Source organism: Phaethon aethereus (assembly GCF_964289735.1).
Source record: "Phaethon aethereus genome assembly, chromosome: 7".
Lineage (NCBI taxonomy): Eukaryota > Metazoa > Chordata > Aves > Phaethontiformes > Phaethontidae > Phaethon > Phaethon aethereus.
The window spans coordinates 22,886,631-23,030,809 of NC_138583.1; the positions used below are offsets into that span (position 1 = coordinate 22,886,631).

At 41.3% G+C, this 144,179-nt stretch overlaps 1 protein-coding gene across 1 annotated transcript; it reads left to right on the forward strand.

Annotated features, from left to right (window-relative positions):
* The first annotated feature begins 51,607 nt into the window (after positions 1 to 51,607).
* On the forward strand, positions 51,608 to 106,412 carry HECTD2 (HECT domain E3 ubiquitin protein ligase 2). The gene is made up of 21 exons (XM_082002222.1): positions 51,608 to 52,483; positions 57,663 to 57,792; positions 63,956 to 64,094; positions 66,591 to 66,693; positions 67,598 to 67,687; positions 68,292 to 68,356; positions 69,431 to 69,476; positions 70,580 to 70,689; positions 72,043 to 72,191; positions 81,104 to 81,227; positions 83,524 to 83,620; positions 84,514 to 84,621; positions 86,452 to 86,584; positions 90,308 to 90,396; positions 91,473 to 91,631; positions 92,083 to 92,157; positions 93,159 to 93,246; positions 93,505 to 93,611; positions 95,570 to 95,685; positions 103,179 to 103,322; positions 105,713 to 106,412. Exons 1-21 carry the CDS (start codon positions 52,262 to 52,264, stop codon positions 105,831 to 105,833), a joined length of 2,415 nt encoding a protein of 804 aa, XP_081858348.1. The 5' UTR covers positions 51,608 to 52,261; the 3' UTR covers positions 105,834 to 106,412.
* Positions 106,413 to 144,179: the final 37,767 nt, after the last annotated feature.

Sequence of the window (144,179 nt, forward strand, 5' to 3'; positions counted from 1 at the left end):
ACATATTGTGCAGATGCCGATGAACCTGGGAAAGTAAAGCGTTTAGGAAGCTGCTGCTCATTTCTGCAGGCATAGCGTGCTGACTAGTATAGGCACTGGTTTGCCCACACTGTAGATGGGAAGGGGTGCACTTGCTGGCTGCAGGAAGCGGTCATCTTTTTGCCCGTTCGGTCTATGATGTGCTACTTGACAGAAACAAGAAGATATTCCATGTAGGGAGGGCTCTTCTCTGCAGAGTCTCTAGAGAAAAATAGCTTCTTTGTGTATATAGAAGTCCTTCTCATGGAGCAGCTTGGAAGAGCAGAGCATGTGTTCTAATTGCAAATCATTCTTCTCTTTAGTATATACAGTTGTTTTGTACAGTAGAAATAGGATATTATTTGTAAATATTTACATACACATACAAATGACACCTTAAAGTTTTTATATATTTCATGTGTTTTTATAACAGAATTTTCACTGTAGATTCACTTGAGATAAAATGCCTGTTACAGTTTATCACAAAAGTAGTACTCTTAAGCATAATTTCTGCTTGATTCAGGGGACAAATTTTTTCTCAACAGTTGCGCTTGCTTGTATTGCCAAATTTGAACAGACCTGTTTTTAAAACAGAAGAACGCATTCTTTTTAATCCTTTTTAATCCTTTTTCAGTTATCAGTTTGCACCAACCTAACAGGGCCCCTGAAATTGGACTACTTTGTATTTCCTTCTGAGTGACAACTAACAGAAGATTTGACTGTTTAATGACTTTCTGTATTCACAATTCAGAGAACCATTAATTTCTCTTGACCAGAACTGGACGTTGGTTTAATTCATGGTATTTTCTTGATGCAACTTAAAGTTAGATTGCAGAAGGCACATCTTCATTTTAAGCATGGAAAATACTGACAGATATGATTTTAATGTTCCCAGCTGAGAATCATGGCATTAAATGCATATGATCTAGCCACCTACACATTATGCGTTTCTGATTTGATGGCATGGTGCCTGAGTGCTGTTATACTTTAATGGTTTTTGTAGCAGTGAAGTACCAGTGAAATACATATCTTATCTGGGCAGCTTGTGTAACTCAGGCATTGCCTTTTTTACAGGAAATTTCTCTTCCGTATAGTATGTATGTGCCATGTGTCTACAGATATGCATATTTAAATCATTTGTGCCAATTAAGACTATCTGAACAGCATAGGAACATGAGAATGCGCGTACAGATTCCTGTGTGCCAAAGATGAGGTAAAGTGAAATGACTACCTAAGCATTCCGTTCAGGCTGCACCATATGCCATCCTAGAGCAGATTACTGTATACAGTCACACTTGTGAGCATTTCCATGGCAAAATGTCACCACTGCATGTTTGTAAAGACTAGGAATATAAAATAAGTGTTGCTGCCACTGTGTTTCTATGGCTTTCCCATATTGGCAGTGCCTGGCTGCAGAGGACTAAGACCTAAAAAATTCTGCACTACTGCCTAACCTTGCTGTCTCTTATTTAGCACATTTGGTGCTTTCCCCACCCCTCCCAAAAGTGAAAAACTGGTTTGTGCTTTTTAACTCTGGAGTAACTCATTAATGAAAGTCATAAGCAATTTTTTGTGGAACATAGCTGTATGCTGCATTTGTCTAGTAACAAACTGCAAGCTAGATTTTACAAGCGAGATCCTATAATATCTCAAACAATTTGGAATTAGATGATTAATCAAGAAATTTATCTTCCATCATGCATTGTTACACTGCTCGTAGCTAAGGGCCTAGTCCTATAAACATATATTTATTTGGATGAAATACCAAATAATATTACTACAATAATCTAAGTGACTCATCACTATAGTAGGTACTGTTCATATGAAAGCTTCTAGGATTTGGGTCCTAGGAGTATGCAGTGCTATAAGTGTATTGTGCATACTCAGCTAGTTTGCAGTTATGTAAAAAAAAATTTCTAAAAAGTATTATTTTTACTTTACTGAAAATGTTATATAAAGCAAAGTGCCTGATTATTAATACAGAATACCTTTTAAGCCCATTATTTGCATTTGTCAGGGTACTATTTGCTTCTGTATTTTATCTATGGTCTTAATATTTTCAGCAAGAATATTTCATAAACGTGCTATATTTAAAAGCTTTCTTTCATGGGAAAAAGCAGAAAAAGAAATGTGTTCTGTTAGATAACTTAAAATTGAAAAAACCTATCTCAGTAGAAACTATATGAAAAGAATTACTTTTGTATTGGAATTATTTCATTTTCTGCATGAGGAACCCTTGAATTCTGGATCTTGGTCTTTTTTCTCCTTAGGCTCCAACAATTTGACTTGACTTTTCTCTTCTGCAGTTATTGAAAACAGTTCCAGTATATCTGTAGGAGAAAAGAGGTTGATCACATTCCCTTTAGATATAAGCTAGGCTCTTGTTCTCCGCTGCAGACAAAGTGATGGTCGAGTTCCATCTCGTCTCCCCCATGTATAATTGTTAGACATGACTTTGTGAGAGAAGTAAACAATTTTTCCTTCTCTGATGTTTTCTAAAATAACAAAGTAGGCCGGGGTTTAGACCTTTAATTGAACCAATCACTGAGTTATATTATGTGGGTTTTTTTACATTTTCATGTCACTGAAGACACCAGGAGGCATTCACTCCCCAGAAAAAAATATTCTTGGGAGGACTTGCAACAAAAGGAATAGCATCCAGCTCGGCCAGGTACTAATTCTGGTAGGAATACTAGAGAACAGATAGTTGTTCAAGTCTCAAAATAAACAGATTGAGCCCTGTTTATATAGGGGCTACATGAAATACTGGTCAATTACATGGACTGATCAAACTCATTTTTATCCTGGAAAAGACCAAAGGCAGTTAAGACTTATATGCCTATCCATAGCAAATATATAAACACAGAACTGCATAAATCAAGAGCTTGGTCCAGTTTCTTCACTTAACCTAGACAGCTTGAAGGCATGTTCGATTCATCGAAAATGCATTTAACTTGCAGGATATTGCCCTCTCATTTTAATTCATGCTATGTTATTTTATTGATTATGTCACTTAAAATATCTATTCAAGCACCCTCTGTCCTGTACTTAATTCTGGGTTCTTACACAACCTTTGCCCATTCCCATACCCCGCCCCATTTCATGCCCAACAAGTAGAAACATTGAGGAGTTACAAAGGAGAAATTGCACGGGAGGAATCAGGTCATAGGTTTGGTTTGCCAGGCAGCTGTCATGGATTTCAGCAAAGTTTTTGCAGTTCTGCATTTTGAATCCTTCATAGCCAGTTTGAACAAGGCAATGCTTCCACAAGGTGTTCAGCTCAAGATACTTGTTTGAGGAAGGATTGCAGTCTGATCCAAGACACAAGGGGATTGATTCACCCTAAAGGAAATGTGAAAAGCTTCCAACTGCCCATTTACCACTAGTTTTATTGCGTATGGGTAGTCTGGCCTTCAGATCTCAGCTGAAACATCTTTCTGTCGGAATGTCCTCCAGAAGATAATCTTATAATGGTAATATATTTTTCTTCATAAGCAGATCTACCAGTTTAATTTTGTTTTTAAACTACTGTCTACACTGTCTGTAGATCAGATTAAAGCATCAGATTCCAGAATAGTAAATTGATTAATTAATTTCTGACAGATTCTTTCATCCAAGGTATGTGCCATAAATCTTCTGAATTCAGGTAGCATGCTACTACAGTTGAGTAAGGATGTTGTTTCATTCTCTATTTAGCAATTTAGATCTGTGGCAGCGAAACAGATGCCTGGAAATGTCACGGCTACCTTTTGTACTTGTAGAAAGAGACACAGTCCTGTAGGCTCAGGATGGAGATGATGTTCTGGAATGAAAGATGTCTACAAGTGGAAGTTTTTGTAATTACATTCATTTTAACCAAAGAGAGGCATTAGTTTGACTTTGCATGTTTATCTGAACCATTAGGCGTACTTTTCTTTGCAGTAACTTTTATGTGTATTTTTAGCAAATGCTTCTAACAAGGTTAATAATGTGACAGTTGACAGGATGAGGTGAACAGAAGTAGTTACTGTGCATTTTCCTTTTTCTTCATGGTAGTGAGTGGAAAGCAAACTTGAGAGTAGGTTGCTATTAAATATACGAAATTGCTGCAACAGTAACACATTTGTGCTGCTAGTTAACATAGAGGTTTGTATTACGAATGAAGTTGTAATAAAGGTGTTTATTATCAAAGTGCGAGGCACATTTTACGACAGTATTCTGCTCCTAAAATTGTGGTTTGTATTATATTGAGCATAGTTGACATTGTTGCTGTTGTCTTATGAATTTTGTTGCGATAAAATGAAACACGCTCCCATTTTACTGAAAAATATCGCATACAGATTGATTTAAAATTACTCTTTGTTGTCAGATATTTAGTTTGTTCACAAAAAAAAGTTTTGTTTTGGTTTGGTTTTTTTAAATAAACTATTTTTATGGATAATCTCATTGCCTAATAGTTTTAAGGGACCTGTTTAATACCAAAGGTACAGCCACTCAGAAACTGGCTTGGAATAAGGCATTGACACTTTTCTGGAGTGCAGTGGTCAAGAGTTACACCTGGAATCAGTCAGGCAGAACTTAACTGGCAGTAGCTGTCTCTGTCAGCAAGCTAAAGGGTTAGGCACACCTAGCAGTTTCCAAAACAAAATAGAAAAGGAAAAAAAAAAAACACCAACAGGAGTAGCATGAAGGTTGAGTTAACAGACCTAGAGTAGCTCTTTGAGTCATAGCTCACGTTCACCAAGAAAAGCACAAAGGCTTGCATTACTGATGGGTCTGCTATACCTGGCCTGTGGACTAATAAACAGCTTCAGCGCGCTGTCAATCCTGTAAACCTTCCAGAGCACAAAACGGGCACCAAGCTACTTTTGGGTTTTCTAGTCATAGTTCAGTGGTATTTTGGAGGGTGGAAAGGACAGACTTGGAGGATAATGAGACGTTAGGTGTGTTTTACAGATTTTTATAGATATTTTTTTAGCAAATGGCATTGCTGTCTTTGACACGAGACCATTGATTAGGAAGAAGTTGGTTATTTTACTTGTGCAGTATAAAATAGAAAGAATAAAGAAATCCAAATATCTTGATTTCCTTTTCCGGGATAGTGATTAACTAAACTAAACTGGAAAGTAATAGGACAATTTAATTATTTAGCTGGCTGAAATATTTCATTCTAAAAACTGACTGATTGTATTTTTTTTCTCAACTACAAGCTTCTTGGAATAAACGTGAAGCAATGCATCCTTTTTTTTTTCCCTTATTGCAGATTTAACTATTGAAAGGAAAATATTTTACGTTTTTTAAAATTAATGCAAAGCCTGAATTGTTGGATGTTCCAGGCTACTGAATGATGATACAGAGTTACTCTCAATGGATATTTTTTGGGATGGGGGCCTAAGTGTCCTTATATAAGCTGTGATCCAAGTTATGATAAGAAAGGAGCCTATGGTGAGCAGTAATAATGTTCTAATGCTTCCTTGCATTTGATCAGTAGTTACCAGTTTTTAATATAACAGCCCTCACAGTACTTAGGAGCTCATAGAACATATTGTGATGTTATGTTGCTAATTTGTTTTAAAATATAAAATGTTTTAAGCTTTTTGTCAAAAGTGATAACATCATATTACAAATAAACCTTTTTGTGGTTGTAAAATTTAGCTTATAAATCATTCAAATTGAAGTGAAAAAAAACACAGGTCATTGTTAATGACAGTCTATCCTACTATTAAGAATATATGTATTTTTGTAAAGGAAAAGCACTTGTAGATATTTAATCAGTCCAATATCTATCTATGTTAATGTTTTGAAAAAAAAGAAAACAAAATGCTGCTTAGAGAATCACTTACGTATTTTTATTTTTCGTGCTCAAATGCATTTTCTGTTGATTTATGGAATGTTTATTCTGTGTGAAGCTGTATAGTTAGTACAGCTGGGCTAAATGCATTTCTTACCTTAATCAATTGTATCTGACTACGATAATATATTTTCTGCCTGATCAGAAAGCTAACTGCAAAACATAGACTGGTGGTGCTGTTTTTCATCTTTGATATTAGCTTCATCCTGCCTTTTAACATTTCTACTCCATAATAATTTTGAAAAATACTAAAAGGTTTTTTGTGATGTTTGTGTTTTAATAGAAGTTTTAGGGTATATTTGGTTATTAGGTTGCATCTGATTATAAATGTTTTTATAAAATGGTGACAGAATTTTGTGCACACTATTTTAAAAAAACAGTTCCCTGGATGAAAAGTTACGCCACATTAGTCAAGTTTAATACTTACTTTCCTCCAGAGGAGACTACTGCTGGGTATATGCATGGAACATGATTGCATCACTAAAGTTCCTGAGCATTTGTACAAATAGTATTTTTTTAAAGTCAGAATAACTAATTTCTTGTGATATTTTGTGGCTATTTGAAACCTCACTCTTAACTGTATTTGGATTCAACATAGCGGATTAACGCAGTTTCAGGAAAGAAACCAAACAGTAAAACGAAGAATTCTGTGAAAGTACAGGAGAGAGTGGTGACCTCATTTGTTTGTAGTTATTAGTGTACAATCCAAAATCTGTTTACTTATTTCAGTGGAATTCTACAGGGTTATTTTGAGTGGGCCTGATGCTGAGTTACGCTCTTCAGCTTGACTTCAGTGGAGCTACTTTCTTTAATTATCCCTGAAGCTACAACTTGAAATGACTCCGAGTTCCCACTTCCTCACTGAATTGCCTTTCATGGGTAACTAATATTGTTTAAATTTAATCTTACTGTATTAACCTTCTCATAAGTAAATCTAAGTTTTGCAACATTGAGTTTGTACACTAGCACTAGAATTCAGTGTTATAAACTCAGCTGAGTAAATACTTGCAAAATTGTCAAATTGGGGGAGAATTTCACTCACTATGATGTCTGTAACGGCGCTGTTGTTACTCGCATGCTGCACAAAGATCTGTGAGTGGTCAGGTTTTGATGAGTTTTATTATTTGAATTTTGTCCTTTGTTTTCATTTTTGTTAAGAGCTAATTTCTGTATGAATTCATGGGGGGGTTAACATTCAGGGTCCACAAAGTAGCATTGTAAAAACTTCAATCCATTTGACCTACGAGTGCAATACCAGTATTGCAGTCCCGCATCTTTTAAAGAACCAAATACGTTGTGTTTTGAAGTATTTCAAAAAGCAGTGTAAATTTCACCCGGTTCTACCAAAGGAGTGGGTTTTTTTAATCTGTGCTAAAATCCTTAAGAAGCTGAGTGTGGCTCTGGAAAAAATGAGACACCTCTGAGTTAGCACTAGTGAGAAATTTTACAATTCGGTAAGGGAAGTGCTGGTACGAGGGGGCTTGTGGCAAAACCCCATGGTCCTGCCTCTTGGTGTAGAGCGAAGCGTGCCTGTTCGAAGCTGCATCTACGTTTGCAAGCAAGATTTATTTTAGAACAACAGCTCGTGCACGCCCTGTAAATGGGCCTTTTGGAATCTTGTGTCTAAATATATTTGACATGTAATGCTATTTCTAATTATGTAACTACCTGTATGGCTCGGTACCAGTGGTGTTAAATTAAATGCTTCATGCTAATGTCAAGAATGTTCACAGCACCTTTATAACAGCTGATAACAAATGACAATTTGGTCTGACCCCTATGCTGCAAGATGCCTCTAGCCCAGTTGGATTAATTTTATGAAAAATCTAGATGAGCAAGAAGTATAACTAATCTGCTTACTAGCACTGAATTGCTCCTTTCTCAAAGCAATAAATATATTCATGTTGTAACATCTGTTGTGCAGCCTACAATACGAGTTGTTTTGTTGCATTGTTTCTATATAATTTATTTTGTGCAATAAAAAATCTCTGGTTTTATCTGACTTCTCTCTAGTTTGTAATAATATTTGAATTAAAGCATTTTCTAGTTTTATATCATAATCATGCAAGCATCCTATCAACTCACAGAAATGCAGAGTAGAAAATGGAATGCAGTAATATTTTGCCTTATAGAAAAATCAGAAGGTACTTACATGGCCTAATTTTATTCTTGTTGATGTCATACAGAGCGTTACCATTAATTTTCATGGCTGCAAAGCCTGCCTAACATGAAAGTTCACTGGATTTGGCACCCCATTTGTAAAACATAACCAGGTGGCTTACACAGTGTGACTGTGTGTTTGAGGCTTTTTTTAAAAAGTACGTTTTGGTGCTTAACAATCCCATAGAGCTTCTGCCACAACCTTTTTAAACCTAATTTCACTGCTTTTTATCACGTTGCATTTATTTTTTCTTTTTTGTTCTCTCCCTTTTGGATGTTTTTCTGAGTTAATGTGGTTTCAGTAGTATTTATTGTTCTGTGCACTTACCTTCTGATTACTCTTTTATTATGTTGTTGGGGTTTTGTAACTAAGGTAGTGTAAAATAAATGTGCATGCAGATTGGAAGCTAGAGGGTGTCCTTATAAATGGGCCCTTGGTGTGAACTAACAGTCTTCATACTATATACTGAGTTATTGCAAAGGAAGACAGTGGAGGGAGAGGTGTTATTCAGGAAAACTCATGCCTTTTATCTGAGATGCTGCTGCGAAACCTGCAGTACCACCGCGTGAGGTCTGAGAAGTAGTTCAGATCAGGAAATGGTAGAAAGGGTTGCTGCTCAAACTAAAATGACCTGAGACAAGTAGCATTTTGCGTCCTCTTGTAAAAATCTAGATGTTAGCAGAAGAAGGTAACGATTGCTGGTGAACACAAGGTGTGGAGGTATATAGGGTATAGTGCAATATGTACATATGATTAAGTGAAATACGTTTTCCCTGGTACTTGTTAGTAACGTTGCAGTTTGCTGATAGACAGGCGCAGAGCAGCCTCGTGGCTTGCTTTGAACCTTTTTCCTGTTCAGCATTTGACCTCCAGATTTGTCAAAGGTCGCAGACTAATACTTGACCTTCTTATAAAAGTGTTCTTGAGACTTGGGGTCACTCAGTGGAAAAAACCAAAAAACACTTTCCATAATGCTTCTACATCATGCTGCTACATTCTTCATGAAACAGAAATTGAATCGTGTTTAAGTGCAAAATTCTGCTCCTAAGTAGGGAGCAGTGTTTTCTCAAGCAGGATTTCCATTTAAAATGTTGGTGATTAAATTATTTTAAAGAATTGCTTTGTTTCAGGTAGCTAAAAAGAGAATCATTGTGGGGGAAAAAACATGCATGACTAGTAACAAATGCCTGATCAGTCATAAACCCGGATTATGTTTTATTGAAGGAGGAGGTAGGTGGTATACAAACAGCTATTTACATCAGGGGCACAGCATATGAATTTCCGTGTTAGAACTGTGATTCAAATTGCTTTCTACCCTGATTACTTTTTTTCTCTTTTATTCTAGAGGAGAATATGCTATGCAACATCATTATAGGCAAGAGTAATGTTTTTCAAAAGAAAAGTGATTTAGTAATCTAGTTTTCATTAAAGAAACAGAAATTTGCTGGCAGTATGTAATATGAGCACCTCGTCCCGGTGGCAGACTTCCAACATCTTCATTTGGAAAGAAGACTGCTGCATTCATAATTCATAAAAGCATTGGCATCTATCCCACTAAACTAACACAGGAAGAGAAAACATTCTTATATTCAAAAACACTCTGTCCATCTTTTCGAAACTATTTATGGGTTAAGCTGTGTCCTTTCCTGCAGTACAGAAATAACTGCAGTAAGTGCATTTATAGATATGAAAAATAATTACAATAATGAACCTATTCTTAAGAAAAGCTGTACTTAATACCAGTTTTGGAGACACTCTAAATTCCTTAGATTTAATGTCATCCTTTGGTGATTGAAGATGCACAACATGTGTGTCAGTGCCCCTGCAGACTTCCAGTCCTGCTGCCAGCAGCCTCTACGGATTCTAATGTCCTAGTACATCTGTGGAACTGGCAGAGCTTGTTACTAGCCGGTATTCTTCCTTTAATTTTTCTCTCCATGTCTTTCTCAGTGGTATGATTTTGTCTTGACTATGTTCTAAAAGGTGTTTTTTTCCCATGCTCCTCCCTATAAACTACTGAAAGTGATGCAGAGAGTAAAGAGCCTACTTGGTATGCTCGTCCTGTCCTTATGCTGCACCGAACATCAAGATTTCTGAAGATCTAAAAAGTGGGCTCAGGAAGGTCGCTGCTGCTCCTGTGCTTTGCTAGTTCGTGATACTGAATTTGTAAACCACTTTATAACTCATTAAGAACTCCCAGCAGAAAAATGGCTTTGAACAGCAGATCTAATGGCCTCTTCTGAGACAGATAATGCATGACTCATGTTAAGATATAAATTATTTACTTGTGATATAAGGGGCTACTTGCCTAATTCCACAGGACTTACAAAATTCAACACAGTAACTTGAATCTGGTTCATGTGAACAATTTGACTGTTACCAGCCTTGATGTAAAAGAATTTTATCATTGCAAAAAAGGGTACTTGTTCTAGTGTCCAGCTGAAAGTAATGAATTTCCTACTATTTATTGTAAAACCTACTATATAGCATCGTATATAGACTATGTCTTAGGTTTTATCCTGCATTATGTTAAATAGGTCCATAGATTTTCTATGGAACGGCATCCAGAATTGGCTATCTGGATGGCATCGATTATCTAAGTTCTGGGTTGTATTTGAATCCATTAAAAAGGAAAGGGAAAGGGAATCAAACAGCATCCCGAATAGCACCTGTGTTTTTAGACATTATTTCTTCATCTCCCGTATTGATTGCATTATCAGCAGTTTCACAGATTTCTTCTAGACCCTTTCTCTTTCTGCAAATGTTCAGCTCAGATTGTTCTTCGCTCATAATGAAAATCCCTGGAACAAGGCGGGGGGTGCGGGAAAAGCATGGATCTGTGCTGGTAAATAGCTCTGTAACTTGCAGCAGTCAACTTACCCCCTCTTTTCTCATTCTGCTGATTGCCAGAATCTTTCTTCTTAGAGTGAAAAGGTACGTCCAGAGTACCTTATAAATAAATGGAAGAACATTGCTAATGTGCTTGAGGTAAACAATATGTAACTTGTTTTTCAATTTTTGAGTAATTGCTATTTTGAGGAGCTCTCTGGCTAATACTTTGAGAGGATGAATGTGCATGTTCAGAGCATTACCCGTATAATCTGACTTTTTTTTTATATTCACAGGCATATAAAATAAAAAATGTTTGGTCATTGTGACAGGCTAGTGGAAATTTGTGTTAATACAAGAATAAATAAATAAATAAATAAATAATGCTATAGCATATTTAGAGAAATTATACTATAAAGAATAAAATCTGCACTGTTCTTGTTTGCTACCAAGGCTGCTATAATCTAATTTTGTATACTTGCTATGAAAACCACAAGGAGTTATGTTGCAGCATGATAACCCCATGAAACCAAAGATGTGGTATGTAGATCATAGAATCATAAAATTATAGAATCTTTGGGTTGGAATTATTTAAATTTTTTTTTTTAAATATTTAATTTATTAAAATTACAGAGTCTTTGGGGTTTAATATCATTCATCATCTTAACTGCTGACAAGCCGTGCCTCAGGTTAAAATAGGTGACCAGCGGGTATGACTATGTTTCTTAAATGTCCTCACATTTTACTACTAGGAAGCTTAGACTTAGTTCCAGCTACTGTTGGCATTGAGTTACTAAAGAATTTGACCTTGAAAAAGGTAGAAGGGCATCCTAGAGCCTTACCATTGAATTGCAGACAGAAAAAAAGATGTCCTAGCTACAGCAGAAGATAGGAGGCTGCTTGGTGTGGCCATCAACCTGAGACTGAGGCTGTGGATTCAAAGGTTTCTTGTTGCTAAATACTTTGGGAGCATAGGGAGGTCTTGGGAAAGGAAAGCCACCTGTTATGAAGCAGCTGCATGGTCTGGTCTGCTTTTATTTGCCCACAAGCAACCAGTGATAATAAGAATATTTATTTGGGAGTGGGAGCGGTGGACAATAATGTAGTAAGGAGTGCACAGTTGTGAATATAAATAAAATATTTCTGTGAGAAAGTAAGCGCTAGATAGTGCTTCATACTATTAATAGCCTCTAAGGAAAGATACCATGTCCCAAGAGCAAAAGCATAGTGGGTTGTAGCCAGCTGCTAAGAGAACTTATCTAAACGTAGTCCACACAGAGGCTGATTATTGTTTCCATTTACTCTGCGAGTCAAATGTGTTTTCCACTTCAGTACAGGATCTATTATACACATCTCTCAAAGCCTACAGGTACAAGCACCTTTAATGCAGCAGACCACAAGGCACATAGACGTTTCTAATTTGAGGACCTGAAGCTGAACTGAATCTGTATCTCTTCATGCATCAGTAATATTTAGAGAAGGAGGAGAAATCCAGCTTTGGAGAGTGATGATCCATGAAGGTTGCATTAAGAATGCTCAAAGTGTCATAGATCCCTTCCAAGCAGCACTTTAGACGCTCCAGTTGTGCTTCTACAGAATTTACGAAGAGAGGTGGCAGGAAGGTTTTCCCCCACTTCCATGAATATGTGAGCAAGCCAGCAATGCCCGGATGCTGAAGTGATTCTGAGTAAGAATGGGGAGCAGCAGCACAGCACGCAGCTGATTGCTAACAGCAGAGCAATGTGGATGTATGCAAAGGTCCAGGTTCCAGAGCGGGACACAGAGAAAATAGGGGCATCCGTCCCAAAGAATGGGAGGAAAAGCTCCTCTGTGGCTCTCCAGAACCAGATGGATCAAGGCTTGTTTAGCGTTCGTCCACACCCAATGCTTTTGTCAAGGGTGGAATGCATTTGGAGAGTTTGTGCTTTGCATTCAAAGAAAAATTACTTTTTGACAATTTCCCAAAAGGCCCAGGCATTTTTTTTTTTTCTAAATTTAATGGTAAAACCCAATACTAGAAGGCCAGAAAGCAAAGCTACTCCCTTAGTGCTGAGACCTTCAGTGGCATGGGGAGACTGCAAATGTGACAGCAGCAAAGGAAGAGGGTTCTGTGATTGGAAAATGTCTTATGAAATAGAAAAAAGATTTAAAAATAGGAAAGAAGATTTAAAAAATAACTCACTGGATTTTACATCAAAGTAGAAGCCAAGGAAAGCAGAATTAAAAGAAGAAAAAAGAGCTGGTTTTATAGATGGTCTCTGTGTTCATTAATATCTGGCCTTTTTCCTGTACAAAGACAATACTGGAGCCCTAAGCTGTTAGCATAGAATTTACTGCTGTTAATGATCACTGCAGAGCAGCCGTTCAGATGTGTCCAAGTCAGGATTTTGAACTGTAAATAATACCTTTACAGTGGTTAGGCAAAAACTGAGCTTAAATGCAGGAGACAGCTGCTGTAGATCAGCTGTGATAGCTGGGGAGGAGGTGTAGAGAGTGACCTCAAGGTTTGGAAACTCCATCTGTGTGCAGTCCGTCATCAGTCCTGACCTTTAGGAGCTTGGTGTTAGTTAGATGGACTCCATACCCAGGCAGGATGAGACATCAAACACCACTTTGCAGCTCTAGCTCTCTTATGTGGTAAAGATTTCTAAAAACATCCTTAATCTCCAGGATCTATTATTTTCAACAGGTGATGCAGCTGGAGCTGGACTCTTCTCATAGCTTTTACGCTACGTAGTTGTGTAGAAAAACTAAAGTACATTGATCTGACACCCTGCTGCCCTGCAATAAGCAGAACAAAGAGAGCACAGCAGTTACTGATATTCGGGAGCTGTTGGTAGGCATGTGCTGGACCTCCGTCTTTTAAGCTCATGAAATATGACACGTCACAGGTATTTGTTTAAACTGCAGAAGGATTTTGCTCACCGTCTTTTGTTACCAATTCAGTTCAAGCAGCCAACGGGCTTGGGAAGCCGTGAGCTTTTGCCATTTATTTCACTAGCAACTGCAACTATCCTGTTTGCTCTCCGCGCCAGAAGACCCATCTGAGATGCCAGCTGCGTTGTGTTACCAGTTTCCATCCTTTCAGGTTGGATCTGTCAAATCAGGTCCTGACTTATCAGATCTTGTGGAAGATTTTCCTCTGTTTGTCGTTAAAATATCTTTGTCCTTTTAATAGCAACAGCTCTGCTTGAAGTTACAGTGGTTAACTTCTTTGCAAGCAGCTCTCCTGGTGCTGGTTGTGCCGGCAGGATGGAAGTTGCGGCTAAACCAGCAGTCACAGGTACGTGCGGGTGCTAAGGTCTGAAAGCAAAGCTGTCTTAGCCCTCAACCGCTCCTTCCCTGTTAGCACACCCCCAAAGCATGGGGCATCCTCCCCAGGTAGCTCCCGCTCTGGAAAATTCCCGTCCCACCCGTGTGAAGTGGCACAAACCCGCAGGGGTTCCCGGGGCGGCTGCAGCATCCCCACCCGGCCCCTGCCCTGCGGCACAGGGGCGAGCCCGTCGATTTGCCTCCCTCTGCCTTTCAGCCCAGAAGACTCCCGGGAGAGAAACCCCTGGGAGAAGGGCTAATTCCATCTCTGAAATGGCAGCACCTGTAATCCGCAGTGCCTAGGGCAGCGAGACCCCGACGCCGCAGGCAGGAGTTATTTTAGGCGTGTGAAGACGTCTATTCTACAAGTGCCCTGCGTAGCCACACTCAGTTAGGAATGCATTATTTTCTTTTTACCCTGGTAAATAGATAGCAGGTAGGTAGATCAGTTTCTCCTTTCGTTCTTTCCCGCTGTCATTGTCCAGTGATTTTCCCCTTGGTTTTAGCTTCGTATCATCGGTTTACAATTAATGGTCCCAGTTCCTTCACACCTCTCTTACATTATGCTCTACATCCTGCAAGGATGGATGCTCTACATTGGTATTGCATTTCTGAGTAATTTCGTGATGTTTGTTTGCCCCAAGAAATCCCCTTCTCCATAACCGAGTGCTTTTTCTTCTTTTTCCCCGCCCCCGTGCCTCCTGCCTCTGTGGAGACTTGCTTCAGTTGTTAACAATCTTTTGAGATATTATGCCTGAGAACAACTGTAATTTTTCTGGGTTTTTTTCTTAAACATTAAATTCAAACCTTCATTTTTCTGTCTTCTTCCAAACTTTATCTAAGGCCAGCTAATGCACTCACTAAACCCTGCTTAAAGGTACCAGTGCCCCTTCTACCCAAGTGTGCCTACCCAAGAAATTCAAACTGAGGCCAACTTCTGTGCTGCCTTTGCCAACATGTTAGGGTCAGGGATGTTGCATGTGGCAAGAATTTGGACAAGGTAAGACCCTTCTGGATGAGAACCTAATTCTAAGCTTTCTCAGTTTAAGTCTGGACTTGCTCCATGAACACCATGGTCACATAAAGCAGATTAGATTAGATCCCAAGATCCCTTTTTTAGTATATGCGATATTGAACCTCGTTTTTCTTACCGCAAACAAAAGAGGTGTAAAAAGGGTGTTGTTGTCTATTTTCCTCCTGTGGTTAATGCTTTTGTGCATCGTTTGCCACAGGTCGCAGGTCTGCAAAAACAGACTTTACTCAAGAAGTTTTGAGGGTGTCCCCAGTGGCATCCATACGTAAGCTGACGTAACGCAGCCGCAGGATTTCCTCGGGATCTCCAGGTAGGTTTTTGCTCCCTTTCCAGCGTGGACCTCCTCCTGGGATGAAACAAGGCAGCGAGACCAGTTCCTCTGTCCCACTGGGCCAGTTTCAGAACTGCGGTAACTTGTGCTGTGCCCAGGGGACACCGAGGTAGGGTTAATGCCACCTTCGGATTTGTTCCAACCTGAAAACAGTATTTATAGTAGAAGTGGGTTGGCTGTAAATATAGTAAGAATGGACCAGAGCTCACCACGGCTGTTTATTAATCTTTCAGTCAGCTAATTAAAGCAGCAGAACATGGTCTTGCTCTCTGCACTGCTTCCTAGTATAGATAAAGTATTAATTTCAGCCGTAGCTGCAGGAGGACCTTGGCAAGAGATGCTTGGAGCTGAGTACGTTTCCGGCTTTGTTTTAGTCTGTTTCTGAACATCTGCTGGGGTGGGTGGCTGCTTCAGGGGGGAGTGAAAATTAACTTTATTGATTGAGTAATTTCCTTTATGAAGGATCTGAAGGGGATGGCTGCCTGCAGAAATAATATTTGTTAAATGGCCACGTTTGGAAAATGAGTCAGTGAGAAAATAGCATGCAAATCCCCCAGCTTATCTCCAGCAGGGGAAGAACGGAGACGTGCTAAGAAAGGGGGAGAGATGCTGACTTGGAGACGCCAAGTTAAATGACCTTAACAGGAATTTTGTTTAATTTTGCCCTGAAAAATCGACGAGGAAAATGTTGGAACTGGCCATTTCAAATGCTAAAACTTTTTCCTAATGCAAAAATCTGCACTGAAATAATTGTCCATCTGCAAAATATTTTTAAGTTCACAAGTGTCCACTTATGCTGGATATGTTAAGATTTTGCAGCTCTATTCCTTACCTGCCTTCACCTACTTTTTCTAGAGAAAAGACCTAATGGAGAACACGGCTATGTGTTTAAGGTGTAAATAGCAAAAGAAAAGGAAGAGAAACCGCTTTGTGTTCTATGAACTACATCGGCATAATACACAAGGCTGGCGAGGCCCCAGAAAATTAGAATAAAATGTCTCTCAGACAAACCCTTGGGTTCCAGGCAGCCGGGCAGCAGCCCTTCTAATTAGCTACAGTTTCCACCTCTTCAGCAGCTTTGTCACCGCTGATCTTTCTGGTTTACTGTGAGTCTTTGTAGAGGACATTTTCCATGGTCTTTTGTTCCGGCAGCTGGTTCTCTAAACCCAGGAGCAGCCTGAAACCGGTTCCACCTTCTACCAGTTTGTGGGTGTCACAGGCCTCATCTTCTGCTGACACAGCTTTGTGTGGACGTGGGCTTGGAGCGACTGCTGGGGAAGGGGCAACGCTGCTGTTGAGAAACCCCGGGAGAGTGGCAGGGGAGGGGAGACCGGCAGCAATCTGATCAGGAATGCAAAGTTACGTCTTTGCTTTTGTCCTTAGCCTTGGGACTGGGCTGGGAAGCGGTAGATGAAACAGTAAATATCCCATTTCATATTAATCTTCTAAAAGTCATGCATTAAGCGGGGAGGCTGCCTGTGGAAGAGAATAGCTCTGCACTGATGCCACAGAAAGGTGCCCTGCCAGAGCTAAACCCAAAACGGCTCCGCGCCAGGGAGGGCCTTGCCCCAAGGCGCCGTGGGGTGGAGCAGCCACCCTGGGCGCGCTGTGGGGACCCCGAGCTCGGGACTGCCCCAGCGGGGAGCCCCGGGGCTGCGCTAACAGCCGGGAAGGGCCTTGGGCTGGAAGGTATGAAAGGTTTACAACAGGGTTACTCGTTCGCGCTGCAAATCCCTCCCCACCCTACTGTGCGGTATGGCCGTCTCTAACGTCAGTAACACTCTTTTGAAAAAAATATGTGGCAAGCGAAGCAAGCCCCCCATGTACCTGGGGCTTTGCAGCGCAAATACGCAGCACCGGGAGGGACGAGGTGATGCCCCGGTGCCAGCACGTGCCTGCCTCTCCTCTCGTGGTAGGGACTTCTTTGCCTCACGTCCGTGCGCCTCTCCATGAAACTGTTGTGCGATCGGGAGACAGTGGAACACAGTCACAGAATCACAGAATCTTTAAGGTTGGAAAAGACCTTTACGATCATCAAGTCCAACCATCAACCCAACGCCACCATGCCCACTAAACCATGTCCTGAAGTGCCACGTTCACACCTTTTTTTGAACACCTCTGGTGATGGTGACTCCACCACCGCCCTGGGCAGCCTGTTCCAATGTTTAACCACTCTCTCAGTAAAGAATTTTTTCTTTAGAAAAAAGAAAAAAAAGGAAGAAGTCTAAACCTCCCCTGGCGCAAGTTGAGGCCATTTCCTCTCGTCCTATCACTAGTTACTTGGGAGAAGAGACCAACACCCACCTCACCACAACCCCCTTTCAGGCAGTTGTAGAGAGCGATAAGGTCTCTCCTCAGCCTCCTCTTCTCCAGACTGAACCACCCCAGTTCCCTCAGCCGCTCCTCGTAAGACTTTGTCACTTTGCAAACTGGCAAAAAGTTCTCCTCCAGTATCAGGACATTTGGTGCAGGAATACAGTCTTTTACAAATACTTTGATTCATCATCATCTGATACCAACATTACTTTCGTTCCCCACCGATGCCAGAAAAAAATGCATACTGCATTAAAGCGAATGAAAAACTCCTGAGCCTCATCTGTGACAAGGAGTGTTTTCCAGCCCACCTGAAAACTCTTATCTCTGGAGTGGTTCTGCTGCATAGTTTTTCAGAGATATAAGTTCCAAAGGTTATTACAGGGAACCGGTTGATCAGAGCAGTATTGAAATATAGTCCTGCAAATACAACCAGCCAAGGGAGGACTGCAGGGTGAGACGCGTGCCCAAACCAAGCCCCAACACAGCAAACTATAAGGGGACGTGTGCGGGATGGCCATCGTCAGGGGATGGGCTTGTCACTAAGACAAAATATTTTAAAAATATGACTCCCCGCATGTCAGAGGGCACTAGCTCTGGCCAGCAAGGGATTTGGCAACTTTTTAAAAGATGTTCTGTCTAAGAATAATATTTAAACCCTCTATCTATGGGAAGGCTTGTGTTCTGGCCCTGGACTGCAGAGTGTTGTTATCCTCGTTGTGTTTGCTTTAATCAAGGTGGATGTATCACCCTCATGCCCCAGTGGAATATGAATTAGGTTATTTCCTTCTAGCTGAAGCTTTCCCTATGTCTTGATTGGATGTATTCTAGTTTGCCTTGTGAGTTTGAGGGAGGTGCTGTGCAGAAAATCCTGCCCAGTCCTGGTCGTGCAGGAGATCTAACAAGCAGGCAGCTGAGGTTGGTCCATCAGCTCCCTGATCTACCCCAGAGCCCCCATTTCAGTACCCATTGGCTTGCAGAAGAGAAAATGGTTAAGCATTGCATAAAAAGTTTGCACAGTACTTGCAGATGAGTGAAGATCTGCACTACTGCATGTCACATAACACAATTATTTAAATGGCCAGCATGTTTAGAAATTCCTAAAGTCTTGCACTGACTTTCTTCTGCAGGCAGCATATTCAGAATTCTAAGTAGGTGTTGCCAGTGCCCTTTTTATTCTAGCCCCGTTAGCCTTGAGCTGCACCCTTTCTGTTAGACGCCAGCTATATATTAGTTAGCTCCTGCACTGGGGATGTCTTAGGGAAGTCAGACAAGTATCAGTTCTGATCTCTGTTCCAAAATGGCAAACATTAAATCTGCTTTGGCATTGGATTTCATGTAGAGGATCGAGTCAGTTACACCTGTGCGAAGAACAACATTAAACAGCGCTGGACTCTCTGCATTTCCTGTAGTAGATTTACTCCAGCTTTGTATGGACTTCAACAGGGGCACAAATGACTCTTGTTGAGTTGACCACAACTGGTTCCACAGGAAAGAATCATAGGAGTAAAATCCCACCTTCTAAAAAAACTCTTTAACGTCTTTCATCCTGCACTCGGGTATATTAGGGTTTACTTCCAGTAGGAAGACCAGCAATATTTTTATTTGGTTTTAAACAAGTGTAATTATTGACAAATAGATTAATTCAGTAGTGAGCCATTAAAATGGGGGGCTGAGGAGGGGGCTGAGCATATGACAGAGGAGAACAGAGCTAAGGGGGGTGGGTTGGTTTGTCCTGGAGCAGGAAGACTTGGGAGGATCAAACTGCCACCTTCTGCCACCAAAAAAGATGTTAGAGAGTTAAAAGAGGTAATTTCAGTAATCTGCAACTTCGCTAAATACTAAAATGCTTTGCAGGCAGAGGAACAGGGGCTGCCACTGAGGCTACACAGTACTGAGAATTTGCATATGCCTGCGTACTGGTAGTACCTGTTCGCTGCTGGAAGAAAACCAGCTTAAGCAATGTTCATCACATATTCACTTCTCAGACAATATCTGGGGTTTTCAGCGTTCTTGTGATTTCTGAACACGTATTGTGTCCTTAGAGTTGCTGTCCTGACAGTGGGTGGGATAAAGTAAAAAGCTTCAAGTCAGAAGCCTGGGTTTCATGGGAGTTGTAAATGTCTCCACGAATTTCAGTGGATCTTTAAGCAAGCAAAATGAGAGACTACTCCAATGCCTCTGTGTAAGCAATTTCAGCATTTATGACTCAGACTATGAAACATGCAACGCTGAATTATTCACTCTGGGCCAAGAAGAAAAATAAGGCAGTGAATCTTCTACTGTGAAGTATTATTACAGGACAGCAGTGGTATGTTGAACTTCTAAAGATCCTGTTAGTGTAAATTAACTGAAAAGTAGCAAAGCATAACAGGCTTGGCTTTTGGACATACACAATTTAATTTCATAGATTTTTTTTTTTTTTGATTGCACTTTCCTCAAAGCACAGGAAAAGCTGAAGTGAAAATACATATATTTGTGTATTGCATCAACGTGTTAGCTGTTATTTCAGTTGCTCTTCGTCTTTTGCACACATGACAGTAGGGCTTACAGGACTGGAAGGGTCACAGCCTCTCCAGCCCCCAGGCCCTTGCTATGGATGCCCGAAGTGGTCATCATTTGACACCTTCACAGTAGCCTATGAAACTCAGCACGTGGTCTAAGCCCAGCTTGTGAATCTCTGTTGGCATTTTTTCAGGAAGATCATGCCCTGAGACAACCTTTTTGCAGTTTGACTAGCTCTAGGAAACACAGACCCAATACTAACGTTGCTTGAAAAGAAGTTACAGGGGAAAAGCACTTTTCAGCCAAAAAAGTAACTAAATTGGGTATAAGACCACTTCACCTGAACTGTAAGGTCAGTGTAGTGCTTGTACATATTGGCTCAATCTGGAAAGCGTCATTTTTTACCAGTTTTTAGACAAAATCACCGATTTTTTTCCTAACATTTAGATTAGCAGCCAGAAAGCCTGAGGAAAGGGTCATGCAAAGTCTATATGCTCAGCAAGAAGTTGCCTGAATAACTACCTGAGTGAAATGTCCTACTGTGGGCTTCAAGCTTCAGGAAGAAGCCTTCCTGCAGGAGCCTGGCCCTGGATGTGCCTTGGGGAAGGTTCCAAGGTCCATTCCTTCAAGAGCTAGGGCATGGCTTGCTGGGGGTGCCGGATGTGCGCCCGTCCCACAGCTACGGGTGGTTACAGCAGGGGTTTTACATTCTGTTCCCTTCTCAGCCTGAGAGAAGTCAAATCCACGCGTCCTGTTTTCAAGGCAACTGCTTATGCTGGAAGAGCACCCTTCCCCTCTCCTTTTGAATGCGTACCACCAAACCAAATTTAATTAAAAGGAGAGAAAGCGTGAATACAAAGAAACAAACAAAACAAAGCTGGAGGGCTGCAGGTTAATGCTTAAGGCACTCATGAGGAAGACGGGTGCTGTGAGCTGTGCATCCTGTCCCCAAGATGAGTTGTGTTTGGCACTTGAACATTAAAATATGCAAGTATTTCTGGCAGCAGAGAGAGTAACCAGGACCTCCTGCTTGCACTAGAGTGCCCTGAGCATGCTGAGTGCTCCTCTGAACAGTGTCACGGCTTCAGCTGGTGGGATGGGGAGCCCACCTCACGGAGGATGAAGCTCTCAGGTAGCGACAAAGACATCCTGCTCAGAATCACAGCTTTCTTGCCCACAGGCAGAGGCAGCTAAGTATCACACTGATAATGAATTAAGAGGACCCCACCTCATCCTCTGTTCTACAAGAAGACAGGAGCCGCTGTGGTATCTGTCTGCACTTCTGAGACTTGGAAACCAGCACCATGACTGAACGATTCCTGCCGCCTGGCTGGATGCAGAGCGGGTTGAAGCAGAGCTGAATGCTCAGCTCCTCTGCTCTGTCTGAGCTGAGACAGTGCTGCATGTACAAAGTGTCGCAGCTCGGGGCACCTGGGCATTGCGAAGTGGAAAAAGCAGGTACCTGTCAAATGGAGTTTTCTCCAGTGCTAGGAGACAACCAAGCAAAGAGAGTCGGGGATTAGGTGCTTGAGTCCTGCATAAGTCCTTTCTGATGTTGCCTTGTATCCTTTGTTCTCTTTTTTTTTTTTTTCTTTCTCTCCTAGGTCTGTTGGTCTGAATTCCCTCATTGCACGGACGCCATCAGGTCTCTGGAACGATGAGCATTCCAAGGGGTTAGGCATTATTGGTGCAAGTAAGCGTCAGAAATGCCTTCCCGTACAAAGGAAAAGCCAGTTTTAAACTTGCTTCAAATTTTTCCATTAATCTAAAGGTTGGCTCTTCAAGCAGCTTCTGGCAACAGTGCTGTTCATTTTAGTGCTTAGTGATACTAGGTGCTTTTGAGGATGCGGAAGTTTGGCAGCAATGACTTTGTAGTCCGGACATGCTCAGCCGGGACACGTTACTGGAAGAGGGGTGAGCACCGGCGCGCTCCTGCCGCATGGGCAGGCGTTCCCCGCCACCGAGCTCCGCCGTCTGCTCCGCTGGAGCCAGCGGCAGGAGGCTGAACTGAAAGTTAGGATTGGCAAGGAAAGACCGAGGTGTAACAACGAGAATCTCAACATTCTAATCACAACTATGATTATAATTAGAGATAGAGCAAAGAGAAAAAACGTGAGCATACCTGAGGGACCTATATACCCAACTGCTCCTGGATTGCTATCTGACAAGTTAATTAACCACAACCATGTTGAAATACATACTCATGAATGATTGCTTGGGACTGGACTCTGCATCCTCTCATCATAGTGACATGGAGAGAGCAGATAGAAACTCAAGGGAGTAAAGAAAGCGGTGAAATGAGAGAACTATTTCTCAACTAGAATGAGGGTGTTCAATCCAGTAAACCCTGTGTTACAACTAATGTTAAAGATGAGTGAACTCCTTCCCAACCACAGTCTGGACTTGGAGCGTGCTTAGAGAACTCAAGCAACACAGAGGAAGAGGAAAGTCTTCCTCTATAGCCAGCCCACTTCAAAATTTTTTAAAAAAAAAAAAAAAAGACCTTTCCTGGTTTTAAGGAGGTTTCTTTTCTTGTACTTCGGTTTTCTAGTATCTTCCATTTTCTGTTGCCCAAGAGTGGGCACTTCCGAGTCACCAGGCTTTCTGTGGCTGACAGAACAAGAGCGTAAGCAGTGGAATGATGATGGAGCATTTCTTCAGGCTGAGCAGAATGAGGCTCTGAATTTGGCTTACTAAATGAATAGCTTGCTCAGCTCTAGGTGCTCGGGTACATAGCACTGAGTATCTACACTTAGATATGTCACTGTTGTTTGGCGTCTGCTGACAGATTCTGGTACAGAGAAATGAAATCCTTTATCCAAAGGAGAAAAGTGCAGAGGTGGCCATAAATGACTATTTCTGTCTTGTATGAAATGCTGATGTGTCAGCACTTGTTATTGTCTTGTCTGCTTGGGACAGAGAGGTGAAATAATGAACTACTATTTTTTTTTTGACCTGTAGAAGGTGTTCGTCATGTGTTTTGTGGAACATTTCAGATGAGTTACTATACTGACTACACCTACAAGGACTTGGCAGGGCGCCTTGACAGTGCTTCAGTGGCACTCTGCCACACCAGTGGCCTACGCTTGCTCGCCTTTCGGTCTTTGCCGAGTACCACAATCCCTCTCTTGCTCTAGGAGACATGCACTGTTCCAAGATCTAGAAGTTCAAATAACTGGGTCTGTCCATCTACTCAAAGCGGAAATTTGAACTGGAAACCGTCATTCATGCAGGGAAGTTGCCCCCTGTTGAAACCATATGACTAGCAACTTGAAACTACTGAAGAATTACAAGTGAAATAGGAGGCCTTGTAAGTGAATTGTAGATCCCCAGTCAGACCCAGCTTCTCTCCTGTCGCAGGTAGGTTTGATTTGCGTGGTTTGTTGGTAGGGAAAAGGCACATCTTTAGGAGATGGCAAGTCAAAGAGATCCATCATAGCTTTCCTTGGCTCTGTGTACATACATTCATTAGAAGGGTTTTTAAAAGTACCTTTCAAAATTTCAACTTTTTTTTCTGTTTTTTTAGCTCTAGAGCTGTATTTATGCTCCGTCTGTTGCACGTCTTGTGTACCTTGCGTTTTTGCAGAAGTTTGCTGTTAAAGGAGCTGCTTAAAGTAACTGGCAGGTTTGTGGTGGCGGTTCCTTTCTGCGTGTGAATGTCGGGGCTACCTTCATTTCCTGAATAACTGATGAGCAAATGAGAGCATCTCCTCTGAACTGAAAATTAATCGTAGCCAAACTTTAGGGAGTCCCCAACGATGATGAACAAAAACAAACCACCTCATAAAAATTTGAGTTGAATAAGCTCATGCTTTCTTCTGCTCAGAGATAAACCTCTCTGCTTAAATCAAGATCTTTTCAATCTATTCACCCGAGAGCACCACAGCACGTTCTCCTACCCTCACCACAATTCCTTGTTCTCTTTCAAGCCACTAATACCCCGTTCCAGGAAGAAATCTGGAAGGAGGGCTTGGAGAGGGATTAGGAGGCCAGTAGAGCCATACTTGATCATTGCAGGCACGAGGGAAAGGTCACCGCTTCCTTTTCCTTAGCTCCCTTACGAAAGTACTGAATGTCACCGTGTTTTGGATAGGTGTTTATAATTATTGAGAGAAAACAGTAAGATGCAGTAGATGTACCTGAGTGTTCATTTTCATTTTAATATATTGGGTATTTCTGACTGTATGAGAAAAGCCCACACTGTCAATAGACCAAAATTAAGTTTTGGAGCAAAAGCCACATCTTGCAGTCCTTAATCAAGCAAATCTCCTAATAATTCAGATGGAAAACTTGCTGCAGGAAGGATCATTTTTTTGGCAGCAAAATGTAAGAGCTACATCAAAACATGAATAATTTTGACATGATTTACTTACTTTCTTCTTTGTAAATGACTTTCTTCTTATTTGTGTTTTTAACAAGAAATCTCCTCCTTCCTGCACAGCCGCAGAGCCTGCTTTAAAACCCAAAAATTGTTATTGGCCTGTTTTCAGCTGCTTCTCTTGACGTCAGTAGGGAGGTCTGGCTCTCCCTGAAACGCATTAAAGTAGTGGATATGGATGTGACAAATACATCAAGAAATAAAGAGATTTCTTCAAAATAAGGGAGCAGCAGCTCCTACCTCAGCAGACACCCTGCCACCTCCACTCAGCAATAGGCAGAAGCATGGCTCTTTGGACAGGCGCCCTTCTTCTGAGCCGTTGTCTTCTGTTCCAAAGCACATCTATTATTACTAAAGGATTCAGTCATATCAAGTTAAATCTAAACAAAGGAAGGTCTTGACAAGTCAAACTAAGAAAAAATATCATATTGTCAAAAATAAGTCGAATATTTGCTATGATTTTATATTGCCTGTGCAGAAAAAAACGCTTACTATTCAGTCACGGTGACTGGGTTTTTTTTTTTCACTGCACTTTCATATTGAAGGCGGTGCAGAGGGTAACCCAGGACATCAGTAAGTGGCTTTTCTTGTAACATGAGATTTTCACGCAGCACGCATACGAGCAAAGCATCTGTGTGCCACTCGGCATGAACAACCCTGCAAAGACCATCATACTTCGTTATTGATGGAAAGACGATACGGCTCCTCAGCCGCACAGAAGCAGCTCTCCCGATGGTTTGCATTAGTTCATATAGAAGGCATCCAGACTATGTCGCTAGCAGACAGCTCTGCCTTATTAGGATGAGGCCGTTTTCTTCTCAGAGTCTGCGCTTTCCCGGGTGGCTCAGGAGGCTGATGAATGGGTAGATACGGATCTGACTCTCGCTTTTCTCGTGCCAAGTTGATTACACTGTTTCGACACAGACTAGAGCCTCTTTCCTTAAGCTATATGTTGGCATTTCTTTGAGTCTAAATATGTAACTTGCCATCTTTGGGAAGGCATAGATTGTGTTCATTGCCATCTGTGGGGGAAAGCTATATTCTTCACATATTTAGGTCCACACAAAATCCTAAAGATGTGTGTGTGTGCAGGAGGGAGAATTTCTACATGAACCTCTTCCCTCCTCGATCTGCCAACAGTGGATTTTTCATGTGGGAACTTCCTGAGGGGCTGCTGTAATATTATTAAGCAATTATTATTAAGACTACTTGGACCAGTCAGCTCTGGGGCTTGAATGATGCTGTGAAGTAAACACGGATATAAAACACTGGCACTGGAATGTTGGCATTAGGCACATTGTCTGGTTTTTTGCACCAACGAATTCTATACTTAAAAAAGAAGTATATGGTGCGTTATGCAAGTGCAGGCATTGGCCTCCGCTTGCGGACGCCGGAGCTACATTTGACACGCGTATCTGCAGGGCAGCCGGACGCTCGCACTCTTCTGCAGGTCTGTGGAGCAGAAACCTCACCCGAGTGCAAGCGCTGGAGTCGGGGCAGCTCAGCCCAGAGCCAGATGATCAGTTACCGGGAACTGGCAAAATAGCATTGTTGAACTTTACTCTGACTGCCACCATTTGATGTAGTCTGGCCCCAAATGTTCAGGCAAGAAGGTATCCTGATGTTTGCCTCCAGCTTCAAATACGCAGTTTTGCTGAAGCTGACAAATTACTTTCGTTTGCTCCCTGGTCTAATTTTGCAAACAAAGCAAGACTTTCTGAATACTTGGAAAAGAGCTGGCAATATTGTTCCAGAATAGACTTAACCCAGTAAACTTCTGCTTTTAGAAAAAGAAGTCAGACATGAGGCCACATGACTACTTCGAACATTTTCTGAAGCCAGGTTTGTCAGCAACGGCTCATTCCAGCAGTGTCAGCTGTCACAGCACCACCTTAGGAGTGGCTCTGGGGTCAGCGGTGAGGGGGGCAAGATTTGGGGTCCCACTGCATTGAGTCCCACTCATTTTGTATAAATCACAAAATAACAGTCAATCACAAATTGCTGACAGCTTCCCCAAGTGGTTTGGAAATTCTTTGTGTTGTCTAAATTGCTGTTAGAGCCATAACTAAAAAAATAGAATAAAAAAAGAAAACTTCTCTCGCTTCATCTCCAAGTGAGAGGTCCCAGTAAGCGCTCTGGGGAAACCCATCATTGATAGAGCATTTCATTTCTTTTTCTGCAATAAACTTAATTCCAGAAGGATGATATTCCTCTTCTAGACTCTCAGTCCAATAGGAGATTCATTTCTCCTAAGGATTTATATCAGTTCTCTCATCTAGATTTTTCCCTTACTTTATGGCTTTTGTTTCTCTAAGTTCCCCAGGGACATCCTGCAATGCTTCCTGCTCCGGGCTCACCAAAGCCAAAGAGCGCTGCAGTTACACCCATAACTTCCTTAGACAGATTCCTGAGAGGATGCATAATCTCCCTTTTTTTTTTTTTTTTGGCTTGCTGTAACATGTTTAAGTTTTATAGGCGTTAGACCTTTTAACACTTTCTAAATTTACGCCACCAAAGGAATGAGCAGTATAGAAGAGCCTTAAATGCATCTATTATGTTGCTCTCTCAAATATACTCGAGAATGCAAGGCCTCCCACCTCACAGAGACTCCACTTAGTATCAAAGACGACATGTACTTTTAATTAATAAAAGCTGAAAGAAGGCCTCAAGCAGAGGTGTCGTCTTGTAAATCATTAAATTCTTCGGTCTCAATCTGCAGAAAAAAGACGGGGTTAGACTATGACACTTATGCAGAGCTTCACTACCTCCTCTCTCAAGGACCATAGCCTTCAGCAAGAAAGAAATGTGCAGAGGGTGTGAAAAAAAGGAAATCAGAGGTGACACATAATGCTGACCTGGGTAATGCACCGTTTCTTTAAATATGTGTGTTTTTATTAGCTACTAAAAGCTTATTTCTCCATTGTAAAATATTTGCAGTAGCGGCTTCATTACTGAGACAGAATTCTTCTTCCAGTTAAATTTGTAACACTAAAAAAAGTTCCTTATAGCCATTTTTACAGTGTTGTCTGCTTAAGATAAGCTTGAAAACCGTCTAAAATTTCATCCTTCTTAAAGACTGTTCCTTGGCTGTTCATTATACTTGTTTCCCTGCTCCTCTTTTCTTGGAATTTCTGTATAAAAGCAGAGTATTGGTTTCCAGTTCCTCATTGTGGATTTTCCCTTAACTGTGCAAGGAAGAAAGGGCATTCTTCTTTTTTAATCCTCCACAATGTTGGTTGGAAAACTGTTTCGGCTTGAGAATGTCCGTGTTTGGTCTGAAAAGAACAGATTATAGTCAGAGAACCTGAAGACATCTCAAACGGCCGTTGAAGTTGGAATGATTTAGAAGGAGTCGGAGTAGAGCCACCATAAAGTGTCTTCCATCTGGTGCTTGCCTTCTTCAGCCTTGCAAAGGATTTGATATACTCCCTCATGGTTCTCATGGAGCTGTGCACGAGCTGCCTCAGAGAAAGTGTCTTATAAATTACAGGGTTTGGGGTTTGGTTGGGTTGGTTGGTTGGTTGGCTTTGCTGTAAATAGGTTTGCATCTAATCTTGCTTCCACTGGTTTTAGCGAAAGTAATGGCTGCTAGAGTTGACCAAATGACAATAGTATAATTCCTACCATAACAGAAGTCACGCATTAGAAAAAAAAAAATTAAAAACTAGGGGTCCCTGAATAATAGAGGTATTTGGCATAAGATAGATTTGTGAACCTATCTGTTCATTTCTGTACTAAGCATCCAAATTCTGTAAATTCTATTTTAGGTAAGCTAAAATCTGCAGCTTAGCAGATTTCCCTAAACAAAGGCTTTCAAACTTGGAAACAGCTCCAAAATGGCCAGTTAAAAACAGCTTTGGTGGCGTCCACCTCTGACGTGATTTCTCCACTATCAGACACCTGGCTTCGTAGCTTTGCAAATTTTATGTCTGAGAGCAAGGGCCAAATTTGCTATTATGAATTCCTTTCTTACTGTATGAACCACATACCTTCTAGGTAGTAAGGTGGACGTTTCTCTCCTTGCATTGCTGCCGTTCTTGGCACGGGGGTTGCTGGGTGGAGGGTCTCTGTCTCAGGAGCGGTTCCCCAGGTCTCCACCACTGACTCGTAACAGCCTGGTCCCGTCCAGACTGTAACGCATATGGGGACCGGATCCAGCTGCCAAAACCCCTCTAACATCCCCGGTGTCTGGGCAGCGACCGATGGCTGTTTTGTAACGCCTGGGTGCAGCAATGCAGTCTGGCCTTTGCTGGGGCCGCGGGACCCCGCAGTTCAGCCCCCCGCATGCCACCACGAGCAGCCCAGGCTTGGCGTGAAAGCTCAGCCGAGCGATGTCCGCCTAATCCTCTGCAGGTGGATGGTAAATCCGCTAGCCGGCTGGTGGCTTAGCCTCACACGCAGCAAAGGTGGGAACACAGGAGAGTAGAGACAATCACGTCAGCCCTTCGGCGCTGCTGTGAGGCGAGATGCGTGTCACCGCTCACGCCGCAAAGGCTGACGGAGCTCTGCGCCGGGGCACGTCCACCGCAGGAAGAAAGACGTAACAGCAATAGTGCTAGTGCTGGCTGCCGACCCGAAGGGGCCACTGGCCGCCGGGGCCCTGCTCACCTTTGCCTCCCTCCAACACATGAACCAGGCTGGCAATGGGGACAATTTATAAAGCGCTAATTTTAATTGCTGTCACCAATTAACGGCCACAAAGGCAGAGGCAGGGCAGAACCTCATCTATTATTCGTCCAAGAAATAAATACCTCAACCACTTATTTGGCCTTAGAGGAAAAAAGAGCCTGTTACAAGGATTTATCCAAAATTTTCTGCTTGCCTGAGCAGATAGCTGGTATAAAAAGAGCAACACTTTCTACCAAAACAGGGCAGGGCTTGCTTTCGTTTTATAAAGACGTGAAAACAATTTTTGGCTTCGTAGAAAGAAATAGAAGACAGAGAGAGGTGGGATACTGGCTTTGCTGAGTCCTTTGCTCAATTTTTCCCCCATGTCTTCCGCCCCTCCTAAACTGATTATTTTGCTATTTAGTGCAGTCACAGTGGTGGGTAGGACTAGAGGACTAAGCGGATGGCATCCCTCTCCCCCTGTTGCGTTTTAAAGACCCTGTAGAGAGTTTTCAGAACATACTTCCATATCATGTAATTTGAACAGATTTTTTCTAGTAAGATTTATGACATTCTCAATGTTAATTCTATTCCTTTTGCAAATGACAAATTATTTCGTGTTGTTAAAAAGTGACATTAGAATCAGCACTAACCCCCCCAAAAGTCTGAGATTTTCTGGCAAAAAATCAGCACCAAACCCCAAAATAATCTGAGGTTTTCTGGGGGAAAGCTGTAACGTAAGACAGGGAAAAAAGTTTTCCTGTGTCGCTGGCCTGCTCAGGGCAGCTGAAGACTGGTATGGCATCTGATGTAATTTTATCCCAGGCTTTGCTTGGAAAGTGATGTCTTGCTACAGCCCTGATGAAGCCTGAAGTGCAACGCACCAAGATAACCCATCACCTGGCCGTCTTTGTCTCTGTTGTGCTGGAAGGAGGGACAGGACTGACATAGCTCCTTCACCGGGCAAATCCTTCGTACTGTAAGTGTGGTAAATTCTGGTTGAAGTAAATAACACTTGAATGAGACTCTCAGCTGAGGCCAGAGTTAGTTCCTGTATCTTTAGAACTTGACATTTTAACTTCATGTCTTTCTAACTCATTTAACTGGGAGCCACCCGTACTGCAGTCAATTAGATAAGGAGGTTCATTTCGTGCCATTGTTCGTTATCTATTGTGGTACTTCATTGGTTTTCTAGGCTGCGTGACAGGAAGGGAGAGGTCAGGTCTGTGTTTCTCCTGCCTGCGTGTTAGCTATGCCAGGATGGGCCTAACAGCACCCAAAATTATCGCTCCAATAATGTCTACAAAACACTTTGGCATAATTGCTTGGATATGTTGGAAATTATCATGGGCTTGAAGCGGAGATTCAGGGCCTGGGTTTCCTCTTCTTTTTTCTACATCTGCTACACAAAGTCCTTGTATTGTGAGAGCGAATAATCACCCCTAATGACCTCTGCAGACTTGTTCCTACTTGCCGCCTATGTCCTTCTCATGTCATAGCCCAGTATTGGATTAGTGCCAGGATTAACATGCATTTCCTTAACATGGGGAAGTGGGACATCGCATGAATATTACCTTTGAATTGCCTCTGGCTGGTTTTGCCAGCCATCTGTCCAAATTGTGCAACATCATCTGTTTAGGCTGAATCTGGTGCTCCGGTTCAGATCTGTGTCACTCTTCCTTTCCATGGGATCTAACTTGCCGCCTCCACTCTTAACAAGCGCATCCTAGTGCGGAGCTCTCTCAAGACGTGTAAAGTGTTTAAATCACATTTTTGTTGTGTGTCGGAAGGAGAAGGCTCTCACTCTGAGACTTGCTTCAGGATGGCCAGCAGCCTGGTGCTAAGGCTTATGCACCAGCAAGGCAGCAGACTCAGGGTGAAGAAAGGGCTCTGCCTGACAAGGAACAAGAACTTGGCCTGGACATCCCACGGGTGCCTTGAATGCCAGGCTGCTGTTCAGAAGGTTTCTCTCTTTATTTATACCAAGCAGAGAAGATTTTTCTCTCAAAGCTACTGTTAAAAAAAAAAAACCCCACACACATTTAAAAAACTACCTTTCTTTGGCAACTAAGTGCCTGGCAGTTGCCCTAATAACATCTATGGATAGTAGGGAAGGTCTGTTTTGTCACCATTTTACAGACCAGGAGATGAGAACAACCAGCCTGCAAGATAAAATAGCCCTTATAAAACAGAGCACTTAGCTCTTCTAGTTGAACCAGACCATGCATCTCTAGGTCTTTTATCCTGAGCAACAGGGGCTATACGCCAGCACGCTAACCACTGAAACGTTTATTGGTGTGGTGTACCCCATCTGGACAGAAGACGTTTCTAACTTCTACCCCAACCCATGTAACTGCCAGAGTCTGGATCTGCCCTCTCATGTTTGAGTATGGATTCAGCAGTCAGGCTTGTATATACATTTTGAAAAGATACTTCTCAAAATCTTCTAGTAAGACAAGCTGAAAAGGCTACAATTTCTACAGGAAAATAACACATGAAGTATGCATTTAAAGGTCTAACTATGGTGAAATATAGCAATTGCCAACATGTGTATCTTATTTTCAAACCGTAATCTGGCCAATTTCAGTTAATAAACTGGATCGTGTATTTGTTTACAGTACTCTGTTGAAAAGAGGTGTCACATTTATAATAATGACATACACATGGAAGTCATTTTATTCATGTCTTATCAGTTCATGCTTTTAGAATATTCCTTATTCCAGTTTCACTGAAGCAAGAATTATTTTAGTTCAGAATCTGATAAAAGGAAAATTGGTGAAACAAGTTTGTTTTCTAAGCACTGCAGATGAAGTGAGAATTATTTCTGCCCAGTACCAGATCTGTCCTGGGGTTTCTGCGGATGTACAACACTGGTATACTTTTGCCTGCCCAAAAACTCAGCCGTGTGCCAGGTAAGACTTTGTAGATGCAGCTGAGTGACCAATATCACCTTATTTCTCTCGTTTATTCCAGTCTTTCCCAGAATGAGCGCACGTTTCAGGCATTTGACAGATCGAAGTGCTGCTGTCACCCAGCGCAACCTTGCAAACAATGTCTTTCAAACGTTGCTCTCCACATTGTCCAGATTGCATCATTCCCATGCGAACCAAGCCAGATTAATGAATTTTTAAAGTCCCTGTTACAAAAGAGTAGAAAGGGTATCAGTAGGAGTTTAAAGTAGCAATGACTTGCTGTTAAAATCAATAGTGAACTTAACATCATATTCAATTGGTTCTACCAGGTGCAAAACAGAATGTTCTCTTTTCCAGTTCTTTTAAGTATTATGATGGACTTAGCCTAAACTATGATTGTATTAACAGAAGGAGGTAGATAGTGATGGATTTTCTGCTGGAATATATAGTTGTTTATTGTTGTTGTTACTATTCTTCACTTTCATGTGAAGAATCATTTTCATTAATCTAGTCTTTAACAAATTAATATATTTATGTTCCCTGTTTTCCTGTATTTCACAATCCCAAAATAAGTATTTAACCATAGAAAAAGACTTTCTTATATTTCTGCCTGTTGCTGATCCCAACTTCCACATTCCTAGCAAGCAGATCAACTGTGAGATACCCTTATTCCCTTTGAGCAGTGCCTTGCTTCACAAATAGCTTCACTGACATCAGTGGATGTCCTTGTTATGTCTGGCAGCAGCTATCGAACTGCAATTTATCAGCCCAGTGAGATTCTGGCAGTTCCAACAGGGTGATTAGCCTGACAGAAGTACAATTGTTCATATAGTTGATATGGTCACAAGCCCAACAGAAGTGGGATAAAACAGAGGAAAATTTGGGAAGGACTAGGGTAAAAGCTGAATAGCTGTGAACACAGAAATTACAATCTGGCCCTTGATCATGAACAGAGCTGTCGAAAGCTATAGGACTACTGAAAATGTTGTGTGATGCAAAATAGAGAAGCAGTCTTTTGCATTTGAAGATCATCTGTGCATGCCAGGATGCTTCATGCATGCAAACTTTAAGTTTGCACCCTAATGGCTATCTGCAGATACCATTTCAGTTTTGTTGAGAAATTGTTGCAATAGCTTGTATGGACGAATGGAAAATTGCCTTGTTTTTTTCAGCTACAATGTCATGAGGGATTTTTCTTTTTAAGATTCATGTCTCCCCAAATTGTCCTACTTGTTTTGGTATTTCAAAAGAACCACCTTCTTACAAGCGTTTATTCTGGTGTTTGCTAAATAATACAATAAGAGCTCAGTTCAAATGCAGAGCTAATCCCACAACATTTCTTTTCATTTCAGCTAGTTTATTGTTTCACCATGTTTATTAAGCGCCTAAGAGGCCAAAGTCACTCTTGTAATAGTCACAGAATGCGAGTTAGTTATGATCCACATCTAAAACTAACAAGCTCATCAAAACCTATAGGGCCTGATAATAAACAGCAGGTTGTTTTGTGACGATAACTCCATCCTTACAGGAATCGGCACTTCACAAAACTGGTATCGAACTGTTAGTTTCGTGTGTCTGATTACTGTGGATACGGATGTTAGGCACTTGGTAAGGGCATGCAAAGCCTTCTAGTTCTCCCTCAGCAAAGAGTGTGTACAAGTAAAGGCCATATGCAGGTATTGAGGGAACAGCTGCCTTGAGTATTTGAAGTAGTGAAGTGTGGTGTTTGTGAATACCAATTTTAGAAAGTCAAAATTGACCTAGGTCATTCAGCTCAGAGGTTGGAGGACAAACAGTGGAAGTCTGAAACTCTGGCTCTTTCCTTCTTTGAGGTGTTTCCCCAGCTTCGGGCTGCTCAGTGACACAAAGGGTAGTCTAGAGAAATTATTGCCTCCGTTGCTTATACCATTCACTGCTTTTTAGCTGCACTGGTCTTAATTTACGCTGCTCTGGCAACACAGAGCAGCCATCAGCCCTTCATGCTCTCACCTGGAGGATTACTCTGAAAGTGGCAGGCAGAATGCGACCGTGAGCCCCCATGCTGTTCTCTTGTAGGCCATTCCCAGTTATTTTGTTATTTGTCCCATTTGTTGTTCAAGTTCTCAATCTGAGGGTCCACCTGGATGCTCAGCCAGACTTTGAGAGTCAAGCAGAAGCCAGGACAAAGGAAGACCCTCTTTCCTAATTGCAGCTCGTGAGAGATGGGCTGCTGAAGGTTGAGCATGAGTAAAGGAAGAAAAGGAAACCTCAAAGGGTGAGATGAAGAGCCTGGACTTTGCCTTACATGTGTTTTCCTCAGTGTGCACAGTGCATGAAGGAACTGTGGCAAGAGCCTCTGACAGTGTGCGTGAAACACTGACACTCCAGGCGACAGGTTGTACACAGTGTTGTCTTGACCTTGGCCAAGGTACATGAAAAAGATTTCCAGCTTTGTACTGCATGTCCTTCCATTTGATCAAATGGCATCAGTGTTGAGTTTGGGGGGTTATTTTATTACCTCTGGGCCCATCAGACTGTGACATGAATACAGGTGGAGGGTTGTTTGGTTTGTTTTCTTTTTTAATGACAAGAGAAGTGAGGTCTAGTGGAAACTCTCCAAGAATGTAGGTGTCTAAGAAGACCTTGCTTCCTTGCTCAGGCAATACATACTATTTCAAACTGACCGGGAGGGTTAAATGTTACTTTGCTATGGGAATTTCCAGTATTGGAATTGAAGGTGGCTTTGGCTTGAAAAAAAAGAGAAGTAAGGGTTAAATTTTAGTACTCTTGCTTTTTTTACTAATGAGGCTAGTATTAGTAATTAGGTTTTACTAATGAGCTGGTTAACTGCAGGGTTTCCAAACCCCGCACCTCTTCAAACTGTGTCACTTCTTTATGTGGGAGACACTAAAAAGTGAAAATGAGGCAATACCAGAAAGGGGAACTTTAACTGTCATATGAAGCTAGTTTTATAGTGTTAATGCAGACAATATAAAGAAGTGACAGGATTTGCCTTTAGTATAGGTCTTGTTGAAATAATTAGCACTAAAGAGACGAAGCTTTGAAGAACAGAGTCCTGATATGCCATGAAATATTCATTTCTAGTAAGTTATTTAAATTAGAAGTGTTGAAGAGTGAAATTTTTCCAAGACTTCTCACAAAGTCTGTTGAACGGTTAGATAGGAATAAGGAGAGGGAGAGGGAAAGGAAGAGTTTTGGTTTTGTTTTCTTTTTTAACTTAAAACCCAAGATGTATCTTACCACTTATATTATTGATGAATCTCTTGCTGTTTCTCTCATGTAGTCATATGATGCTGACCAAAACCAAGAAGGAAATGTCTGAAATGTGTACCTAAGCCCCTTCTGTTTCAGCAATTTTTATTGTGGGATATAGAGTAATATGAACCAGCAAAACTGCCCGAGGTGTTGGTTAACGCTGTTCTGGAAGATTTATTACCACCCAAAACATGAGAAATTCTTCTCAGTTGACTGACTTTATAGTAGTAAGATCTCAGTTGAAAAAAAAACAAACAACAACATGTACTGTGGCAACGTTTAAAAAAATTCCCTTTGTACTACTGTGTTGTAACAGGCTGCCAGACAATGTCATCTACATGTCTTCTTGGTAGCAAAAAAGGTTTTCAGCATTTCTTCTTACTAAAATGAAACATTTTATATATATTTCAAAAGCATCCTGTCATTTTAAATTAGATTTAATTTTACTTAGAAAAGGAAAATTAGGTTCACACCACTTATAGTTTGGCTTCACTTCATATCGCTTGCTTTTTCTCTCTTTTTTCCAAGCATTTTTCAGCAGAAACCCCACTATGCTCACCGATTTTAAGCAGAATTTCTTAGATTAAATCAGCCCAAGTTTATACAGCAGAGAATAAAGGGCACAGTGCTACAACTCTACTTACAGAAGTGCCATCAGTGGAGTTACTCCCAAAGGTTGTGAGTCTGGAGTCTAACTTACCACATGAGCTGAGCTCACATGAACCCCGAGTTAATCACAGTTAAAGCTTTGCCCACAAGACTAGAACAAGCGAAGAGAACAGTCAAATAGTCATTGGAGGCATTTGCATCATGAGCAAATGGAAAATTACAGAGGCACGGACATCCTGTGCCCTTGACGTGTTTTCAGTTGTACACCAGTCTGTTACCATTAATAATTCTTACTTGTGTTGTGGAGCTCCAGTTTGGACTGGGACTGTGTTACCCTTGCTGCAAAGACCCAAGAGACTTTTTTCTGCTTGGGATGCATTTGCCACGACCCACGGACAGTGGCAGCATCATGGTCTCTTGTCTTCTTCTCTTGATAAATCTACACCAGAGCCAGAGGTGCTGGGTTTCTGGCTGAAGACCACCACCACAGTGTACAATGATGAATTCTGGTGGGATGAGATTCAGCCTTAGGACAGACCCCTAAGATTTAGGGGTCCCTTCTTAATCCAGAGATCACAACTTTGTGGCCATCCAAGAGGGTTCCACAACAGTTCATCAAACATGCAGGAAGTATAAGATTAAATACTTCAAACTCACTAAATACCCATCAGTGTCAAGAGGAATTTCCAGCTAGACTGTAAAAAGATATCGAGCAAAGTCCTCTTTGGAAACAGTCTTTTTCCTAGAAAACAGTAAGTTTTTACCCCCTCTCACCTTCGCTACATACCAATTCTTCAGATCACTGAGCAGCCCACAACAGAATTGTTTCCTTATTTCCATCCATTAGCATTCATTTACCGTCTGTTGTATCACACACAGATGCCGGCTTCCTTCGGGCCTGCCTTTTTATTCCAGTTCTGTACAACATTCAGCACAACAGATTTAGGGGCTCCAGAAACAGGGATGAGTAGTGCCTATACACAGCTGCTAGTTTCTCAATGGTGACTCTTGGAATTGTGGATAAAAATCCAAATTAATATCATTTTACCTCACTTTTCCCCTTCCATAGGGGCAGTAAAGTAAAATCTCCCCCTCCAGAGCTGCGGCACCGCTGGGCCAGTCGCGCTCTCAGTAATGCTCCTGAGAAGAACGGGCACAAAGGGAGGCTTCAGGAGTGTCACTTCTCATGGGCAGGATAAAAAACTGCCAGCCACTTCCTAAATGCACCGTTGTTCAGGAAAGAGAAGTTATCCACAACTTCATAAAAAATTCTGCCAACTCGTTTTTGCAAAATAAGTACTGCACATGTGCGTATTAAAGATCATGATTTTTAGCTAGCTATTCTCCTGAATAGCCTTAAGTACTTCATGAATAGTACAAAAGCAAAGAAAATATGCAAAGTCCTTTAAAGAAAACGCACTGCTCTAAGCCCATACATGCATAGCCGCCCCTTTATCTATATAGCATAGTCATTATAAACATAAAAATACGACAAACTAAAAAATACTTTTAAAAAGTTTAGAGATGGCACTCAGTACTTCACGAAAATTGGTACTTACAATGTAAAAAAATGGAGAGTAATTTTCCAAATTAATTATTAAAGTTACAAAACCATTATCTTCGTACAGGTTTTGGGTTGTTAATTTTGGGAGCGCACCTTTTAGATGCAATTATAAGGCACATCTGTTTTTATAGCAGATAAATGATTACTGTGTGCAAATCTAACCCCGCTGGTGTTTGCATGGCGTTATGTTCAGCAAGACACGCAGTTCTGTGCGCTCAGCATCCCTCTGGCACGTATCAGATGTTGTCAACATTTTCGCATGGAATTCCCTCAGTCCCCGCTTTCCGGATCCATGCTCGTTGGCCCTGAGGTGCCGCGTTGCCCCGTGGGCAGAGCGAACCGGCGGTTGTGTTCTGGGTGCATTTACTGTTCCTCTACCTCTTCGGTGGGTGCTATATTGACACTCAGGCAGAAAGGGGAGATTGAGTGCTTTAACAGTAATGTGAGGAGTGTTTTGCAACATGGGTGTATAAAAGCACAAGTTTTAATGGTTATGACTGGAATTATTAAAACGCGTAACAATAGAGAGGCAAAAGAACAAGTTTAATTGTTTTTATTATAACTGGCAATTTACTAAGCAGCAGATTGTTGTTAATGAAAATATTCATATGGGTAAAATGGGCAGGAGTTGGCTCTACAGCGCTCTCAGGCTGAAATCTAATCATTTTGGTTAATTTGTTATTTATCCGGAACATTTTGTTTATTACTTTATTGTCCTTCACAAGTAACTTTGTATAGAAATCTCTCTGCTCCCTCTCTTCTGATTATATGATTGTAGAACCTGAATGTAGCAATTTAAATAATTCAGCAGATGCCGCTGCTTGTAACCACAATTTCAAACAGGGTCATGGGTACTTGTTTGGAAAAGGTTGTCAGAACAACTCTTCTCTTCTGGCTGCTCTCTTAAATCACAGTCGTTGTGTGCCACCCAGAGTTGGGATAGCAGAGCCAGGGCAGGGAGTGGGTTTGGAGGGGAGGATGAGTCACCACGGCCCTTGCGTGTCAGACATCTCCTCCCACGTTTCCCTAGAGAGGAGTGACTTTAAATACAGCTAAAAAACAAATGCATCTTCCCATGACAAAACACAGGGAGGAAAACAACATCTTCAGTAGCTACATAGATATGATGTGTGGCAGAAAACTGATACTCAGTGTGGTGCAAATGCTTACCTATATATATTTTATTTACCTACGACTCACTTCTAAACGAGAAGTTTAGAAGGATCTCATCTAAATGAGATCTTTTCTCATCCTGTGAGGGACAGAGGGGAGGGAGGGATAAAGAATAGCAACCCAGTCCTAGCTTATCTTGCTGGCAACACAAAAAGGCTCCGCTTAAAGTGTTCAGTGCTCAGTTTCCCTCTTCTGTGGTGACTTCTGCTGGGACTGACATTCCCTTTCCCCCTCCGCATGCGATAAGACTCTGCATTTCTGTGCACCCAACAGTATTTTTAGCACGTTTTGCAATTCCCTAGATGGGAAGCAAAACCACAATGTTGTATCTCAGTGCAATGGTATCATTTCAGACCGCTGCCATGAATGAGCTGGTATTTAAGTCATACATCCTTAGTCATATCAGATACATACTAGGATCACATTCTTTGCCCTGGAAGGTTGCTGTGGTATGTCATGTGTCAAATCACACCACGAGCAAAAAATATTCACTGTACCTTTTTTGGGCAGTTCTTGCAAAATATAACCTACGTGCACATTCCCTTCCTGTGCAGTAGGCAGCCAGGCACCAGAAGGGAATTTGGGCTCTGAATCCCTGGACTACCCTGTTTGACTCTCCCCCATGGGTTGATTCAGTCACCCTCTCCCGTACAGCACCTACACCAGCACCTACACCTACATCCTTGGAGCTGGTGCCTGACCTTTAGGCACAGCACCGAGCCACCGCTGAGCCCAGGCTCTGCTGCTGGCCCTCATCATCTTTTCATGAATGATTTACCAACCTTTCTTGGTTTTTCCCTGGTTTAAGCACAAACAGCTCTCCACGTGACCACACAAAATGCTCCAGCAAACACCAGGGCAGGGGAGTGGCGGGATGACAGCAAGTAGCTGGAGGGTGGGGAAGGGCAGGCGGCTGCTTTCAACACCAGAACAGGTTTATACTACCTGAAAGAATTCATGAAACTAAAGCCACTGATGACTATCAACAGGATGAGTAACCTACCAAAAAACCCAGCTTCTATCAGTCTCACTTGGAGACAGGTACAGAAGAAAGTCTTGGGAGCTAGAAAGCTCTGGCACCAACCATGGCATTTCCTGAGGGGAACCATTACAATGTGACCTGGGGTTCATGGAGCATGAGGAGACACAAAAAGCTTCTGGCCAAGGTGTGGTCCTCTGCCCCATTCCCTCTGACGGCCGGGCTCTGGGAGAGGCATGGAGCTGCCGCTGCTGCACACCACCTGGAGCACAGGCAGCGCGCACAGGCGACACTCAGAGCTCGGGACTGAACCGAGTCTCCTGGAGACCCGCGCCGACCTCTGAGAGTGTGAGTGCTGGGCACCGTGGCCATTCTGTGCTCCTCCCTAACCTGTGCCTAGGCTTCACAGAATCACAGAATCACAGAATCACTAGGTTGGAAAGGACCTTTAAGATCATCAAGTCCAACCATTAATCCAGAACCACCATGTCCCCTAAACCATGTCCTGAAGCGCCACATCCACACGTTTTTTGAACACTTCCAGGGATGGCGACTCCACCACCTCCCTGGGCAGCCTGTGCCAATGCCTGACCACCCTCTCAGTGAAGAAATTTTTCCTAATATCCAATCTAAACCTCCCCTGGCGCAACTTGAGGCCATTTCCTCTTGTCCTATCACTAGTTACCTGGGAGAAGAGACCAACACCCTCATCGCCACAACCCCCTTTCAGGTAGTTGTAGAGAGCGATAAGGTCTCCCCTCAGCCTCCTCTTCTCCAGACTAAACAACCCCAGTTCCCTCAGCCGCTCCTCATAAGACATGTGCTCCAGACCCCTCACCAGCTTCGTTGCCCTTCTCTGGACACGCTCCAGCACCTCAACATCCTTCTTGTAGTGAGGGGCACTGTACTCTTCTTTCAAAGGAGAGTACAGTGCTAGAGAAACACCAGTTTATGCCCACACAGCAGCAGCAGATGATGTATGATGTGAAGATCCCTGCATTCACACAACTCCAAGAGGTGGTCTAGGCAGACACTGACACAAACATGGATTCTTCTGCCTGTATCGTTCGGGGCTGTCTCATTTTTATACACAATACAAAAAAAATGCAATCTAAATTTTCACGTATCTTTTCAATAGCAAAGGATTGATAAAGAATAATCCATTGTGGGTTTGGGTTTTTTTTTTTTTTCATTTGCAAAATGAATTTAACATTTTGAAATTATTTTAAAAGATTCAGATTTGTACCACACTGAAGGTTGGTTTTTTCAACAAAGATGACTTGGTTCAACTTCCAGGTCTGCAGAGTTAAAAAAATGGATCCCTGAGTTTTCTGTAAATAAGCTTTTAGAGAAATAATTCACAGAGCACACAATGACCAGAAAACATGTTTGCTGTTTCACAAGGACAGCTGTAGCAGGAGAGGAGGAGACTTCCTGACAAGGTTCCCATCAAATGATGACGTGAGATATGTGACCTTCCTAATAGTATACTGGAGCATTTGTTTGAAGAGCAACCTCCTGCTGGCATGATTTCAAAACCTGACCATAAATTCATTCTTACTCACAGCTGTCTGAAACCCAAAGAAATTACCTCAGGTTCTTCACATTGCTTCATTCTGATAGGAAGGACTTAAATGGTTGCATGTCATGAGTACTGTAGGTGTGTGTTGTTAAATCTTAGCTACTAAACAGAGTTTGATATGGTATTGTTATCTGTTATTTTGATACAGCTGAACATTATATGAAGTAAATTTTTAGAGGAGAAATTACTGATGAAAGACCTGTAAAAAGAGGTATAGCCAATGAATGTTGAAATTCTACTATTCATTAGAGGAAAAAAGTTATTTAATAGTGAATATATTACATTATGTATGAGCAAAGGCTTCAAGCTTATAATCTTGTGACTGGTCTTTATTCATATTTGGGTCTAGTTGGATTCAGTGGAATGAAAGGAGCTAAACTTAAAAATATTTGTCTGTAACCATTGTGGCAAATTCTTTGTTTTATAAACAGATGGAGCATGCCTTCCTAAGAGGGGCAGAATAAAGAAATAGTCATGCGCGTTGTCTTTTACAACCTAAACGATTCTATGATTCTGTGATTAACTTGTATTGGCACAAGTGCTTCTACCAAGAGTAAATTGCTCACTGGAAAAAAATACAGCTATGAATTTGAAGATCATGTTACATGACTAAGTTCAGCTGGAACCCGATCACAGTCTTTGCATCCTGTAAGTATTCTTAAAACTTAGAAAATTAACAAAAACCTACATATAAGATGAGAGACTCTTTATTTACATTTAAACATGCTTGCAAATAGTTATGTGTATTCTGCCTCCATTTGTTACAAATGGAAACTTGTGCTGGAGACAGATCTCTGACTAGGCAGGACCTCCCTAGCTTTGTTATCTCTCCCACACCATCTTTCAGGGGACTTACAAAAGAGAATGGGGTGTACATTATGTTTACATTGATCTGCCCTCTCCTGCAGCTGCTGGCAGGACATTCTGCATGAAAGGTCCTGTGTTTTATAGACTCCTTATTTCGCAGTCTACCAGAACTTAGGTTTATTAACTTCAGGATATGGCAGAGGGCATTTCTTTGCCTGTGCAAAATGGAGGAAATGGGTTCACCTGTGGATATATATTTGGGTTTATATTTATTCTATGAGGGGCAGTTTTTTACCATTCAAACAGTGTCGTAGATAAGCGATAACATAAGTGAACGTAAGTGATCTATACTATTGTAAGTTTTCTGAATTGTGATGCCTTAGACTTTAATACACATATTCGATATATCATGGTGGATGTAGAGCTATCCTCTGCAGTAATCACTGCAGAGGAGGAGGTTGCTGTAATCACAGGTAGGGGTTTCTTACTTGTCCAAATGGGAGTGTTAGGGACCCTCCACAGTGCTGAGGATTTTGTCTTCCCTTTTACTGTCATCATTTTGGGTAACGGGTTCACTTCAAGTGTCTTCTCAATTTATTTTCTTTATGGTGACTCTGTAAGGGAAGTTCTGTTTCATCAAAAATGACCGTTACTTACGCCTGTTTCCAGGGCACACTGTCCTTGGATTATTACTCCAGTGTGACTACTTGTCTTCTTATTCCTCACTGTTCAGGACTGTAACACCGGAGAATGGAGGAGGAAGGGAAGGAATGCAGTAAGCTTTTGTATAGTTGAAAGAGCCAGAAAACTAAAGCATCTGCAACCACTGTATAAATAAGCCATTTGACACCTTTAAAAGCTTTAACATACTCTATTTTTGGAATAAAACTAGCATCTGTGCTGACAGCTTACATGCCAAGTTTCAGCTTGATGCAAATTTGAAAAATCCTGAATAAAAACTGCTAAAAATCAGGAGTGTATAAATGCTACTTGATCCTAACTGACATTCAAAACAGACAGTAGTTAAGCTGCAGTATTTATATAGTACACGACTTCATACACTGGAAAGATAGAAAGTAACCTCCTTCTTTAGAAGTGCTTTACCAAGTGTATGATTGGGTCACCTGAAAGGTTATTATAAATAGAACTACTTGGCTGAATACATATGACGTTATAACTTGGCACCACCGTCTTGGGAAAGAGCCTGTACTCCTGCAGTGCTCTCCAGCAAACCAGGCACCTCTGCACTCTATATAAAGTAAATTCTGCAATATCAGATGAAAAAGTGGGAGATTGTGCTATAAATACAGCCAGTTCCCCTGTTCCCCCACTGCCAGCTCAGCCCCTTGGAGGGAGCAGGGCCATCCTCATCCGGCTTCCCCTCCGCATCCTGCAGAGCCGGCATCCCTGCTCGCCCCTATCCAGGCTTTGCGGCACGGGGAGGGTCTAGACATGTCTCCTTATTGCCTCTTCTGCTGGACAGAGGTTTCACAAGAAGCTCTGCAAGACCTTTTCTCTGCCCCTTTTCTTTTTCCAGAGAGGTCAGGTGAAGCGGTGTGGGGTGGAAGACCAGGATGAGCCTTTCATCACTTGGATTGAAAAGGAAAGTGATGTCCATCTCACGCTACCAGCGCTGGCCAACAAAGCCAGGAGCTGAAGCCAGTCTTAAGAAAAACACTTCCAGATTTATTTTCAGTAGACAGTTTTCAGTTTAAAAAAATGTAATAATTTTTACAGGGACCTGGTACAGCTGTTAGTTTTAATATCTTCTACTTATATATGAAAAGATATAAATTTCTCTGCTGCCTTATTATGTGTCTCACACTCCAGTGACTGTGACCCTATTAAGAGATTATGTAGAAGTGAAGATCTTTGTACTTCCCCTGCACTTGTTCTCCTTAAAAAATAAATACTCTGACATTTTCACAAAGGGAAAACATTTCTTAAGAGAGAATTATTCAGGAAAAAGTCAGATATATCAATCCTATTATCTAGACCAATGCTTTGCTTTTATAAAGTTTCTACCACTAGAGTCAAACACTGTGCTGGGGTTTTTTTTAATACGGGGATTCTGTGTGGAGCAAGGGCAGAAAATGTGATTATTAACCATTTGGTGAACATTTTCTCTGAAGACAACAAAAGCAAAACAGCATTATTTATTCATTTATAAAGTAAATTCCATCGCAAATACATTAGTTGTGTTTGCATCACTCCTTTTGTTCCACACACACCGAGGAGAGTTTTTTGTGCTTTATGTTGGACAAGGAGGTTTTACTAGAATAGACACTGTTTAGGAAGGAACAAGTTTTGAGTGAGTATGAGTATTTATGTAAAAGAAGCTAGCCAGTATCCATAAAACACATCTAGATGTTACTTACATTTGTGCATTTTCTTTAAAGGGCCCTGGGGCAGTGTGGTAGCACAACCTGCACCGGGGTGCCCTGTGTACAGCCACGTGCCAGCCCTTCAGGGTGTTCGAATGGCATCCACACTGCACAGCACAAGGATGCCCTTGGCAGCCATCCAATCCCATAAGCGCTTCTGGTGCTCCTGGAATATTATAAGTCATGTCCCTTGCTGCCTCTTGCTGGCACACAGGGAGGTTCTGGTGTCAGAGTCCATGCTGACTGAGGGTATGTCCTGCAGCTGCTCTCTTCCTCCAAAGCTGCTGTGAAACCTCAGGTGTGCCGCTCAGACGTACGGTGAACATTTCAGTGTGTATGTGTGGTGGGCCTATGCTGACACTACAGCACAGTTTTGGGTCTTGTTGGGAGTTTTTCTCTGCCTTTTGTGGTTTTGGTCTGTGGCTGCCATAGCACAGCATGGTGCTCCTTATCTCTGCTCCCTCTCACAGCTCTCCAGGCAAGCTGTTGAAAGGCAGCCCGTGGGTTTATAGAGGTGTCCAAGGGGAAATCTGCAACTGAGAGCAATGTGGGAAAGTTAAGAAAACCTTGTGAAAGTGGAAGAGTTGGGTTTGGAACTGATGGTGTTTATAGGAGGCAAGGGAGAAAGGCCTTGGACGCATTTTGAAATGACTGACTTTCTCAAAGAACTTACCCTGAGCAGGGAAGAAAGGAAAGTAAAGCAGCCCTGGAAGAGGGAAGGCTGAGCCTAGGAAAGTCAGGTACCTGCCTGTTTGACACAGCACCCAACAGCTGCCGCTCCGCCCAGTGCTGAGCTGGGGCACATCGGTGCCTGTGCTACAGATCCACACAACTCCAGCTGCGCGTGAGGAACAGGATTTGGGGAGAATTGTCCTCAGGGCTTGCTCTGCTGCAGGAACAGCCCCGCTGTGTGGAGAGGCTCCCCCTCTTTGTGTTGCCATAGGCTTGTAGCAACAGATTACAAGCAGAGATGGTTTATCTTACAGAAAAGCGTGGCAGGAAAGGAGCAGATTCATCCGCAAGAACAGCACCCTTCAGTGGGTGGGGGCAGTAACTGCCCCAGCCCTCTGATTTTAGTTACTGTCATATGGCTGCCAGAGGCCTTTCCTCTTCGGGAGATTCAAGACCTCGGTAAATTGTTCAGTCATCTCTCCTGTTTATAAAAGTTAGCCATAAATAGGAAACGCGATGAGAGTTAGCTAACCAAGATATTGGAATGAGCAGGCACTGTACCTGTGCCATTTAGACACTACAAAGGAAATAGCACACACTGCATTAAAGATGTGAAATCCTCAACAGATTTCAAGCATATAGCTCTTAATCTTGCCCAAACTAACATATGAGATTAATTTTGTCTATGCCGTTTGCCCTATCAGTTTCCAGGATACTCATGCAAATTATGGTAGGCACGATCAGCTCCCGCACGTATTATCTCTGAAACTCAAAATCTAGGAATTTCTACGCCTTCAAACACGTCTGTGAGCTAATAAGCGATTTCCAGGCGCTAGGAACGGGGAGCGACGCTGCCTCGGCCGAGGCCGGCTCCCCTCCCGGCGCTGGAGGGAGCTGCAGCCCCGCTCACGCCGCGCTCAGCGGCACCGTTCCCGTCGGGAGGGTCCTCTTCAGCAAAGGCATGGGCACATCGCAAAGATGTCTCTGCCGCTGTCACTTCGCGAACGTTCTCTTTTTGAAGAAATCAGGCTAGTTTGTTAACCCCTAAGTAAGCACAGATTTGCAATGCCGTGCTAAACAGAAATCTTAATTATAACAGTATTTTACAATTTTATAGGTCATACGATGACAAAGGTACAGAAGCAGCTTTCTGAATTAAACATTAGATACTGCCTCCTCATTTGAACCTTCTTTAGCATGGCATACTTATTTCTTATTTCCATTTTGAACAGAAATTGGATAAAATTCTGTGTCTAATATCTGCCTCTATCTCATGTAAAAATAATTTCCAGATCAGACATGACAAAGATAGAAGGTTATCTCCTAGCCTTAACTTCTGTCCCTTGCTCTACCTTGCTACTGTTGTATTTTGTAAGAAAGAGTTTCAGTGAAGTTAACTGAATTTTAAAGATTGAACCACCAACTCTCCACTTTCTAGAGAGAAGAAATGGAAACCTTAGTAGAAATTGTGTGGTAATTAAGTTGATTCTCTTCACCTGCTGAATTTTTCTCTTGCTCTGTCTCTCTTCGAGTGTTTGCATAGACTGCGTTTTCACAGATAACCTCACTCTGGACATCACTAAAATCGCTATAGTGTTTCTAAAATAGAAGCTGATGATTTCTTCCAACTCAAAGGTGCTGTTCCATGGCAAGGGGTAATACAATATCGAGCTTATTCAGGCAGACAAAAGAAAGAGTTAATCACTAACCTAAAAAATCAGCTGTTGCCTAGGCACCAGTGTCCACGAGCATTTTACAGTTAGCTGGTACAGATGCTGTATTGCACCAGCCAGTGATGACAAGGAACCCAAAATGCAAATGTAATGATGCAGTTAACATGTAATGATGCAGATAACACAGAACTGCTGATTACCTCTTCCTTCTCTGTACTAGGAATGCCCAAGCAGGATGTATCCCATCTGATAATGTACCTTCACCCAAAAGTTTACCATTTGCCAAAGAGAAAGATAGAACTGAGTATCTGCCAGGACAAAACAACAGCTGGGTAATTTGCATGTAAGTGCCTCATTAATTAGCTGAGGAGTTCTTTGCACCACTGTTCTAAATGTGTATAAACACTTTAAAAAATGGGGCTTTCCAAGTACTGGAGGACAGCTGAAGTGCGAGAGCTATAGGTTAGTTCATCTAATTTCAGTCATAGGGGAAATGAAGTGGACTTAGATCAGGAGAGTCTGAGTGCACCTTGCACATGTGCTCCTGGAAAGGAGCGAACTTCTCCCTCTCACAGATGAAGGCGTATGATCCAGGGGCTGAAAGACAGAGTAAGATAAGCTCAAATTTGACATAATTTCCTATTCCCAGCAAGAATAACAAACATAATTGGACTAGCTTGTCAGCAATGGCAGACAGATTCACAATCATTTGGATCCTTTAGGACAAAATTCCCCACATTTATGTCTTAGTCCAACTTCAAGGGAAACAGATGGCTGCCAGTAGGGGAGGTCAGAGGAGACTGGGGTCATCCCTTACAAGCTCTGAGGCTGTGCAGTCTCAGAACAGTCATGACTTGTGGGCAGACAGGAACTTCCATCTTCCCTAATGGGTCATGTGGACAGGTGGCACAGGAGGGTAGAGCAGCTCAGGAGTTAGCTGGCCGGGGAGTCCAGAAGTCATGCAGTCTCTGATTTTGATGATTCACATGGCAAGTGTGGCGAGGTCTCCAAGTGAGTTGGCAGAGTAACAGGTGGATTTTGGTGGCATCTTGCCTGAGTTCTGCTAAAAGGTCACTGAAAAAGATGCTTCTTTGTAAAACATTTCCATTTCAATGAATCAGGTCTTCCTGAAACCGAAATGTTTTGCTGAAAACCTGTTGCACTGGAAAACTCCCAGCCATTTATGTCTCTCCTACTCCCATAGAGAGGAAATGGGTTGTCTCCAGCCTTTGTTTCCCCTTTTGATGTTTCAGCCATCCTGTGCTTTCCCTTGTGCCCACTCAGGGTCCATCTCACAAAGCACACATCTGTTAAATGGTACAAATATTTTGTAGTGGGAAGTGTGCAAGATCTTCCAACTCAATAAGAGAGAGAGACACAGTATAGCTGCATGATGAGAGTGTATCACCAACTGAACAGGAAATTCAGCCTACCTTTTCTAAAGGACACAGGCCACTTCAGTTCCTGAAATGCCACTTTGCACCAGGGATCTTTGATACTCTTTGATTGCATACACTAGTAAAGCTTTTGAGGTACAGGGAAAAACCCATAATGAGCCAAAACCACCCCTAATGTTACTGAATTAAATCAGGTCTGATTTGGGCTATGGCTGCATTTTGACTTCTGACTGCAGAGGAACATGTGAGGTACACGCAATTATTTGTCATGAAAATACTAGCCAGGGAATTTAGCCCTTATTTTTTTCATTTGTGCATCACTCCTAAATGCCAGTCTCTGCGAGTCTATCTACTACTTGTAAGCATTTACTAATCATTTGTGAACAAATGTTAGCATTTGGTTTGTTTCCATCTGTCATTCCTAGTGGCGGTCTGTGCCTGGCCACGTCATTGCACAGAGATGTGCCGTTGACTTTTTCCCCTTCCTGACAACTCAAACTCTTTAGATAGAAGAAATATATTTGTGAACAATTTTTAAATGAGTTGGCAAGAAGGTCACCTTCTAGTTGAAAGGATCAACTTCTGCTAAGGCAGGACTGTTCTCCCATAAGCACAAGAAAATATGTTCAGGGTCACGTACTGCCTGTGCCACCCCTGTAGTCATTCAGGGGTGTTACTGCAGTGCATGTATGCTTATCTGAGCCAGCAGTGTGGCATGCCAGCGTGGGGCCCAGCGCAGGCTGCAAACTCATCCAGGAACCAGGGTGGCTGTGTAGGCCCAGGCAGCATGTACTTGGCATGAGCACCAGTTTTTGACTGAACTTTACCTTGCCCCCACTCACCAAAAAATACCATGAAGTAGCTGGCACCATGTGATTTAAGATTTTTAAGCAGCTCCGAAGAGATTAAAAAAAAAATCAAGGAAAGGGTCCTTGGGAAGATAAAGGAGGAAATCTAATAACAGCTGAGGATGGAAAAGCAACCACCAAGGTAAGCAAAGCATTATCATCAGCCTCAAAGAACGAACTGGAAATATTATGAAAGGTGATGCAAACAAAAAGTCTGCAAAGGCTTTCAAAATAAAGGCATTGAATGTGCATGGCCCTTTGTCAAGGCTCCCAGGCCATCTGGCCAACAAATTCATGAAGTCTTGTAAAATGGCAGCTGCATACCTCTGTTTAGTTTTGTAAAATTTCGTACACTGTATATCCCACAAATCTAGTCTGTTAGAAGACAGGACAGTCTTTATCCTGTTTATCCTGCTTTATCCTTTATCCTGCTCCATTGCCCACTACCCTGGTTTATCACTTTGGCAACAAATGATTGCAGGGTTTACATGCATTGCATCATTACGTGCAGCACTGCTGCACCCAGCTAACATCCATCCACGCTAGCAAAGTGACAGCCAGTTTAGACATGCCTTTCCCAGCTGTGGTTACAACTTTGACTGCCTTGTGGGTCTATGAATTACATTGAAATACTTTTAGTTACAAACCCAAGGCACTGGATGTACGCTACCTTTGTTAGTAACTATGAAAATGCGTTTGCTTCTCCTTCAATATGTGGTACTTTTACTCTCTTACAAAAATAGAAAGAATTTTTTTTAACAGAACTTTTGTGCATGTTTTCATAATTGTCATGGGCCAAAATATTCACCTGAATTAGTTTAAGTCAACAGAATACTTCAGCTTCAAATAGCACAGGACAGTACGGACAGTAAAAATTCATGTCTTTGATGTTGCAGTAGCTTTTTGTGAAATAATCTTGGTAGCACGCTATTTCAGTGGTTTTGAAGCTATCAAAAATCGGGCCTTTATAGCTTAGTGGAATTGGAAAAAAAAAGCGTTACGAATTCATTTGGTTACTTGCCTTCCTACATTTCTATTTCCCTTTGCTTTCTCTCTCTTCGGAGGCTCAAGCGAGCAGAACCTTCCATGTTTCAAGTTGGCACAGCTCCACAAAACAGCTGCCCCAGTAATTTCCAATTGGGAACTGCCACTGGGTGTACAGCTGCTTGTACTGAAGTTGTTGCAATTGCTATCATTATGTTATTTCTTGTCACGGAAAGGAAAAAGATGAGTGACTGTTTGTGGGGCTTTGTTTAAGTGCAGCAGGCCATTTATTCATGCAAACCACTGAAAGCAACTGGCAAGTAAGCACAGTGAGGAGTGAACTTGTCGGAAAACCAGCTCTCATATTTAAATTGGTGAGGAGACAAAGCGATTTCTTAATGAAACCTAATAAACTTCAGGTCTGCCAGTTCCTTCAAAAAGGAAAAGCATTTTTCAATGTGTTAATCTAACACTGCAGTACCTATTATGCCCTTGCTTTTATGCAGCTTACAGAGATCTTTACCACAGCTCCAACCTGCAGGAGCTGCTTGTGTAATGCCAATGCTGAGAAAAACTATGACGTGGCTTACCTCCATCTGAAAAACAATTTTGAAGATTTGTTTCAAGTGGTCTGTAACGCTATTCATACTCCTTTGATCCTGAAGCTGGGAGACACAAAAGTAGAGTGTTCTGAAAGAAACTTGTTTCATCTGGCAGCTAATTGTTTGAAGGATTTAAATTTTATGTAGCTTACTGTACACAAACATGGCACCCCTTGCATGCAGGACTTCATACCTCTGCATACCAGGCCAAGTAGCAGGTCAGTACCCCACAGACAAATGCTGTATTACATATAGTCTGATGTCGTATTGCAACCAGTTCAACACAGCACATCTTCTGAAGATAATTTTTTAAATATTATTACAGCAAAGCTTCATCAAGGCCAGGCTACCAGAGGTTCTGACAGCAGCTATTGCCTCAGGCTTCCCGAGACCTGTCCAAACAAACAGCCAGGATCTGCCATCGCACAGGCCCTGGCACCACTCTGGCTTTGCCAGTGAGAGACGGGACTATGCTTTTACACTTTATTTCTGTATTTTCCTCGTTAGACTGTGACTTGAAGCCACAATGAAGGCACCATGAGGCGACAGGGCAGTGTGAGAGGTGCCACCAGCAGCTCAGACCCTGCCACCAGTGCCCTGCACAACGCTGGCCCAGTGTGAAGGAGGAGCGGGAGTGCCGGTCTGGTACCCAGCCCGCGGTCCCTTCACTGCAGTTTTATATTTATTACTCGTGTAGTTACTCGCTGCCCTGCCCCGGCCCGGCCTGCCCCCCGCGGCCTGGCAGGAGGCCGCTCCCCGATGGCTGCGGGGCACGACGTCGCTGGCCGGCGAGAGATCCCGGCGGCGGAAGCATCCCTTCAACGGCAAAGCGGCAGGTGGGTGCTGCTGGGCGCCCCCGCCACCCCGGGGGCCCGGCGGTGCCCCCCACCCCCGTCCCGGTGAGCAAAGCCCCCGCGCGGGCGCTACGCCGCGCTCGCCCATCGCCAGCGCGGCTGCGCAGGGGCCCCGATTCCCGTACGCCCGGCGCCGCCTGTCCCGCACCGCGGCTTTTCCTGCGCTACGGAGTTTCCGTAGCCGTGTCCTCCGCTGCCCCCGCGCGGCGCCCCCGGTCGCCAAGCGCGTTTCTATGAGCCGCCTATAAACAACATGGCGACCGCACCGGCCCTTTTTCCTGCCCGCGGTCTGTAGGTGGCGCGGTGGCTGAGGGGGCGCAGGGCAGCGGGGTCCGGCGGCGCCGGCCGCCTCCGCTGTGCTGCGTCCCGCGCTCCCCCTCCTCGGCGGGGGCGGCAGGGCCGCGCTCCGCCCCGCCGTGCGGGGGTGTCAGCGCGCCTGGGAGCAGCCCGGTTGCTGCATTGCCGCGGCGGCCCCGCGCGGAGCGGAGCAGAGCAGAGCGGCGGCACCGGGGTGCCCGCGGGGGCTCCTCGGAGGGGCCCGGGGGCGGCAGGAGGAAGGACACGAAGAGGGCGCTGGGGGCTCGGGTACCGGCGTGTGCTGCGGCGCTGCTCTGCGGGGAGAGGCGCGGGGCGGCCGGGAGCGGGGCCATGTCGCTGCAGAGCCCGCCGGCGGCCACGGCTACCGCCGACCTCCCCCCCGGCCCCGGCGCGGGGCTCCCGCCGGGCGCGGAGCTAAACCAGGGCAGCGCGGCGCCCGCGTCAGCCGAGGAGGGCGGCGAGGATGAGGAAGAAGAGGAGGAAGAAGGGGAGAAAGAAAAGGAGCGAGAGAAACTGCCGCCCATCCCGTCGGCATCCAGCGTGGCTACCGGGGTAGGTCTGCCGATGTCCCCGGCGGGGCCGGGTGGCCCGTCAGCGCCCGGGCTGCCGCCCGCCGGGCCCCGGGCAGCGGGACCGCCTGTGCGGTCACCCCTGTCGTTTGCTCTCTTTGCCGCTCTATTCGTGCTGGTGGGGGAGCATCGTGTTAATTTTCTTTCATGCTCTTTTCCGTTGAGAGGCTTTCATTCAAGTTTCTTAAAAATAACGGGTGCATCTGTAAGCAGTGACATACGGAGCTATAAATTCTTCATCTACTTATAGTTCTGTAACATTTTACAACGGTCTGCTCTTTTGGGTTAGTCATCACTGAGGGTTTGCAGCATTGTGCATGTTCGTTAAGGATTTTCGAGGGTGGAGGGTTTCAGCTCTTAATAGCAAGAGAGCTAGCTGGAAAATATTCTGTGTGTTTCACCTTTTTCTTAAAAGGTCTTTTCCAGTTTTTACATTGTGTTGAAGCAAAGATGACAAAACATTTCCATAACTGATGAATGAGCTAACATGGGTAAAAACACTGTGAGAAGGATATTTGCCAGAATAATTTCATTTCAGAAATCTTGTTTGAGATTTTTAACTTTACCGGAGTTATGATTTTCTTTCTGCTGACCATATAATATTACGAAACATAAAATTTTCCTGGCGTGAGTTGAATATCTTACGTAGCTCAACATTAAAGCTTGCTGTAACTTACTGAAGTACAACAACAAGCAAAAATTTTACCAATCCTGTAGTAATACAGTTAGGAGATTTTAGTTCAACAGTTCTGATAAGTATCTGACTTACTAGAAATTATCATTTTACATAATTTGAGTTTAAAAGATTGAGCATCTAATGTTTATGACTGTTGTGAAATAATGGTACTGTTAAACAAAGTAATCATAGGCAAACTGCAAACTCCTTTGAGCAATTCTGCCAATTTTGTGTTGTGCCTACAATGTTCCAATCTTCGGAAGGATTTTCAGCTTTGCAAATCTGTCTGAATGTGGAAGAATGTGTTTGCTCTTGTGATTCAAATACCGATTTGGTGGGAGAAGTCTCTAATGGACAAATGCCCAGGAGTTATTTTTACCTTTGAAAATCTCCACTTCAGACTTTGAATGGCAAATGCCAGTCTCTTAGAATAAAGATGCAAGTGCTGGTCTAAAATGTGTCAGGCTTAGCTCAGCTAATGAAAAACGTGTGCAACTGGGCAGCCGTGTAGAAATCCTACTGCCTTAAAGAATCAGGAGAACTCGTTTGTATTTGAACATCCTTCATGGACCTCTGAACTGTTGCCTACAGGCGTAAGTTGTCTTAAGCTGACCTGCTGCAGAGGAGCTCAGATCTGGCTAGGTGTGATTGCTTGTCAAATGCCTGTGGGATTTTGAATTTACAAAGAGCTGCATATGGGTTTTAATAGTATGATACAGAGAGTTTTGTGGACAGATGTAATGGACATTGCCATAGCCCTGGATTTCTCTGTTTGTAACAGAATGCAGCTTTTGATCCAAATATACCAAACGGGGAAGGCAGGTATGCTTTTGCAAGACCTTTATGAATTGCTGTAAAGAAACGTATTGAACCATTGGTCTGCGAAGCCCTAGTTGTGACCAACCTACACATCTAATTCCAGGGCTTTGTGCAGTACGTGTGCGATTCATCATATATAGCATGATTTTAATACAAGTTCTTGTATTAAAAGTTCTGATTGAACATCAAAAAATGAGCATTACTTAATCAAATAATCTCAAACACTTTTGAAGAGAGAAACATGTTCTCAGCTCCCCCCTCATTAAACTGAGGAAGAGTTTGTAATATGATACCAAAGGGGGAAACTTATTGTCATTTAAAAACATCTTTGCTTATTCATGGGGTTTTTTCCCATTAAAGTCCCTTCCTTTAAAAATACATGCCTGATACAAATACAGTGATATTCCAGATGACCTTAATTTTCATGTTCTCTCTGCCTATTATTTCTAAATTTATAATCATCTTCTGATGACTATGGTGATACAGATATTATACCTTGTTTCTATATGAAGTGAGCCTCAGATATCCTTGTCTCAGAACATCTCCCCAGATTTTGTGTAATTGACATTTTCATCAGGGCACTAAAGACCCATCATAGCTTTGTGCAACTGATGTGCCATGACTAGAGCTTCCTCAAAGGCAATGTGAAGGTGTGACACATCCTTTAAACAGTTTCCATTTTCCTCAATAGCTGTGGAAAATGTCAGAATTTTAGTAAGTCAACAGATAACTCTGGTGTCCCTCTTCTCTTAAGAGCACAAGCGCAAAGGATGTCTCATCTGGAGTTTAAGCTGGCTGCAAGTTGGAATAAAGGGATTATGTGACTATTGCTATTGTCATTCATGTTGTGGCTTTTCCTAGCTGAGAGCCATGTGGAATTGTGGAAGAATGGTTATTTGGGGTTGGGGGGTGGCTTTGATTTCTAAAGAAAGTTGTGGAGATTAAATTAGTCCATCAATAAATTAGCATGATCCTGCAAGGAGTTCAGACTTTTCTTATGGGCCAAATGGTGATTAGAAATAATGCATAAGGGCTGATGGTTTGAAGATCAGTGTTCAGATTCTGAAAAGAAACTTGTGGGAAGCTAAATAACTTGCCCCCTGGTAAGCAGGAACAAGTAGAGACTTCTGTAAAGCAAAACCAGTCCAATATTACACCTTTCAAGATACGAATGGAAGGGAAAAATCCTATTTTTTGCATAGACTGTTGCATTGAGAGCTGCCGTTAGGTAATCTGAGCATCCTCCATGCCTTCTTGCACAGGGAAGAAAACCTTTTACTCCTCACTGGCCTTTGCTTGCAACGTACGTATGGGTTTTGACTGAGTTATATTAGGGCTGAAGAGTATGAGTTTCTTGAAACTCTTCTAGGTGGTCTTTTGCCTCTTCCAAGAAAGCACTCTGTATGTCCTCTTTGCAAACAGTTTGACTTATTTTCACCATCTAATTTTAAATTCAATAATGAAAAACATGTATTTATGAAGTATAATGCTAGTACCTCTCCAGTCTTACGGAGGGCTTAATGCTTAATGCTTCCATTAAGAAGCCAGCAGAGTTGAGTTATTAAAAAGCTCTTAAAAACTATGCCGGTTCAGTTTTCTGATAGCAGTATGTGTGTAGAGTCTTTGGCTCTAGAGGCTCACTGACCTCCTACAAAATTTTCTAAGTATGACATGGTGCTGTACACTTGTCCTAGATTACTCTCCCAGGAGATGTCAGAGATCCTCATTAATGAGCATGTAGTGTCCCAGTATTCCTCTGGGGCTTTCCCGTAAAGCCTTTGTCCATATGTTTGTTTAACATTGTTGGAACTGCAGTTAGAGCAGGCTGATGCAGTTAAATAGCCCATGAAATTTTTGTGTTTTCTGATCACAGCTGAGGGAAGTGGCATTAAGAAGAACCTTTTAAAATAACTGTTCAACTATACTATTTCAGTGGCAAAAAGGCTGTCACAATAGTCTTTTTCATAAAAACTCCTCTTATCAATTATTTATGATATCTATTCCCTATTAATCATAATTAGACTAGGCCCAATTCCAGAATTTTTCTACCTAGAGGATATATTTTGTGACACAGCAGATTAGCCTCAGATCTGTATTTGTTTAAAAGTACTTTTTCAGTCAGTCATATGTCTTGGCATGTTTGGTCAGGGTCTGTTTTTTTTCCAGTCATGTGCCAGGTGATTTTTAAGAAGCATCTTAATAATATTTCAAAGGTTATAGAATAATAAAAAAAAAGTTAATGTGAAAATTGTAGTGGTAATTACATTTTATTTTTGAATGTTTGTTGCATACAAGTAATTTGGAGCTAGAAATTGAAACTTGATATTTTTAAAGCCAGAAGTCCTGCTGATTGTTCAAATTTATAATTTGCTGAGTTATAAGCCATGGAAAAATGACTGTTTGTGCCCAGTTATTTTAAATTCCTGGCAGTGTACCAGCTTGCGTACACTGCGGCATGGCAGGTTTATGGGCTGTGTTATTACCCTCCTGGTGGTATTTCAGGATGTTGTGGTGGAAGTGAAGTACTTTCCTCAGAACTCTGGCTGCATGTCTTAGTCCAAATTTACTACTCTTAAGGGGAAAGGGAAATGTATGGGTTTAAAAAAAGATAGGATATTATGCTAATTATTCTAGAGTTTTTATTCTTGTTTGGGGAATTACAGTTTTGATTTGCATGAAAAATTTTTTTTCTAACTGACCGTGCAGGTACCAGATATCACATGAATCTTTAGATTAATGTGAGGCTGAAAATTAGGATGTGCAGGGAGAGTGTGTATATTTTTTTGAGTTGATCTACCTTTGCCTGGTTTCAGCTGTTGACTTGAAGCTGAGATGGAAATTAAAATCTCCATCATGTGACTTCTGTCGTCTCGGGCAAGCCCCTTAACCCACCTATGCTTTGCAAATTCTCCAGAGTAAATAACTATATCTAATAGCACTCAGTGTCAAACAGACCAATTGGCGCAATCCGTTGGAAGTCTGTTGTGTGATTTCACTTCTGTTCACTGTTAAAACACATTAGCACTCAACATTTCTTAGCAAAGGCTTGTGCAGGCTCCTTGGTGGCAGCACATACAGGTTTTTTTAACACTGTTAACAAATGTTTGTTGGCTAGTCCTTCCTCAGTGGCAGCTGATGCTGACAGTTTTGAATCATTAGGTGTTTTTACCCAGGTAGCTAGTATTTTAATTTTATTAGGAGGTTAGCTCACGTAGAATTTTTGGCCCTACATTTCAAGTCTTGGGAAATTTGTCTAAACTACTTCAGTGTATTTGGAAAAAGGAGTATGTGATACTTTCATCTGTTTAAACTGAGCTGGATGTAGTGAGGAATATGAAAGTAATTAGAAATTAGGGTACAGAAAGTTAGAATATTGGTGAAAGCATTCTAATTGTATTGTGTTTTCCTCACAGTAATCAAAGGATATCTTCTTATCCTGCAAATTAATACTTGAGTTTTTGAATGTATTGGAAAGGAATTTTGTGGTATCTCTCCTGATTCAATTTGAAACAAACTTGTAGAATCATTATTTAATGTCTTATTTAGGTATTACCAATCTGATTTCAAGATAAAAGATATTTAAGTATTCTGTGTCATACTTCCTGGGTAAGATTACTCTTGTAGTAAGGTATTATCCCTTTATACCGTGCTGTCATCTTAATTACAGGGGTTGGAGAGAGGAGCCAAAAATCAGTTTTCTACTTTCAGCAATTTCATCACAACTATCAACCAAAAGAAAGAAGGCATCGGAAACAGAAATTCACCTACGCAACTTGTTATACCCAACATCAAAAATGGTAAGAGAATAAAAGCCCCGTGTTACTTAGTTACCAATTTAAGAAGGTGCTCGGTGTTCTGCCAATATTTGTAATTGTGGTAGTGCCAGAAAATCTAGAACTCTAGATTGCATTAAATTTTGCTGTGCTGTACATTGTACAGGCAGTGATATATATGATAGCCCATACCCTGTAGAGGTTATGTCATAGAGACAAGTTGGGTAAGAAAAACAAATAGATCTGGAGGATGAAATAATCATCTGAAGTTTTAAAGTTACAGATTCAGTAGTCCATCTGCAGATACTGTTTGTCTAACTGCAGTCAGATTGGCAGTTTCTCCAGAAGCTGTGTCAGAACTCTGTGGAGATTTTTCTGTCGCTATCTGAAAGATGACAGAGATGAGGCAAGCGTAGGGCTTTTAAGGGAGACAGTTGCTGTTCTTCAGTGAAGATGAAGACCAGTGATGACTCAAAACAAAATTCACAGGCAAAGACTGGTTAAGTTCTGAAGAGCTTTAAAGGCAAGAAGGAGGGTTGTTGTGGTATGATGAGGTAATGGTAATTGATGAAAAGATAGAAAGTGGAGCTGTGTATTCAGTATGGTAGGCTAGAATCATGAAGCCTGGTGAGATGACATGGTTAGACCTGAAATTTTTGTTAGATTTTTGGGCTAGGATAGGAAATTTCAGTAATTTGGGACTTTTGATAAAAGGCTGTGCAGACATTTGTCAGGTTTGTACTGATCTTTCATCTGACCAGGTCCCCCTCAGCCTTCTTATTCTGTGGTTCTCTGAGTCATGATAGCACTCAATGAATTCAAGGCTAGAAAGAGATTTACTCTCTTACTGCCTTACTTAAGAGATCTCAGTAGTGTGAGTTTGAAACAAAACTATGGACAGGCGTTGCCAGTTTCAAAGTTGTGCAGAAAAAGGTGGCTTATACATTGCAAGATTGGATCCTTAATAAAATAATCTTTGTATCCTTACTAGCTATATTGCAAAAGTAAAAGTAGATGCAAGACTTTTTTTTTTTTTTAAAAGAAATATTTGTTATGGAGTAAGGAGATGCTTTCTACTTAAAAACAAACAAAAAAGGCAATCACTAAAACACAAAAGGCAATTATGTGTAAATGATGTCTCAGACAGGATTTTGTACTTTGCTCAAGTCGCTTTGTACTACACAAAGAAAAAAAGGTGGCTGGAGATGGCCAGTGAAGAATTCTCCTTCTGCTGCATAACTTACCAGAGTTAAGCTAGAAGTGGCGTTCTTGAGGGCAACATCTGGGGTAAGGCAAAAAGAAGATGCTGTAAAGCAGGTCAGAGCTCTGCTGCTTCTTACAAAGTGTTGTAAGGTCGAGCTAGCAAAGCTGGAAGAATAATCTTCAGGTAGCCATTGCTCTCACTTACAAACTTGTAAAGAAAAGTCTTTGTATGTGAATTCGCCTGTAAACAATTGCAGTATTGTTGGAATCCAGAAGTCCTCAGAGAAAGAAAATGTTATGCCTTTCTTGGATAACGTTATTTTCCTCAGAAGCTAAAAGTGACCTCTTGTCAATATTAACTACTCAGCTGCTAGCTTCTTTAACAGAAACATGCATTCATAGCCTCCAAGCTACTGTCTTTCATTATTTAAGCCTTAATTGTTTTGTGTTCAGCTTCTGTCTGAATAGTTGCTTAGTACAGTCTTATGATATGAAAGCCTGCTGTTTAATAGAATTTAGACAAAGAAAGATTAAATCTAGTATTGGGCCAAGCAAAATGAAAAATACATTTTGCAGAATTCACTTCATTAAGCAGAAGAAATCCACCCCCCCCTTTTTTTTCTTCATACCTGACAAGAATGGTAAACATTAAATACCTCTTTCTCTTGAAGTGCCCTCACTTCTTTCCACACATGATACTGTTCCAGTTTTAATTACTGCCTTGTAAGTACTTAGTTGTTCATTTTCACCACACGTAATGCAGAGCAATATTATAGTGAAGGATATATTCTTGAAATTGAGCTCAATGGGTAAAATTGAGCAGATATTCTGGTAATGTCAGGATCAGGATAACCTGCCTGTATAAAAACAGGTTATTTTTACGAACAGTCCAAGGTGCAGTCAAAATTTTTTGAGGGGGTATGTGTATTCTATGGAAAAAACAATCATTGAAGCAACCTTCGCGGTTAAAAGTGCTTCTTTTGCTGTTCTGCAATTCAGGAATGATGCTGAGTTGGTGGGGTTTTTTTCAGTTTATCTATACATGTGCTATCTCTCTGAATATGCATGTGTATGTATCTGTGCATATACTGGTAATACTTCAGACTTGAGTTCAAAGAATGTTAATTTTGTTGAAAAACAAAAGTGTGGGAAATGTAAATGCAGCATGAAAGCTGGGGTGATGTTTTTGTTATATAGCTGCCACAGATATTGAAATTATATAACAAGTCTTCTAATGCAACAATGATCTGGTATGAAATCTGTATATGAACTAGATTGTTCTAGTTGTTTTATAGTGCTGCAAATACAAGTAAGATTTGTTTGCTTTACCTACATTGAAGATTGTCATCTGCCAGTAGCTGTGTTGGTCACCGTGAAAATAACTGCTGTTCTAAATTCATTCACCCTAAATTTCCTTGTAGTAGTCAGTTCTGCTTTGTGTCAATGAGATTTTCTTCCTCAAAGTTTTTGATCATTCCCTAAGCAGTCATGCATTGCTGAGTCTTTACTTGATGTAACTGGGCAAACATCCAGGAGCGATTGCTTTTTCTTGTCTTGTAATATTGTGTTACTGCTCCTTACTAACTCATTGCATAAAGTTTCAAGTTTCTCCTCAATGGAACTCGTGATGGATCTTTATTATTATTTTTGAATGTCAGGTGAGCAAATAAATCTGTTTACAAATAAACTTGAATTATGGCAAAACATACTGAAGTTGATGGTATTTATTAAACAGATCTAATTTAGTATCTAATTATTATTATCTAAATATCTAATTTAAGCTGCATATATTTCAAAGAAAATTGCATCACTGACAAGGTGCAAGCTACCAGCTTAGCACCTGTGGTCTAAATTTACTGAAATGAGAAACAGCTTCTGTCAGCAGCTGTCTGTTCTGCAGATGCAGAGAGAATATTTTCCTCATTTCAGTGTATTCAGCTGGTTATAATTCAATGTTTAATCCATTTAAAATTGAGAAGACAGAATGAGAGCTAAATTAAAATGACTTGTCTTTCTCAGAGCATAAAAATAAGACATAATCATAGTTTCTTTCAAGTCAGTCCATCCTGCTTTCAGAGAATGATGTGCAATGGCAGGATTGTTTGGCACCTTGGCTTGAATTAATTTAGTGTGTTCACTTTGGTTTTTTAAATTATTACTCTTCTCTTTAAGTAGGTTTAAATTCCGGCTGTGAGAGTGGGTAAGGTTGTCTATGTGTAATCGATGCCATACTCAGGGGATTGAGGGCAGCTCTGATCTATTATTGTCTCATGAATAGTGGCTGAGTTAAGTACAGTGACAGTGTCTCTGTCATTAGCATGAGTGAAAAGAATCTACCTTTGGGTTTTGGGGATTCTGTTAGCAGCTATTTCCCTGCTGTGATAAATGGAGTAGGCAGCAGAATAGTGATACTATTTTGATGTTTAGTTAATTTAAAAAAACAACAACTCTTGGAATTGTAGTGGAAGGGCTTAGAGGGTTCTTAGACAATTAATAGAGATTTTGGTTTAATATGTTTGACTTTTGAGGACACCTTTATTTTGTACAGTGTCTTTTATCCCAAACGTACATCATAATTCATGTAAATGCTTTTTAAAAACATGCTGTATAAATCAGATTAAAAAAGCATTTCATATTTGAGAAGACACCATCAGTAAAATGGATGTTTGTGTATACTGCATTGGAATTTTTTTTTCGTGTTTTTGGTGGGTTTACCTTGGCTGGCTGCCAGATGCCCACCTAGCTGCTCTATCGCTCTCCCTCCTCAACAGGACATGTTTGAGATAAAGACAGGGAGTCCACTTCCCAGTTACTGTCACGGGCAAAACAAAGTTGACTTGAGGATATTAACTTATTGCCAGTTAAGTAAAACAAAAACAAAACGCAAAACACCTTCCCCCTACTCCCCCTTCTTCCCAGGCTCAACTGCACTCCTCTGTTGCCTATTCTACCTCCTGTCCCCCAGGCAGTGCAGGGGGGTGAGGAATGGGGGCTGCAGTCAGTTCCTAAAACTTGATCTCTGCTAATCCTTTCTTTTCACCCTGTTCCCCTGCTCCAGCATGGGGTCTTTCCCATGGGATACAGTCTTTCACAAACTTCTCTAACATGGGTCCTTCCCATGAGTTGCGGTTCTTCAAGAACTGTTCCAACATGGGCCCTTTCCGCAGGGCACAGTCCTTTATGAACGGACTGCACCAGTGTGGGTCCCCCACAGGCCACAGTTCCTGCCAGCAGCCTGCTCAGGCATGGTCTCTCCATGGGCTGCAGGGTGGATATGTGCTCCACCGTGGTCCTTCATGGGCTGCAGGGGCACAACCTTCTTCAGCATGGTCTTCTCCATGGGCTGCATCCAGTGCCTGAAGCACCTCTTTCTCCACTGACCTGGGTGTCTGCAGGGTGGTTTCTCTCTTTTCTTTTTAATCCCCTCTCTCTCTCAGATGCTGTCAGTGTTTTTTACCCTTCCTTAAATATTTAAGCACAGAGATGCTACAGGTGTCACTGATGGGCTCAGCTTTGGCCAGTGGTGGGTCCGTTTTGGAGCTGCCTGTGTCTGACATAGAGGCAGACCCACTTCTCATCTCACAGAGGCCACCCCTGCAGCCCCCCTGCTGCCAAATCCTTGCTACAGAAACTCTATACAATGTTCTCAAATATAGAGGAAGGAGTAGACCTTGTTAAAGCACTGCTATTTGTACTTAGTATAGGCAGCCAAATTTATTGAGAAGAAATGTTTAAAGATGTTACCATTTCAGCAGTAATTTTCTGCAAGGTAGAAAGCTTGCATTTCCCAATTAATTTATTAGAGAGATTCTTTTAGGAGGCTGTAGATGATCCACAGTCAGCTCTAGCTAAAATTATATATCACAGTGGAGAAAAACTGACTAAAGACTTGTGCTTGTATGTCAGAAAATAGTTGGATTTTGGTGTGGTTGTGCATGAGATTTTTCTTAGGTGTAGGGAACACCAGTGTTGCAGTTTGTATATTACAATATTTAGAATATATATTGTAAATACAGTAATGGACAATGCCACTGTTCGTGACTAATAGCTACTAGTCATGGACTGCTCAGTTTGTCTTTCAAACAGCGAATATAAGAGGATCACCCTGGGTAACTCCAATTCCATAACATACTTTGACTTTTTTAGTTTGATTGTTTTTGGTAATTGTACTCTAACTTGCTTAGCTTGAGTTCCTCATAAGTTCAGATGGATGTGGTGTCCAGAATAGGCACTTTGATTATGCATCTGACTTTAGAAGGCGCTTGGCTTAATGTTCAGAAGGTTGAGCATCTACAGCTACAAATAGATTTAATGAAAATTCTGCAGCACTCATTTCTAAAAATGGAACTATATATGAGCTTGAGGTTTTCTTGTGTGATGTGAATGCTGCTGTATGTATACCAATGTGTTATTACTAATGCAATACCAGTGTCTCTTATGCAAGTACAATATTTTGCTATTTTCCTTAATAATGACTTGGAATAGAAATTGCCAGCTTTTTTCTTTTTTAGGTCAGCAGTATGCTAGCCATTCAGTTGTGAAAATCTGTCCTGGTTCTCTTTGCTTTTGTAACAGACAAATAATTTGAATGCAACTTTGTCCAGCAGGTCATTTATAAAATAGTAGAGTCTCCCATCTTTCAGAAAGCCTGAGACAGGAGACAGACTGGCCAATTTTCTCACTCCATTGGCAGAAGGAAGCACTTTGTTAACAAAGACTTGGTTATGGACTCAGGACACAGTTTTTGTTTATAGGGTTTTATTTCCCTTCAATTAGTGGAAGTTTCCATCCTGTCTGGGATGACCACATGGTAAGAAAAGTACTTGGATGAGTAGGGGTTTAAAGACGTAGAATCAGACAGTTTGAGTGTTCTGTTTTTCCCCCCATCCTAGTTCCTATATGTCTATATTTTACTAGCTAACTGTTCTTGATATGATTGCATTGTATTTATTGTCTGGTTTGTTGGGTTTTTTTTTCCAATAAGTGAGAGACCTACCACCTATTTGCCTTGATGTACGACAAAAGCAGCGCATCTCTCTAGATACACTACCCCAAGAACTGAAAGCACCAATTCCTCCTGAACCTTCCCTTCCCATCCGAACAAAAACTGTGAAAGATTTTCAGTAAGTTACCCTGGTGTTTCTAAAAGTGTACTCTCTTTCTTTGGACTTTCTTCATTTTTTCCTAATTCATCCATTTGATTTTGCTAATCTCAAATGAGAGAACAATTCAGTAATACTGACAAGTAGTAGCAGTAGTTAGTCTGGTTGTGATGGTGGGATTGATAACTCTCTGTGAAAATTATCAAAATACTTTCTCTAGCTTAAGTGTTGTTCTGTTCAAGAAATGGCAAAGCCTGTACTTTAGAGGCAAAAATTCAGTTCCTGACATTCCGTGGATGTTTAGTTTTGTAAAAAAATATGGGTTATTGTTGGCTGTAAAAGTTCCTTTCAATCTTCGGTATTTTGTTTGTACTGCCAATTATGGTGTGTCCTGTCCATTGAGGTCCTGGGCATTCTCAGTCGTGTGTGAAACACTGCACATCAGACACTTAAAAGTATTTAAGTGTAATGTATTAAAATGTATTAAGTAACATAGCTATGTTCCCAAAAACTGTTATGTTGACACTGTCATTTGAGGAAATGGCATAACTTTGTTAAAAAACACATCATATTTGAAGATCTGGAGCAGTGATTACACGGACTGCACTATTTCTAACTTTGCCCGAAAGTGCAGATGACCTTTCTTCATGCATTATGTTAAGCAGCGTTAATTTTCAGTATTAGGTTTATGGCAAAAAATTATTTCTCGCTGCTTTTGTGACCACAGTTTTAAGCAGCGTAAGTGTAAGCTATTCTAGCACTTCTCTATGAGAGGCGCTATGCTTTAAGTTTGTCTAAGTGAAAAGAGTTTTAAGATTAAGGAGTCTCTGCAAATAATATTTATGCTGCTGCCCTCTAACACTGGTTTAGCTAGAAGGAAAGTAGAATTGATGTGAAATGGTGTCTTGTGTTCCACCTCTGCTTTTCCTGGTCAGTACAGACCCTTAATCAAAATTGTATCTGCATTAGATTTCTTCCAGCACTGTTAACAATACTTGGTACGTGATGCTTGATCAGCTTAGCTAGGCTAGCAGAAGTCCCCAGGGAAACCACCTGAATTGTTTTTAACTGTGTTTCCCTGATGACAGGTCTACACAAAGTTTTGCTGGCTTTGCTTGGTTCGCTGTGGGCACAAGACAATAGAGAACACTTTTTTCCTCTACCATAGCTATGTTCCGAAAAGTTGTGATGTTGAACTGTCCTTTGAGGAAATGTCATATACTGGCACAGTGTTTCTTTAGAGTGGATGTGTTCTTAGAGGGGTATTTACACTTCCAATGAATTAGTGGCTTTTTTTTTTGGCCTTAGCACCCACAGAGCAGCATTATGCTGCTGTAATACCACTCAGTGTTTTACAGTAGGATAATCTTGGTCAGGAAATGGGGAGAAGTATTCCTAAGGAGGAGCTTGATTCTTCTATTTTTCAAACAGATGGGGGGGGGGGCGGGATCGCAGTTGCTCCAGGAGACGTATGAGCATATACTCTTCATTGCTCTTTTCCATTTTTGAAATTTTGTGCATTCAGTGAGGAAAAGGAATGTTTTTTGATTAGTCTGTGTGTATTTGCTGGAAAAGGAAACAGGTATAAAAGAGCACATTACAAGAGGTGATCCTCTGTTTGTATTCAGGTGATCTGAAGAGCCGAAATTTTTTCCATATTCAGATTTTTGTATCTATTGACTGCTGCCTAATCATGCAATTATCAAGAATTTTATTCTTTCAAGTAAATTATTAAAAAGTCATTAGCATGTTTGGTATGTTCCACTGATAACTTTTTAAAAAAATATCTAGTACAAAGAAATTATCTGGGGGAGCAAACTGGGATTTGTATAACCAGTATGGTAGATAGCTAAAATAAAATTCTGCATCAAAGATTAGCTGGGCTTTTTTGGTTGTTTGGTTTGTTTTGTTTTTTAAATGTATGATATTATACAAAATTTCATATACATATATTTACTTTAAGGTCCAATAAAAGGACTTTAAGAGTAAAGTCATAGATTTTGTTGTCATCTTAAGGAACGTGTAGAGTCGCATGCAATGATTAAGTTTTATTTGAAAAATATGAAGAGAAATAAAGTTTTGTACGAATGATAATGAATTTGACTAGTTTAGGAGCCTGCATACTCAAATAAATTAGTCTCAGAAATTTTATTGTGTCAGTGTATCTTCCGCATAATTCTGTTCTGCTAATTATTTGTCTTAATGTACTGAACTGTGACACCATGAATTAACATTTTGAATAAGAGAGATTGCTCAGGTGTATCAAACACAAACTATGCTTTTGTTCTTCTGTAATACCATGATCTTAAAATAACAAGGAAGATGTTAGAAAGATACTGATGTTATACTTGTCTGTCTTTGACGTGTTCCTAGTGAGGAAAGCTTAGAGTTACAGTGCAATCTAAAGTCTAAGTGGTTGGGAAGATTGAAAATATTACCATATTACTATATTTTACACAGTTATTACATATTGTAATATTACAATATTACCATATATTACTAATATGTTCTTTCTAGGGATGATGTGGAAAAGGCTAAATCATCAGGAGATTGGAAAGCTGTACATGATTTTTATTCTACAACATTTGATTCTTTCCTGGAGATAAATGCTGCATTTAAGGTAGAAAATAATTCGTAATACTATTTAGTACTTACAGTGCTTTGTGTCTTCAAAGTGTTTACAAAAACATCAGTTAAAGGCTTGCAGCTAGTTACTCAAGGCCACTGAGATCATTTTGTCATGATCTTACCTGCTTTCGGTAGATAATCTTATTGTATTGATTTATTCATTTCAGTTTAGGCAACTATATTTCAAGTGTACTTTGTTTTGTGACACTGTGACTGTGTAGATACTTTCTACACAAATTACAGTTTAAAAACCTGCAAGTTAATGCAGCTAATATGGAGGCCCAGGCAAATCTGGAAACAGAAATTCCTTGTCCCTAAAAAAACATGCCATTTGGGCTCAAGTAGTATAGCTGTTCTTGTGTTGTGATGGCATACTCAGGTTTCCTTGGGAAAGCTCATACTCTTGTGTGAAAACGTTCTGAATTCATGCTAAATTAGTATTTCCTGCCTATTACAGACCAAAATGTGCTTATGATATTTAATATGGACAGTAGGGCCTGAACCTGGACAAAATAACCTGTGACTTTTAGTTACTTAACAAATGTTGAACGCTTGTGATTTTGTTGCTCTTGTCTAATGATGGATCAACAACAAAGATGAAAGATGAAAACTCAATGTACTTCATCATTTGAAACCAAACTCTCTTACATTTTTAATATAGAACAACAAGGTAATGGAGTACATGAATATTGCCAATATGTAGGATTAATATTGTTTAGGTTAATCTTTCATATATTAATAAAAGCAACTTAGATTCTTATGTTTTAGTAAGGAAGATAAATAGTTGTATCTGTATGTATTTTGTTTAAACTTACTGCTAAACTTATTTTCAAAGATAGCTAAAATATTCAAAACATTTCAAAACCAAAATGCTTCATGTATTATCTAACTTACAGAAAGATACCAATTCTCCATTTAATACCATTGAGGACTCTGGAATCAATGCAAAATTTGTGAATGTTGTCTATGATGCCTTATTAAATACTGTAAGTAGAAGAAAAGAATTCATGTTTTAAAACATTGTAACAATTATTTCAGCAAAGAAATATGTTAAGAAGCAAGTTATACCAAAAGTTTTTCTCAGATAGGCACAATTTCTGAAGAATCTCTCAAAACATACTTAAAATGGCCCCATGAGAATTGCCATAGAATCATGAAAACTGCTCTAGTAAAAGAGGAGGAAACTTTTGCTACTAGTAATGCACAGTTTGTACTGTGCTAGATCTCAAAGACTGCTTGCAAGATATGACATGACTCTGATGGGACGCTGCATGGTGTGAAATAAGGCAAATGTGAGGATGGGGGTAGCAAAAAGTAGGTCCTGTGCCTAGTAAACAAAGGATGGGAGTAATTTAGAAATTATATTTACAGTTTTTAAGTTGTTTAAAGTGTTGAAAGACACCATTGGCACAACTCCAGGCCTCAGCTAGTAGTCTGTGAGGAAAAATACTTAGCAGCTCAGCATCATAACACAAAGATTTCTTCGCTGGCTTGAATCGCAAGCAAAACAAACTTGCTTGTTCATACAATACCTTGTATAGAATATGTATAATTATATCAGATACAATTTTTCCTCTCCTTTTTCCATAGCCTCAAGATGTTCAGAAGTCCGTCCTAAAAGGAGTAATTAATGGTCTACTACAAGAATGGAAAGGGTAATTCTAACAAATGTTCGCATTAGTGCTGTGCCAGCACTTACAACTGGTACATTTCTTGTCTTTATTGTTTTAGCCAAAGAAAGAAAATGTTTCGATATAACTTACTTGACTCATAAGAACTTGTCTCCTTTTGGCAGGCAAATCTGCTGAAATGTGTCTTGAACTCTGTTAGCTGACACTGAACTTCTGAGAGGCAGACCAAGCCCCAGCTCCAGCCATACGTTCCCCTCTCAGAATCTCAGCTGCTTGTGGCTAGGGTAATCTTTCGGGCATCTGAACTGTGAGATGAGTTAAGGAACACAGAGTAAAACATATTCTCCCCACCCACCCCACAACAGCAGCTAGGATGTGTTAACGTAGATAACTCCTTGATCCAAAGTTGACTTCGCAATACTGTTCATGTGTGGCAATGGCATAGAAAGGGCAGTGCATGATGCAGAAAGGGATAGCCCAAAGGCAGAAGGTTTGGAGATTACAACATTTTAGCAAGAAGTAGAAGAAGTGAGAATGCGTAGTTTGATTCACAAAAATATATAGCACGAGCCAGTGCTTTGTTGTGATTCACCTGTGACCCAGCCCTTGACTATTCCTTTCTCCACCTTATACTACATTTTCTGCTGCATATGTGTTTGTGGTTATGTAAAAGCCTCAAAGCAGATAAAGAGCAAGAAGTACAGAGGCTGCAGCAATAGAAGTGTATGGAGAATTCTGGCAGAAAATATCTAAGGTGGAGCAAATGAACTCTTCTGTGGTGTCACCCAAGACAGACAACAGCATGGACTTCCCTCTTTGGAACACCTCTTACTCTTCAATTCTGACTTTTTTTTTGTTTTGCCTTCTGTCTTGTGTTATGCCACAAAAGACAGATGCTAACATAGCCTACTGCCTTTAAAGAGCAGTCAGAATCTTTGTGCCTTTTTCCATTTCTGAAAGCAGTGAAGATCCTTAAATATGGTATTCAATATGTATTGGCAAAGCAAAGTTAAATCATAGGGTGCATGATTTCATGACTCTTAATATGTGTATGTGATGTTTCCGTATGGTTCTGCTTATTATTTCATTCATTCATAGGCCACGAACAAAAGATGATCTTAGAGCATATTGTATTCTTTTACAGGTAAGAAAAATACAGTATTTTTATTTAGGTATGTGTCTGCTTAACTTAGAATCTATAAACCAGCATACTATGCAAACAAGATACTTTGTATAGCTGAGATACTTCACATTTAATTTCCTGTTATAAGAATGTGTTAAAAGATGGAGGAAGAGTAGGGTATGCATGATGAGAATGGGAGCTTAATGGAAGATAGTTGATGAGGAAAGGTTGCATAGATTAAAACCATGAACTAACAGTTAGACATGTAATTGTTTCCTATAATTTTGTGGGTTGAAAGAGCAAATGTTTTAGCAGATTATTTGTTCTTATTTCTTATTCCCAAATTTGCTTTATTGGTATGCTGAACTCTCATCTTTCCATAAAATTTCAGGATATGCACTTTTTGATATTGCAAATGTAACTTTGTCCAATATTGCATTTTATCCAGCAGACTCTTTCCAGTCCATCTGACTGGCTATGTTGTCTGATTTCTGTCTGTGTTAACCTTTGCTACTACAGTTGATTTGCATTTGTAGCAAATTCTCCCCTTTAAATTTTTCCATTGTAGAAAATGCCTCTCCACACAAGGAGAGGTTTCTGCTGTTATTTGAGAAGATCAGATGATAACTTAATTTTCTGAGACAATAGTTTTCTTCTGGGGTGGTATGGGGTGAATTATAAAGATTATATCCTGCTGAAAAGTAGGAATGTGTGAACTCATATGTAAGAGGGAAAATAAGTTTGCATTGATGTGTGGGAAGACAGGAGCTATGAGAATTCTTATTCCTGAGATGGAAGGCACATCACTCAGAGGAGTGTAATTTATGGACTACACAGTACATGATAATCCAGAAAAATATATTGAGTACTGCCTTTATTACCTGTGGGCTTTCTCTGGAAACAAAAAAATCATACTTTTACAATATAGAAGTTACGTATTTTTTTATTTGACTGGAAGTTGCAAATAGGTTTTTTTTCATAGTTTTACCACTGTCACAGTACTTTTGTGAACTCCTTTCCTGTGTAATTGTACTGGCAACAACAAACGTAAAAAAAAATCCTAATGACTTCTTTTCCCTTTATGCAGTTTATTAACCTAACACATTTTTTTTAATCTTTTTCAGAATCCTCAGTTTAGTAACACTTCTACTTATGTCATCTATGCTCACTTGCTAAGACAGATAGCAGCCTTAACAGAAGCTGACCATCATTTCCTAGTGCACTGGTCCAAAAAGTAAAAAAATAAAAAATTAAAAATTCCATTTGTAGGATTACAATTGTTACTGTATTTCCATTGATGTTGACTGTTTTATAAATTATATGAAAGTTAATTTAACTGACTAAAGAGATTGTTTTTGTTGTTTTCAAAGTACATTTGGACACAATCCACAAAGTGATACTGATTCATAGATGCAAACTGTATTAATGTATAAAACTGAGTACCTTTATACAAAAAAGCCTTCATTTCAAAATAACTTATGTAAGTTATTTTTCCATAACACATGCAAAATAATTTATGTACATACATTTTCTAGATACATGTTTAAATGGTATTAATACAAACATCTTTATGATCTTTGTTTAAATAAAGGTTTATCTTGCATAATTTGCAAAAGTTAATGTAATTGTATGTATTGTATGAAAACGACAAATGAAATTAAGTCCCTGTTTTGTAGTGTAATAGAGGTAGTGAGAGAGCATAGTTAGGTCATTAGGTGTTTAATTAAAATAACTCTAATAGCACCTCACTAATAAAGTCTGCCCAGAGAGTAACTTTTAAGTTGGTACGTAGGTTCCCTTCCTTTCTGGGGTAAAAAAAAGTTTGAATGTTCACAATTCCCTTACCTCCTAGAGAATCTGTGTATAAAGGATTTTCTTCTCTGCAAGGATGGAAATTATATCTACCTTCCCTCACCCTGTAATATGTCTAGATTTGCTTAAAATTGTGGTAATATACGATTTCATCTGAACTGATGTTTACAAATAAGGTTTGCCCTCTTGCTTAAGGATGTAATAGGCATAGTGATGTCTTTATTCCTAAAACATGTATTAGAAATCTAAACCATTAAAATAGGCGAGCTCTTATGTAGGAAAGGATGCTTTGATATAGCTACACATATATGTGTATTGTTGTGATATTATGGAAGTGGCGCAGCACATAATTTAAAATGTGCACTTGTCACAAGTGTATGAAGTACTTCCCACTCTTTATTCAATAGGACCAAGTATCTCAAAATAAAAAATAGAGAACTCCTCAGTATTCAGACTGTGGAGTGAAATAGCTAAGGATTTTTGGTTTTGTTTACCAAAAAAATCAAGAACAAGTAATGATTCTACTGCAGGGGATTTTTTTTTTGTTTTTTGTTTTTTTAAATTGCAGACATTAAAAAGCATAGTTAGGGGTGCACTGAAGAGCATTGCTGTGTGCCAATATTTAAAGACATGCTTCTCCAACTTTATATTTGGAATTTTGTTTTTATGTATAGGACAAACACATGTTTTAAAAAAAATAGCATTGGAATCTGATAATACAAACTCTAGTGTGGACAGTCATCACATGAGAGTAACTGCAGCATGTTTGTTCTAGGATTTCACAGAGGAGGTTCAAGCAGCTGGTGGACAGGTTACTGCAATTTATTTCTTTACGGCTGTTTCCTGCAAAACCTGAAGAGTTTCCACCTATGGTGAAATGTACCTGGTGGATTCCGTCAGCAACCAAAGTCCTGGCTTTATTTAGTAGGTATTTTTCTTGAACTGCATATGCATATGTATGTGCATGTACATATATGTACATTTGTGTGTGTGTGTGTATGTGTGTGTATATATATATATACACACACATATTGAGGGGGGATAGTTTATACCTCTCCTCTCCCAGGGTAGACTGACAATGATGGTGGCACAGTACAAACTACAATAAAATGCCAAAAAGTAGTAAGCAACAAAAAACTTCTTGTATTGGCAAGTCTTTGTACTTGCTTTCCAGTAGGGTATAATTGCTATGCATCATTTTCGTGTAACGACAACTGAAGACCAAACAAAAATCCACAGAAGTAACCGATGGTTAAGGTTTCCCTTAGATTTAGAAAAGAAACTGGTTTAAATGTGTAATTACCAGAATTTTTTCTGCATCTGGCTTACCCCCACAGAAGTATTTAGCACCTAAGAGAGGTTAGACAATGCATATTCCTCTTAAGTCGAAAACTACAGCTTAAAAAAAGTAAAGCTCTGTCCAGTTCAACACAGAGCGCAGCAAATTTGTCCATTGCAAAATGCAAACCTTCTTCTCCACTCATCCCCAACAGCTTAGTGATTAGAGCATTTACTATGGAAATGGGAGGCTTAAGGTCAGTCCCCTTTTCTCGAGGGGTAAAAACCCTTTCTCCTTTCTAGAAGAAAATGAAACCACCAAGTAAAAATTAGGATTGGAATGAGGATGTTTTCATTTTGCTGTTGTCCTGGTTTCAGTCAGGATAGAGCTGGTTTTCCTCACAGAAGCTAGTGTGAGACTGCGTTTTGGATTTGGGATGAGAAATGGTTGATAATGTGCTGATGTTTTGGGTTGTTGCTGAGCAGTCAAGGACAGTCCAGCTTCTTGTGCTGGCCTGCCAGTGAGCAGGCTGGGGGTGCACGGGGAGCTGGGAGGGGACACAGCCGGGACAGCTGACCCAGACTGGCCAAAGATATATTCCCTACCATCCGACGACATGCCCAGTACATAAACTGGAGCTGGCCGGGGGGTGGAAATCGCTGCTCGGGGACGGGCTGTCGATCACGAGGTGGTGAGCAATTTCTGTATTGGGCATCACTTGCTCTTGTACATTCCTTTGTTGGTATTATCATTGTTGTTTCCTTCTTTCTTTCTGTCCTATTAAACTGTGTTTATCTCAACCCACACATTTTTTTTTCCCCAATTCTCTTCCCCGTCCCACTGCAGGAGGGGGAGTGAGCAAGCGGCTGCGTGGTGCTTAGTTGCCGGCTGGGGCTAAACCACGACAGTCTTTTTTGGCGCCCAACATGGGGCTCGAGGCTTGAGATAATAACGGTTGCAGGTCACAATATCAGTTTGATTTGCATGATGCTCTCGTCTTTGCTGTACATGTTAAGGATTGGTGCTGGTTTCTGCGGGCTGCTGTACTCTGCGATGATTAGTGATGTCTCGCCTGTGAGTTTTGTTTTTAAAGCACTGACCTTGAGCTTAATGTGGTATCATCTGAGCTCTGTACTAAAGCCGTTACTGTATTTTGGCTACAGTCTTGTGGAGACGATTAGCAATTATACTTCTGCCTCTGAAAGGTTTTTTATGGAGGAAATGCAGAGTGGTACCTTTGCTACCCTCTATCATAACATTTCCTCCTTCATCACAATAATTTTTCAGTATTTTGAACACCCTTGGCTGGTTAAAATACCTCTATTGCTACTTCTGGGGAACATTGTTTCGGTTTTGTCTAAGGTTAGCAAGCAATTTAAGAATATCACTCGGAGATCTGCCCCAAGGCTGGATAGTTATGAATGGCAGGGTGTGTGGAACAGGATGGGCAAATGCCTGGGGAGGTGGGCACCTCCGGTGTTTTGGAGCTTCACTCCCAAACAAGTGCAGAATCCTGATAAACTAGCAGAATATTTGGAAGAAGTATGCTGTCAGCCTGGCAGCTCCAAGGAGACACAAATCATTGCAATGTGCTGGGGCCTGGCCCATGCCTACCGAGCTCTGTTTAACACTATGCAAAGGGGAGAGAGGCTCTGTGGGTCTGATGGCAATGTGGCAGGCACTGTGACTACTCCAACCCCCACGGCGGGCACTGTAGCTACTCAGACTGTTGCAGCTGAACCAGAGAACCAGCCCATCCTGGTATCAGTTGCCCCTGTACAAAAGAAGAAATCTTGGAAGCGGAAGTCAGCTCGTTTAGTAAGGGAAGAGGAAGATATTTCTAAGAAGGAGCCAGAGGAAGAGAGTGAGGAGGCAGAGTGCTCTGAAGCAGGGCCATCACAAGCACGGAAGAGGGAAGAGAGCGAGTCATCGCTTGAAGAGGAGGAAGAGGAAGAACTCATAAAAGAGACGGTAACTACCCGATCTCTATCCCTGAGTGAATTGCGAGATATGCGAAAGGATTTCAGCCGTCGTCCAGGTGAGCACATTGTCACCTGGCTGCTCCGATGCTGGGATAATGGGGCCAGTAGCCTGGAATTAGAGGGTAGGGAAGCCAAGCAGCTGGGATCCCTTTCTAGAGAAGGGGGCATTGACAAAGCAATTGGAAAAGGTGCACAAGTCCTCAGCCTCTGGAGACGACTCCTGTCAGGTGTGAAGGAAAGGTATCCCTTCAAGGAAGATGTTCTATGTCACCCAGGCAAGTGGACCACCATGGAGAAAGGTATCCAGTACCTGAGGGAGCTAGCTGTGCTGGAAGTGATTTATGGTGACTTGGACAATGGACAATCATCCAAAGACCCAGATGAAGTCAATTGCACGCAACCGATGTGGCGGAAGTTTGTACGGAGTGCACCCTCATCATATGCCAACTCATTAGCAGTAATGGCCTGGAAAGACGGAGAGAGACCAACGGTGGATGAATTGGCTGGCCAACTCCGGCAATACGAAGAAAGTCTCTCTTCCTCCCTACGGGCCTGCATCTCTGCTGTAGAGAAACTGTCCCGGGAGTTCCGGCAATTCAAAGAGGATATGCCCTACCCTCCACCCACACGGACCAGTGTCTTAGGTAAGCGCTCTTCTGTTCAAGAGAGAAGATACAGAGGATACACACCACGAGCCACCCTGTGGTTTCAATTATGTGACTACGGAGAGGACATGAGGAAGTGGGATGGAAAACCTACCTCGACCCTAGAGGCACGAGTACGCGAGCTGCAAGAAAAGACAATTACAAAAGGGGGTTCAGGTTCCTCCAGAAAAATCGTCGCTCCACTTTCCAGCGGGCAGCTTCCCAGAAAGAATAGAAGAGCTGATCTCACCTCTGATCCTCTTGAAGGGACTTCTGATTCCTATTTACAAGAAGTGGGTAACGAGTACTATGACCAGGACTAGAGGGGCCCTGCCTCCAGCCAGGCGGAGGAGAGGGACAACCGAGTTTATTGGACTGTGTGGATTAGATGGCCTGGCACATCAGACCCACAGGAATATAAGGCTTTAGTGGACACCGGTGCACAATGTACCCTGATGCCATCAAGCCATATAGGCGCAGAACCCATCTGTATTTCGGGAGTGACAGGGGAATCCCAACAGCTGACTGTGCTGGAGGCCGAAGTGAGCCTAACTGGGAATGAGTGGCAGAAGCACCCCATTGTGACTGGCCCAGAGGCTCCATGCATCCTGGGCATAGACTACCTCAGCAGAGGGTATTTCAAGGACCCAAAAGGGTACCGGTGGGCTTTTGGTATAGCTGCCTTGGAGGCGGAAGAAATTAAACAGCTGTCCACCTTGCCTGGTCTCTCAGAGGACCCTTCTGTGGTGGGGTTGCTCAGGGTCAAAGAACAACAAGTGCCGATCGCTACCACAACAGTGCACCGGCGGCAATATCGCACCAACAGAGACTCCCTGATCCCCATCCATGAGCTGATTCGTCGGCTGGAGAGCCAAGGAGTGATCAGCAAGACTCGCTCACCCTTTAACAGCCCCATATGGCCAGTGCGAAAGTCTAATGGAGAGTGGAGACTGACAGTAGACTATCGTGGCCTGAATGAAGTCACGCCGCCACTGAGCGCTGCCGTGCCGGATATGCTAGAACTTCAATATGAACTGGAGTCAAAGGCAGCCAAGTGGTACGCCACCATTGATATTGCTAATGCATTTTTCTCAATCCCTTTGGCAGCAGAGTGCAGGCCACAGTTTGCTTTCACTTGGAGGGGTTTCCAATACACCTGGAATCGACTTCCCCAGGGGTGGAAACACAGCCCTACCATTTGCCATGGGCTGATACAAACTGCACTGGAACAGGGTGAAGCTCCAGAGCATCTGCAATACATTGATGACATCATCGTATGGGGCAACACAGCAGAAGAAGTTTTTGAGAAAGGGAAGAAAATAATTCAAATCCTTCTGAAAGCTGGTTTTGCTATAAAACAAAGTAAAGTCAAGGGACCTGCACAAGGGATCCAGTTTTTAGGAATAAAATGGCAAGATGGACGTCGACAGATCCCAACGGATGTGATCAACAAAATAACAGCTATGTCGCCACCAAAAAAGAAAGAAGCAAACTAGCTTCTAGCTAAAAAGAAACACAAGCAAAAAAGAAACACAAGCATTTCTGGGCGTTATGGGTTTCTGGAGAATGCATATTCCAAATTACAGTCTGATTGTAAGCCCTCTTTATCAAGTGACCCGGAAGAAGAACGATTTTAAATGGGGCCCTGAGCCTTTGAACAAATCAAACAGGAGATAGTTCATGCCGTAGCCCTCGGGCCAGTCCGGGCAGGACAAGATGTTAAAAATGTGCTCTACACGGCAGCCGGGGAGAATGGCCCTACCTGGAGTCTCTGGCAGAAAGCACCAGGAGAGACTTGAGGTCGACCTCTAGGGTTTTGGAGTTGAGGATATAGGGGATCTGAGTCCCGCTATACTCCAACTGAAAAGGAGATATTGGCAGCATATGAAGGAGTTCGAGCTGCCTCAGAAGTGGTTGGTACTGAAGCACAGCTCCTCCTGGCACCCCGACTGCCAGTGCTGGGCTGGATGTTCAAAGAGAGGGTCCCCTCTACTCATCATGCAACTGATGCTACGTGGAGTAAGTGGGTCGTGCTTATTACACAGCAGGCTCGAATAGGAAACCTTAATTGCCCGGGAATCTTGGAAGTGATCATGGACTGGCCAGAAGGCAAAGATTTTGGAATATCACCAGAAGAGGAGGTGGCGCCTGCTGAAGAGACTCTACCATATAATGAACTGCCAGAGAACGAAAGGCAATATGCCCTGTTTACTGATGGGTCCTGTCGTATTGTAGGCAAACATCGAAGGTGGAAAGCTGCTGTATGGAGCCCTATACGACGAGTTGTAGAAGTTGCTGAAGGACAAGGTGAATCAAGTCAGTTTGCGGAGGTGAAAGCCATCCAGCTGGCTTTAGATATTGCTGAACGAGAAAAATAGCCAATACTCTATCTTTATACTGACTTATGGATGGTGGCAAATGCTCTATGGGGGTGGCTACAGCAATGGAAGCAGAGCAACTGGCAACGCAGAGGCAAGCCCATCTGGGCTGCTGAATTGTGGCAAGATATTGCTGCCCGACTAGAGAATCTAGTCATAAAAGTACGCCATGTAGATGCTCACGTACCCAGGAGTCGGGCCACTGAAGAACATCAAAACAACCATCAGGTGGATCAGGCTGCTAAGATTGAAGTGGCTCAGGTGGATCTGGACTGGCAACATAAGGGTGAATTATTTATAGCTCGGTGGGCCCATGACACCTCAGGCCATCAGGGAAGAGATGCAACATATAGATGGGCTTGGGATCGAGGGGTGGACCTGACCATGGATGCTATTGCACAGGTTATCCATGAATGTGAGACGTGTGCTGCGATCAAACAAGCCAAGCGGTTAAAGCCCATCTGGTATGAAGGACGATGGTTGAAATATAAATATGGGGAGGCCTGGCAGATTGACTATATCACACTTCCACAAACTCACCAAGGCAAGCGCTATGTGCTTACCATGGTGGAAGCAACCACCGGATGGCTCGAAACATACCCTGTGCCCCATGCCACCGCCCGGAACGCTATCCTGGGCCTTGAAAAGCAAGTCTTATGGCGACATGGCACCCCCGAAAGAATTGAGTCAGACAATGGGACTCATTTCCGAAACAACCTCATAGACACCTGGCCAAAGAGCACGGCATTGAGTGGGTGTATCATATCCCCTATCATGCACCAGCTTCCGGAAAAATTGAACGATACAACGGACTGTTAAAGACTACCCTGAGAGCAATGGGTGACGGGACATTCAAAAATTGGGATAAACATTTAGCCAAAGCCACCTGGTTAGTCAACACTAGGGGATCTACTAATAGAGCCGGCCCTGCCCAATCAAAACTTTTACGTACTGTAGAAGGGGATAAAGTCCCTGTGGTGCATGTGAGAAATATGCTGGGGAAGACAGTCTGGGTTACTCCTGCCTTAGGCAAAGGCAAACCCGTTCGTGGGATTGCCTTTGCCCAGGGACCTGGGTGCACTTGGTGGGTAATGCGGAAGGATGGGTGTCCTGGTTTCAGCCAGGATAGAGCTGGTTTTCCTCACAGAAGCTAGTGTGAGACTGTGTTTTGGATTTGGGATGAGGAACTGTTGATAATGTGCTGATGTTTTGGGTTGTTGCTGAGCCGTCAAGGACAGTCCAGCTTCTTGTGCTGACCTGCCAGCGAGCAGGCTGGGGGTGCACGGGGAGCTGGGAGGGGACACAGCCGGGACAGCTGACCCAGACTGGCCAAAGAGATATTCCCTACCATACGATGTCATGCCCAGTACATAAACTGGAGTTGGCCGGGGGGGCGGAAATCGCTGCTCGGGGACGGGCTGTCGATCACGGGGTGGTGAGCAATTGCTGTATTGGGCATCACTTGTTCTTATACATTCCTTTGTTGGTATTATCATTATTGTTCCCTTCTTTCTTTCTGTCCTATTAAACCGTGTTTATCTCAACCCACGAGGTTTTTCCTAATTCTCTCCCCCGTCCCGCTGTGGGAGGGAGAGTGAGCGAGCAGCTGCGTGGTGCTTAGTTGCCGGCTGGGGCTAAACCACGACAATGGGGAAGTCCGATGTGTACCTCAAGGAGACTTGATTTTGGGTGAAAACAGTCAATGATTTGAATTGTATTATGTTAATTGTTCAGTATGACATTACTACTATGGCTGCTATCTACCATATCAATGGTATTATAGTAAGAATCACCCAGACTGATGAAGAATGAGCTTCACTGAAACCAAGCAACGTGCAGCAGTGATGGAACCAGAACTGGCTTCAGCAGCTTGCGCCCAACAAATCCCTCGAGACCAACATCTTCGACCTGCAGATCATGGACATGGACCGTGCTAGATGACAATCCAACACTACATACCATCTCCCCTGCCCTGAGAGACTACTATGATGGAGTCATGGACTGACTGAACTCCACAGACATTTTAAAGTGATGGCCCATGGACTAAGAAAGTGATATCTGTGTATATATATTAAAAGACAAGAAGAGTAAAAATGAATAATTAGAATGTATTGAAAAGTATAGGACCTGGGCATGACGTAAATGGTATGGAATAAGGGGTGGATACTGTCCTGGTTTCAGCCAGGATAGAGCTGGTTTTCTTCACAGAAGCTAGTGTGAGACTGTGTTTTGGATTTGGGATGAGAAATTGTTGATAATGTGCTGATGTTTTGGGTTGTTGCTGAGCCGTCAAGGACAGTCCAGCTCTTGTGCTGGCCTGCCAGTGAGCAGGCTGGGGGTGCACGGGGAGCTGGGAGGGGACACAGCCGGGACAGCTGACCCAGACTGGCCAAAGAGATATTCCCTACCATACGACGTCATGCCCAGTACATAAACTGGAGCTGGCTGGGGGGTGGAAATCGCTGCTCGGGGACAGGCTGTCGATCACGGGGTGGTGAGCAATTGCTGTATTGGGCATCACTTGCTCTTGTACATTCCTTTGTTGGTATTATCATTGTTGTTCACTTCTTTCTTTCTGTCCTATTAAACCGTGTTTATCTCAACCCACAATTTTTTTTTCCCAATTCTCTTCCCCGTCCCACTGCGGGAGGGGGAGTGAGCAAGCGGCTGCGTGGTGCTTAGTTGCCGGCTGGGGCTAAACCACGACAGCTGTCAACTTAAAACTTTTACTTGAAAGCATGTCTGCACAGTCCTCCCTGTCCAGAGCAACAGTTTAGACACATAAGCTCAACTGTATCTGAAACAAAGACGTGTTGTCTAGTCATTCATGAAAGAGTTACTTATTCCTTAATTCTGGGAAAGTGGATATTTAGTAATTCAAAATACACCATTTTCTGTCTGATCAAAATTAAATTATGTTTAAATGCAAATAGAGAAAACTTATTAGCCGTTTGACATTATAGGAATGTTACATAATGAGATAGGCAGCTTAAATGTGAATTGGTTTTCTTCATTTGGTCAAGTACTTAATTTTTGTACTGGTGAGTCTAGGTGGTATAGTAATTACCTGAGGAAATAGGCATATCTTTGCATACTATGTTTTGTGGTCCTTCCTTTCTAGCCCTTCTGGAAACAGGCATCAATCTCAAACAGGTAGTTGTTAACTGGAGAGCACGTAGATGTTATATCCATAGCTATGTTTGAAATTAAATGAAGATGTTTAAGAAATCCATCTATCAAACTGCTTTGTGATAGATTTCAGCAGAACATAGGAATCTTTATCCATGAAACCTTTAAATTAGTGGGCTAGAGTCAAATGAAGGTTCTCTTATCATAAATGGGCTGAACCAGCAATTTACTATTTTCTGCAGTCATTAATATGATGTCATATGGTGTTATGTTATATTTGTATTTCTGTAGCTAAGACTGAGACAAAGTTATCAGTAGCTGATATGGCTTAAAGTTTCTAAGGTCAGTGGTGCTTAGAATGCCTGGAAAACAGATGTGCCAAATCCAGGCAGTATTTTAAAAGACTTTTCTGTTTTCTTTGTAGATGCTGCAAACAGTCTGATCAGTCCTCCTATTATTTCATATACGGATTTCTACAATTCCACACTTGATCATATTGATCTTATGGAAGAATATCATAACTGGCAATGTTATGGAAATTCTCACAGGTAAGAGAAATAACTGGTTGTTTCTTGTCAAGTAGTACTTCAAAGCAGCATATCTACACTATGTATATCCATATTATATATAGTGTATATATAGTGTGCATATATGATATACATACCCGTTTATATATAGCCACATTAAATAGTGTATTTTATTGGAAAAGCATAGTATAGCTACTACTGGCTACTGCATGGATGTGAGTTTGACTGTAAGGAATCTTATTCTGCCTTTCCAAACTGGAGAAACAATGTAAAATATAGATTATGATAATAACATGAGTTTGTTGTTTATTGGCATAGGCTTCTAATTGTGTCTTAGTACAAACATGTTTTAACCTCCAATACCTTCATAGAAAGTGGTGGTGTATGCATACTTACCACTTAATATTGAAAATTATATCCAATTACCTTTATATATGTAGCTTCGATCATATTTGTTCCAGTGAAATCAATTGTACTATTTCTGTTAAATGAAAATAAACACAAGTTAAATTTTTACAGACTCAAAGCTTGTAAAGCTATTTCTCTTCTTTTGAGAAGCAGCCAGCAGTATGATTTAGGAACATCTAGAGAAACTAATCTAAACTAGATCTAGGCATCTAATCTTTCCTCTAAAGTTTAAAATCTTATTAGTCTTAATAAAAATATTATTTTGTATAGCTGTATTTTTCAGCATATCAGTATGTACTACTCAGTCTTTACAGCTTGAATCACAAGATCAATTAAAACTTCCCTATATTTCAAGACTTTTCAGTAAGCTAATTAAAGACATCAGCCATCCAAATGTAGCTTTTTGCATGTGCAATTTTCCTTGCCTGTAGCAGCAGTTGAGGAAAACTTGGAGAGCATAATCTGCTCTGCACAAGCAGGTGTTTAGCTAGGCTTCTGTTGAATACCTGATATTCTGCTTGGGAAGGAAGAAAAAAACCAAAAACAAAACGACCAGAACCTGTGACACATGATAACAATAAACGTACAGTAGGCATTGCATAGTCTCAGTCAAAGCATTGGAATCTGAATACTGCTGAGCTTATTTTTTTTGTGTTTGGTTATTTTTTTTCATTGGCACCATCTGGCTGTTTTGGCACCCACATCCAAACTTAGAAAAGGGCTGTGAGACTTCCACCTGCTCCAATTCTTTTCAGTTAGCTGGGACACCAGGAACTCGATATATATTAAAAGAGTTTGCTTGATATGTAATTTCTGGAGTAGTTGAAGTGCAGATTCGCTGTAATATTCTTAAAGTAAATTTAATTCTTTTACTCTGTTACAAGCACACTTTTTTCCAATTTTACATCTTCTAACTCCCTGTTGTTCCACTTAACAAAAACAACAGCAACAAAAAAAAACCCAAGAAAGAATCGCAATCAAGACTATATGCTTAGAACTAACAAGGCCAAGTAGGAGCAAGTCCTGGCTTACCTTCCATATGAAATATTTTTAAATACATAATTCTTCGAACTAAGTCAACAGTCCTTGGTAAAACATTTTGGATTAGGATTTCCAGGAGGCAAGTGAGAATATTTTTCCTCATTTTCCTTTCTTCTCTAAAGACATTAGAATCCAGCTTCTCCCAGGCAGGATTCAGGGTGCACATGCAGTCTGATTGAAGATACACACATAAGAGTCCGAAGCTCCACGTATTTCAGTGTGAACTTCTGCTAGGTGATACATGAGCTAAATCAAAAAAAAGTTACCAAAATAATCAGCAACAAACAAATCTTCTACCTTGATGATTCCTGAAGTTTTTCAAAATTATTTGTATCATTTGATCACAATGGAATGTGGCTATGATCTGATCTTTTAGAAGTCCTAAACACTTGTAACCCTGGGCTGAATCTACAGAACTTGGGGAAAATCAATTCCTTTGAAAATCAATTCTGCAGCAAATAATCCAAACCAGAAATATTTCTACTGTATACCTAAGCATGCTGCACTGAGATAGCTGTTTTTCTTGTGTTTAATAAGATACTATCATTTTCTTTAATTCAGTGTAGCAATTAAGATTTAGTATTTAAAGCAGAAGATGACTGGGTTTTATTAGGTCTATTGATAATGATAAACAATGAAAAAGAGCTTTATTGAGGGTAAGTATTATTACTAATTACAATTTCTAATAGTTTTTGCATATAACAGTTTGTTCTGCTGAATCAAATATCTATGTATACAACGCAAAAAAAACAGTGGAGGGACTGTAGTTGCTGAATGATAATGCAAAGATTCACTCCTGTATTCTTAAAAAGAAAATATGCTAGATGCTAAAAAGGAAATACTTTATCTTCTTTTCTCTTGTCGTTAGGTTTTCTTTCTGTCAATACCCATTTATTATTTCTATAGCGGCAAAAAAAGTTATTATTCAAAGGGACTCAGAACAACAGATGATAAGTATTGCACGGGTAAGTCATGTAGTGATAAATGTTTGTGTCTCACCCATTGGTATTCTATAAGTTTTTGTTAGATTGATATTACATACAGAAATATCTTCCAGTATTTTGGACTACCCTGAAAAAGAACATGAGCCTTTTTACTATTACTAGTCTATAAATGTCCATGCTGGATTCTCTTAATAATTTTTATTTTAATGTGCTTAGTTTTAGGATGCTTATAAATACTAGTGTTGTGGAGAAAGAGTTACAGTTTTGGGTTGTGGGTGTGGTGGTTTTTTTTTTTTTTTGAGAAACCAGCATAATGTGCTAGCATGTTAAATTAACAAGATAATTAAGAAAAATCTGTGAGAATTTTGGACTGTTTCCTATTTTATACTGTGAAGATATGTTGTCATGGAAGACCAAGATGCAACTGTATGTTCACAAGTCACAGAAGAGGTACCGCTTCTGGGCAGCCTCTTCTGATATGAGAAAGGCATTTTCTGCCTCCTTCAGTGTTAATTTTCTTCAGGTGCTAGGTGATACTGGTTTCCTCGGTGCTCAATGTGGCAGCACCACCACCTATCCATTCCTGTCTTGCTAGATGTGTCTTGTGAATAGCTAAGTAAAGCAGAAGCCAGTCTCTGGAATCTTATGGGTATGTGTTAAACTATTTGGGGAGTACGAAAGGTTGCTGCACAATTGCCACCTTCTTGTTAAAATTCCTGTAAGTTAGTTTGAATATGGTGTAAATGCTATCTGCAGTAGAAAAGAAATTGCTCTCCATCTCTTAGAAGATATTGAAGCAGCTGGCATATTAGGGTAATGTCTTTAATGGAAGGTACTAAGGACTTTTTAACAAGCGTGGAACTTTGTTTTTCAAATGAAGATACTGCATGTATGTTTCTTTTTCATTCAAATAGCAAAGCCTTGTGGATAAAGTCTCTCGCAGACAGAAACCTGACATGAATATGTTGTTCCTAAACGTGAAAGTGAGGAGGATGCACCTTGTTAGTGATTCGCTTGATGAGGTAACAAAAAATGTGATTAAATGGTGTATTGCTGCAGAATAGCTATTGCATTTAGATTTCAGTTTGATAAGTCATACTTAAATCTTTCTGCGCTAAGAGATTAGGTTTATAATGGTATAATACTAAATAAAAAGAACTGAATTACTGTCACAGTAGCAATGCTGCAGAATAGATTGGGTTAGATGTTCTGAACTTTATTTTCCATCCTTATACTGCTCCATGGCTAAGCCTGTAATAAACGTACATGTTTGCATACCATGCGGTATATATTTGTGTTTGCCATTTTTGTCTTAAGAATTCAGTGCGTAATTATCAGGTTATGTAGGACTTGGTTCCATGATAGCAGCATGACTAGTAAGTGACTAATCACTAATGAGTTTGTTCTGTTCTAATTCTTGGAATATTTTTATTCTTTTCCTTCACTAACTTCTCTATCCTATAAAAATTATTTTAGGCTTTCCTTTCTTAAGTTCTTATCTTGATTTTAACTAACTCCTCACATTCTTGAATGTAACTCTTCCTTTTTTAGAAATGACACAGATGTGTCCATGAAAGTAGACAGTTCTTCAGTATCCACTGAACCTTGCTAATTAACATCATGTAATGAAATCTAGTTCCCTACTCTTTCCCAACACTAAAAACAGCCTGATGGTATTGAAAAATAAATCCAAACAAATTCTGATCACTCATGTTCAGAAAACATAAGTTTAAACTTTTTTTCCTAGATTAATGTCCATCTATTTTGGCTTTCTGTCCTAAGATAGAAGAAATATGAATGGTAATACTGCTTTGTCTTAGGGATTTTAGGGGTTTTTTTAACACACTGAAATAACCGAGAGCAACTTCAAGAGTTTTGATAGCCAAAATATTCTCCTATTTATTCCTGATGTTTTCTTCTGCCCATCTCAGGGATGAGTAAGAATGTATTATATTATCCGTATTCTCAAAAGTGTGGGGAATGGAAGGTGGAGGAAAGATGTCTTATTTGTATCTCAAATTAAAAAAAACAATTTGCAGAGGAAAATAACTTCAACTAATAAATACTTTGTGTCAACTACTACAAATTCCTATAGTTATAAAATTTGTGCAATGGGAATTTACTTGAGCAGCTAATAATGTAGAAGTAATTTTAGCACATGGTTTAAACACTTTCCTTGGAGCTGGCCAGTAATTAATGATTTAAATAAAAATTGTTTAGGGACTTGATCTGAAAGATCACTGCTAATTGTGAAAGGGTGTGATCTAATTCTTTGCAGGCATACCTGGATGAAATGCTGTCTCTTAGGACAAAGGAATGAAAAGAGCTTGTTACCATTGTCTAAAAAACAGTTTTACAAAACAGCTGATACTTGCTGGCAGGTATCTTATGCTGAACAGAATGATATCCAAATATTGAAATTTTTAGCTACCTTCTTATTTCTGAATATCTCCAAAGGATGTCTAATTGTTTTTTCTTAATCTATCATTTCCTTCTGGCAGAATGTCTTCTGTGTAGGTAAAAAATTATGTAGGTCCAGGATACTCCAGGCAGACTCAATTAATTGTATCTAGTAGCTTATTAAAAGTCTCTTTGCATACCACCTAACTTCTTTTCAAGCCTAGGGAGTGGTACCGTGTGTAAGGTAGTTGATGATGTCAAGTCGTCATGATTGTCTTGCTTCTGCAATTCAATCATTGTTTTAATATAGTTTGTACCTATTAGTAAGAGACTATGCAAATTACTCGTTTAAACAAAGCAAGAGCAGTAGACAGAGATGTGTTCTCTGTGGCTGGAGGTAGTGATAATACGTTAAGTCTCCTTTTTCTTCTTCCCTACCTATTTTGCAATAGCTTGCAAGGAAGAGGGCAGATCTGAAAAAGAAGTTGAAAGTCACATTTGTAGGGGAAGCTGGTCTTGATATGGGTGGCCTGACAAAAGAATGGTTTCTTCTTCTGATTCGCCAGATATTTCACCCAGATTATGGTGAGTCATTTTAAGTGTTCTTAAGTACAATGTGAAAATTTGTTCATTTTAAATTATCGAAACAGTGATGGATAAGAATTCTTCATTAATCCGGTATTAGGCAGACCTGTTACTGATGATGTAGAAACAAAAACAGGCAAGTTAGAATTGTATATAGATGAGAAGTTTTGGCATAGAGGAAGGTGGAAGACAGTGGGAAGTACTTGAAGAGCTTTGAAGATCTTGGCTTTTGACAAGGAGGTTCAAGCATTGCTGAAAAACTGAGATTTTGCTTTAGTGGTATGGCAAAATTAGAGGGTGAACAAATCTCTGATCAATGGAAAGGTATAGAATTAAAATTATGATTCAGCTTTTTAAGGCTTTAGTCATGCTTAACCTTGTTTCAGAAACAGGAGGCTCAGTGTTTATGGTTTGTTAGTATACCTAGGCTAGTGAGCGTATTGGGTATGAAGCAGGGGGATGCAAGACCAGCAGATGTTCCTTGAAGTTCTTCCTCCGATGTATCTGTGGTGTTACAGTATTTCCATCTCCATCCAGAGACAGGATCTTGATTTACCTCTGGGCAGATGGGAGAAGGCCATCGACTGTTTTACGGAGTAGGACAAGGATGATTTAAATCTGTTATAACTCAAATGGAATCAGGCCTTTGAAAGGCCCTTTCCATTCCTCTTCTGAGTAGAAAACTCCTGAGAGTTTTCTGTGAGCGTTAGTGAATTGCTAGAACTACTAACGAGCTAAGAAGAATAAGCAAAAGCTATGCAAGCCATTGAAACACTGACACTAGTCTGTCCTTGGAAATTTTCTGGAATTTCTAGAATACACACAAGTATACGTGTGAATTCATATATTTGGATTTAAGAATAAGTTTCTTCTATTTAGCTTAATATGTTGTTTGGTTGCAATTGGAGTATGATGTTCCTGTTCCAAAATAGGAAGAGACATACAGCAGCCTCTGAAGTAGAGGGTTTAGCAAATATTCAAGTGGAGATAAGGCCAAATGTGTTTATTTGTTACCTACCATTCTTGCCTCTTTCTTCTCATGCTGCTGCATTTTCTGTTTTAACACTGCCCTCAGCTGTCTTTATATTGCTAGTTTAGGGAGTTTTCCTGCTTTTTGTAAGTAGCTGCAGTTGGATGCTGTTACCGTGCTCAGTTCTGGCAAACTGCTGACTCTGGCCTCCTGTGTATCATTTGCACTGATAGTTGCACTGATCGTGTCTGCAAGTTCTAGCGCTATTTCTGTGATTAGTATAGGTAGAGGTTAGTTCTTACTTGAATCTTTGTCATCATCTATTCTGTTTGGGGTATCTGTGTGGCCAGTATTTTTAAAGTGGTCTGAGATGCTCTCAGGAGGGAAGGGTCCTTCAGTCAGGTGTAGAGACAGTATAGACAGATGTGAGACTGACTGAAGTAGCCTGCCTCTGCGGTTACCAGCACCCGTGAGCCCATAATGATATTTGCAGGCCCAAGGCAGGGGGTGGAAAAGGAAGATTTTTTGAGTAAACAGGAGCTTGGAAGACATGAGTGAGCATTCATAAACAAGCAGTTCAGTCGACTTGTTTTATATTGCCGTAGATGGATCTGGGTGGGGTTTTTTCCTCACTCTAATATTACTCAAATGAGTCAGCGTTCCTCAGCTGTGCATGGGTATGTTACTGATGTTATAATGGGTTAAACTGTTCCCAGTCTGGATCTTAAATTAGAAATACTGATTTCCAGGGACTTCAGCATAACACCTGATAGTCATTGATAGAATGCAAGAGCTTGTCTTGTCTTTGCCTGGATGTGTTCATGTCCCTTAAATGCACGGTCCTCTGTTGTTTATAGGACTCCTAAAGGTTCAGAGTTTAAAGTCATAAATATGTCCTCAAATCTCCTGAGATCTTTATTTGCCTATAGCTTCTTTTTCTAGTAAAAAGGGGCCTGTGTGGAGAGATGACATTTGGTGATAACAACCTTAATAGGAAACCATTTATCCCAGGGAAGGTGTTCTGTAAGTTCTGTTAGTAAAAATGTGCTGTCAGCAGAGCTTGGTAACTGATGAGTTTGGAAACATTTGAGAGTAATTTTTTCTCCAGCTCTGGCAGGCTTCCTTGCTTTAAAGTGTGAATTCTTTCATTGATATGACTATCAGCCAAGTGTGGGAGGAGTTCAGAAATGTTCTCGTCCCTTGGAAAGGGACTGCATACTCTGCTGTCTTTGATGTTTAAGTTGCAAATAGTGGGTGGCAGAAGCTTGGAAGGAAAAAACGTATGAAAACATCACTGTTACTACCCTTTCCACGTTAGCTGATCCTGCAGGTTTAACCTCCAAAATTAAAGAACTCCAAATTAACTCGGTCATCTGCCCTTCTATGTGTGTTATGATGCTTTCTTCACCTCGGTGCAGACAATAAATGGGAGTTGAGACCTATTCTGTTTCAGTTTCACTGCCATCTTTCAGTATGTGAACCTTGCTCTGCCTTATATGCAACGGTTAAATTGCTTCTGGTAAAGGCGCTGTCTACACCTTTTGTGATGAGCACCTTTTTGAGCTAAAGTTCAAAAGATAAAGTTAGATTGTTCAGGACAGTAGGGGGGAAAAAATGTGAAGGCAGAGTTTTACTTGTAATTTTTCATAAGAACTAGATGTCCCTGAGACATCAGTTGGATTTTTATTATTTTTTTAATCCAAAGGAGTTTGGGTTTGGTGGGGTTTTTTTTTTTCATTTAAATCTTATTTTTCCCCAACTTCATTTCCAAACACGAATGTGGTGAGCTACTGCATGCAAGATGTCCTTAGAACTATTCAGTGCTTTGGTTTGTACACTGACTGTTTATTATTGTACACAATAATAAACTGTCAGCCCATTCAATCCCAACAAATTAAAACCAATCATCACATTTTATCCATTGCTGCATTGCTGAAGTTAATTTCACTGGTAGTGCACACTTAACTAGAGTGTAAGTGTCTTGCTTCTCTAAGCAAAACTTTCTAGGCATCGTAAAGCTGTTATGAGGTTTCATTATGTAGGTTTTTAATTTCTATTACTCTTCAAAATAGAATGATCCGTATCTGATGCAAATAGCAGTTGAAGTAGTCTCTAGTCATGATTTCAGTAGGATCTAGCTTGTCATTTAGACCAGTGAGTAGCTTTTTTACGGTATTTGTGGTTTGGGTTCTTTTTAACATCTCTGATATAATTTTTTGACAGAAAATATGAAACACGCCCCTTTGCTGCTAGTGTGCATATAAGATAAACCTTTTTACAGCTAAGAAGGTAAAGCTTATGGGTTTTGTATCATGGGATTCATGGCAGCATTTTTAAAGATTGTCATCTGCTGTTGACCCAGGAAGGGAGGAAGAAATGGGTTTACGTTGCAGCAAGAAAATTTTTGGACAGACAATTAACATTTCTAGTTGTATTGACGATGAAGTACAGTGAAGAAACAGATTGTGCAGAGACAGTGCAGAATATCCATGATTAGAGGCAAGATCAGAAGAACGCGTTGCATCAGGACCCAGCAGAGCTGGGGGGTTTAGGCCTGCTTTGGGCTTGGCGCTGCCCGTGGTGGTCCTTCCCAAGGCTCCTGCTGTAGGTGGGAAGACAGGGCTGAGACCAAGCGTGGAGATACGGGCACTCCTAGGAGCACTTTTAAGGATGCGCATGTCGGAAAGATGAGGTTTTGTACGACTTTTTATTGAAACTCAGGCTTTGTAAAGGCCACCGTTCCTGTTCTGCAGGCATGTTCACCTACCACAAGGACTCGCACTGCCATTGGTTCAGCAGCTTTAAGTGCGATAACTATTCTGAATTCCGATTGGTTGGAGCTGTATCCTTTTATGTCTACTAGCCGGTGCTCAACAAACAGCCGCTTAATGAGTTGGTATGGGGATGAAATAAGGCATTGCTTAAAGCTCATTCAGATGTTGTATATACAAGGGTGTTCCATTTTAAATGTATAAAAAGAATGTTATTCAAGGAAGTGAACTAAAAATAGGAAGAAAATGGTGATATGCAGGCACGTGGTACATTTTACAGTCAGAAAATACTAGACTTAAGATTACACAGGCAACTTTTTTGTGTTTAAGTTATAATTTTTTACGTGCTTACCCCCTCTGAGTTTCATTCAGTAAACATAAATGAGCTTGTATGTGTTAATGTTTCAGTATGTGGCTTTTTTTTTTTTTACTGAATGGAAGCCACATGCTATTTTGAGCATAAGTTTATTTCCTGGATTTCCTGTTGTGCTCACTTATGAAGCCCTCAGACAAATGATTAATGGTAAAATATGCTTATAACTCCATTAAGATGAGATGATGTCCGCATTGTACTGATTGCAGTTGGAGCAGGTGATCATTGTAGGTCCCTTCCGACCGAACTATTCGATTCTAGTGAGAAGCTGAATCATGAACTGGATTCTTCTAATTTTTGGTATAATTTCAAGTTTGTTTCACCAGATACACTTAAATGTGCTAACTGATGAGCTGCAGTGCCAGTGCAGGTTTGTCTTTATGCTTTTAGATTTATTTAAAAGAAAAATTGCTATATTGAATTCTCTCTAGAATTTTTGGATTAAAAATATATATCTACAGTTGTCTTTACTTTTTTGTAACAATACTTTAGAACAACTATTCTAGAAATGCTTGTATAGGATTTTATGATGCAGATCCTCAAGTGTTCTCTCAAAAGTGCATCATTTGACCATTTTAACTACTACTAAATTGTAATACAAAACAGCATTTAAAATTGTTAGTCCAAAAAAAAAAAAAATTTCCATTCCTTCTGTTTGTTTAGCACGTATTAGAGTATGTTGAATAAAATTTTAAAATATTTTTTCCAAGTTACTTAAAATATTAGCTATAATAAGGATATGTGGGGTTTGCCCTTAACGTTTGACATGTATAGCTTATGGGACTTGCTGTATATAATAGCATCACCTTGGATATTCGTTTCCCACCTTGCTGTTACAAGAAATTATTGAGTCCTCCCATTGTTCCCTGTGATCATAATACCCTTGTAGGCATCTGTGATGTCACATTAGATGACCTGTTTCAGATTATGCCTGTAAGTATTACATTTTTTTAAGAGGATAAATTACTGATTTAAAACCAGTTTTATTTATATTTAACGCTTGATTTATAAACTGTTTGAAAGTGGCCTTTTTTTCAGCACAGGCTGTGACAAAGTCTCCTTTTCTTCTGTTGAAAACATAAATTCTCCATGTTTTCTAGCATAACTAGAAATTTTTGTTGATCTACTGGAAGTTAGCATACCAAAATCTGATATGAGCATTCTAGACACATTTTCCGTAGTAATAAAAAAGTAACAATTTATACTAACATAAAAATATATACATACATATTAATTAAGCAGTGAGTTTTTCTTTGTGTACGCATTTTGAATATACAGCTTTTTCCAAGATACTTTCTGTATAAAGTAATGATTCTAGCGTGTCCTTGCAAAGCATGTCACTTAGTTTTGTAGATTTACTAAAGAGTTTTTATTCATATTGTAGGAACTGGCCCATGGACTAAATGAACTTCTATCCTATGAAGGCAATGTCGAAGAGGATTTTTACTCAACCTTTCAGGTTATTAAATACACAATTATAAGTGATTCTCAAACTCGTTCGGTGATTTACCAATGTTTCTGCAATGGAGTGGCCTACTACCGAGTGATGACTGGTTGTTTGGAATGTAACTGCATGGGCATTAAAGCTTGCTTCAAGAACCAGTATAGTCCTGGGGTTCAGGGCATACAGAGGCTGGCTCTGTTACAGGGCTTGAAGGTGGTGTCTGCTGGCCGTGGAGGTGGATCTGAGTATGGACTTCCAGGGTCGCGTGGCCTGCTGCTGGTGCACTTCCAACTCTTTGCTTGCTCTGACACCATCACCTTGCAGTTGGTGACTTGGTTTGTGGAATTCATCTGGCTGCAAAACAATCCCTCTTCTGTCTAACTCAGATGCTAGTCAAAGCTTACTCTGGTTATTTTATATGCTTTGTCCAGGAAATCTCACTTGAACAATAGCGTGTTCAAGTCAATATGGTTTTGCCTGGCCTGTATGTCTAACTGCTAGTTCAATCGAGAAAGCCTTTTTCATTTATTCATTGTTTCAGAACACATACTAGTTAATAAAATTCCCTGCTGGTTTATGGATGTGTTTTTTGGACTACTACTGACCTTTTTTTCTTCAGCTTTGAATTACATTACTGTCAGACCATATGAGAATTTTTGTAAAGCAGGTACTTTTGAGTTCCTAGGTGAGCTACAGTGGAACAAATACCACCTTAATTGTATTTGATGCTCCTAAATCGTTCTTTTGTATGAAAAACTCTTTGGCTCCAGAGCCTGCAGGTCAGTTTGATATGTCACTGTGTAACAGGGTCAATTTTTCTATTTTGAATCCAATTTCTAGAGCAATTTGTTGAAAATTGTAATATTTAACTTTTAAAAACACACATCCATCAGAGTTACAGCATGTGCTAAAGAGAGGGACAAAGGAAATACATTAAATAATAAATACAAGTTTTGTAATTTGTGAATATATGAATGTATTTTCCATTACTGACGTTGACTCCTCTTTTGCTCCAGGTTTTTCAGGAAGAATTTGGTGTTATAAAGTCTTACAACTTAAAGCCAAATGGAGATAAAATTCCAGTCACAAATCAGAATAGGAAAGGTACTTCAATACATATTTTCTACACATATTGGGCAGATTTAAGATTGTCGGGTTTTTTCCTTCTTATAAGCCTAGGTTTTCATTAGCAAAGTGTGAAAATGAAATTACCATAGCCCTTTCTGGTTATGCCTACCAATTTAATAGTACCTAAAATGAAATGCATTAATTTTTCTTAATTCAGTGCAATTTGATAGAGCACAACAAATTATTATTTAAAATTCTTATGATGTAACTAAATAAAATCTTTTTCTTTTTTAGAATATGTGCAGCTCTATGTTGACTTTCTTCTCAACAAATCAATCTACAAACAATTTGCAGCTTTCTATTATGGATTTCATAGTGTCTGTGCTTCATATGCATTACTGGTAAGAATAATATTAAACATAATTCTTCTGTTTCTGTTTCAAACTGGTGTTTCACAACAACCTCATGCAACGCTACAGGCTTGGGGAGGAGGGGCTGGAGAGCTGCCCAGCAGAAAAGGACCTGGGGATGCTGATTGACAGCCGGCTGAACATGAGCCGGCAGTGTGCCCAGGTGGCCAAGAAGGCCAACAACATCCTGGCCTGTATCAGCAATAGTGTGGCCAGCAGGAGTAGGGAAGTGATCGTGCCCCTGTACTCGGCACTGGTGAGGCCGCACCTTGAATACTGTTTTGTTTTGGGCTGTTCAGTTTTGCCCCCTCACTACAAGAAGGGCATGGAGTTGCTGGAGCATGTCCAAAGACAGGCAACGAAGCTGGTGAGGGGTCTGGAGAACAAGTCTTACAAGGAGCAGCTGAGGGAACTGGGGTTGTTCAGTCTGGAGAAGAGGAGGCTGAGGGGAGACCTTATTGCTCTCTACAACTACCTGAAGGGGGGTTGTGGTGAGGTGGGTGTTAGTCTCTTCTCCCAGGTAACTAGCAATAAGATGAGAGGAAATGGCCTTAAGTTGCGCCAGGGGAAGTTTAGACTAGATATTAGGAAAAATTTCTTTACTGAGAGTGGTCAAACATCAGAACAGGCCGGCGGTGGAGTCACCATCTGTGGAAGTGTTCAAAAAAACATGTGGACATGGCCCTTCAGGACATGGTTTTAGAGCGGCATGGTGTTGGGTTGATGGTTGGACTTGATGATCTTAAAGGTCTTTTCCAACCTTAATGATTCTGTGAAATATATGACAATGGCTTACCTAAATTAAACAAATGACGCTGGATGATTTTAGGATTTGTGAATAATCTTGATTAATCCATGTAGTTGATTAATCCAACATAAACAGAAGAAATTAAGCACGTAATGAACTGTTCTCTGCAGTGTTCCATTGAAAACAGATGAATAAAGCTCCACAAGTTAGGTTTATCAGTATGCATTCATAGATAACTTCACGGGCTCTTGTGTGAACGTTTACAAGGATTCTCTGTATTCCCTACAGTTATGAGCAGCAGAGCAACTATGGCTGTGTGCTCTTGAGTGACTCCTCTGAAAACACCTATTACTTTTTGCAGGAAGAACAGTCAGTGAGGTTGAGATTAAACATTCTTCCGTATTCAGTCCTGTTTGGCTGTTGGAATGCCTTTTGTAATTTACGTCATCCCTTATGCAATAAGAAGAGAAAGAAGAGGCAATTATACTTTGCATGAGATTTTCTTCATTCCTGTGAAATTGGCCAAGTATGACACACTTGCAGCAAAGAGAGGTGTGACTAACAGCAGGGAAGGTTCTGGAAGGAGAATGAAAATCCACTGAAATGCTGAGACATACTTTCATGCAATTTTACAATGTTGTAGTAAATGAATAAGTAGGTTCTGGAGGTGTAAGTTTAGCGGCTGTTAAACGTGGTTTATTGTTATGTGCATTTGCTTTGCACAGCAGTGTATACAACTAAGAGTCAAGTTCTGTCAGCCCATGCTACTCATCAACCTACATCGGGACTTCTCAGTGTAAATGAAATGGATGTTTTAACCAAAATTAAGATTAAGACCCTCCCTCTGAATTCCATATGTACAAACTTAATTTTCTTCCTGATCCGTTTGTAATCTAATCAAATGGCAAGCAAATCAGTGTAATAAATGTAACAATGAAAAAGTGAGGAACAAAAGAAATAAGCTAACATATGATGTTATCCAGTCATTTGCTTTTTACTGTATACAGTAGTAAGAGATTCTTCAAAGTACTGAGGAATTAATTTTTCTCTAAAACAGTATGTATCTAAGTTATAGATTTATATTGAATTATATCCTGCTAATTTTTCTGTAATGCCAAAAGAAAAATTTAATCTGAATCTATTAGCAACATTTCTCATCTTTTAAAAATATTAAATTCTTTGTCCTTAATTTCTCTGTCAGCTACTTCGACCAGAAGAGGTTGAAATTCTTGTCTGTGGCAGTCCTGAACTGGATATGTCCGCTTTACAGCGAAGTACCCAATATGAGGGCTACCAAAAAACTGATCTTACTATACGGTAGGCTTAATTTTTTTTTTTTTTAATTGTAATTACTGAGTTTAAAAAATCACAGAATGGTATAGACTTTTGGGAATAATTTATTCAAGGCTAATCTGAGAATGAATGAAGTTTTAGAAATGTATTTCCAAATAAGACAAAGACACTATTCAACTATCTGTAAGTAGGAAGAGTTAGATCCTTAATGGAATAATGTGTTGCTGAATACCTTTTAAAAGGTTATGATCAGATTGAAATGGAGATAGTTGTCGTGGTTTAGCCCCAGCCGGCAACTAAGCACCACGCAGCCGCTCGCTCACTCTCCCTCCCACAGCGGGACGGGGGAGAGAATTAGGAAAAACCTCGTGGGTTGAGATAAACACGGTTTAATAGGACAGAAAGAAAGAAGGGAACAATAATGATAATACCAACAAAGGAATGTATAAGAACAAGTGATGCCCAATACAGCAATTGCTCACCACCCCGTGATCGACAGCCCGTCCCCGAGCAGCGATTTCCGCCCCCCCGGCCAACTCCAGTTTATGTACTGGGCATGACGTCGGATGGTAGGGAATATCTCTTTGGCCAGTCTGGGTCAGCTGTCCCGGCTGTGTCCCCTCCCAGCTCCCCGTGCACCCCCAGCCTGCTCGCTGGCAGGCCAGCACAAGAAGCTGGACTGTCCTTGATGGCTCAGCAACAACCCAAAACATCAGCACATTATCAACAGTTCCTCATCCCAAATCCAAAACACAGTCTCACACTAGCTTCTGTGAGGAAAACCAGCTCTATCCTGGCTGAAACCAGGACAGTATCCACCCCTTATTCCATACCATTTACGTCATGCCCAGGTCCTATACTTTTCAATACATTCCAATTATTCATTATTACTCTTCCTGTCCTTTAATATATACACACAGATATCACTCTCTTAGTCCATGGGCCATCACTTAAAATGTCTATGGAGTTCAGTCAGTCCATGACTCTGGGCTTCATCCATCATAGCAGTCTCTCAGGGCAGGGGAGATGGTATGTGGTGTTGGATTGTCATCTGGCACGGTCCATGTCCATGATCTGCAGGTCGAAGATGTCGATCTCGAGGGATTTGTTGGGCGCAAGTTGCTGAAGCCAGTTCTGGTTTCATCACTGCTGCACGTTGCTTGGTTTCAGTGAAGCTCATTCTTCATCAGTCTGGGTGATTCTTACTATAATACCATTGATATGGTAGATAGCAGCCATAGTAGTAATGTCATTCTGAACAATTAACATAATACAATTCAAATCATTGACTGTTTTCACCCAAAATCAAGTCTCCTTGAGGTACACATCGGACTTCCCCATCCTTCCGCATTACCCACCAAGTGCACCCAGGTCCCTGGGCAAAGGCAATCCCACGAATGGGTTTGCCTTTTCCTAATGCAGGAGTAACCCAGACTGTCTTCCCCAGCATGTTTCTCACATGCACCACAGGGACTTTATCCCCTTCTACAGTACGTAGAAGTTTTGATTGGGCAGGGCCGGCTCTATTAGTAGATCCCCTAGTGTTGACTAACCAGGTGGCTTTGGCTAAATGTTTATCCCAATTTTTGAATGTCCCATCACCCATTGCTCTCAGTGTAGTCTTTAACAGTCCGTTGTATCGTTCAATTTTTCCGGAAGCTGGTGCATGATAGGGGATATGATACACCCACTCAATGCCGTGCTCTTTGGCCCAGGTGTCTATGAGGTTGTTTCGGAAATGAGTCCCATTGTCTGACTCAATTCTTTCGGGGGTACCATGTCGCCATAAGACTTGCTTTTCAAGGCCCAGGATAGTGTTTCGGGCGGTGGCATGGGGCACAGGGTATGTTTCCAGCCATCCGGTGGTTGCTTCCACCATGGTAAGCACATAGCGCTTGCCTTGGCGAGTTTGTGGAAGTGTGATATAGTCAATCTGCCAGGCCTCCCCATATTTATATTTCAACCATCGTCCTTCATACCAGAGAGGCTTTAACCGCTTGGCTTGTTTGATCGCAGCACACGTTTCACATTCATGGATAACCTGTGCAATAGCATCCATGGTCAGGTCCACCCCTCGATCCCGAGCCCATCTATATGTTGCATCTCTTCCCTGATGGCCTGAGGTGTCATGGGCCCACCGAGCTATAAATAATTCACCCTTATGTTGCCAGTCCAGATCCACCTGAGCCACTTCAATCTTAGCAGCCTGATCCACCTGATGGTTGTTTTGATGTTCTTCAGTGGCCCGACTCCTGGGTACGTGAGCATCTACATGGCGTACGTTTATGACGAGATTCTCTAGTCGGGCAGCAATATCTTGCCACAATTCAGCAGCCCAGATGGGCTTGCCTCTGCGTTGTCAGTTGCTCTGCTTCCATTGCTGCAGCCACCCCCATAGAGCATTTGCTACCATCCATGAGTCAGTATAAAGATAGAGTACTGGCCATTTTTCTCGTTCAGCAATATCTAAAGCCAGCTGGATGGCTTTCACCTCCGCAAACTGACTTGATTCACCTTGTCCTTCAGCCACTTCTGCAACTCGTCGTATAGGGCTCCATACAGCAGCTTTCCACCTTCGATGTTTGCCTACAATACGACAGGACCCATCAGTAAACAGGGCATATTGCCTTTCGTTCTCTGGCAGTTCATTATATGGTGGAGCCTCTTCAGCAGGCGCCACCTCCTCTTCCAGTGATATTCCAAAATCTTTGCCTTCTGGCCAGTCCATGATCACTTCCAAGATTCCCGGGCGATTAAGATTTCCTATTCGAGCCCGCTGTGTAATAAGCGTGACCCACTTACTCCACGTAGCATCAGTCGCATGATGAGTAGAGGGGACCCTCCCTTTGAACATCCAGCCCAGCACCGGCAGTCGGGGTGCCAGGAGGAGCTGTGCTTCAGTACCAACCACTTCTGAGGCAGCTCGAACTCCTTCATATGCCGCCAATATCTCCTTTTCAGTTGGAGTATAGCGGGACTCAGATCCCCTATATCCTCGACTCCAAAACCCTAGAGGTCGACCTCGAGTCTCTCCTGGTGCCTTCTGCCAGAGACTCCAGGTAGGGCCATTCTCCCCGGCTGCCGTGTAGAGCACATTTTTAACATCTTGTCCTGCCCGGACTGGCCCAAGGGCTACGGCATGAACTATCTCCTGTTTGATTTGTTCGAAGGCTTGTCGTTGCTCAGGGCCCCATTTAAAATCGTTCTTCTTCCGGGTCACTTGATAAAGAGGGCTTACAATCAGACTGTAATTTGGAATATGCATTCTCCAGAAACCCACAACACCCAGAAATGCTTGTGTTTCTTTTTTGCTAGTTGGTGGCGACATAGTTGTTATTTTGTTGATCACATCCGTTGGGATCTGTCGACGTCCATCTTGCCATTTTATTCCTAAAAACTGGATCTCTTGTGCAGGTCCCTTGACTTTACTTTGCTTTATAGCAAAACCAGCTTTCAGAAGGACTTGAATTATTTTCTTCCCTTTCTCAAAAACTTCTTCTGCTGTGTTGCCCCATATGATGATGTCATCAATGTATTGCAGATGCTCTGGAGCTTCACCCTGTTCCAGTGCAGTTTGTATCAGCCCATGGCAAATGGTAGGGCTGTGTTTCCACCCCTGGGGAAGTCGATTCCAGGTGTATTGGACACCTCTCCAAGTGAAAGCAAACTGTGGCCTGCACTCTGCCGCCAAAGGGATCGAGAAAAACGCGTTAGCAATATCAATGGTGGCGTACCACTTGGCTGCCTTTGACTCCAGTTCATATTGAAGTTCTAGCATGTCCGGCACAGCAGCGCTCAGTGGCGGCGTGACTTCATTCAGGCCACGATAGTCTACTGTCAGTCTCCACTCTCCATTAGACTTTCGCACTGGCCATATGGGGCTGTTGAAGGGTGAGTGAGTCTTGCTGATCACTCCTTGGCTCTCCAGCCGACGAATCAGCTCATGGATGGGGATCAGGGAGTCTCTGTTGGTGCGATATTGCCGCCGGTGCACTGTTGTGGTAGCGATCGGCACCTGTTGTTCTTTGACCCTGAGCAACCCCACCACAGAAGGGTCCTCTGAGAGACCAGGCAAGGTGGACAGCTGTTTAATTTCTTCCGTCTCCAAGGCAGCTATACCAAAAGCCCACCGGTACCCTTTTGGGTCCTTGAAATACCCTCTGCTGAGGTAGTCTATGCCCAGGATGCACGGAGCCTCCGGGCCAGTCACAATGGGGTGCTTCTGCCACTCATTCCCAGTTAGGCTCACTTCAGCCTCCAGTACAGTCAGCTGTTGGGATCCCCCTGTCACTCCAGAAATACAGATGGGTTCTGCCCCTATATGGCTTGATGGCATCAGGGTACATTGTGCACCGGTGTCCACTAAAGCCTTATATTCCTGTGGGTCTGATGTGCCAGGCCATCTAATCCACACAGTCCAATAAACTCGATTGTCCCTCTCCTCCGCCTGGCTGGAGGCAGGGCCCCTCTAGTCCTGGTCATAGTACTCGTTACCCACTTCTTGTAAATAGGAGTCAGAAGTCCCTTCAAGAGGATCAGAGGTGAGATCAGCTCTTCTATTCTTTCTGGGAAGCTGCCCACTGGAAAGTGGAGCGACGATTTTCCTCGAGGAACCTGAACCCCCTTTTGTAATTGTTTTTCCTTGCAGCTCGCGTACTCGTGCCTCTAGGGTCGAGGTAGGTTTTCCATCCCACCTCCTCATGTCCTCTCCGTAGTCACGCAATTGAAACCACAGGGTGGCTCGTGGTGTGTATCCTCTATATCTTCTCTCTTGAACAGAAGAGCGCTTACTCCTAATGGCTGAGACACTGGTCCGTATGGGTGGAGGGTAGGGCATATCCTCTTTGAATTGCCGGAACTCTCGGGACAGTTTCTCTATAGCAGAGATGCAGGCCCGTAGGGAGGAAGAGAGACTTTCTTCGTATTGCCGGAGTTGGCCAGCCAATTCATCCACCGTTGGTCTCTCTCCGTCCTTCCAGGCCATTACTGCTAATGAGTTGGCATATGATGAGGGTGCACTCCGTACAAACTTCCGCCACATAGGTTGCGTGCAATTGACTTCATCTGGATCTTTGGATGATTGTCCATTGTCCAAGTCACCATAAATCACTTCCAGCACCGCTAGCTCCCTCAGGTACTGGATACCTTTCTCCATGGTGGTCCACTTGCCTGGGTGACATAGAACATCTTCCTTGAAGGGATACCTTTCCTTCACACCCGACAGGAGTCGTCTCCAGAGGCTGAGGACTTGTGCACCTTTTCCAATTGCTTTGTCAATGCCCCCTTCCCTAGAAAGGGATCCCAGTTGCTTGGCTTCCCTACCCTCTAATTCCAGGCTACTGGCCCCATTATCCCAGCATCGGAGCAGCCAGGTGACAATGTGCTCACCTGGACGACGGCTGAAATCCTTTCGCATATCTCGCAATTCACTCAGGGATAGAGATCGGGTAGTTACCGTCTCTTTTATAAGTTCTTCCTCTTCCTCCTCTTCAAGCGATGACTCGCTCTCTTCCCTCTTCCGTGCTTGTGATGGCCCTGCTTCAGAGCACTCTGCCTCCTCACTCTCTTCCTCTGGCTCCTTCTTAGCAGGATCTTCCTCCTCCCTTACTAAACGAGCTGACTTCCGCTTCCAAGATTTCTTCTTTTGTACAGGGGCAACTGATACCGGGATGGGCTGGTTCTCTGGTTCAGCTGCAACAGTCTGAGTAGCTACAGTGCCCGCCGTGGGGGTTGGAGTAGTGGCAGTGCCCGCCGTGGGGGTTGGAGTAGTGACAGTGCCTGCTACAGACGTTGGAGTAGTCACAGTGCCTGCCACATTGCCATCAGACCCAGAGAGCCCCTCTCCCCTTTGCATAGTGTTAAATAGGGTTCGGTAGGCATGGGCCAGGCCCCAGCACATGGCAATGATTTGTGTCTCCTTGGAGCTGCCAGGCTGACAGCATACTTCTTCCAGATATTCTGCTAGTTTATCAGGATTCTGCACTTGTTCGGGAGTGAAGCTCCAAAACACCGGAGGTGCCCACCGCCCCAGGCATTTGCCCATCCTGTTCCACACACCCTGCCATTCATAACTATCCAGCCTTGGGGCAGATCTCCGGGTGATATTCTTAAATTGCTTGCTAACCTTAGACAAAACTGAAACCATGTTCCCCAGAAGTAGCAATAGAGGTATTTTAACCAGCCAAGGGTGTTCAAAATACTGAAAAATTATTGTGATGAAGGAGGAAATGTTATGATAGAGGGTATCAAAGGTACCATTCTGCATTTCCTCCATAAAAAACCTTTCAGAGGCAGAAGTATAATTGCTAATCGTCTCCACAAGACTGTAGCCAAAATACAGTAACGGCTTTAGTACAGAGCTCAGATGATACCACATTAAGCTCAAGGTCAGTGCTCTAAAAACAAAATTCACAGGCGAGACATTACTAATCATTGCAGAGTACAGCAGCCCGCAGAAACCAACACCGATCCTTAACATGTACAGCAAAGACGAGAGCATGATGCAAATCAAACTGATATTGTGACCTGCAACCGTTATTATCTCAAGCCTCGGGCCCCACGCTGGGCGCCAAAAAGGACTGTCGTGGTTTAGCCCCAGCCGGCAACTAAGCACCACGCAGCCGCTCGCTCACTCTCCCTCCCACAGCGGGACGGGGGAGAGAATTAGGAAAAACCTCGTGGGTTGAGATAAACACGGTTTAATAGGACAGAAAGAAAGAAGGGAACAATAATGATAATACCAACAAAGGAATGTATAAGAACAAGTGATGCCCAATACAGCAATTGCTCACCACCCCGTGATCGACAGCCCGTCCCCGAGCAGCGATTTCCGCCCCCCCGGCCAACTCCAGTTTATGTACTGGGCATGACGTCGTATGGTAGGGAATATCTCTTTGGCCAGTCTGGGTCAGCTGTCCCGGCTGTGTCCCCTCCCAGCTCCCCGTGCACCCCCAGCCTGCTCGCTGCAGGCCAGCACAAGAAGCTGGACTGTCCTTGATGGCTCAGCAACAACCCAAAACATCAGCACATTATCAACAGTTCCTCATCCCAAATCCAAAACACAGTCTCACACTAGCTTCTGTGAGGAAAACCAGCTCTATCCTGGCTGAAACCAGGACAATAGTTTAAAAAGTGTACCTTTAAATCCTGCATAGTAAAATCAGTGTTTTTATTATCCAGTCTTCTAAAAATGCTTTTTCTCTTCCAATTCTATCTGATACTGAGGACATTTATATTAGTGAGTAGAGGCATTCATATTTTTATAGAAAAGTGGGTCTGGGCATCATTTGACAAGACATCATTCCAAAACTGATAAAACATTGTACTTGTCAAGTGCTTAGGAATTTATTTAACCTGGCATATAAGGATACTACTGATGTTCTATATATATATTACATTAATTAAATTCTCAGTAAGTGACATTCATCATGTTGTACTTGCAGTGTATTATTATCCTCATACTGTTGTCATGATACTGCATCTTGCACCATTTTCTTCTCCCTCTGCCCTGAACATAGATACTTTTGGGATGTAGTACTTGGGTTTTCTCTTGACCTTCAAAAGAAGCTGCTACATTTTGCTACAGGAAGTGATAGAGTACCTGTGGGTGGAATGGCTGATTTGAATTTCAAGATTTCAAAGAGTGAAACATCCACTAATTGGTAAATAGTTTTCTGGATTTTTAAAAATTTTTGTTAAATTATTTCCTGAGAGCCCGTATCATTCTTGAATGTCTTTTTTTAAGGAAAAGCAAACTAATGTTTAAGGAAGAAGCTGCATGGAATCCTTTAGTTTGTCTTCAAAATGTTGTTATACCTATTTATTGATTGCATAAATATTGCAGGTGACTAATACAAAATTGAATCTCCAGACGTTTACATTTGAGGCCAGGAATTCTTACACACTTTCAATTAAAATAAATTATTTGTGTAATTGTTCCTAACATGACAGCTGAGCTAATGTGAAATCACCATTAATTTTTCTGAATTGTCTGTCATTATGTATAGCACCCCCTGCAGTTGCAATACATCCTTGCATTCTTTCTTGATGGTCTAAATAAGTTTTAACATGTATGGCTGGGGAAGATGTAGCATTCCTTTAGGGTCTCTGGTGAGTAAGTGTGTGGCTGATACAGAGGCTGCTCAAAAGAAATAGGAACAAAGCAGCCTTGTAATTTCATTTTGAAGGTTATATTGTTCATGCCAAGTCCTTATGTTTCTGGTAGTGTTTTATTTTGTATTGAATTGACTTGAGAAATTCCACATACTTTCCAGCCAGTGTTTTCTTTCTCAAGATTGGAGGAAATCAGTTTAAATAGTTTGGAAAGCTGTATAGAAAAGCTCACTGGTCTGAAGCTCACTGTTAAGCAGTAATTGCTGCTAAGCAGTAACTACTGGCTTTACCTAGATTTCTCAAGCATTTAAGGTAATGAAAATACTTAAATGGAACTATATTTTTAAAGTAAAAATTTTGTTGGATTTTCTGTGGAGAGCTGAATTAAATGCATAAACATAATACATTTTGATGTTGTTTTTAAATTTGTTTTATCTCATTACTGTGGTATTTCTAATGCTTTATTCAATGAGCTAATAACTGGTTCCAGTAACATGTTAAAGGAACATAAGGATCTGATGAAAAATGAAGAAAAATCAGTCAATGTTGAATCTCTGTTTAAGTTCATTCTCCTGTAAATCATTCTTTTTCTTAAAAATGGGAAAATGTGTTTTCAAATAGCGTGCATTTTAAAATTATGTATGCCTGTGTTTTGCAAGATAATTGCTGCAGTCAGACTGCCTGCACAGCGATGAACATAGACATGTTGGCATCGCATTGCTCACGCAGTAGGATCAAAGAATATAATAGCAATAAGAATTGCCAAATTAATATCCAGTTTCCCAACTTTGCAAATTCTGAAGCATATGACACCAGTCTGATTAACAGATCTTTGCTTACTTGTTTATAAGGGCAGGGAGGGGGAAGTAGCTTGGGTTTCCAGATCTGGGGGGATTCTACCCCCTTTCAAGAACCAGAGGCCAAGCTGTTGCCATGAAAAAGACTAAGGGCTTCAGTGAAAACAGAACTAGAGAGCTGTTGAGTCACATACTAAAATTTAACCTTTAAGTGTCCAAGTTTTAAAAATTTTTCAGCGTCTTGCGTTAATTCCAAATGTTAGGTTGAGTTTCAGCTCATCGTCTTTCTCCTCTCTTCCCCCGCAAGTAACCAGTCGTAGGACAAGTCTATATCCTCAGTGCTGTCCTGTGTGTCACTTGAAGATGTAAAGGGCAAGAAGATCCCATAGCTTCTTATTGCCCGTGACAATAAGGCAGGATGTTAGTGGCATCTCATACTGATGGCAAAACAAATGCTTCTGCTACTGAAGAACAGTTTTCATCAAACTAATCCATTCTAGTGAGGAGCAGAGTTGTCAATGTTTCAGTCAGGCAATCCTAAGAGATATCAGCAATATGTATTCAAACTCAGCTCTCAGAAGAAACTCACAACTGAAACTGTTGTTATGGCTAAGACTAAAATTTGTGAGCTGTTGTTTTTCCAGAGCTTCAATCAGTGCTCTGCACTGAGACATACGCCTGTAAGGGTGTATTTTACCAGGCTGAACTTCGAGTTCTGTATCCTTACAATAACTGTGGTTCATCTAGGTGTCTCTATACACACTCCAGGACCCACCTTCCTTCTGTATGTTGTGGATTCTGATTATACCCAGATTTTGTATTTAGAGAAAAACTGATGTTGAAGTCATGTGGTACCTGGAGTTTGCAAAACCGGGAAGGAAATGTTTCCAACTTAACAAAAAAAGAAAGGGGGGCGGTTAGGGGTTGCAGGCAAACAAATTCACCTGAGGTGCATATTACCAACAGTGGTAGTGTTTGTGTTCAACAGAACTTGAACCAAGAATGTAAGGATAAGTATTTCTCTTACATGGTTTCTTATTTAAGTAATGTTTAACTGAAAATGTGTAGGCAGTTGGCAGTGTTCTGCTTCTATTGCATTATTATTAAATGTGCTTTGCTGGTTTTTTTTTAAATTATTTTAGGTTACCTGTGGCCCACACCTGCTTCAACCAGCTTTGTCTCCCTCCTTACAAGAACAAGAAGGAACTGAAGCAGAAGTTGATCATTGGAATTTCAAATGCAGAGGGGTTTGGTCTAGAATAAAATTAAATACTTCAAAAACAGCATTTTTATGTAGCATTCACTCTCTTCTAACTGTGCCTTTAAGCTTTTGGGTTTTATGTCTCTTGATACTGTGTGTCCTACCCAACTTAGTGTTTGGTGGTTTTTTTTTTAATTAAATATGAAGTGTATGTTTTTTCCTGAATGGCAATACATTTATTGCTTGCTTTGTCACAGAAAGTAGCTTTCTTTGTACAAAAAGCTAGTCTATTTGATAAATGAAACCTGGCTATAAGACAATTTCTAAGTTATAGTTTGTTTTTGTTTTTTCTTAATAGCACTTTATCATTAATCATAATTCCTTTAAATTGCAGGTATCCCACTGGGAGATAATATATACAGAATATTTCTTTATTAGCTAATCCCAGTGGTAAAATGTCATCAATTAACATGAATAATAGGAAAAAATATAACATACAGCATGTAGCCATATTTTCACAAAGGCAAATACGAATTTTAGCCTTTATAAAATGTATGCAGTTTTAATATTCTGGTTTTCCTTCTCAATGAAACAGGTTGTCTAAGAAGCATGTAAATAACTGCCTGTGAAGAAATAGGGTTTTGATAGTGCCATTTACTGCTAAAAAAATATTTTTTATGAATAAGAGGTTTTAAATGTTCTATATTCAGCTTTTACAGACCAACAGGCTTGACTGTACAAGAGTGTTAAAAGGTACTTTTTTCAGTTTGAGGGGATTCAAGTTCAAACTATAGGTATTAAGCAATTTGTACGTTCATTCTTTGACAGCAAACTGACCAGATCTACTGTAGCATTATAGTAAACAAAACTAGATATTTAAAATACATTCCACATATGGTGAAATATTTCAGGAAAAAAATGAAATCCACAACATATGGAAAACTGATGTAGTGTATCATGCATTTTTTTGGCAACTTTGTTGAAAGTCTTAAGTAAGCTGTGACAAAAGTGAATACAATAACATTTCAGAAGAATGTTGAAGCTTTCATTAACGTGAAGGCCAGCATTTCAAGACAATGTTTTGTGGTTTTCACTGCACAAACTACATGAAAAGAGTTATTGGTGTGCCTGCTCTGAGTTAGTAAATTAAGAGCTGGGAAAGAAACTTGTTCTAAAATGCAGATGTAATTATAAGTTTGGGTTTTATTCATTAAATAGAAAGAATTTACCAGCATGCAGTATAGTACTTTTTTTAATACTAATAGCTACACTCTGTTCTATACGTTTTTCTTCTAGCTGAATGAGGCCCAGATTGTTCAAGACACTTTGGCATCTAATCTGTCATCTTTCCCCATTGACTTCTGCGGGGGCATGGATGCTTAAATATCTTTTAGTGTCTGTACTCAGTTACTTATTTGCTATAAGAGGAAAATACTATATTATTCTTGTTTTCCCTCTCTGTATTATTTACATACAACCAACAGATTTACATATGATGAATAAATCAATCTGCCTAATCTGTAGTTTCAAAGCTGTTGTGGATTTTCTTCAATAGCAAAGTATAAATTTTATTTTATTCTCTTTCCTAGAGAAGGTACTGGTGATTTTACTCTTTTATTGAGGTGGAGATAAATAGTAGGGTATTATTTTAAAATATTTGGAACTGTATTCATTGTGCTCTCCTTGAAACCAGTAATAAAATTTCCATTGACTTCAGTCTGGAACAAAACTAGGTTAGCATGGAGAGTGTTAAAAGCAGCACATCAAACTCGTGCATTTTACGTTGTTTCTCCCAAGTGAAGATTTTAAAATAAATTTTAATGTACAGGATTTCAGTTGTTAAAGAATAATTGAAAGTTTCACCATTGCACTGAATCTAGCTTCAAGCAATGTCAGATTTCTAACAGCTGAATGTGGACGTAGGCAAGAAATCTGGAAACAAACACCTCCCCCCTTTCTCCTCTCTGTAGAATTGGATTCATAGAAGGTTGGTTTATGAATAAACAGCTATACAGTTTATCTAAAAACATGGCAAACTAGCCAAAATATTTTTTTATGGCTTAAGCCCACTTTTAATAACTATTTATCTATTATTGTTAAAATAAAAGCTTTATCTTCTTAGTTTCACTGAATTGCACTTTGCCTTGGGTTTAGCTCTATTTATTGAAGCTTTTTTGATTTACTCTGTAATATTACCTCAGAATTCTAAAAAGGCTATTGTATTTGCATCAGTTTTTAAATAAGATTGTCATTCAATGACATTTTATATATTTCCTGATGTTGATAAATTAAATAGTAAATTTTGTATTTGTTAAATGAAAGTATTGCACTGTATTTATGAAATAAGCCTCTGATCATTTAAAAACTTTTCCTCAATGATGGTTTGTTGTTCTTTTGTCTTGCCCTGTCATCCAGCAAATCTTTTTTTATCTCCATCATTGTTTTGTACCATATAAAAGAAACCTGGTTTGTATAAACTTGTTCATTACTAAGTATCTATTTTTATGTATTAAAATTGTGCAGTCATTAAATCACATATTTCAATTTCTGGCCTTACTTGTTTAATTTCAGATTTCAAAAATTTATCAGAATGCATTTAAAAATATGATCAACCTATCTGCTTTTGTATTTTCTTTTGAAAAGTTTTCTTTACAGTAGCAGTTTTGCTAAAACATTGCATGGCTCACTGAAAAAGAAACTGAGTTTCAACTACCAGACATACACTCAGAAGTATATTTCATATTTTTAGTAAAAATTAGAGGCATTCCAGTGCATATCATGGTATAACAATGCTGTTACAATAGCGTGGATCCTCGACTTAATTTTCCTTATTTTTTTTATTTCCTCAGTTGCAAGGTTACTTTGAGGTACAAGGAGAGATAAAGCCATATTAAAATTGGGAGGAGCAGGTAACAAGAACATCGTGCTTTCTCATGGGCACAGGTCCTGATCACAGGACTAATATCAGACCAGATTCAAACTTCTTGTTTCCTCTGTACCACTCAAGTTACCTACAGATGGCAGCAAAGATGAGGATTGAAACCACTTAATTAGCTGTCAGATTTCCTCCTAACAGGCGATGTTGTAAGTACAAATAACGAAGAAAAAAGTTATATCTTAGAAATGTGTATCTCAAATAATTTCAGATTTGCAAAACCAGCAAATATAAATTGGCTGCTAGCAAACTGATATGGAGGAGGGAGAAGCAGTTGCTTCTGTCTAGTGTTGGGTTTTGAAAAGGTCTTCTCTTTCCGTTAAGTTCTCTAATGTGTTATTGGGATCAATGCCTCTGCCAAAGCCTCAAAGAGAGGAGATTGACTGTTACTGATCTCTGAAGAGTCAATAGCCTCAAGACTGATATTTAGAAAGAGGTTGGAAAACTTGGCTTGCCTTGTCCAGTTCCAAGCAGGGATCAGATGGCTGGTGCTGGGGCTTAAAATTGAAATGCAGTATTTCCTTTTGATTTCATTGGCCAAAAGTGGTGAGATTCCTTCTCTGTAGTGGTGGTGGTACTGGTTGACTTGCTCCAAAAGCAAATGCTGTATCTGTTGTTATTTTTCATAGCTGTGGTATTTAATATTCTTTCAGAACCCTTCCCTGAAAAAAATGAAATATTTTAAAGATCCCTCAAAGCCTCTCTTTTCATGTCCTGACTGGCAGACTGTAAGAGCATGTGTTTTTCCTTCTAAAGCACCTAGTTCTCTTCCAAGAAAATTTCTTTTTTGTTTGGGTCAAGTAACTTTCCATTCTATTTGGAATTTTTTTTTCTTCAGGATCTGTGCTGGTTTGTGTTGCTGAAGTTCCTTGCACTTCTAAAGATTCATATTGTCTAGGAAAATAGTAATGGGACAGCCTGGATTGCCACAGCTGTTTCACTTGTGTTAGAAATGTTCTAATTCAGTCAGGTGGTTTTTGTTGTTAAATTAATGAGCAAAAATGGGCCCCCAGAGGTCTGCATCAAATTCTTATTAAAGTCTTTAAACCCCAATGGCTTTATGTAAAATATAACAGGGGAACAGGTATGGCAAATGTTATTACAGTTTGATATAGTTAGTGCATTCAGAACTGTAGAATGGATATTTGATTCCAAAATAACTTGTTCGACAAGCTACATCTAGCAAAGAGCTCTGAGGTCAAGGAAGATAGAGATTTTGTCTCTGAGGATCTAGTGGAGTAGTTGCTCATTAAACTCTGGAAGGTTGGGAGAAGTTCATATAACTTGGGCAGCACCTAACATAAGTTCAGTTCTGGACTCTTCTGCAGTATTGTTAAATAATACCTATATGCATAAGAATGGGTTATATACATTAATGGTTTTGTTGCACATTTCAGGAGTTTTATGTTCTACCACAGCAAGGCTTCATTTACCATTTTTCTTTTTGGCATCAATATTTGATTTGATATTTGTAGTGAGTGATGGACAGACTTTTACTGTCTGATGCAATATTTTCTTCCCATGAGAGCTGTCCCAGATTATGTAGATGTATGATGGTCAGGTTTAATTTATGGGCTTCTTGTTTATATGGCGTTTTAACTCTATAGCATGCTTTCATGTTAACCAGGAGAAATGCAACTGTTTTCACAGAGTCCTTAGTACCGTTACACTAGCATTCCTGGCTGCTACCACGCTATGGGTAGTAACAGTCCAGTCTCCACTGGTCTCTGCAGGCATTATCAGAACAGAACTTTTAGTGACTATGTGTAAGTTATTCAAGCCATCTTGTCAATGAGTGAGTTTACTCAATGTACATTCAATCTCTTTGCTCTACCAGAGAGCTAGAATATTCATTCAATTTGCTATTCATCTTGTGTCAGTAGTGATACTGTGGAGGGCAGAAACTTTGTCCCCTGGAAAATCAGTTCAGCTGGATATAAAGTAGACCAAATATAGTCATTTTGAAGACAGTGTGGTTTAAACTCAAACATGTGGGTCTTGGTTTCGGTTGTCTTCTAGTGATTTTAGGTAACCTCACACACCACATTTTCAAGGACTGTGGCGGCAGCATGTATACTGCTTGGGAGTTTTAATACTTGGCCTTGATTAGTAGGATGGATGGGTAGATGGGCCAGTAACATATGATGCCAGAGTGAGTAGAGAAGGCACTTAATTTTGTCATCTTACTCATCTACTTTAGAGAGGGACCTTTTCCCAAATCCTTCTGGATTGCAGGATGGAGGAGGATCTTGCTCAGATTTTAAAATTCCCTGACAAGACATAATCTGTGATAATAAATGCATCACATTCATTGTTAAACATTTCACTTCATTAATAGAAAAATTAATTAATCATGACAGATAAATGTGACCTATGTAAAATAGAGATGATCACAGAGAAAATGTGGTTAGTAGTGGAAGAGAAAAATCTACTTTCTTATACTGTAGTTCTATAGAATTGCTTTTCAGTTGCGTTGCAAAAATCTAACTTTATTCCCTTAACTGATGGGGTTTGATTTTTTTGTAACAAGAAATCTCTTGGAGAGTTTAAAAAACTGAAGTTATTTTTCTTTAATTCGATCACTATGTTAGATAAAGCTCAAACTTGAGTAAACTGTAATACTTTGCTATGTGCACCACTGTATAGTGCTTACTGCATTGTTTAATGTAGTGAAATCAATAAAATGTTCTGCATCACTTCTTTTGGAATTCTAACTTTTGTGGCAATTTTTACAGTGACAGAAAAGCTTTATCAAGCATTGAAAGCACTTGGTATTCATTCAAACTGAAGCTTTTAAAGTAAGAACATATTTTTGTTCCTGTTGCATATAAACAACCTCATTACATTTTGTTTGGGGTGGTTTTGTTTCACGATAGAGAATCTATTCAATATCATATTTCTGCATATTGATTGACATGCAGAAATGGCATTCAAATGGCACATTCTGGAAGGTGAAAACTCTTTCCAGTAGCCTGTGCTTCTGGGTATTACTGTAAATCTGTGAAAAGGATCCCAAGTTAATAATTTCTTACTTTGCTCTGTCACTGGCCAATTAGGGGCTGAAATCTCCTGGGATATTACAACCAAGCTGTGTTGTACTACCTAGAGGATGTTTGCTTTCATCCTATTGATCATCTTCTTCAAGACCCCATGCTTGCCTAGTTTCTACTGGTGTTGGGTTTCACATGCCTGCAGATTTTTAAAATATATTTCTTCTTAAAAATATTTCTGAAATATTCAATGCCCATGAATTCTTAATTTCAAAAAGAGAACTCAGTTTCTTCAATACTCTATGATGGTGGCCAAGAAGTCACAAGTACAGAACTGAAATTTGAATGAAATTAAGTTTAGAAGACAGGTTTATTTTCCCATACTTGATTTTAAGAGTTAAACATCATCCTATAATCAAAGCTGTTCTGGCGGCATCAACACACCTGTGCTGAGAGCTGTGTATTCTGTTCCTCATTTTTTGTGTTTTTTTTGTGTAAACTACTACTGGTGTGTAACCAAGATGTGAGAGATGCAGTAAGAGTAATTTTTTATATTAAAGTGATAAAACTGATAAAGTGTTGGAATTTAAGGTTTTTGCTTGATTTCCTGTCCCCATGTGCTAGCTGTAGTTATGTGTTTTTAATTCGTAACTGTTTGCAATGGGTACAGTGCAACTGTGACTCTGAAGGTGTAATTGCTTGCATAATTTTGTATATTATTAGTTGTTCAAAAGTAAAAATGAACTTCGTGGGTTTACCTTCCTTGTCTCTGGGGCACCAACTGATGCATCAAGCCTTCTATATTTTATGGTGGAAGGGTATTCTCAGTTTATCTTTTGCCCTTGCCTTTCTTCTCAATTTATTTGTTGCTGACTTTAGAGCTTGTTAATTATATATGACGTAAGCACCAGATGCAGTGCTTAATCATGCATTCCGTTAGCGTGTTCATACTTGTGGGTGTACTGTGATGAAGAAATTACTACTTTGATGCAGCACAACCAGTGCCTGGCTAACTTCTCCTGTCATTACTGACAGCAACAACCTGCATTCTTTGCATAGTGATGCTGCCTTTCACTATGTGCAAGATCTACTGCCATTCATAATAAAACCGATACGTAATTGTAGAATGATGAAGAAACGGCAGCTTTCACTTTGAATTTTCCTAGATTAGGAAATCATCCCTTAGGCTGTTTGTGACTCTTTTTTTTAACTTCAGGTTTTATTTGTATTTTCTCAAGACATATGGTAACTTATGGGAATTTAACAGCCATTTCAGAACTAAGTTGTCACTTATGTAGATGAATTATTTGACTAGCTCTCTTGTCAGTCCTTATCCTAGCTACATGCAATGTCAATCCTCTATTTGCAGCACATTTTCATAAATCAAAATGATTCTAATATTAATGAAGAACACATAGATAAACGTGCCGGGAAAGGATAATGTCTGGGGTGCAACTTGTAAATACATCTTTGCCTCTCCAGAAAAAAAAAGGACCAGTTAAAAACAATCGTTCAAGGTGGTGGCAGGGGAAGAGTAGACAGTTGCTGTGCTTCATCTCTCACTGCTGAGGAGCTACACAGAGGCTACATATTGAAGACCATGTGTCTGGGAGAAGAATCCCTGTGGGACAACGCTACAGGTTTCAGATCAGTCATCGTCATTTGACAATTTTTCTTGTGATTAGCTTATTGTTGGAATTACCTTGGGGATGTTTGCTTTGTTTCCTATTGACCTTGTCATAGCCCATGTTTACTTAATTTCAACTGGTGATGGGTTTCACATGCTTTCAGGTTGCCAGAATTCAGATTTAAATTGAGCAATCGAGCTCCCATTTATGGGATGAGAAAGAAGCCAAGACTTGTCTTGGACCGTATGAATTGCCACCCTATTTGACAATTATTTAGAAAGCTAAATAGTTAACAACATCTATCTCAAGTCTGTCTAGATGGACCCATTTGTAACCAAGCCTGATTGCAATGCTGCCGGGACGCCTCGGTGTCTGCTCAGCTGGTGCCCCAGCCTGCTGCTGCAGCAGAGCCATCGCAGGGGCCACCGGCGGGCGCTCGGCAGCGCGCCCCGTTTCGCAGCACTGTGCCAGCGGCGTAGCGAGCTGCCTGCCTGCTCCCAGGGGTGCAGCCTTCAGCCCTCTAAATGCTTCTCAGTTTTTTCACTTTGGAGTCCTTACCATGTGTTAATGTCAGCCAGTCGATGAAGGCTTGATCCCAGCTGAAGCTCTCTGAGTATCTTTCCTCTCTATTCCATGGGTTGATTTCCCATCCTTGTTCTAATGAGTTTTGCTAGCAATTAATGGAGGTGAACAAAGAAATTTGAAATGTAGGTTTATTGCCAAATTGATGGGACTAGTAGATCAAATTCCAGTCATTTATTTTTGAAGAAAATAATTGGGGGGAGGGGAATCTATCTGCCTTTTTTAGGGTTCATTTATTCATGCTTTTTAGTATGTGGACATACAACTGTCCTGAGAATGTCGTAAAGGCAAAATCCTGATATGCTAAATTTCTGCAATGATGCTCTTTTTTTAATTAGGTGCATGTAGGGATCTCTGTGATGACCTCACTCGATTTGTACCCCAGTGTCTTTTTAACTCGGGGGTCAAAGGAGAAAAACGTTGAAGCAAGAGATTCTTGTGTTTTGGATGGATCAGATACTACTACCAAGATGTCAGCCACGTGGTTGGTGACTCTTCAAGCTTTTGGAAATCAAGGCAGTTTTGGAAATGAGTAATGTTGATATCATACTTTCATTTGTCTTAATTATAGCAGATTAAAAGACAAAACACTATCTTAGAGCTTTTTGTTAGTCAGTAATAGCAATGAATTTTTTCCCATAGCTTATCAAACCTAAAATTGATGATATAAAAAGAATGTGGAAACGTTACTGCTTAGATCAGACCTTCTTACTAGTGCCAAGCAGCTAAATAAAGATGTCTTGCATCATCTTATCTTATATGGTACATGCTGGGCATTGTAAGTCCACTGTATCTTGTAAAACTGGTTTACAGCCTTTCCAGTCTCCCTCAACTGCTTTTTAGCATTAGCAGCTTGTGAAGGGAGAACCACAGAAAACTGAACCACACACTGGCAACTTGCATACAATGAAAAAAGTTTTATTTATTTATTTATTTTTGTGTATTAAAGGGTGGGGTTTTTTGGATTTTTTGTTTTGTTGGTTTTATTGGTGGGGTTCCCAGACTGCTTGCAAGCAGAGCACAGGATGGCTTTGGCTGAAGGGAGTTAAAAACAAGAGGTAACTTCAGGGCAATGTTCTAGTTTGTAACCAGTCTCTAACTTCAGTATTAGATCTAGCCAGGAGTGTAAGTGCTTATTTCACTAATGACTTCATTTTATAGCCAATGGTCTGATTTCTGCAGCAGGATAAAGTACATCAGAAATTATATTTGATAGAGCATCCGTAAAATACAGCTACAAGGTTTTGCATACTTAAAGCTATTCAAAAGGACAGCAGTCCTCCCTTGTGCCTTCAGAACCTACCTGAGGTTTTGTTTGATCCAAAACTGCTGATAAAAGTTAATGAGTAATTTAAGTAATTTCCCCCCGCAGCTTGGTTTACAAAGTATGGGAGGTGTCATGCCCTTCCATCCTTTCCCTTCAACACCCAGATGGTCAGAGCATTTACTGGTGATGGGGGGAATTGGCATTCAAGCTTCCAAGGGCAGCATTTGAACTCGTGCTGCCCGTAGCCCATGAGCTCCTAAATCCATGCTTTGCATCAGGCAGAGGGAGCCTGGTCCTCTCGTGCTCAAGGTGAGCGCACCAAGTTGGTCGGAGCGAGCTGTGTTCTCCCATTGTCATGAATGCTGTATGAGCCCGAGCTTTTAACTTCTGTGGTTGCTCTTGTTAAACATCTGCAAGTGGCGTAAAAGCTTCGTTTCTGATTCAGTGTGAACCGGCTCCTTCTGCTTCCTCACTTCAGGAATATAAAATAGCCCCCACTGCACTTTGCTCTTGATTTGATCTCAATTTTTTTTTTTTTTCCTGAAAATGTTTTGGTTTGCTGGCCAAACCAAAATGTTAATCACGCTCAGGAGTCCTGCCTGACACCCTCCCTCCTGCTCGCAGGGCAGGCGTGACGCGGGAGGAGGACAGAAGGGGCTGGCAATGGGAAAGCATTCTGCAAAGTGTGGTAAGTCTGATCACTAAAGTACCATCATTCTTCATGTCTCAGTATGAAATTTTCCCGAGCAATGTGCAACAATAACAAGCCAGAAAGACCTTACTGGCTGAAAATACAGAGAATACTGTGAAAGCCATCATGGTAAATTGTTCGGTTATTGGATAGCACGACCTTCTTTTTTATTATCAAACTCAGAAAATGACATGTTTTCTGGTAATATCAACACTATATTCTTTGGGCTGTACTTAGCTATTTATATAACATCTTAAACCTCTGAAGAAGGCCTTGCCTGGCCTCTGAACCATCGAAGGGATTATTTTCTCTGGGGAGGACTGGTGTAGAGTCAGGCTCCGAGCTGGATAGCTACTACGAGGAGCAAGCAGGGAACCTCTGGGTCCCGGACTCGGTTGCCTTCCACATCAGGTGTGGGGTTTATTTCCTGATGCCAGTTTATTTGCAAACGTTTTCTTGTGTGAGAGCAAGAGACCTTATCGCCAATTCTTATTGCTACTTTTCAGTATCCCAGTCCATATCCCGCAGTGTGTGTAGTAATTCTGTGTGAACAAGTGCCATTTAAGGCATCCTAAAATTTCCACTTCTGTAGCATATGGAGAGATTTGTAAATGTAATTTTTTAGTGGGTGTTTTCAGAAGCCATACCAGCCAATGGATGCTTATGAATGCTTTCTAGGCCCTTTCTTCTGCAAAACTCATTTCTGGATTGCAGATAATTAAAGAAAGAAGTTTAAATGTTCAGTTTGATGTATGTTTTTTGAAGGTTTTGTTAGTAGGAAAACCTTTGCACTTCAAGTGCTGGAGGACAGCATGCCTATGGCATTTTGCAGTTATTTTCATTACAGAGAACAGACCATTTTGCACAAAATCACATACGGGATTGAACCCAACCTGGGTTTTCTGACTTCTGGTTCTCTGTTCTACTATTAGCTGTTTTTTTTCATTCAGATAAATGAAATACAGACAGTTTTGAAGAATACTGCATTGAAAAATATGCATTTCGAGTCTCCATGAAACTTTGAATTTTTTAACATCCTTTCTAAGCTGAAAATAATCCATTTCAATTATAAAGCTTCAAGCAGTTTTGCAGAGAGAGGTGTTGAGAACACTGTCATTTGCATTATGAAGCATATCGTGTTAAAGTCCTTACTCAAGCCCATGAAAACGCTCACTGATTTCAGCAGGCTTTGGATGAATCCCATATTTGGCAACTTGTAAAAATGCTGTCAATATAGAACTCGAGTTTTGACTGCAAAAATTTGACAATCTGATTGGCAAAGACTTTAGTACAGCTATTCTTATGCTCACTAGTTTACAAAATATGTTTCCCAAAATTAACAACTTGATCATTCATTCTTTCCTCATTTATGAAAATCATAACTTTGTGTATAGAATTGCAATCTACACCATGAAAAGGCATTCTTGAAGCTTTAATTTTTAATATTTTCCCCCTTCATCAATCTTGGATGTTTTGTGAGTGTTTATACCCAAAGCATAGAGCACGCCAGAAACACATAACGCTGTTATCCCCTCTGAATATTACTAAATTGCAAATACCCTCAGTTCCAATTGAGAAGGTGTTTGTTTTCAGGTATCAGAAGGTAAATAGTGTTCCTGGAGGTTTTCCCTCCTGCCTTGAAGTACTACTATGCTGAATATTATGCATCTTTTTCAAGGGACCTCTCATTCTTTAATGAACTGATTTTTGTCAAGTGAAATAGATTGAAATGTTCTTATGTCTCTCCAGTCTGAAGGGGCGGATCATAATCAGCCTCAGGAACACTGTGGTTCTGAATGTACTAAGGAGAAAAATCATCAAAACGGAAAAAAGAAAAACAGCGTGAGCAGTTGTGTGCCTATTTCCCATTGGTATTTATGTAGCATATATTTAAACTTTTTTACATACATCCTTTTCAGTAAGAATTAGTAGTACCATAAATTAGCGGCTCCAGTGCTATGTTTGGGCTCAATTGTACCTAATCACTTTCTAATAGAATTTCCCTAGCTCCAGATTAAATTCTGCCCCAGATGAGTTTGACCATTTCCTAACATGATCTGTGCATCGCTGTCTTCTGCGCAGTTACCCTGAGGATGCAGCCGCTGCAGTGTACCGACCCAGCCGCTAATCCGCAGGCAGTAACTTCCATACCAATACTATCTTCCAAAACTGTTGACTACCTTTGAATGTTTAAAGTTTTGAATGATCAGGCTGAATTAATAAAGTAAATCAACGTCCAGAATGTGTAGCCTTTGCAGTTTCTGCAGGGATGTGTAATTGGTATCTCAACATGGGCTTGTATAACTAATCACCTTTAACTTCATCGAAGTCATATTTTTTAAATACTTCTAACACAAAGAAGACTACTGCTCCAGTATAATTTGGTTTTATTTATTCTGAAATAGTTTGTTTGTCCACTCATCACTTTGTCGCTCTTTTTCCCCCCTTTTTAATAGGAGATTAGGTGTTTTCTTGCTGCCCTCTAAACTCATTGAACTTTGACTTTGCCCAAGGCAAGAAATGCTGTTGTAGGATGACATGGAGTTCATGTGGGGACCCTGCTCAGGTCATGTGTATCGTAAGCACCAAAAGCTGTGATTCTCAGTGTTAGCAGAAAGACAGCTCTTTGAACAAGCAGAGCCATCCTCCATCCCCAAGATGCAAGTTCACGCCGAGCAAGAATCTGCCCAAGGCTTTTATTTCCACATTAACTCCTCATTCTAATGTGGAGTGTTTGCTCAAAGAGCAAAGTTAAGACAGTTAAGCCAAAAAGAAAAAAATAAATCTGTGCTTAAAAACTCAAGAGGATTTAATCTACAGAAACATACCCTGTCTTGCATTATACATTTTTTAATCACTATTAAAATGTTTTCTTTTCCCTTATCTAAGACCAATTCACCACCTAATTACCCCACCTTTTAAGCATAATTAATGCATTCTTGAAACACAGTCGCAATTCCCCTTAACATTGGGATTTGTGCAATGGAGATGAGACTGTTGATAGTGCAGAGTACCCTGGCACCTCTGGCACCCACCACATGAAGACGGGTTGGTGGGCTCAGCCTCCGCTGGCCCCGCCGGTGGCCTGGTCCACCAGCAGGAGCCTTCTCCCAGCGGAGGGCTGCACCTTCGCTCCTCATCCCGGGCTCGCTCCCGGGGCAGCGCCGCTGCGCTCCTCCGGCTCTTCGGGCAGCAACAGCCGGGGGAAGGGACTGAGGTGACCCACCGTCCTGCTGCGGGATGGAGCCAAAGCCAGCGTGTGAGCTGGCTCGGATCTGCAGCTGAAGGAACGACCTCCCGAGCCAAGGCTATCGGCCGGCCCTCTCGGTAACCTGCTCTGTGACACAAGCGAAAATGCTGTTCCAGGCTTTTCTTGAAGCACCTTCCCAAAATTCCCGCTGCCACGGCCTATTGCAGATGCTTCTCTTAAAGGCTAGCGCAACACTTTATAGAGAGATGGGGAAAGAAATGAAACAAACCAGATTTTAGGTTCTTTTTACCTAAAATTTCTGACTCCGTGAATTTGGGTTCGCATTAGGCCTTGGCTCCGACAGCAGCTCTCCTGAGCTCCCAGTGAGCGAAGTGTCTTTGGGCGAGCCCGCTCACCGGGCTTTTCCTTCTTGCAGCAGCGGGGCCTCCTCAGCAAACGAGGGGGAAGCGGCAGACGAGGTAAAATAGCATTTTCTTTCCCTGTGCGTTCCCAAGTCCTGCATTGTCACCGGCTGAGTGAGGCCACGGGTGATCACAGGACTCTGCAGAATGCACGAGCCGGCTCTCGGGCGCCAGGAAAATAACCACCGAACAACTGACCGCGTGGAAACAGTCAAGCTGCCACCTCAGCCACAGCGCATCCTAAGAGCCTGCTCCTCCCTCCGCTGCCAACTCCTTGCTGAGGAGCCAAGCGTCAGCGTCTTGAGCCGCCTCTGGCGAGCGGCAGGCATTTCAGGCAAATCGTAAGGTCTCAGACAGAGCAAGAACTATGCAAGGATTTCATTAGCAAGGCCTGTCCTGTTTTCCTAAGGCCGGTCATCATCGCAGACTTGCTAATAAATCTGATCTGAAAGCTCTGTATCTGATGCTAAATTTTCCTTTCCTAAGCTCTTTTGAAACCTTCACGAACTTTCTGCAAAACCCAGATGGGCATCTAACCTCTGTTCTGCTTCTTCAAGCTTGCCTCAGGATTAGTTTTATAAAAATCAAACAGGAAGGTAATGAAAATATATCTTCCTGGCAGGGTACGTGCTCTGGGGGAAAGTCAGTTAATGCAGAGGTGAAATTCAAAACTGATACATACATAATACCTCTGGATAATACGATTTTCAAACTGGTACCGTACTTCGGACTCAGGCCCCGATACCTTTTGTGTGTCTGTTTTCCCCGGGAGAGGAGTCCCTGGCAGAGCACTGCAGCAAATCCTGAGATGCCAAAATCCGTCCTCCCAGCGACCACACGCTGTACGTGGGGATGCCAACCAAAGCTGGTAAAGCACCTATTTCTTTAAAACCCACCTAGTAGGCTATTAAATTCACTGGTATTTTGGGATGACAGTTGGTTACTGTCTACTGGTATTATATATACTGTACTGGTATATATAATACTACAGGTATTATATGAGTGAGATACAAATCTAGCTCTGAATTTAATTCCTGTCACGCTATGAGCAAAAAATATGTTTGTGTGAACTTAGTGTGACGATGTGCATTCACATGACATGATATATCAGTTACTCGGGTATCCTGGGAAAAACAATGTTGCAAGGTGTGTCTAATGGGCAAACATCTAGAGATATAAAGGTAATAATCTTTGCCATCTTGTAGTACTTCACTGAAGTAAAGGTACCGAAATACTATGTTTCATAGAACTATTCAATTATAACAATAATAGTGAACTCTGTTAAAGGTGAGTGTGCTCTCATTCAACTATGAAATTCCTGATTTGCAGAAGAAAATCAGTTCCTGTGCAATCTTTATGTAAGGTCCAAATGATAATTTAATGCTTTATAACTTTCCAGGCTTGCTGCAGAACTCTCTAGCCGAAATTCAGGTCTGGATGAAAAGAACAAGTAATAATAGTTGATAAAATTCTGCAGACTTCTTATTATCATTTCTGTGGGACTCTATTTCTATAAAATTCTGGCTTCCTTTTTGTATTCTGTGAGGTTTTTTCCATAAAGAAGTAATTAGATTTTTTACGTTTCTTTTTTTTTCATGTTCTTTTTTTCTGTTCACAGACATACAGACACCTCGGAGACTAAGTGTGAGCTATTTGGCAGGAAATGAAGGGGTTTTGTGATGAAGGCACTGGTCTGAAGCTCCAGAGATCTTCAGGGCTTCTGTGTGACCTAGAGCGAGCAAGCAGCAGCTGGCACCCAGGCACAGCCCGGGAGGGCACAGGGAGGGGACAGGATGTGTTGAACGTGAAGTGTGGCTCTGGGCAGGGCTCGGTGGCTCCACACTACCCCTCCCTGCTAGCTGGGAGACACAGCAGCAGCCCACCTGAGCCCGGGGACACTGAGCTGCACCCGGTGGGACCACAGCTGATGCTAACCCAGGTTTAGGCAGCCTTCACCAGCATCCCACTGACCTGCTCCAGCTCCTCTTTAGCTGGTGAGCAGACCCATAGCTCCTTATTCAGGTGTCACCCCCAGCCACCCGCAGAACCCACGCAGCAGCACCCACCCACCCTGGGTAGCACAGAGGGGCCCCTTCAGCTCTGTCCCTTCCTCGGGGATCCATCCCAACCGCAGTGACACTCCAGCCACTCTCCCGTAGCCTTTCCCAAAGCCCCAGTGACACTCTTCTCATCTTCCAGCCCATCTCATTGCAGCACCCATGTAGCTCCTCCAGATAACACCTGCATAAATGGAGGCAGCCACAGATCTCTCGCTAATCAGGTAAACGTGATTATTTTGCTTCTGTGTTTTGTACAGCCAACTTATTCCCTGAGCTACATAGTTTGTGCGTGACATTACTCATGTAAACATCAGCATCCTTCATTATCGCTCTGTTTTGAAAGCTGATAGCCTTTAAATGGGAATTATGGTATGTTGTCAATTTTCTCAAATGAGGCTACAACAAGATTGAAAATGATTGACCCTATAGTAAATCAGATAATCTCTTCAGGTTACCCATATGAAAAATGGGAACAGTGTAGGCTTTTAGTAAAAGCCTTGGATACTGAAAGATACCAGGCAGTGGAGAGCTGCAGAAGGTGCCCTGTTGCTTGCAGAGCAGTCAGGTAACCTAACCAGAATTAACCTTCCTCAAAAACATTACCTCTGGGTGCAAATTATTATTTCTTTTAAGAATGTATACGTATCTGAAAGGAATGATAATGCACTGAGTAGAATGAAGATAATTCTGCACTTAGGACAAAGATAGCTGAGCTTTCAGCTGGGGTAAGAGTGTCTTGATGCCAGAATAAACAGACTCATTTTTCTTTGGCCTTCCTTTGGAAAGACTAGCTGCAGACTCATAGCTGCCAACTTCTGTTGGCTGGGTTGACACGCTTCTTACAAACACAGATTTAACTCAGCCAGTGATTACAATAGACTTTCTTTGCCTTTATATGGTTGTTTCATATTTCTCTGCATCTAGCTCAGCGTACTCTCAATTATGTCTTCATAGATTAAGAAATGAGCTTTGTGTTTCTGGGCATCCTTTGAGATGTCTTAAAATAGTGTGACACTGATGCTTTTATGCTTAAGGGGTGCTAAACCCACAGCTCCTAGTCAGTTGTTGAAACCTGATAGTATCAATAAAGAATGATGCTGAATAAGTATTAGAGCAGCTCCCTTTTCACCCCGAGAAAGATGTTGTACTTGATCATTCTTCCCTAAGATTGATCAATATTAAGCTTTTTAAAAGTGTTCTTAAATAAGCAGCAGGCTTTGTTTACACATGGAATAATTCTTTGTCCAAATCTTCATGATATTTAAGCAGAAGGGTGTTCATATTCCCCAAAGAAAGACTTTGCTCCAGGACGTGGTCTATTAGCCATGCATTAGCAGAACAAGTCTGGAAGCTGTAACACACATCTCTGTGCTACTGATTTATCTCTTTAGCCAGGGTGAATAGATGTGCAAAATGGTGCGTGACTACTAAGCCATATGCGATGAATCCCGATGGCCCTTGATTTCCACTCTCTGCAATGACAAGTACCGCTAAAAATTGTTTGTTTTTTTTTTTTCCAGGGTTAGGACTGTCAGAAGTCAGTGGTTACCCTTTGGCAGATGCAATAGTTGGAAGGGGAGGTACAGTCAAGCAGAAGAGGCAACAAAAACAGGTGAGAAAGATTATTGGGAAATGTTAATATAATGAAAGCAGTACCAATATTTGTCACCAGAGTACCCTGCTTGCAATAATAGATTGTTACTTTTTCCATCCTGATGATATCAGTGTGGTCCCAGCCGAGTGCCCATGAAAAGACTTTCACTAATTTCAGTGCACTTACTTAGAATGAATCAAAACCAGAGTAACACGAGGAAGACACGTATCATCATCACATACCATGAGGATTTGTCTGCCGTGTGTTAGATTTTCTTTTTTATCAGTTACAAAGAGTGCAGTGCTTTCAAAATTTTCTTTTTGTGGTACTTTCCTCTTTCAGCTATATTTTACACATTATTACCTAAGCTGAAGTCGTTTGAAAACCTGGATGCATCCTTGTAGCTCACAATCACCTTTCAAATTCAAGACAAATTAGGAAGTAAGGGGAAAACAATATATTGGCCAAAGTAAAGAATTAATATTCTCTGGATTGGAAACATTTCTTTCCATGGCAAGCACTACCTTGCCCTCTTATATTTTAGAGGTCAGTACAGGCGAGTACATAGTTTGCACAGAAGGAAGTGCAGCCAGTCTCTCTATGTTTGACGGTGGTTTTCTGCTATAAACCAGCATTATCTCAGCCACTGTTTTGTTTCTTCATGGGAAGCTTTGCGGAGGGCAAATAGGATAATGTCCTGAGCCTGCAACAGTCAGCATAATAATACCACAGATTTCCAGCCAGCCTCAACCTTGGTTATTCTTGGGTCAAAGCAATGTGCTGGGGTGCCAGGAGTGTTTCTCTCATTCCTTTTTACCAAGTTGCCTTTTGTCTGCCACTACTTTTTTTACCGCAGTAGCCCTTCTTGGGGCTTCTTAACAGCAGCAGGTAAAGTGCAGTGAAGTTTGCACTGTCTGGCAGCCCCGGCACTGCTGCTAGGATCATTAACACCACCAAAATTCCCTCTTTGTAGTCCCAAAATTCCCTAAAGAGGATTGAACAGAACTAGAAAACAACGCTGGCGAAGGCAGCAAAGACCATGAAGGCATGGGGATGTTTGGGGAAGAAAATCCTGGAGCTGCTTCGACAGGGGAAAGCTGCGGCCTGGGAAGAGTCCAGCTCCGGGGGGCAGCCCCCGCTTAGCAGGAGCTCAGCTGGACTCTCTGTGTTGGCAGTTTGTACCAGACCTCTATGCTTTCTGTACCCCAGGTGACATGGGGAAAGGAGAGAGACACCACGAACCAGAAGTGATATGTGAGCCATAATTTCTAGCCATACAAATTATGCAGAATGAGGATTTTGGCCACTGAAACAAAAACACCTCATGCAGTTTTCTTATTCCTAACACTTCAGGAAGAATCGGGTAAGGCATTTGCTCTTGGATGGCAAACAGCTGCCTCTGCTCACTGAACCAGGAGGAGTAAAAGCTCTGATTAAAGTCAACAGAGAGGTTCTGACTGGCACCCTTCAAAATCCAGGGGTGCATTGATGGGCTGCATTTGAAAGAGCCAGATCACTCTTAGCTTCTGTCTTTTGTGTTTGTTGTGGTGTGGATCCTCTCTGTGTCTGAATACACAGCTGTGTACCTCTGGGATATAAACACTCGTTGGTAAAACCTAAGTGAAAATTTACTATGTAGCGTAAGTACCCAGGGTTGGCTTCAGTTCCAGTGTTGGTGGATGAGACCTGAGTGGTTGCATCACGTGAACTGGGTTGTATGTGACACCAGGCAGCACTCCACTGTTTGCAGGAGAGTCTGTTTTATGTACCCAGAATGCGCATCTATTTGTTCCTGTACCAGCTTTCTGGAAAACTCTGGCCATCTGACTCTCATGGCTCTTAGCAAGATAATTTTAATATATCAACTGTGATATTTATATATTTTATATATATATCAATTATATATTTTCCTACATTTGTTATGAATGTTTTAAACAACATACGCACACTTTTGCTATACAAAATGTGTCTTTTTTTTTTTTTTTTTTTACACTGTTCTTTGATATTTGAAAAACTAAACAGATTCTTGTGGGAGTGAAATGACAATAGGACTGCCTGGCAGTTAATGAATCCCAGGATGTTTCCATGTTTAAGAGCTAGTAGGTATGAAGATAGAATGAAAGCCACTTTGATTTCATTTTTGGCAATATTGCCTTTGAAGAAGTTTAAATACTTGCTTAGAGGCCAATTGAAATGCTTGCTTGGAGAGGCAGGAGAGGAAGGGAAGACCTCTAGTTCATGACATGGTATTAGTTCGTTAAACTGCAGACTGTTTACATTTTTGTTTACTAAATGTAGAAACAGTCCATCTCCTCCAGCTGAGAGTGGCATCTGGGAAAGCATGTCGAAATACAAAAAGCACAGAGCAATGGAATGGCTTATTAAGCTGCAGCAGGGTTGTCCTGTATGTTTCTGGAAGACATTAGTGGGAGAATGTGTTCTAAACTGCATTTACAAAAAAAAGAAGAATCTCACGTTTCATAAGTGTTTTGTGTCGTTCATCTACGGCACGCAATTTTGGCAAGAGTTTTATTTCTCCCATAACCAGAAAAGTGATCTCTGCTTTCTGCTGCAGTAACGTTAATGCTGCAGAGGCCACAACAAAGGCTTATGGCTTTATTACTATTTCCTCGCACACCTACATTAGTTGTTTAAGTGTCGTATCACAAAATCCAAGCGTACGTGTGCTACTGAAGGGGGCAGGTGGAATTGAAGCACTGCATGTGTGCTGACATGCTTCAGCAGTTATGGACCATTTTACTGAAAGCAGAGGTTCTTCAGTCTGCTGGAAGTTTGCTTCGTGGCACCTCCAAACACGGACCAGAGGCTGGAATTCACTGCAGGGCTTCAGAGATCCCAGTCATGTTTTGGCAATGCCTGGGGGCCCTGTCCCTGAGCTAGCAGGGAGGGTTCACCCTTTCAGCCCTGGGAATGTAATCGGCACTTAATTATCATAAAAAGAAACATAGAGTTGAACCTGTGATACTTGTTCTCCAGCCTCTAAAAACATAGAAAAGCTATCCACTGCTGGCTGTCTTTTAAATTAATGCTAATTGGATTTAAAAGTGGTAAGACTTCACTAATAGGATAGTGGGAGGAATCTGTGTCATACACAAGGTATATAGATGGAATACTGATATTAACACTGGCAACAAGTAACCTCTTAAAATACTGTCATTAAAGAGAAACTGTCAGGGGTTTCCATTCTTGAAAGGACAATCTGAGGTGGTATTTTTGAAAAAAAAAAAAGCGCAAACCAGCGATGACATGCCTGGGGGTTATCCAAGGCAGGCCGGGGATGAGGAGGAAGCATGCGGGGCCTCAGCAGCACACGGCAAAACTGCCAAGTGCCCGGACCTCGCTGCTTTTCCTGAAGCAGGAGGAGCAGCCTTCAGGTTTAGGAAATCCTGCTACAAATGAAGGGAAATGGCTGTCCTGGGCTTCCAGATTAAACCTTCTCAAATCTGTGCACTGGCACAAACTAAACTGAGAAAAGTGGCCCTAACAGAGGCACCTAGTGCTTCCGTTCACCCGCCCAGCTGCAAACAAAGGTACGCACAACGCACAGTCAGACTCCCATTTGGCAAAGTACTATCTAAACCAGACATTCAAAGCTCAGTAGGGACTAAAATCCTCTATTGAGTAGTTGTAGCCCTCTACATCTGGGCTCTGTGGTACTTTCAGCATAAGCTGTATACCTAAAAAATGGTACTATTGTACTAGGGAAGGAAGGAGGAAAAGGGGGAATGAGAATACCAGTGCCTTTACATCCCAGCTCCAGCCAGCAATCTAACAATTTTTGCAAACAACCTTCATCACTCTAAATTCATCACAAGAGAGCTGAAGCAGAGGTCTGGAAGACTGATTACAGCAGCAAATGCAGACTAAATGAAAAAAGATTCTGCTTTTGGTTGTTCAGTCCCACCCCGAGGTCTCCAACTTAGCCCATCAGACAGTTATTAATTAACATCATGGTAGAGTAAATATCTTTATTTAGTAAAACACAAAAAGGTCTTGGGCAATCCCCATTTTAGGTCAACAATCTAGACTTATCACGAGGGTAAACTTTTCACTAAAATTCTGTGGTTTTTTTTTTTTAACTTGAAAGGTGCTCAAAGAGGACAGAAATGTTTAGTGAATCGGATCCAAGAGACATTTCACCACGCTCAAGGCAGACGTTATCGAAAAGGATCATTTGTATTGGCAGTCCTTCAACAGTTACCCTCTAACCATGCTCAAATCAGGTTAGTCCCATGGAGAACTCCTACTTTATTCTGGGCATGGCTTCAAAGTCTGCAGCCACACAAAGTAGAAGACAACTGTTAAATTTTAACTGACATTAAAGTTTCTTTCTGATCTATTAAACTTGGGTAACCTGTGATTCATCAATACATATTTTTAGACACCTGCATGTTAGTAAACGCATGGAGGCTGATCAAGAAAGTTCCGCTCCTCTGGGTTTTGAATGCAGCTTTTCTGGTAAAAAATTGGAATGGTTTCATCTTTAATGGATTGTGAGAATTTTTTTCTCCATTGCTAGTTAAACATTATGCTGGTGCATTTTAGAAAACCAGCAGACTTTTAAGGCCAGTGATGTTTTCTTACTTTCTTTTCTTCTCTTCTATTTGCCCATAAATGGGAGGAATGAAAAATGAAAAAAAAAAGAAGTACTTTATCACAAGGTGTGAACGACTCTTCTAATTCTGTGTTGGGCAGACAACCCACCATTCAACAGCCTGCGAAGCTGGTACAGACCTCTGCCAGTCATCAGACTCGGATGTAACAAAAGAAATGGCAGTGCTTGTTTGCACTTCTTTTACAAAATAAACTTGATGGGTGAATCACATAGACAAAGCACTGGTCCCAGCAAGTAATGTTGGCATTTAATTTTTACCCTCACTGGGTGTTTAGAAATTGCTTATATGAGAGAGAGAGTTGTACCCTTCCTGCACTCTCATGCCAGGTTTTCTGCAGCCTCCCCAGTTACTTTTGCTTGGGGACTGGGAAGCCTGGGAGTCGGGGAGAGGGGATCTGAGACTTTCACTGCAATTGTAACAGTGAGAAATGTTCTTTATATTTCTCTTCTCTTTTTTGGTGATAGTTTTATTTGTTTTTCTGTTAATGAAAGTTGAATGAAAAGCTCGGGAGGAGGCTGGTAAGATTCACTGGTCATTTCTGGGCCCTGATTCTTGCAGATTCAAAGGTCTATTCCAGGATGCTCCAAAGCATTAGCAATGCAGAGCTTTGCTTCTCTGCCCTGCAGTCCCATCTGGGGGCAGGTCTCTGGCCATGTCGATTAGGGCGGAAGGCTGGAATTAGGTGCCTTACAGACATCATCATCCCCATCTCTAGAAAGGAATAATGTACCAAAGGGAACAAGTTCTTTCATATTCTTTTCACATGAGGGAGACCTCAGCACAAGTCTAAGATTTTGCTTATAGGGAAAAACAGTCAAACATACTTGGTGGTTTTAGCCAACTTAGTTTTACTTCTTTTCTTTTTGGAAAGATTTAGCACATATTTAACATGGCTCTGTAAAAGCTGAGAATCCTCTTTCCCTGATACCTTCAGTCTTCCTTCCTGAGCAGCAATTTTCTGAAACACATCACTTTGACCTGTCACTGATTGAGCATTAGTTATTCTAAAAATGTCCTCTTTGTGTCTAAAGGGATTTGGTCTGGCTGCCTGAAAGAAGGCTGTGAAAAACAGCCCCCAGCTCTCCCTCGGTCTGCCGCATGCCCGTGTGGAGCCCAGGCTGTCATGACCCAAATATCCCATGGAAGATGCTGACAAGTTGCAGCACCTTCACTTGTGAAACCTGCCAGAGTCAAGAGGAGGAATGAGGGGGATATTCTGCTTTTCATAGGAGCAGGAAGCGCAGCAAACTGGGCACTGTAACCTGAATGGTTGCAGCACACTATAGACGGACAAAGAGGCTGCATAGACCTTATCGATGTACAATCTACAAAATAAATATTTGAACCAAAGCAGGCCTTTTAACGCACCCACATGTATGCACCATGCTACACATACTGACTGCTGTCCCAGTGACACAGTGAACTAGCAAATGCGCTGCTCAGATGTACATGTCCTCATGTTTTGAGCTAACTTAAAATTCAAAAGATCTTTGTAAGCTTCCGTTCTGTGCTCATGATACCTGATCATCCTCTGTAGTCAAAAGCAGGTGGGCACATTTTCAATAAATTTACAAGTATTTCTGAAGTTTGGCATCATGGTTACAAGTTGCACTTTAGGACATTTGCTCATTCTTAAAAACTTTTAAAAACTGTCAGGCAGACGGAGACTCCAAAACCTCTCTGAGTAATCCGTTCCAGTGTTCAATTAACCCACAGTGAAAAAGTTTTTTTCTCCTGTTTAGGGGGAATTTCTTGTGTTTCAGGTTCTGCCCATTGCCTCTTGCCCAGTCACACTCCTACCACTGCAGAGAAGAGGTTGGCTCATTCTTCTTTACTCCTCACCACGACCATCAGGTATTTACAAACAATGATATGATGTTCAGTTAATTACTCCCTGTTATCTCAAATTCTTTTTAGAATCTGTTTCTCCCCCTACAGTGACTACTGCCTGGTTTCTTCCATTTTGGATAAATTCATTCCCTTTTGCAAATGTACATTAATCATTCAGCTTGTCAGCTCATGGAGATTGAACTGTAGCAGTGGGTTGGCCACTTTGCAGTTTGCCAGCTCTCCACCTTCATGTTAAACTGTCATACATGAATTTAAATTGTTTCTGTGTTTGAGCTTTGCAAACATGGTTTGAGTAGAGGACCATAGTGAACTTGCTTTTGCTCTTGCTCTGAAGTCCGTGTTCCTACACAGTGTAACAAGGGAGAAGAGTGGGAATGGAAAAGAGGCAGAGGAAGAAGGAATGCTATTTGGATGACCTAATTTGGTCAGGGGTTTGGAAGTTCATAATAATCTGCAGTTGTTTACTACTCTCGTTTGGTATTTCTACACTAAGTAGATTTTACTTGCAAGATCTGACAAAGGGATGGTTACTACTTATTAATATAGCTTTGTTATTCAAAAGAGAGATTAAGATAGAAACTAACTGACAGTCTACCCACAGTTGCACTTTACTATTCATAATGCAGTGCATGAACAGGAACAGTCTATTCTATAAACTTGCTCAGGTTCCACAGATCCATAGATCTTGAATAGACAGGCCAGTGACTCAAGGCAGTCCTGCTAAAAGATGCTGTAGTCATGGCTCACAAAAGCCCACTAAAGTCACGACCACAAAGGATGAGTCACTTCAGTGTGAGCACCATGCCCTTCATCCATGCACTGGGCTTTTATCTGACTGCTTTCCTGTTAGTGGGAACTTGACAAGGGCCTCATCTCCCAGGAGAACTGTGAGCTGCTAGTATGCAATCTTAGGTTATTGAACTCAGCCTGAACCCTACTTATTTTTACTTCTGCAGAGAAGACACGAATTATCCTGCTGACACCAAATCTGAGTAAGTAGATGCACTCCATGTGGTCACATTCTTTCTATTGCAGGAGGCAGCAGCAGACTCCAGTGCTTCCTCTCAGTACTCTGTTCCTATATATATTGCTGTGTGGCATGGATATGCTTACATGGTCATGTGGGAAAAGGATCGTGTAGCTTGAGAAAAAATGTGCAGGAGTGAATTATTCTCAAACAGAGAGAAAAGAGTTCACAGTTGAGCGAAGCTTGCAGGTCTTAGCTGAAAAAAAAATGCATGAGTTGCATTATGGTCTCTTATGCTACGTGCAGTAACAACAAAAAGGATATTGGGTCCCAAAAAAGCCCAATATTTTGATTCAGACATCAATGAAAGGCAGATGGGAGTCTCACTCTCACATGTAAATAGTGGATTGATACTGCTTCCAGCTCTTCTTCAAACCTGAGTGAGACCCTGATCTCGGTTCCTAAATGCAGGGGCTTCGCTCTCCTTATGTTTCCTTCATGCCACGGAGGATCCCCTGGCAACTGGGGAGCCTGCTCACTGGGATTTGGGCTGGTGTTGTGTAGCTGGTGCCTTGGTTTTCATTTCACAACAGAATCTGAAGGGAAGGAAAGGGGCAATTCTTTCTCTCCTCCTTGAAAGCAGCAGTGTGAGACTTGTTTCTGTGGTGGTCACTACACCTTGAGCAAACGAAGGAACCGAAACCTTCTTGGAAGTCATTATAAAGCCTAATAGAAAGTGCTGCGATGCTGCTCATTTAGTCAGCTGTCAAGAAAGCCCTGGCTGCCAGATGTGATGTACTTCACTTAGGAACGCAGTGTAGCAAGAGCAGTGCCCTTTAGACCGCAGGGCTGGTTCCCGCAACTTATTGGGGCAGCTCTTGCTGACAGGTTTTACCCAGGCAAGCAAGCAATAACATAAATTAGTGCTTTACATACTGGTATTGTAAGAATGGCAGCTCAGAAGGTAAGCAAAATAGTGAGATAACAGGGAAGGATGTTTCAACAACTATGGCTTAGGCCTGAACAGGGAGGGGTAGAAGGTCTAGGTGCACTTAGGAGATGCTCAATATTCTTCATCTTACCTCCCCAATTTCTTTCCGAAAAGCTTGCAGAACCGCTGATATATAATTTCCCTAGGTAACCTCTCTGATGACATTCAGTAACAGGGACAAAATGAAAGAAGGGCACAGCATCTATGGTCACTGAACAGTAGTAACTGAACACGACCACGTGCGAGACCTGCTTCTAAAAAAGCAAGAGCTGATCTCCAAAAAACAGAAGCGTTTTGTTCAAGCTTGGACAACTTCTATGTTCTTACCACCTCCCTGAGTAGCTGTTAGCTTTTTCTTTCACAGTTTCTTTTGTGATTTCCCAGAAGGGAGATTTCAGTTATGCTGTCAGTTCCAGACATTTCTCGAGATGCTGGGCAACAGTCAATCTTCATCTAGTCAAATCAGTAAAAGCTAATTCTCAAGTGGGCTTTCTCTGTCCTTGCATAATTTTTTGCTGCTGTTCATAAGAGGTTTCCTGATGTTTCTCCCCTTTTAAGATAATAATCTGAGCCAGTTTATGTATACAAACTCCAGAAATCCCCATGTCTTCTGATGGCCTTGAGACTCCATTCCTCTAGTTCTGCTGTGGTCTGCAGCAGAATAAATTGATCTCTGAAAGGAAGTAAAATGGAGCTTTATTTATTTGGTCAGGGTTTAACCTTACTCGTAGCACAATGCAGCCCTTCTCTCCAGGGCTGACTAATACCCACATAATAACAAGTAGCCTTTGCGGAGCGAGCTGTGCAGCGGCTCAGTGGCAAGTCTTGTCGGGGCTTAATCACAAGCAGAGAGAAACATTGGAAATGCAGCTCGTGGCGAAAGAAAAGCTGCAAGAGATCAGAGGGAAAAGAGATGAAGATGAGCATAATCAGAAAGACTTGAAAATTGTACAGATGCTACTAAAACAAGAAAGAGCTTTAAAAAGGAAGGCAAGGAAGGGAAAAGGCATCATGAAAAAAACCAGCAAGTTAGCAAAAGATGGACTGAATTAGCTGTGTACACACGGTGTCTGCCAGAGGAGGAAAGCAACAGAATGCAATGTTCTGTCTGGCCAGAGCCAGTCCAGCATGGTATTGCAGCAGCACACACGGATAAAAATATCTGGACTACATCCAGTAGCAGCAAAGAGAATACAAGGTGATGGGAGGAGGAACCCATTTTACAAACGAGCTTCCATAAGCTCAGGAGCTTTCTCCATATCACCTAGTAATTGCTATCTGCAGGAAACAGCCCAAGATGAATCTCAATAGCCTGAAGCATAAGCGAGTCATTTGGCTTTGGGAGAGATGGTCAGTTGCTGAGATTAGGCTGGGAAGCTGTCAGGTGCTTTATTTATAGTCAAATAATTTGATTTACAATGTTTGAATTGTAATCAAAGATAAACTTTTTCCATGACTCCAGCAAAGCTTACAACTAATTTCATAGTCTTTTTGTTACAGACATTTTGGCAAATATTTGTCAGATTTTCCAAACATCCTGGAGCAAAATTTATTCAGCAATAATGAGAAAAGTGCTAAGAAATGGACTTTTGAAAACCACTTGCACGTGTTACCAGTAAAATTTCAAGCAAATTTACAATCTGAGACTACTTTTCCACTGCTAATGGGATGAAGGTAAGAATGAAAATGCGAACAGTAATTTATTTTTGGGGGAAGAAAAAAAAAATCCACCAGGCTGAAAGACAAGAAAAAGATTGGCATGATTCATTTTAGCAATCTTGCATTACTTTTTAAGAATCAGGCACTCCAGCCATGACTGAACATTGCTCTAGCAAGGTATGTTCTCTGTTGCAGCAAACTGAAACCCTAACCTGGTACCGTACGGTCAATGGTAACAGCTGCTCCTCCGCATATTTGAGATACGGCTGTTGACTTTGGCAGTAGAAACTGTGACGCTTATGTTACCTGGAAGCATCCCACCCACCACAGCTTGACAGGAGTTATATATACTTTCAAATAATTATAGGGTGCTTTATGAACATATAGTTAATAAATAGAGAATAAAGAAGGGTCTGTTTTTCAAATAGTGAAACCTATGAGTCTGCAAATGGTGTATTTACACATAGGTGACATTATTGAACAGAAGAGACAGGTGAAATTTCAACATAATTTTACCACACAAGCGCCACATACATATGGCAGCAAATTCCATATTTCTGGGGTTTGATAGATATTTAGGTGTACCTTTAGATTGCACATAAGGACATGCAAGCTATTGCTGTCAGAGTATTTGGAGTGTGTTTTTATCAAGGCATTTAAAAACAGACTAGAAAGAAAACCACACTACGGTGCTTTTAAATGTTCTGATCTGAGCAGTTATTAAGGACAATCATTTCAGCCAGCCTACAGCTTGCTAAACTGCTATCCAAAAAGAAAATTCAGAAAGATTCAGAATTGCACAAAGCAGCAATGGATTAAAGCAGAGGGAGGTTCAAAATTAACTCCATATGTCAAAATCCTTGAGGGAAAACCTGTGCCCTCTTCTCTCTGTTAAGAGAGCTGCTGCTGTTCCTTTTGTATTACACGGTCATGAAAAAGACCTGAGAAGCAAAGTAGAGTATCTACAGCTGCTGGGAAACAGCCTGTGTCAAGGAGGTGTTGGTTGGAGTATATTCTGTGGACATGTTACATGGAAACGTTGTAATTCTGAGGGAAATGGAGTATCTGCTCTCTTTTATCCCTGTGATGCTGATGCCAGGACACTGGAGTGCCAGAACTGAGAATGCCCAGGGGAAACCCCAACGACTGCAGCTGCAGAAGCACCAACCCTGCCAGCAGTCCTCTTAACATCGTTTAGGACTGGGTTTAATGTTAAGAGCTGTCTCAGGACAGCCCAGTTTTAACCATCACATCACAGAATGATGAATTTTAAGATTTTTTTTTAATTCATTTTTTTTAAAGAGATAGTTATGGAGCTGATCACTCAGCCTAAAGAGGGTTCCACACAGGAAAACTGTTTCCATGTAAGTGTATTACTTAGTTTATTTATCTGTGTTTTCATACATAGTTATGCCATAACAGCAGCTCTTTAACTAGAGTATGTCATAATAAAGCATGGAATAAACATGGAAGTTTATTGTTTCTCCAAGCATTTTAGAGCACTTACCATATCCAAGATCAAGTCTTCCCAGTTATAGTTGAATGCAAGTAGACTGCGCTCAAGAAGCAGGCTTAGTATTAAACAAGAACAATCCTCTCTTGATTAGCCAGCATTGTAGCACTGTTTACAGTGGGTTTCTATGTTGCCTCTGTTTCTCTCTTAAAAAGCAAAACTGCATATTTATCATAGAAACTGTCATGGAGCTACATTAAACAAAAGCACACTTCAGAAAAATTACCGATTTTAGAATGATCATAAATATTTATACCAGACAGACCATAAACAGCACCTTAGAGACTATGCTCTGTTTATATAAATCCCTCTTAGTGTAGAAAATACTGATTTGATAGACTGAGACAGCCCTATCCAACAAACATATATTTGAGAAAACCACTACACAGTCTCCCATGACCAAAATTTCCCCATTTGTACAGCATTCACCTTTTGTTTCTGATTAAAGCTACTCATAAGAGTTGCCTGCTATGGTTTATTTTTTTAACAGATGTCTATTCATCCTGAGTGCTAATGCTGGAAAGTTTGCTCAGGCCCAGTCATTATAGCTGGAAGCATACAGACAGGTCCTTTCAGCCCTGCTCCCACTGGTGCAAGGGGTTTCCGCACAGGAGCGAGAGTGTGGCGGTGGGCAGAGGGCTGCAAGCTGTGGGCAACAGGGCCCGTGCACAGCTGTGTGGTAGCACGCTGGGCTCCCATCCTCCGGAGCTGCTGCTGCAGCATAGACCGAATTATTTATCTGCAGCAGTAAAAAAAGGTATTTGAATTGTACACGGTTCGAAAGAATTTTTGTAACTAAGACCGCTGGTCTGGGGTTATCCCAACCTGGACTGCTGAAAATTGAACGCAGCAAAGAATGAGTCTATTTTGCAGCTTGATGAGTGTCCTGCTCCGACCACCGTCTGGTCACACAGGCCCAAGAGAAGGGAGGAAACAGGTGAAGGAGGAGGGCAGAGCGAATTTTTTGGTGGCACTTTGCACTTGGATTGACTTAGAGCTGTTGAGAAACCATCATCCTAGAAATTAGTTCTCTAAAAGTGTTTTTAAAATTTGATCTTGGTTCAGGCCATGTAAGTCTCATTTTCTGCCCAGAAGAGATGATTATCTCTGGAAATGTGTCTGCCATCCATGGGTTATAATTGCAGTCGGAGGCTATTTTCAGAAGTTCTTAACCCAAAAAGATATAATTAAATGTTACTTCGGTACACAGGTTTTCTTGTATATACAAGAAAACCATGCTGCTGCAAATCCTTCTATTTCATTTGCAGATAGCAATGGATTGTGCAGCAGTGTTGTCCACTTAAAATCACTTTTTTATTATCACAGAGTAGAGCCTGTCCTTTTCTGATCAGAAGGAGGGGTTATCCACTTCCCTCATCTGTGAGCAGGTTCAAACCTGGGGTATGGGAAATAAAGGAGCAGCTGAGTTTCAGAATCTGCACCCAAGCCACTAGCAGTAATGGCACTGGATTCCCCAGTTATAATGAGGCCACATTCCCCAAAACAAAAGTATTATTTATCTAACATTTCCTATCCTGCAGCAGAAAACAGGAACCAAGTTGACCAAAAACCATGTTAATGAGAAGTTATTTGCCAAGCTGCCATGTCCTATTAAGACAGCACAGTATTTTATACACTTGCATTACTGTACTTTTTTTCCCAAGTTTGAGCCCAGTTTCCTGAAATGAAAGCAATTTCATAGAAAATGTGAAGGCATGATGTGAGGAATAGCAGCTGAGGGCTCTGGGTGCACAAATGCCATTGCTGCATCTAGTTTTAGTGACACAGATTGTGGGAAAGGGCAGCTCTTCTAGAAGGATTTTTTAAGCTTGCATGATGGGGGCAAAGTGTAACAGAGGTACAATAAGATCTGCATTTGGTCTCTGATATCCTGATATCCAGATTATATTGAACTGTCCTTGGTCATGTTCTGTGCCTTAGTATTACAATAGTTTAACAACATTCTTAGCAAATTTACTTAGTTAACCCAAACAAAGCCAAACTCCCAAGAATATGAGTTGAGTTTGGCGGTTTGCTGAATCTGTGTTTTTATCAGAATGTTTATTTTGGTGCTTTGCCCATCTACTAGACCTCTCATTACTTTTTAACTTTATTGCTCATTTGTTGCTGCTCTGCGCATAAATCAATGATGGTTTCAGCATGGTTTTGACTGCAACTTTTTCTAAATATATCTGGTTTAAATGGGATAAATTCAAGTCCCTGGGTGGAATAATGAATTCTTCAGGGAACTACCCAGGAAGATGCTTCTCAAGAAGCAATGAGGCTAGCACAGGGTCCTACAAAAGTACTTCCCAGCTGCTGTCTCACTGGCCCTTCCTTGATTTTCTCTAGAGAGAATGAATGTTTCTTATAGCATAGCACTTAGCCTTCACATGAATTCACTCCCTTACTAAAAGCAAGAAAACCCCAAGAACTCCAAAAAAATGCATCTGGGGTTCAAAGCGTAGCGGGGAGGGGTTTGACTTGTGTACCCTGAGCTTAGGGATATATAGGGGAATTTTTCCGAAGGGGAGGGGAACTATAACGGAGAACCAGGGCTCACTTGCTGTCTACAATGGATTTCAAAATTAATCATAGAATCCTTCAGGCTGGAAAAGACCTTTAAGATCATTGAGTCCAACAGTTACCCTAACACTGCCAAGTCTACCACTAAACCATGTCCCTAAGCGCCATGTCTACACGTCTTTTAAATACCTCCAGGGATGGTGACTCAACCAATTCCCTGGGCAGCCTGTTCCAGTGCTTGATAACCCCTTTGGTGAAGAATTTTTTTCCCAATCTAAACCTCCCCTGGCACAACTTTAGGCCTGCTTTTCAAGGAAGCTTGCTAACCCCTTTTATGTGTTGCCACCTCTTGCAACAAAGTTTTGGCAAGCTTTTGGGCTGTGACCTCTACTGATGACTTATTCATAGAATCATAGAATAGTATGGGTTAGGGGGGACCTTTAAAGGTCACCTAGTCCAACTCCCCTGCAATGAGCAGGGACATCTTTAACTAGATCAGGTTGCTCAGAGCCATGTCCAACCTGACCTGGAATGTTGCCAGGAATGGGGCATCTACCACCTCTCTGTGCAACCTGTGCCAGTGTTTCACCACTCTCATTGTAGAAAAATTTATTCCTTATATCTAGTCTAAATCTGCCCTCTTTTAGTTTAGAACCATTACCCCTTGTCCTATTGCAGCAGGCCCTGCTAAAAAGTCTGTCCCCATCTTTCTTACAAGCCCCCTTTAAGTACTGGGATGCTGCAGTAAGGTCTCCCCAGAGCCTTCTCTTTTCCAGGCTGAACAACAACAACTCTCTCAGACTGTCCTCATGCAGAGGTATTCCATCCCTCTGGTCATTTTTGTGGCCCTACATCCCCACATCAAGTTGTCTTAACTGACAATTCTTGCATGACAGCCATGCAACCCCAACTCATGTTGGTGAGATGAGTATGTAGGATGCAACTGAGCTTGCTGCTGTGAAGAAAGATTGCAGCCTAGAGAATTAGTGCCAGCTGTCCTCTATTTGAGGTCCTCTAAGTAGCATTGTCCTAAGAAACACAGAGAACTTGGGACTCCATGTGTAGAAATTGCCTGCCTTTTTTTTTGAGAGGATCCTGGCCTGTCTGTGGTTTTCAGGTTGAAATCAAGTTGTTGTCTTGAGCATAAAAGACTACGTTCTGGCAGTAGGAATGGGAGCTTGGAGTCAAGCTCTGACATGGGCATGTGGAATCCTTCTCCTCGTGTAAATCAAGCCCAGGACAGAGTGGTTTCAATGCAGCTCCGGCAAGGAAAACCTCCCACTGAGCACAGCTGGTGGGCTGGGGGTAGGGAAGGAGGCCTGCCACTGACACTTCTGGCATTTCTCCTCAGCTCTTAAATTGCCTTTTTTTTTTTAGTAAAGGCTCATTTAGCAGTTCTGAGAGATATGATATGAATATGACCACTAGATCCGTGTATAAAGGGCAGACTGCAAGGCCTCATACCCTTCATTTTCCAAAGATTTAAGGCTAGAAATACATCTGTCTTCGGAGCAGTTAAAATTGTGGTTCCTTCTCATGCTCTTCATATCTGTGCTTTTAAATGGACAACGTGACCCTGTGTTATTTTGGGGACTCGGTAGTCTTTGTGCTTTAAAGGGGCCTGGCAGAAGATCCACACCCCCCTTCCCTCCTCTGTTTGTGAAGCCTTATATAGCCATGGTCCCCAATAGTCTGCCTGCCTGCGTTGCCCCCATAGTCCCACGTGTCAGGCTGTGACTCAGGCTGACCTCGGGAAAGGTCTGGAGGACAAGCTGGATAGTCAGAAATGTGGCCAAAGTACTCTGTGGACCAGCTCCCCACAACTTCAGAGCAGCCCGCTCTGCTGCTCCAAGTCACAATTAAGGAGAGCAGCTCCTCGCCTCACCGGGGAGTTCTTTCACCAGGGCGGATCCAAAGGAGCAAACCTGACTTGGCGCGCTTTCAGGTCCCTTCAGCCTCCCTGAAAGTCCCTGGGAAGCTACCCAGCGTACAGTCCTTGCCTGAGATATATTTCTTCTTCATTACCCGATTCTGCTGTACGCTCACTGCTCAGTTATCCAGGATAAGGATGATCTGGGATAACGTAGATAGAGCAAAAGACTCGTGATTGATAGAAAACATATGTAAATGAGGCTATAAGAGCATGCTGAGCGTGTTGACCCTTGCCACCAGCTCTCTAAAGAGAAGAGCTTTAACTAAAAGTAGGCGAAGCTGTGTTTGAGGTAAGAATAAAACATTTTCTGTTACGAGCTCCATAATAGAGGCATCAGCAGAAGGCAGGGCCTCATTAACCCACAGCTTGGGTAAGTGTATGTACCTTTCAGATTATGTCCCATTTTGAAATTAAAAAGAAAACCCTGTTCATTGAAAATGAAGCTGGAACATTGTTGAATATAGGATCTCTTGTGGGATCTCCTTGGAAACGTGGTAGTTGTGTCCTTACGACACTGTCTGGTAAAATGAATTTATGAATACATATTTTGCTATATCAGCATTGCTGAAATCAAAATAACACATAACTACGCTTCATTTGTTACTATGGAAAATATTTTGTAGCATCTCAGCTATGTTTATAACAAGGTATTTATCAGTAGAGTTTGGACAAATGTTTCGGTGTAGACTGTGTTTCTAGATGTTGTTAAATGCTCAATAAATCTCTACATACTTGGAAAAAACATAACTTTTCACACTGAAGAGCTGTTTAAGTACTCTCTAAAACCATGTAAAGAAATTAGCTGTATTTTTTTCTGGAAAAGGTAAATACTGTATACATTTCAGAGAGTGTTTTGCCATTTTCTCCATGAAAATCGATATCCTCTGAAGTACATACAAGTTATCCACGAATCCCCTTTATCTCTTTAGCTGCTACTTCAAGTATTATCGGGGACATATGATAATCTTATTATGCATCCACCTTTCTTTTGAAAGCAAAGGGAGGACCAGAGGTCAAACAATAGATCCCTTGTTGGAATCCAGTGGAAGCTTCATTGCACTGAGGTCCAAATCCAGAAGGAACTTTGTTGCGTCAGTCCCTCTGCAACCTTAACTCCATTTAGTTGCTGCTTAAGCCCCCAGGCAGGTGCAGTCTATAGCAGCTTCAGGGTCTGTTATTAAAGTTTCCCAATTGCCTAGTTCTGGGACTGCGTGCCCCAAAGGTACCTCCGTTGTGAGAAACCCCAGCAACCGAGCACCTACTTCCAACTCATTTCTGTTGCAGATACGTGGAGGAATACATTCCCCCCTGGACGGCTTCAGGAATTGCTTGTACATTTTATCCAATGGCAATTTAAAAATATTTAAGTGTTCATAGGGCAAGGCAAGCCAGGTTAATATTTTAAACAGTAAAGGCTGTTAAGATATATGCTTTTTTAATTATATGGAAGGAATATAATATATATTCCTTCCATATAATAAAATACAGAATATTTTATTGGAATATATGGAATAGAATATAAAGGAAGCTTTATGTCTATGGTGCACAGTGGAACACCTTCAAAAAGATGTTTCCAAGTGCTTCGTTTCAGACCCTGAGGGAACATTAGCTCATGGGCAGGACACTCTCCTAGAAGACATTATTTTTAATTTTCTCAGATGTGAGAGGGAATCAAATTGGATGTTCCACATTAGGGTTGGGATAGCTAGCGATAATCCAGCACAGAAATGAGGGTGCAAGAGTTCCCACAGCCTGTGCTCCACCTGGCAGAATTGTCATCTGAATTATTCACCGTTCTGTGAGGTCCCAAGTGAAGGGCTAATAACAAACTGGTGATGAGGGCATTGCTTAGGCTCGTGCACCATGGATGCTTCTTACAGTATGCGGTGCCTGCAGTTGTGTCAGAGTTTCCTTTCCTTGGAGGAAGGAAACGTACTGAGCGGAAAACCTAGTAACTCTGTAAGCTTGGAGGAGGGCACCCTGAGGTCTTCGCCATTTGCAGTTCAGCTCTTGAGAGGAAAAGAGGGAGGAAAATGTGGGGTTATGACAGCCAAGCTACCAAAATCCCACCTCCCTTTAATCTCAGTCTCTCTCTCTCTCTCTCTCTCTGCTGTCTTTATATCCCTCTCTCTGATTCCTGTATTAGACAGAAATGGAAACCTTGAAAGGAGATAGGTAGGTTTTAATTCGACTTTCAAGAAGGGAATCAAAAGGGGGAAAACCAAAAGCATAGAGGCATTTGGCAGTGCTGAATTAAGTGAAATTTTAAAAATATGATTAAGTGCAAGATAAGTTACTGAGAGGAGCAAGGCTTGACACACGCTTTCATACTGGCTAACTTGAATGGTTTCCATAACCACGTAGCTCTTACGGAGTTATTTTTGAAATGCCTTGTTTCCCCTTAGGAAGAGCAGAAGCAGTCTCAATTCTGAACTTCGGGAAAAGTTGTTGCACAATCAAGACCCATCTACAGGCTTAGGAGCCTTCACGTCTGCTCTCAGACATGACTTCCCCTGCACGACCACGGCACTCTCATTCCAGTCGCACCTTTCCCTGTTTGGTATCCAAACGGTCTCTTCTGCTTACATTAAAAACCCAGCACTTTCATTCTGACATGCCTTCAAAATAACGTGAGCCTTAAAGAAAATATATGCAGAATGTAACATCTTTATGCTAAGTAAACAAATAATGAAATGCGATTCTGTAAAATTAGAACATCCATGAAAAATACTCTCTTTATTACCAGCTACAAATGCTCTTCAGAGTATTACACAAAACATACTTAGGAGATAAAGAAAGATTATCCACCTGACCTTATAAAGCACTGAAAGGACAGCATGTCATTGCTGTAAAATACTTGTTAGGCAAAATATGTTAAGCACGGCATTCCTTAAGCCACAAACTAGGAGTTTCTTGGTCTTATGTTGACCTTTTACTGATTTGTCTCGTACAAAATATCATTTAATTAGTAGCCTTTTTTTGGAAAGGTAGACCAGACAGGGAAGATTTTGAGAGACGGGTCCAGCGTGCCGGCAGAGCTGTAGAGGAAGCCTGCAGACTGACATGTCCTGCAGAACAGTCTGCTCTGTGCGGCTCAGTCCAGTGAAGGTTCACCCTCAGCCTCACAAACAGCTGCCCTCAGCCATACCATTTTAAATAAGAAATGAGAAACAGTTAAATTTTGGAAGAAGTGCCTTTGACTCTAGTTTACATTGCTAATTACTGTAATTTCTAACAAACGCTAACCAAGCCAATCACACAATTAACTGCTGGTTCCTTTTATGATATTGGTATCCAGTGCTGTTTTGCTGGATAATGGATGCTGCAATGTAACCCCACGGTGGATTCATTATATAAATCCAATCTTTTCTGTTCAGACAGCAGATTTTACCTCTGCAGTTGGACTGATATCAGTGTGGCTCTTCTCTGCGATACTTGATAGGTCATCTGCCTTCAGCTCCTTCAGAGCAAGAAATAAGCCAGAAACACATGAGAACTGGCAGTGATTAAAAAGGCAGAACAACTGGAGAATAAGGTTTAATTGTTAGTGCCTCAGTTGTGCCAGGATAATACTATGAGCACTGACTCATCAGAATAAACTGATTTCTAACTACAGCGCTGTGTTTTTTGAGAATTGAGAGAAGAACATTTGACAGGGTAGACAAATGTGAAATTGCTCATAGCGTTTAGGCACCATGCCTGCCCTTCCATAGTGCTTTCATGTGCAGCCTGTAAGTATAATGGGCTAGCGTATTTCAGGCTACTACAGAAAGCCTGTAGGATAACTATTACACGATCCAGCTCGGACTTGATGACTCAGGTGCGATGCCTTCCAGTGTGATACTGCTAATACAGCGTTCTGCTGAATCACCTTCAACTCCTTCACCACTGTCTTTCCTAAAGGTGAAGTGTAATTACTGCTGGCTCCCACCAGCACATCCAGCCTGTGAGTTTCCGGCAGGGCACGAGGTGAGAATAGCTCTGCTGCAAGTTTGGGAGTGGGGGATGCGGGAGAGGAAACCCCGCAGGGAGCTCAGGGAGGGAGGCAAGCACGACGGCAGAGCTACTGTGTTGCCTGACCAACAAAACCGAGGGCTATCTGACAGAAATCTTAACCAGTTGCCCCACGTTCAGCACAGGGTGGGAAATCCAGCTGGAAATCAAAAATAGCTCCTTCTACTCCAGAATCAGTCTTTGCACTAAGAATCTATTTGTTAATTTTGTTTGAAATATTCAGCAGGCCTGCAGAAACATGAAAATGGGTGAAATGGTTTAGATCAGCTACACCTCCATACCTCTATCTTCTACTCCACTCTTTGCTAAATTAAATTCAAATTTGATTTGTAGCTCTGGCCTTTGCTGAATAGGAAAGGAGTAAAACCCCTGTGAAAATAACGAGGGATAAAAAAATATATATTTCTCAGTTATGTTTCCAAATCAGTGAAATTAGCCGGAGGCTCTCAGCACTCATCTCCCCATCACTGGTCCATCTGTCAAATGTAGGAGTAAAATAGATGTTTAAGAGGAAGCAGATGCTGGCAGTACAACTATTTCAGTGCCTCCTTAGAGCAGAGGAATATTTCCTTTAGCAGCACTGAGCTGCGGTCCAGCCCTCACTGACCCAGCTGTCCCCTTAACCCTGTGCCTGGAGCTGGCTGGGCTCTGCTTGGCAGCCAGCGTGGGAAGCGAGGAGCTACGGCAAGCATTAAGGACCGGATGGTGGAAAATATCCAGGGACTCCAGCCCATGCTCCATCCTTTTTCACTTCTGTGCTGCTTACCAGTTTGAGAGGCAGTCACACACGTCCCACATTTATTGAAGGACGGAGACACTTAATTTGCACCATTATGTGAAGGGAAATCCATGCTGTCCAGGAAACCATGTGGGCTCGTGGTGTTGAAAAGGAATGCCCTTTGGAGAACAAAAGATGCTTGAATGGGCCAAAGTCACTCCGGTGGGACTGGCATTAGTT

Excerpts from the sequence above, each read along its gene's own strand:
- HECTD2 (XM_082002222.1), top strand. The coding sequence starts at position 52,262 with ATGTCGCTGCAGAGCCCGCCGGCGGCCACGGCTACCGCCGACCTCCCC. Across the intron at positions 90,397-91,472 it reads AATTCCGATTGGTTGGAGCT|CTTATGGGACTTGCTGTATA; the intron begins GTATCCTTTTAT and ends TGACATGTATAG. Across the intron at positions 92,158-93,158 it reads ATTTTTACTCAACCTTTCAG|GTTTTTCAGGAAGAATTTGG; the intron begins GTTATTAAATAC and ends CTTTTGCTCCAG.